This window comes from Halichoeres trimaculatus, unplaced genomic scaffold, assembly GCF_033239565.1.
Source record: "Halichoeres trimaculatus isolate MK-OKI-2021-1 unplaced genomic scaffold, fHalTri1.1 fHalTri1_scaffold_5, whole genome shotgun sequence".
Classification (NCBI taxonomy): Eukaryota; Metazoa; Chordata; class Actinopteri; order Labriformes; family Labridae; genus Halichoeres; species Halichoeres trimaculatus.
In genome coordinates, this window is record NW_027437183.1 from 2882516 (window position 1) to 3012638 (window position 130123).

Below are 130123 nucleotides of genomic sequence, written 5' to 3' on the forward strand. Positions count from 1 at the left end.
GTGTTTCTGGACGAGCAGACAGACAGAGATGCAGCACGCCGTCTGCCTGCAGCTGATCTGAGGTCACTGTTTGTAATAATTCTGCTCAGACGTATGAAATATTGTTTGTGCTCTCGGTCTGTGTCTGTGTGTTGAACACAAACATCACGTCACTGCAGAAAGAGAGACGGCGATGACAGATTTAAAGTTTACTGCTGCTGTCAGCAGCGTTCTGCATACATGTCCCAGCATGCACTGCCAGCTTTATTTTCAGAGCATGAAAAACAAAAGTGAACTCAGAGAGGAAACGCCTTCAGAAGAAGAGTAAAGCTTTAAAATAGAATAGAATAGAATAGAAAATACTTTGTTTATTTACTTTTAGATGCTGACAGCTTGTCCATCATTGTCCAGTCAGCCAGCCTCCACCTCCACAGGGTCCAGGACTGAGCTTCTTCAGCAGTCTGTTCAGTCTCTGTCTCCTGGATCCTGTCTGCTCACAGCAGGTGAAGCTCTTCACATGTGGCGTTGGTGTCTGGTGTTAGCTCTGTTAGCCATGTCTGTGAATAGCATGATGCTACTCTGCCTTCTGGTATTCCCTCTGTTGCTGGGTTAGCATGGCTAGCTCGTCCATCTTATTGGAGATAGATCTTATGTTCCCAATAACGATGGATGGAAGGACAGGTCCATGTCGTCTCTTCTTAGCTCACACCTGAGAACCAGCACGTCGTCCTCACCTCCTTCTCCTCACCTTGTGGGAAACATCCGGCCTAGCACCAGTTAGCATTGACATGCTACAGGCTGCTAACAGCTGATTTCACATGTAAACAATGCAGCTATGGTTACATGTAGGATCTCCAGACAAACACAGGAGAAAAAATAGTAAAAATATCACTGAAGACAAAACTGGTCAGAGAAACTCACACTGCGTCCCAAAACGTGAACTTAAGTCAAAGGGTGAAAATAAGCAGCATGAGGTCAGGACCTGACTAAACAGAGCCATATACAGACACACACACTCACACACACTCACTCACACTCACACACACTCATGGTGAGGAGCTGAGGTGTTGTGTTTGATTCTGTCACCGTGTCAGAATGAATCCTGAGGTGATTAAAGTCCAAACTATTTCAAGAAGAAGAAGAAGAAGAGACGTCACGTCATCGCTGCAGGATGACAGTTTGATGAGAGCAGTGGTGAGTTCCTCATGTGTGTGTGTGTGTTTCTACATATTTTAAAGGAGTAAAGTGATTCACAGCTGACAACCAGCACACACTCACAGCAGGTGTGTACAGGTGTGTGTTCACGTGACTGTTTGTGTGCGTTTGGTTCCCACGGTTCACACACACTCGTGGAGGAGCTCAGCTGATGCACCTGACATCCTTCATATTTCCTCTCTGTGATGATGTGATGGTGTAATTTCTCTTTAACGAGCAGGTTTGATCCTTTGTCCTCGTTCCCAGGAAGAGCTCTGAGGGCGTTTGTCTTAGTTGTGCAGGAATGTGAGCAGGTGTGTTCGTCTGCAGACTTAATATAAACTGATGGAAACTCTGCTTCATGTTGGAGCGGCTGCTGTGTATCTAAAGGTCAAAGGTCAAAAGGTTTTAATCTTAATGTGTCTTAATCCTCCTCTTCTTCCTCCATACAGAAAAATCAACCTGTGGTTCAGATTTTCTTTGGTTTATTCAAACTTTGTCTCAATTATTTGTTGTTGTTCTGTTACATCTTCCTTATGTTGTGTGTGTCTGGTTTAGCTTTGCTCTTTGTGTGTGTGTGTGTGTGTTTCCCTCTTGTTGATTAGTCTCACCTGTGTTTGTTTACCCTGCGTGCATCATTTCTCTGATTCCTCCACTCTTCGTTGGTCCGTTACGTCTTTCCCTGCGTACTTTCCTTCGTCTTGTTTCCACTCTTCCTCCTGGATCTTCTTCTGGGATTTCTTTATCGAACGACATCATGGTTCACGTTGAACCTCAAAACACCCCATACATCTGTGCCGTACTGAGTACACAGCAAAAAACTGAAACCCTATCAAGTGTTTTTGTCTTATTTTAGGTAGAAAATGTCTTTCCAGACTACATATGAGCCACTTTCACCTAATCAGTCCAGAAAAATGTCTTATATCAAGTTTTTTAAAGACAAAAGAAGGTCTGAACTGCTCATAACAATTATATTAATCTGCCACTGGAACAAGAAAAATTAGCTTGAAACTACAATTTTGTTTCTTTTCTCTTGTTCCAATTTTTTTTTAACTTGTTACAGCAATTCAGACCTCATTTTTTCTTTAAACAACCTGAAACAAGATGTTTTTCTGGACTGCTCAGGTGAAAGTGGCTCATAATAAGCCGAAAAAGACATTTTCTACAGAAAATAAAACAAAATCACTTGATAAGATTTCAGTTTTTGCAGTGTTCACTCACTCAGTTGATATCAAGCTTTGTAATAGAGGCATCCAGGTCTACCCTCCTTCTGGTCCTCTACTAACCTGACACACCAGACGAACAGTTTCATATATCCGCCACGGAAATATTTCACTAGTCCATCTGAGTAGCAGCTCTTCAGATTTGTTTTCAGAGGCGGGACTTAAAAAAAAATCCACAGCTGGTGATTGGACGACCGTTCTGAGTGACACACTCACCACGGACCAATCCACTTCAAGCCACGGTATGACGTAGCTTATGTGAGCCGATGCTTCTAAGAAACAATAGATGAACAACTACTGAATCATGAGAAACAGCTGTGAAAAAGACGTTAGACGACAGCTTCCGTTTTTATAAATTTAACTTAAGAATCAAAGAAACGCTGAGAAGTACGAAAGTCTGCTGACGTCACGTCTGCTCCCACAGCTCCCGCCTCTCTTCCCTGATTGGGCCGGTCAGAATTTAGCCGAGTGAAATCGTTGGTCAATGGAGCCTGGCAAGATGGACCTGCAGGAGTTCAGAAACTGAATCAGGCAGGTCCGTCTGCTCTGCAAGGTCAGTCCTCTACCCTCTGCTTGTGAAAGACGCCTGGTGCTCCCAGCCTAGCGTGGCTCCAAATCTCTAGCCAGACTCTTCTCCTCTGTTGTTCCCAAATGGGGAATGAATTACCTAACTCTATACGATCCACAGAGTCCCTTACTACTTTAAGAGATGTCTGAAGACTCATCTGTTCAGGGAACACTTAGACCCTTGATTTGAGCCTTCTCCTCTTTGTCCTCAGGGGGAGAATGAGTCAGAAGGTCTCAGACCCAGCTCTTAGTGAATTTTCAGCTCTAATTACTGAATGTTGTTGTATTATGTTGCAGCAATTAATTGTGGTTAGTTGGAAAGGGTTAAAAACACACCCTGACACCCAGCCTCTCAGGAAACCTTGTGTCAGAGCTGCATGAACGCCATTTGACCATTGTTCAACTTAAAACCTCAGAAAAACCTCATATAACCAAATAAAAACTGACTCTCTGCAATGATTTCAATGGACGTACTATATCCACTGTGATTGGCTCATTGGGTTTGAGGGCGGGACTTAGCAATAAGTCAACTAAGACTAAGAAAACCTGAAAAAAATTTTTATTCTTTTTTATGTCTTTTTTTTGTCCCTTGTATCAAACTTAAATCATCAGTTCATTTGTCTTTGCACAGTTTTTATCTGCATATTTTAGGCGTAAAGTCATCTCCAAACTGTCAAACTGAGTCTTCATCAGCGTTTCACTCGGCTGCTGCACATATCGTACAAAAAGAAAGGCAGCAGGTGGAGAATAAAAGGTCCGCCTGGAGGCAGAAACACAGAGAGAGAAATGTTAGATCAGGGTGAAAATATTTGTGTGACACCTGAGTGAAAACATGAGGCACAGCGATGATTTAACAGCCGACCTGGAAGCTCGTCTCCTCCTCCTCCTCCTCCTCCTTCATACAGAGACACAGTCATGAAGTGAACCTTTTATGGAAACATCACCACACAGAGAGTCCACTCCTGAGCTCTGAAAACCAAACACAGAGAAACACAAACGTCTGATCGTTCAACAATAAGAGGAAACTAAAGATGAGGGAGCTCAGTTTGTTTAAAGCGGCTGTGACTGTTTATGAAGTGAATGATTTAACCACAAACAATCTGTTTATGTCACCTCTCCTGCCTCACTCATTCACGTGGGTTGTTCTTTGAGCTGTGAATAAACAGTAAGAGCTGAAAGACTCTGAAAGAAACAAACATGATCTCTCTGAACCACGAGTTCAGCCTCTCAAACTTCACTTGCTTTTTGATGTAAAAAGGGAAGAAACCAAGGCTGGACCTGGTGAACATATTCACTGGTGTTTATCACAAAAAGAAGATCTCTGTCATTGAAATCCACAACTTTGACCTGTGGATGTGATGAAGGTGGTAGAAAGTCCTGGTCCTTGCTTACGTCCCCGCTCCAGCAGGTCAGAGCCCTCTGGATCAGATACACAAGCCTCCTACTTTTGCAGGAAGTTGTGCACAGAAACCACATAAAAACAGCTGGTGACTTTCAAAATAAAACAAAGTTTGTCCAAACCAGATGGTGTTTATCTTAACTACAACATAAGCAAGGTTTCACCTTCTGACTCATTCTCCCCCTGAGATTAGGCTCAGATTAAGGTCTAAGTGTTCCCTGAACAGATGAGTCTTCAGACGTCTCTTAAAGTAGACAGGGACTCTGTGGATTGTACAGAGTTAGGGAATATATTCCACCGTTTGGGAACAACAGAGGAGAAGAGTCTGGCTAGTGATTTGGAGCCGCGCTGGGCTGAGGGCACCAGGCGTCTTTCACAAGCAGAAGAGCTTTGAGTTTTATTGGAGCTGCTGCTGGAAGCCTGTGAAGCGAGACTAAGGCCCCGTTTACATGACGCCGAAAACGGTCGATTCCGCAAACATTTCGTTGCGTTTTGGCCTTCCGTTTAGACGAGACCACGTTGCGTTTTCAGTGAAAACGCAAACTTTTGAAAACGCTCCCCAGAGTGGAAAGATCTGAATCCGCTCCTCCATCCAGCTCCGTGTAAACACAGAGCGGAGCGTCTCAGGGTGAAACGCTGACGTCACCGCATGCGCACTCGCAGTTTCAGGTGAAGGCTCCGCGCTCAGCCACATTTCCAGTTGAGCCAGTAGGTGGCGGTACTGCGCGTTATGGTTGGATTGCCGACAGTCTCACACAACAAAACGGCAGAAAAAGAAAGAACAGAAGAAGTGACTTGTCCTCCTGGAGTCGTATGAACGCGGATCGTTTTCACGCCGTCCTCATGTAAACGCGGGTGGCTTTTGAAAACGCAAAGGAAGAATCGTTGCGGGAGTCTCCGTGTAAACGGGGCCTAAAAACGGGGTGACGTGCTGTTTTGGGCTGGTTAAAGACCAGATGTGCTGCTGCATTCTGGGTAATCTGCAGAGGTTTAAATGTACAAGCAAGAAGGCCTGCTAGGAGGGAGTTGCAGTAGTCGCTAAAAGCAATATTTTCTGAAAACTCCGGCCAAACTGATGATTTTAGAAAACTCTGGCTTCATAGTTTTGTGTAGACACTGGGAAACAAAGTTTTTTTTTTTTTTGCCCGCTGCGTGTGGGAGAAAGTATTTTAAAAAACGAACAATCGGGGGATATTTGTAGATTTGTTTTTGCTAGAAGTATTGTCTGCTTGTCTTTCAAAGTGCAAGTGTTGTTGAATTTTTTCGAAGACGGGGAAGTTCAGGTGCAGTCCTGCGTCACTCCTCTTTTCAGAGCACAGGAACTGGATCTCAGCAGGTAATCCCTGACCTGAATGCAGCTAGTCCAGAAACCTAATCTGCGCCTCCTGGAAACTCCTCCACAGAGCGCTAAGCCACAGCTCGCTGACGCTGTCAGAAACAAAGGACATTGTTCTTTAAATGTCGAACGTAAAGACGAGGCCTGAGGCTGGGAAACATTCCTGAGCTGCCGTTCAGGTTCATTACAGAGCAGACGACAACAAAGAGGAAACACCTGAGCTAAAAACAGACACAGGTGAGTCCTCTGAGGGTCAGAGTTAAAATCTGTCTATTTTTAGCTCAGGGACAAATTTAGCTCAGGTTAAGGAAGTTTTCCTGGAGGTGTAAAGTTCAGGATGTTCAGACTTACTCTCTGAGAGTCTGTGAGGAGGAAAGAGGAAGAAAAATAAACTTTTCAGTTAAGTCGGATATTTTTAACTCTGATTTTTCAGAAACAGATAAACATCTTTGTTGAAACTATTGAGTAATACTGAGTGTTTATTTCTATTCACCTCTGTGTGTGATGATACAAAGCAGCCAGAATTGTAAAGCTAGCAGTGCTGAGCAGAGATAAACAACGAGGTAACCTTCACAGCTTTACCCCAAACTTTTTTTCTGTCTACACAAAACAACAAAACAATGTTTACAATAGTATTTGCTTTGGATGTTGTTGTAAAAACGGAGGCGGAGCTATAGATGATGATTTTTATTTTTTTTTGACATTTGAGTTATTTTGTTAATCATACCACATCAGAAACATCATATTTGATTTTTAATCTTACACCAAGAGTTATATTGTTTATCTAAAAAAAATGGAAGGTATTGACTTTTTATTTTTACAGCTGATGGAAATAACACTTCTATACAATCCACGTATGGTTTAAAAAGTGAATTAGGGGTATATATGGGCTTTAATGAATTGGTAGAAGTAAAGACCTCTTTTATAACCAGAAGTAACAGGATTTACCGATGTTTCTTTTTCATCATTTCACTTCTATCTCACAGACTGTCTAACGTTAGTGTTGTTGTATTGTAGTTGTAATGCTGACTCATTTCAGTAGATGGCGGTAATTCACCAAAACCTGCCTCCTGCATAGACAAACTGTGTTAGCACGGTGCATTGTGGGAAACACTATGCCAGGTAGACCGGTACGTTGCATACTGAGAAATTTTTGGCATACTGCAGATTTTGCAAATTTTTGCATACTGACTACTACAGACTGAATTTCAGCCAAAATAGTCTGCAGGAAAACAGCTTATGTGTCCATGTTGCTCTGCAGTACCCCTCCAAAACTCATGAGGGCAGCATGTCTGTTTGATCGTCAGATTGCTTCTTTCCTTTGCTGCCACATTTTCTGCCTTTTCTATATTTATGTCATATTGAAGTTGATTTATATTCATGTTTATAATTTTGTATTTATAGAAATAAAAATAAAAGAGAGGAAACAAAGAGGAGATTCAATTTGCAGCTGATGAGCTGCAAATCTGAAAAATGTCGTAAATACAGGAAACAAGATCCCGCCCAGTGGACCAATCGAAGAGCTCATGGCCTTTCTTTTTTCCCAACTTGAGGTTATTTTTCAGAGGATGTGTAGCTCAGGATCCTTTCCTTTAAGGTATTAAAAAAAATTTCACTCAGCGCCCCCTACAGGCTGGGAGGACTTCCACTGTTTGGTTTGTGTTGGTAAGATTTTTCCTTTTTTTCTGCATTGGAGTGGGACACTTTAAAGCTTTTTATAGCCTGAAATGTAACAATGACTCAAAATATACTCTAGGAAAATGTGAAAAAACTTTTTACCCAAAGCGCAGGAACTTGTTTAATTTTCGCACAGTTATTATATTTCAAGTTTTATTACAATTTTTAATAAAATTTTGGGTCGTTGTTACATTTCAGGCTCCAACAAGGCTTTTTCTCTCTCCTGGGGATTTCTTTTTCTCAAATTCAGCGTCTGGTGTTTTTGTCTGAAGGTCAGAGGTCAAAGTTTTAAAAGTGCAAGTCATCCTTGGTTGTGAATCCTCTTTGTTTAACTCGTCTGTTTCTTCTTGCATCATTCAGAGATTGTAGGAATATTTCTGTCAGAGCCGCTGACCCCTCAGACTTCCTCAGACCCAGAGGCCTCTGGGATTTTCCTGCTCGCTCACAGGAAGGGAGAAAAACAAACAGGTGACACAGCAGCATGACTTACAGCCCCCGCCGTGTGTTTGAGGGTCCAGACCTCAGAGCCGCTGACGTCCGGCTGCATCAGCACTTACTCAGAGCCATGAGGAGGTTCAGTGTTTAGTGAGCTGGGTTTAGGACAGGGGGCACGTCGCTGGAAGCTCCAGCAGCTCTCTGTGGTCCCCTTCAGCTCAGATACAGCTGGGATTGGTCAGGGAGCCGTCCGCCCCCTGGACCGGCTCGTCCAATCAGATCCAGGCTCAAAATGACGACAGAGCAGGGAAACGTTCTGCTCTGAAAAACCAAAAAAGTCTCTGCTGAGTTTAACTCTTCACAGGACGGACGGACAGAGAGCTTTAAGAGCTGCAGATGCACTGAACACAGGGAGGGGTTCACTGAGTCTGCACTGACTTCTACCAGAGACCGAGAACTTTTAGAGGAACTATTTTAGTTTCCACTGCAGGAAGCAGGGTCCAAACAAAGTCCCTGAGAACTTCTCAGACTGTTACTCTGTAAGATCTTTGTCTTTAAGTTTGAACTCTTCTGAAAAACGGAGTGCTCACAGCCTTCAGAAAACTCTTTCTAAGTGGTTCCATCAACCTCATCATTGCTTTTCATTGTCAAAAACTGATCATAACACATATCTTGCTCCTATGAAAATGAGTAAATCTTAATACATTTACTTTAACATTTTTCTATTTTTCTACTTTTTATATTTCTTGAAATTTCTACCTTTATATTTTCAATGATCATTTTCTGGTTTTATTGTTATTGCATTATTGCACTTTTTTGTGATCTGCTGTGACAAAAAAAAATCCCCCAAGAGGACCGCTAAAGAATATTAAATTAAATTAAATTTATTTGATTTGATTTAATTTAATTTAATTTAATTTAATTTAATTTAATTTAATTTAATTTAATTTAATTTAATACAATTAATTCAATTTAATACAATTCAATTTAATTCAATTTAATTTAATTCAATTTAATTTAATACAATTCAGTTCAGTTCAGTTCAATTCAATTCAACTCAATACAATTCAATTCGAACAAGAGACAGAAGAAGACTGGAAAACTTGAGCAGCTGATGTGGGAAAGAGAAGTCCAATCAGAAAAGTTCCTTCATTAAAGTTCCTGAACTTTTAGAAAGTTCCTGTTAATTGGGATATAGAATAAAGTCCCGGAAACTTTTTTTGGAGCTTCTCCCACAAACATTTAGGATCCTGTGTGTTTTACATTTCCAATCACAATTATATAAAGCTGGAAGTGGCACCCAAAACTCCCTGACCTGGCCAACTTTTGTGGTCACCCCCCGGTGGACACTGAAGGAACTGCAGTGTTAGCATTCCTGTAACAGTGATGGTTGCCTCCTGGTAGAATTTTTTTTTTTTTTTTTTATTAATCTAACTTTTTATAATCTTTAAAAACAACTTAAAGTCACTTAATCTTAATAGTTTCTCTTTTTATGAATTAATTGTTGATAAAAGTTCTCCAAAGCGTTCACACATGCTCCGTACAGGCCCCTCTTTAGCGTGTGTTCCTAATTTTCTCACACTGCCCTGTTTAGACTGATTTAGAGCTTTTTACCTGCTGGTTTTTGACCCAGTTTGAAGGTCCCCTCCTAAGTTTGGAAAAAACCATCTCATCACGTGGTCGTCACTGTCTGACCCACCTGGCTTCAAATCACAGATTAATCTGCTGATCGAGGCGGATTAACGCCTCAGAAAAAGACTGGAGATGGGATCTTTTGTCAGATTTAGGATCTTGTTTCCAAAGAAGACAGGTTGTGGGTGTGTTATGAAAGTTTTTTGTTTAAAGGTTTTCGACTTTCTGCTGAATTTTATGAAATGAATAAAAACGGAGACAGATTTTCAGCTGAGGAGAAAGCTCTGATTGTTTGACGCTGCTCTGCTCAGAGAGATGAATAAAAATATCAGCGCAGGTTAAACCGAGCATGAACATGTGACCTGTTTGTGGGCGGAGCCTGTGTGTTCCCATGTGGAGGTGTTTCCCCCTCTTCGCCCTGCAGCCTCTGCTTGGTTCTGCACGTAGGCCCCGACTCATGGCGCCCATCCAGGGCCGAGCCGGCACAGCCAATCAGAGGCCGCTTTGATCAGAATTACCGCACAATGCTGACCCACATCACATGGACGCCATAACGACCTGACGGTGTGTGAAAGTGTGTGAAAGTGTGTGAAAGTGTGTGTGCTGACTGAGCCCCGGTGGGATCAGGAGAAGCTGGAGCAGAAAGAAAAACAGAAAAACAGCGAGCAGAGAGGAATGTGGCCAAACGTGACTCAGCCTCAGCATCACGCTGACTCTTCTTCTTCACGTCCTTTGGTCAGTTACAGTAAGGCTGGAAAAACATCAGAGCGTGAGCAGCGTGGAAGGTTTGAGCGAGGTGTGAGGCTCGCCCCCCGTCTCTGAGGGAAAGAAACGACGGGTTAGAGTCATTAAAATAACGTGGAGCAGCTTTTCCAGACACAAAGCTGATCTGTGAGAGTCAGCGTTTACCTCATTTACTGTAAGGAGGGAAAAACTGACCCCATCCAACGAGCCGAGACGTTTCTCCTTTAAGAGGAACCTCTCATTAAAACATGGGCTGCAGTTTTAAAGATGTCTGAACTTTTTTCCTTAATTCATCTAAAAGTTTTGTCATGCTCCTTTAGCTTGTTCAGATTGTGAAGTCTGCAGCAGAAATATCGTTCAACAAGAGGCTGGAAAATCCACCAGGCTTTTTTGCACAAAGATTCACTTATTTTAGGGTCTAAATGTGGAATGATGCCAACATTAAACAAGGATGGATCACTTCATCCTGCAGCTGAGATAAAGCTGCTGTAAATGCAAAGAAGGGATAAAGAAATAAAAGATGGTTTTATTCACTTTTTTAAGCCGACGTTCTTTGACAGAGTGCATGCAATCAGTGGATGTTTCCATTGTTTCAGATAGGAACAGGTGACTGCAAAGTGCAGAAGATGCTGGAAATATTAAGAGAGGAGGAAAAAGTCTTCAAGTTCTCCACCAGGAAGTTTTAAAGGCTGTTTGACGACAACAGTTTTAGGATGAAAAGCAAATGTTTTGTTGCATTTAAGCCTCTTGTGGAAGTGGAATTTATCTGAACCACTGCCAACACCGTTGCCGTGTAAACAGTAAGCCGGCGTTTTCATTGGAAACACTGACGTCACACTCCGCTTTACGCTAGCACATCCAACAGTCCCGTTGTTGATGATCGTGGTGAACTACCGTGTTGTGCTTGTGCTGCTCAATCTGCTCAATCTGTGACTGTCTTTAACAAAATGAGCATCTGTTGCTCCACTTCTGCTCTTAGCATTCACCAACACACCAGATGATCAGCCCAACTCTACTTCAGTGGAGATCTACCAAAAGTGGCTTCTGGACAAGACAGTTATAGCGCCACCTACAGGCCTGGCATGCTTACTACAGCGCGGGGACAAAGAGTCGCCTGGAAATCTGTCACCACAGTGATTAGCATTAGCATCCATAAAACGACAGAGCTAGAATCCAGAGTCCACTCTACAGCAGGGGTGGCATTATGGGTGGGCCCAAGAGGCCCAGGCCCAACTTACTTTTTCACTTTTTATTTTTATTTTCATTTTTCAAAGGAACTTGGTCCAATTTTTTCACCTAACCTTTGTTTTGTTATTGTTACATGCTTTGTCTGTGTAAAATGAGCTGATCTGACAGTGTTTTAGCTTGTTAGATAAAAAAAATAAACAGAGTTATGAAACATTCAGGGCTGCACAGTGGCGCCATGATTAGTCACTGCAGCTGCACTGACTTCTACCAAAGACTGAGAACTATTTTAGTTTCCACTGTAGGGAGAAAAAGTCCCTGAGAACTTCTTAGAGGAGCTACTTTTTCTGTAAGATCTTTGACTTTCAGTTTGAACTCTTAGGAAAGACAGAGTACTCACATCCTTCAAAAAACTCTTTCTAAGTGGTTCCACCATAAGTACCAAGAACTATTAGAGTCAGGAGATACTTTTGCTTTTCATGATTGAGAATCCATCTTGTACATATCTTGCTTCTATGTAAATATGTAAATAGAAATATCTTAATTTTCACATTTTTCTATTTTTCTACTTTTCTTTATTTCTTTAAATTTCTAATTTCGTATTTTTAATTATCATTTTTCTATTTTTATTTTTATTGCATTAATGCACTTTTTGTGAGCTGCTTTGACAAAAAAAATCCCCCAAGGGGAATCAATAAAATTTAAAGCTGTAAGCAGCGTTGAACGGGCCCTCGCAGTGAAATGTGGCTGTTAAAAGCCATGGGTGTAGGCATGAGGGTTAAGGCCAAAACATTTCATGCCCGTAGCTCACAGTAGCTGGAAGGGCTGCAGTTTTGAGCCCCTGGGTGGCGCTATAGAGCATCAATGTTAATGCAACCAGTGATAGAAATGCACCTAAGCTGTGACACTGAACCTCTGTGTTCATTTTGGCCCTGATCCAACAAAGTACAAGACAGCTATTAAGGTTTTCATGAAGCAGCCAAAATGGTTAACTTTGGTGGTCTTTTGTGGGCCACACCCATTGAGGTACCAAAAATCGGTTTGTAACTTTTCATTTTCTTTTTGTGTAGTATCAACGTGACAAGTCTGAAGTTGTGCAGACGAAAAACTTAGAAACTGTTTCATGTAATACATAGGCTAAAAATCGTCAAAATCCAATGAAATAATCATGATAATCCTAAGGATTCAAATAGGGCTCTCGTCCCAACCTGCGGTAGGCGGACTCGGGCCTAAATATTCTATTCTATTCTATTCTATTCTATTCTAGTCTATTCTATTCTATTCTATACTATCCCCAACAAGAGTTTAAGACATAGAAAGACTGGGAAACTTGAGCAGCTGCTGTGGGAAAGAGAAGTCTAATCAGAAAAGTTTAGCGCCTTAAGTTCCTCTGCTTAAGTTCCTGAACTTTCAAAAAGTTCCTGATATTTGGGATATAGATTAAAGCCCAGGAACTTTTTGGGAGCTTATTCCACAACCTCTCATAATGAGTTATACACGGTGGCGTCATGGTTAGCGCCACTGTGCAGCCCTGAATGTTTACAACTGTTTTTTTTTTTTTTTATCTAAGCTTGGCCGGTGGGGCCTGATTTCAAGTTATTTAAATACAAACTAAAGTATGAATCATTGTAGACAGACTTTCAGACCGGCTCTGAGAGAATAAATCTGTGTGGTTACTGAAGCTCAGGTGTGAAACTAACTTTTTAATAACTCAGAGAGTTTGTTTTTATTCTTTGGTTTCAGCAGAATGTGGAGAATGTGGGTCAGAGAGCCGGACCTCTGAAAATCACATCGTAAACGTCTCATCACATATTTCACCTGGTTAAACTGACGATGCCTCTGCCTGCCTTATATGGACACACACATACACTACACTGTGTGTGAGTGTGTGAGTGTGGGTGAGTGTGTGAAAGCTTGTGTGAGTGTGTGTGTACAGTCTTCAGGAATCTCTCACCGTGCTAAGAAAAGTGTGACAGTGACACTTTTCCATCCATTAATCGTTAACACACTCAGTCCAGCAGGGTGTGTGTGTGTGTGTGTGTGTGTGTGTGTGTGTGTGTGTGTGTCCTCGTTCCTCACATGCCTCTGATTCTTTCTGCTGCAGCTCACGGTGAAACAAAAGAAGCAGCAGTAAGCTCCAGGTATGTCAAACACGCAGGATGTGAACTCGTTAAGTTTCACTTCAGGGCTCCGAGGACGTCGACCAATCAGAGCGCACCGCTCCCTGGCCTCCAGCCTTCAGGCCTCCAGCGTTCAGGGCTGCAGCACAAAGACAGAAATCTGCACCTTAATCCACTCAATGAGCCGTTTGAAGAGTTCACACATGACTCACGGCTCTGCTTGGAGATGAAACCTCCACACGCTGCAGATCTGAAATATTCTCCTTAAGTTTTCTTCAAACATCAAAAAGAAACAGAAACAAACTTAAACAACTGCAGGTCACCTGGAAAGTTGTGTACAGGTAATTTAAAACTGCTCCAGAAGGTGAAGGACGCCAAAACTGAAACATCTGTAAAAGCTTCCTTTAAACGTACTTAAAGGAGCAGTCCGTAGAAGTTTGCATCATTTGGCAAAACAATCAAGGGTGGAAATGAGATAAACATTTCTTATCTGTTTTTGAAGTATCTTTACATAAGTGAATAATTATCCCTATAAAACTTTGCTTTTCTTTTAATTTAGTTAACAAAAAAAGATTTTTATATTGATGTTACTGCGGGCCCTCTTTATAGAGGCAGACAAAACAAACAGCCATGTTTGTTTACGGCAGGTTTTAAGGGACAGAAAGGGCAAAACATGTTTTTTAATACGAGCCTGGCTACAGGTCCTAAAAGTTACCTGGAAGTAAGAAGGAGAAAAAAACAGGAAGACACTTTATTTTTTTAAATAATTTTATTTATAGTTTTTTTTGTTTAACAATACAAGAAAAACAAGAGGCAGAAAAAAAGAGAAACCAACAACAAAAAAACAGACAAACAAAACAATCAAACAAAAAGGAACAAACAAGTATGCACACTACCATTAACAGTACAACAATAATAGAAAGGTCAAAATCCATGCCAGTCCATAACTGGTAACATCACTTATACACATTATCAAAGCCTCACAGTACAACAAACAAACAAACAAAAAAAATATACATACATAGTTAACAGACTGTTCTTTCCCCTTTTTTATATATTCAATCAAGGGCCCCCAGATTTTTAGGAACTTTGGGTGTGAATTGGACAGAGTGTAACGAATCTCTTCCAAGTATGTGCAAGAAACCATATCATTCAGCCTGGCTTTAAAAGAGGGAGGGGTGGACTTTCATTCTTTCAGAATTGTCCTTTTTGCTATAACCAGGCCAAATTTTAAGGCTTTTTGCAGGGCAGAAGGAAGGGTTAAAAAATTATCAGAATATCCCAAAATAACAAGGAGACAGTTGGTAGATAAAGGTTTTTTATATATGATTCTGTAAAGATGAAAAATGTCGGACATGACATCAGTTGATGAGCTAATGTCCCAGACAGACACTTTATAATAAATACACACTATTAAGCATAAGTAAAGCATGAATAAATATGGAATTAATAATTTTTAAAACTTTTGTCTGACATAAAAAAAATAATTAATATTTTATAAATATTACTAAATAAAAATATATAAATAAATAAATATTAATGTTTTACTCTTCAAGAAAAATATTAGTAAAAGATTTTTAATTCCTGAATTTGTCATTTACAAAGCATTTTTTTTTTACATTATTACTTATTGGTATCAAGTTTATAAACATGGCGATACGTGTTACACCCTACATTAAAGACCTCATCTATAACTTGTGTAATGTTTGTATTTTCATACTTTATAAATGATAAAAACAGCAGTTTTTGATAAATTATCACTTCATTTACAAAACAGTTATTAAGTATTGGGTATACAGGAATGGTTAGGAAAATGTTTTAACTGCTTTTTTGTTACTGCTACTCCCTCAAAAAGTTAAAGATAGAAAGTTCAAAATAAGAAATTATAAGATTTGAGAAATTACAAAATATACAAATATGAGAGATTATGAAATTAGAGACATAAGAAATTACAAGTATAAGAAAGTGGAAAAAAATGGAAGTGTAAGAGCACATGAAATTGAATATCACTATAAAATATGAGAATGAAATGAGAGAGGGGGAGGTTGTTGATTTTACAGTAGAAGAAGAAGACATAGGTTGTTGTAGAAGAAGAAGCAGAAGAAGAAGTATTGTGAGTATTTTTCTGTTGTTCTGCAGGATTGAATCGGTATGGGAGTATTTTCTGATGGAGAATCCCGAACATGCGTCACATGAGTGTAACCATCAGATTTTGGTTCAAAAAGATCAGGAAGAAAAGAAGAGCACCCACATGAATTTCTCTGGATCTGTGGAGGGATTTTCCCCAGAGATCCGTTTACGACACAAAGGCCAAAAGGAATGAATCAAACAAAAGAAGCTGAGGAAGGTGTCAGCGATTCAGAGCTAGCGCTGATGAAACTTTCTGAAGAGTTCCTGAAAGAAGAAACGAAGCTTATGATTCATTTCATTCAGAGTTTTCCTCTTCTGAGGAAAGACTCAGCCTGAAGAGCCGGGTCACGTAGCAGCTCTGAGTCTAAACCGCCATCCTGAGATGGACCAACCAAAGAGAGGCCGGTCTGTGACGCAGCAGCTGGTCCTTCTGCAGAAAACACCGTCCGGCTTTCTGGGCTCAGATCAGGAAAAACTGTTAAATACTCAGAGTCTCAGAGTTCCTGTTTCTGTCTTTAAAGCTGCTGAAATAACAGGTTTAGTCATTTTCACTCTGTGTTGCCTCAGATTTCTAACTGTAAAACCACAGAGGATCAGGTTTTGACCCCTTGTTGGCCTCAGAAAGGCCAGAATCAGACCTGAGATTGTATCTTCGTTAAACTCTCGCTGGTGTTGCCTCACGTTCAGCAGCTGTTCTGAATTTCACTGGAATCTTCTACTTTCTCCATCGGGACACGGATGACCGAGAAAATGCAGATGATCCTCCAGAGACTTGAGTCTGGATTCATGTCGTAACATGTTTTGGCTCAAAGTGTGAGGACGTTTAACCAACAGGAAGTGGCAGAAGCTGCAGAGCTTCCAGCGAACTTTCGAAATAGTAATTATTGAAGTAAATGAGTCCTCTAACAGCTGTTCAACAGAATCCAGATTTCACATCGTTTCCGTCTCTGAATCTAAAGCTGAGTGGTTTTACAGTGAAGGTGGAACAAACAGTGTGCACGTGTCTCGTTTACAGGCGTCCTGACTCAACAAACTGACGCTTTTACAAACAGCTGCAGCGAACTTCAGGGTTACATGGAGAAAAAACACAAGTTAGGTTCCTTTAATGACATTACTCTGAAAAAAAACCTGTGTTTTAAAAGTGTTTGTATCATATTTCAAGTCATTATTGTCTTTTTAGACTCAATATGAGCCACATTTGTCTGACAAGACCAGGAAAATGTACGGCTGAGATTTGTGCCTGAAGAAACTGAATCTAAATTATTCTGTTGGATTTAAAGAGGATGATGTGAAACTGAATGTATTCACTTTGAAACTGTTTTAATCCACCTCAAAAATTCAAATCTCTACAATCTTCACATTAAACAGAAAAACAAAATTAAGTTTCAGTTAAACAATCCACTTCTGTGAGTATGGAGGGCCAAAACTGCCAAATTTTAAAACAAATAAAAGTAACAATAAAAATAAATAAAAGTAACAATAAAAAGATAAATAAATAGATATTATATTATATTATATTCATATTTATCTAAAAATAAATAAACAAAAGTAACAATAAAAAAGAAATAAATGTAGCAGTACATAAATAAATACTCATAAATATTTATATTTATCCAAAAAATAAATAAATAAATAAAAGTAACAAAATATAAATATTTATATTGATCTAAAACAATTAAATAAATAAAGGTAACAATAAAAGTTAAAATAAGTACAAACATAAATGTGGAAAAGGAGTTAAATATAAAAAAAAGGGAAATAAAATCACTCTGCTCTCATATTTATTTTTAATGTGGGTATATAAGATAAGAGCACTTTTGTTTACTCATTTATTGATATTAAATTCAATATCAACATTTATTTTTGTACTTATTTTAACTTTTTTTTTTACTTTGGTTTATTTATTCATTTATTTATTCTTCATTTATTTTTTTTCTCTACTGTTTATTTATTAATTTACCCATTAATAAACCATTTACCATTTTTTATTTTCTTTTTTACATTTTCCTTTTATTCATTTTTAATTTTGTCAGATTGGTCCTCCATATGTGAAAACTGAAGTTTCAAGCAAACCTGATCATTTCGGAAAATTAAGTTTTCAAATTAAGATATAAAAAAAAAACAAAGATGAAGCATAAATTGTTTATACGATTACAAAAACAAAAACAAAAAACTGCCAATGGAGTAAGAAAAAACTGTTTGTTGAGTTTCCTGAAATAAGAATTTTATTTTATTTTTTTTCAACTCTACACTGGAAGATTTATCTTCCTCTTTTAAAAACAACTCAGGTTCATTTTTGTTTTTTAATATCTTGTATAAGTCACTTTTTCTGGACTTCAGCTGAATTCGGCTCAGATAAAACCTGATTAGACATTTTTAACAAAAATAAGACAAACACTTGGTAAAATTATAGTTTTTCTCAGAGTCATGTTTTGCTCTCCTGGTTCATCTTTTCATTCATGAACTTTGACCTCTTTGACTCTGAATTCCTGCAAACTGTGTGGAAACCTTGTGGCGTTTGTTGCAGCATTTTAACCCATCACCAGTCAAATTAGCATCGCCGTGTCTCCATCCACGTGTTTCCTCCAGTCAGAGCTTCACTTTAAAAACACATTTAGAAACACGGGTTACACCTTAGCATCTATAAAAAGCTGCACGGTCACATGTTGGAGCCATCACATCCTTTGATGGTCACTGAGCTCAGGGTGACAAAACCACTGAACTCCAGGTTAATGCAAGCAGAGCTATTCTTAGACCAGCTGTTTACAGTAATCATGGAGTTAATACAGATGTTTTCAGCTCAGAGGCTCCAGGTTTCACCAAAAACTCAAATCCACCAAAGCTTTTCTCCAATTACTGATCAACAAATCCACTTCATATGAGCCTGGCGAGGACTGTGATACAAGGCAGCCAAATGATATCTTCAAATCACCACAACAGGATATGAGAAACATTTCTACCAGGTGTATTAATTTTTCAAAGTTTGACCACAGCTCATCTGGAATGACTGGGGAGCTGGATTTTTTGACCTATACTGCAGCCAGCCACCAGGGGGAGCAGTTTTTGTGGTGACCTCACTTCAAGTCTAGCAAGACGACGTCTGTGTTTTTTACAGTCTATGGATGTATCAGAAGACGCTTCTGGACAAGACAGTTATAGCGACACCTACAGGCCTGGCATGCTTACTACAGTGTTTCTGTGCAAATGCTGATTTTTTTTTCTCCGCATTTTTGTGTTTTGTAAAGAGGCCCAAAACTGCCAGAATTAAAAATAAATAGAAAGAGAATAGAAAATCGAAAATTAAAAATAAACATGAGTAAATAAATAAACAAATAACAATGAAAATAAAAACAAACAAAAATAATATACATAAGTAAATAAAATACAAATAAATTAATAACTAAATCAATCCATCAAAGTAAAAAATGAAAGTTAAAATTTATACAAAAATAGATTTGGAAATAGAATTATATATCAATAAAGAAGTAAAGAAAAGCACTCAGCTATTATATAGCCACATAAAAAAAAATATTAGAGCAGAGCACTTTTATTTACTTTTATTTTTTATATTTAATTCTATTTCCACATATATTTTTGTATTTGTTTTAACTTTTATTTTTATGTAGATTTTTATATATATAAATTTATTTATTTTATTTTATTTTTTTATTTATTTATTTATTTATTTATTTATTTATTTATTTATTTATTTATTTAATTATTTATTTATATTTTTTTATTTTTACTTTTATTCATTTTTAATTTTGGCAGTTTTGGTCCTCCATAGTTTTGTGGTGAAACCAAGACTATCATGGCTCAGACAGTCAAAGGCTTCAGCCCCCTGGTGGAGAACAGAGGAACAGAGCACAGCACAAGATGACTAAAGGATGGATTATAGAGTTTTATTTGCTTAACAAGAGATGTTTCACTATAGATGATCCATTTACATTTCTTTTCAGTGAAAATACAGTTTTTAACCCAAAGAGCTTCACTGTAGTGTTTTCTTTTCATGTGTGTGTGTGTGAGTGTGTGTGTGTGACACACTGTAGGAAGTAAATTTCCACATGAAAAACCCACATTGCGCTCTTCCTGATTTAGTTTGAATTCACAGATTTTACATCATCTTTCCACCACAAACACCGGAGAAGTTCACCCTCGTGTTCAGACCAGGTCCACGTTGGAGTTTGGTCTCTGTGTGGACTGATCCGTACTTTTATCCTGCAGCTCCCGTCTAAATAAACTCAGATATAATCACAGTCTGCTGTCTGACTGCTGCAGAGGTTTAATGACAGGAGTTAAATCTGAATGAGCTCAAATTAACGCTGTGGAAGATTTAAGGGAAGTTTCCAGAAGGAACCATGTGACCACGCTGAGGTCTGCGTGGTGTTTACAGTCAACTGAAACCTTTAGCTCCTCTGCTGGACTTTTACACAGCGTGTGGACATCATGTGAAGGTGAAGTTATGACAAATGTTACAGAAAAACAAAACTTAAAGATCAGGAAACACAGACGGAAAAATACTCAGGAGTTCAAAACTTTTCTTTCCTGTTTTCACTCTGGAAAAACTAAAAAATAAGAAAATTAATCAGAAAATAAAATGATCTTATTAAGCTTGAAATGACCCAATTTCACCTGAATAACCCAGATTTAATATATTATTAAAGATATTATCAGCCAACAATTATGGAAGACCAAAACTGCCAAAATTCAAAATAAATAAAAGTGAAAATAAAAAAACAAAAATCAAAAATATACATGAGTCAATAAATAAATAAATAAAAATGAAAAGAAAAACAAAAAATTAAAAAATATATACATAAGTAAAAACAAATAAATAAAGAAATCAAAGTAAAAAATAATAGTTAAAATAAATAGAAAAATAAATATGGAAATGAAATTTAATATCAATAAATGAGTTTAAGCGCTCTTCTCTTATATACCCACAATAAATAAATAAATATGAGAGCAGAGCGCTTTTATTTACTTATTAGTTGATATTCAATTCTATTTCCACATTTATTTTTTATTTATTTTAACTTTAATTGTTACTTTTATTTATCTATATTTAGATAAATATAAATATTTACATTTTGTTACTTTTACATATTTATTTTTAGATTAATATAAATATTTTAAAATTATTTTTTTAATTTATGTATTTAGTTATATTTTTTATTTATTTTTAAATTTGGCAGTTTTGATCCTCCATAAACAATAAGATCAGAGCTGCATCTTTAGGGTTTAATGTGATGAGAAAAATGTACCTGATCAATTTTTAAGGGGAGAAAAAAAGTTTTACTTCAGGAAATTTAATAAGCATTTTTTTCCTAAACCCAAAAGCATTATTTCCCACATTTTCCATGAACTTAAACTCCTCTTTTCTGGAAATTAAACCCACTTTCTTCTCTTTGGCCTCATTGACTTTCTCCTGATTCTCACCAACTTCACTTCATGTGTCAAACTTTTCATAACACCTATAATTATCATTCATGTAATATCAGATTTAGTTATTTCACAGCTCGGCTCTGCCTCCACATATTTGAGGCTAATTACTTCACCGAGCCCGGCTGATGACTCAGCTCACCGCAGACCGGATTCCTCCAGCTCCCGTTCCGCGGGACTCGACCGGAGAAATATGCAAATTTCTCGGTTTTTCCCACTTGAGCAACAAGGTGCGTTGGCTCAGCTTCAGGGAGTGGCCTGCGGTGCCTGGGCGTTACTCAAAGACACAACCTAAGCAGGAAGGTATAAAAAGTCAGCCCTGCGCCGTGTCAGGCATATCTGACTTTCTGACAGAGACCGAGAAAGAGACTCAGGAGAAAACAGACACTACACCTCAAAAAGAAAATGTACTCACGGACCAACAGTGTGACCATGACGTTAAAGAGGGAGAGCTTCGCCCTCTCCAGGACGGCGACCCGGAGCACGGAGCCGGAGGTCTTCACCTTCGAGCGGATCACTCCTCAGGCCACCGCCGTGCGCTCCTACGTGCCCATCCGGCCCAAGAAGCGCTGCACCCGGGTGATGTACCCAGCGAAAGTCCGCATGCACCTCCCACCCCCGGAGAAGAACCAGGCCAAGCGCTGGCTCATCATCCTGTGCCTGGTGGTGCTGTGGCAGATCTACACCGAGGAGCCCTGCGCCGACGTGCCGCTGAGCAGCGCAGACAGCTCCGTCAGCGTCTACCACAGCTTCCCCTTCCAGTGCGCGGAGGAGCAGAGGCGGATCCCAGACCTCAGCGAGGGCTCCCAGCTCCTGTCAGACTCACAGACCGGCTGCCAGGACGAGTCCATCACCTGCCCCAAGCCCGCGGAGGAGACCGAGAGCGGCCTGTCGTACGAGCAGAGCGCCGGGAAGAGCTACATGGTGGCCCTGCTGGTCTACCACAGGCTGGGCGGCGACAACTGAGCGGACTGCTTGGACTCTAACCCGCCCGAGTCTGGGCGTCCTAAAGCGAACCAGCAGGAGCTGGACCGGAGCAGCTGCTGGAGAACAGCGGTGTGACCGGGCAGGGAGCTCCATGCGCCGGCTCCTCTCCACCAGCGGTCCTCCCTGAGCGCGGAGGACGCGTGGAGTGGAGGAGACACGAGAGACAGAGAGAAACTGTGAACTTTACAAAAACTGAAACTTGAACTCTGAAAACTTGAACTAATCTGTGCTGACAGACTCAAAGTGCACTAAGAGGTCTGCAGATCCTGGAGGATCCACATGAAACCTGCAGACCGACCAGCTCAAACTGACACTGTCTGACCTTTAAATGTCTTATTTAGTTATTTATTCTTATTTGCTATTTATTGATTAATAATTTTAATAAAAAAATGTTGAAATGAACTTCCTGTTTCCTGACTTTTACTGATGGTTTTAAGTGTTTTTACATCAGGACTCATGCACCACATACATGCATCAAGAATTAAATCAAACAGACTCTTATTTTGAAAAACTCTGCAACACATGTGACCTAATTTAAAATCTTGAAGGTGTTTTTAGCTGCTTTGATGTTAAACTCTGCAAAAACAAAGAAAGCATCTCAAGCTCAACGGTGCTGCAGAAAATCTTTCCCCTGCACACCTGAAACTTTCAGTAACATGAAAACAAAGTTTTTTCAGACAAAGCCTGCGTCGGTGTAAACTCAGACTCTTACATAACAGAGCAGAAACATTTTCCCTCTTTGGTTTGGGAGAAGCTGAGCTCACAGCTCTGACCTCAGACTAAACCAGGATCTTCAAAGAGTCCGACTCAGTCCAGAGGGATTTCAGCAAAACTTTCCTGGTCAGACTCACTTTCATTCCATCACTTTTCATTTTTAATAAGGTGAGCAGTAAACTGAGTCAGGGAGCAGCTCCGGCTTACATCACGTCTGAGCTGCTGCCGTGTTTTTCTAGTGATTAAACTCCAACAAATCACATACATGTGTTGCTGCCTTACCTCACAGGGAGAGCTGTTGCTCACCATGAGGCTTCACCGTGGCCTCGGGCCTTTTAGGAAAACCTGATGTTGATGTTGATGGAGGTTTCTATGGAAACCGCATCCAGTATCAGTCACGTCCTCCTCAGCAGGTAACAGGTATGAGGTGGAAACAGTGACATAATTTAATGTAATGATTACCTTCAGATCTGCCTTTGGTCACACAAACACATCAACGTTTTTTTTGTTTTTAAGATTTGTTTCTCTTTCTTCATATGTAGGTCACAGAGAGCGCTCAGGGACTCCTGCACAAAAAAATCTAAAATCTAATCAAGTGTTTACGTCTTAATAATAAGTAAAATGATCTTATTAGACTTCATCTGAGCCACATTCACCTGAAGGTTCAGAAAATGTATAACTTTGGATTGTAAAAGACAAAAATGACGCCTTAATTTCTCAAAAAAAAAAAAAAAATACCATTAGAGTGATAGAAATGGTGTTTGTCAGGTTCCTTACAATGTTTTCAAACAAGATTTAATTTATTTATTTATTTATTTATTTTACATTTTTCTACCCTTTTCAAATAATTCAGGCATCATTTTGTCTTTCCATATCTCGAAAGAGCTGCTACAAATCAGAAATTAGTGGCACTCTGTTTCTATCCTTCTAGCTCTGGCGTCATGTTTGTGTGAAAGTAAAAAATAATCAAGATTTTTTTTTAAATGTCTTGAAATAAGACATTTTTCTGGGCGAATGTGATTGTGGCTTATATTAAGTCTAAAGCGACATTTTTTCCCCAAAAAAATAAGACATAAATACCAAATTGGATTTCAGTTTTTGCAGTGTATTGGAGGTGTTTAATGAAAGGGCATTTTCTGGAGTTCCACAAGGCCCTGTGTTCGGTCCTCTTTTTTTTTTTTTTCTTCTTCTTCTTTTTTTCTTTTTTTTTCTTTTTTTCTTGTTGTTTTGTTTTGTTTTTTCTCTTACATATAACTACTTCAAACTGAAAACTAGTGGCCCTGTATTTCTATCTTTTTAGCTCTGCGTTGTTTTTGTCAAAGTAAAGTAGTGTTTTGAAAAAGAACATTACTCATGATTGGTCGGGATAATGTGGCTCAGCTTAAGTCTTGTGAGCAAATTTTTGCTTGAAAGGAAACGCCTTTTCTGGAGTTCCACAAGGCGTCATGTTCGGTCCTCTCTGTTGTTTTTTTTTCTCTCTTACGTACAACAGTTGGGATGCAAAAACCAGTGGCACTGTCTTTTTTATGCTTTAGATCCGTTTTCATGTTTTTGTGAAAGTGAAAAAGAGATAGAGATTGATAGAGAAAGAGATCTGGGCCAGTATGCACATTCAGTCATTAACAAACGGACCATTAGTCCTAACATTCTGTTCGCGTTAACCACATGCACAACTGCAAATAGTCGTCAAGTTAACTAATGACACCATGAAAGAGACACAGGTGCAGATTGTGTCATAATTAAGAGAAATCTCCTGGAAAACCCCATCAAACAAACTAGAACTGTGCATGTCTACCACTCAGAAACAGGGATAAACCAGGTGAACGGCAACAGTGTGTCTGAGAGAAGATCAAGAAAAATGTTTTTCAACCGCAGAAATTGAGATTTAATTACCAGAATATGCAAACAGCTGTTATCAGTGAGTCAATCAGGTAAACAAAGAGAAAGAGAAAGTTTGGCGACCTTGAACAAAGTAGATGTGTGTGGTGTTTCTGAGAAGACAGTAGAAAACCTCAATAATAAAATTTGTAATATGAAAGCTGCTTTGCAATGCCTCAATACCTCGATGAATAACTCTTAAAGCAGTTTATAAACTCCAACATTTCACCACATGTACCTCGAAGAACCCAGACGTATAAAAGCAAAGAGTGAATCAAACTTATAAAACTGACGGTAGCAAGCCTCGCGGGTTCGAGACTTTGATTGTCTCCCTTATCTCATCTGTTCACTAAAAAAAGTATTGCATCTCCTAAATCTAAATTTGCTGTATGTATGTAATGTAATTTATGTATGTATGCTGTTAGTACAAACGGTCTGTTTTCATGCATATAGGCCCTAAGCAATTGAGATGTCATTTTTGTCTTTAATATCTTGAAATAAGACATTTTCTCTGTACTTGTCCAGTGAATGTGGCTCACATTGAGTCTGTTGGACCATTTTTACTATAAATAAGACAAACACCTCTTAGATCTCAGATTTTTTTACAGTGTGAAGCTCTTGGATGTGAAACAAATGATGTCTCTGCTGAATCTCCTCTCAGGTAGATAACCAGGACACCTCTTCAAGGACTAAAGCTCCAGAACATGGAGATCCAGGTAGAAATGTTGGTCAGGTTTGTTTGTGAATGAATAAGTAGAGCAATGTTAGATTGCAAAGTCCAGAATCTCTGGACCTAAGCCTGTTCCTGGTCTGATGAATCCAGATCTGACATTCTTGGACTCAAATCCCGGACGCTGTGTCCTTGGCCCTAAAGTTAGGAGGGGGCACCCAGATCACAGCTCATAGCCAGCATCCCTGATGGTCTGGGGATCAGAAGAGTCCATCAATGCTGATTCAAACCTTGATGAAAACATTCACCAATTTTCCTCCACAAACTTAAAAAACAGCTTGAGTGAATGTTTAATCCCAAGGTAACATGAAAACGTGATACTTCTGTTTGCTAACTGAGAGAGCTAACACTGTGTGTTTCTTTATCACGACACAGAGATTACAGCGATCCTGAAGAATGTGAAACTGTCCAACCCAAACCCACAACCTGGAGCACTTTACCCAGAGATCCAAAGTCAACTCCAGCTCTGTTTCCATGCCACAGGTCGTCCTGAAGGCGTGTCTCCGTTTGTTTACAGTGAAACCAGAACGTGATCTGACAGGCCGAGCTGAAAGATCAACACTTCATCACGTGACTCTCTCTGCTTTTCAGCCACGGTTCATGTCCTCAGCCTTCTGGAAGGTTCTAGGTGGGACACAACGTTATTTTAATCCAGAAGAAGAAGAGAACAACAGATCAGGCTTCATGGTTCTGATCATTTAAATAAAGATGGTTAACTTATCTCATGGGGGAGAATTGAAAGGCGTTTTCTTCATGTATGTTCACAAGATTCACCCAATGTTCATCAAGTTTTTCGGCTGTAATGAAATTACATTATGAATTAATGGCAGAAAGTTTTAAAGAAGCACCCAGGAGAGAGACGTTCACTGACGGTCAAAGATGAGTAAATTAAACGTGTATAAGTAGCATTTGACGCTGTGTGACTTGACATTTTTCAGCCAGCCTCAAGTGGACATTCAAGGAACTGCAGTTTAAGATAATACAGGGTAAGATAAAATAAAATAAGAAAACAGGATAATATAGTAAGAGTAACTCAGAGGAAAAAGCCATTGCTCTGTGAATAGCATGATGCTACTCTGCCTTCAGGTATTCTCTCTGTTGCTGGGTTAGCACAGCCAGCTCGTCCAGCTTATTGGAGACAGATCTTACGTTCCCAATAACGATGGATGGAAGGACAGGTCCATGTCGTCACTTCTTAGCTCACACCACAGTACCAGCACGTGATCCACGCCTTCTTCTCAGCTTACGGGAAACATTGGGCCTAGCACCAGTTAGCACCGACACGCTACAGGCTGCTAACAGTTGATTTCACATGTAAACAATGCAGCCATGGTTACATGTAGTATCTCAAGACAAACACAGGAGAAAAAAATATTAAAAATATCACTGAAGACAAAACCAGTTTGGTGTCCATGACCAACAAATGAGCCAAACAAAGTAATGATCCACTCCAAATACAAAGATGAAGAAAAAGAGACGAAAAAATTACTAGCAATGAGCATGGCATCAGTTTAGACAAACCTTCCTAAAGCTGTCAACATTTCCTGACACGATATTGATATATTAAGGTTTCAGTTTCTGCAGTGCAGAGTACGCTAGCCGCAAAGAAGTGGAGCGCAAAACTGAAGAAATGAATCATTAGAGTTACAGTGTGATAATTTTAAACCATGACAGTCAGGTTTTCAGGCGGATGGACCAAAATAAACTTTATCACAGAGACGGTGGAGCTGTCTGCATAGTTTAACAGGTCAGCATTTCATCAGACTCTCCAAGTTCAGGAGTTCATCCTCTTCTGTCCGCCTTCCTGGCAGTTACTCTCAGGAAATATCTCCAGCCAGACATTTCCCTGAATTCCTCAGACAGGTGGGAGAGGAGAGGTCAGCAGTTAGTTCACTGAGGAGGTCAGCGTCTGCAGAGGAGGAGGTAACATGGAGTCAGATGAACCAAAGCACCGCTCTGTTATTAAAGCTTTGTTCGGGTGTTACGTAACACTCACTGAAAAACAGTTTCCAGATCAGATCAGTCTGAACATGCTGGAGAAAATCAGCTTAAACAGGGTTTTTCAGCCTCAGCAAGAAGCTCAGAGCTCAGCGCTCAGCTGGAGGATGTTTTTAACTCGTAGTGGAAAAACTCTGAGCAGCATTATCAGGCTGAGGATTGTGGGTCAGCTCGGTCAGGGTCTGACAGACTCTTTAAGACATGGGAGCTGGTATCTAGACCAGAGACCGCACTGATAAGACTGAACCATAACACCGGCTGTGACCGTGCAGAAACAAAACCTCTGTTTGACTCTGATTTCTCTAAACCTGTCGTATCAAACTGCCACGTTCAAACTGATGGTGTCTGCGTGACGCTTACAAAGAAAATACAAAAAGTTTTAAAGATTGTTTGACCTGAAAATGTCCAGACATCACTTTAGAAATCCACCAAAACCTGTTTGTTTTTAAAACCAGGAGAGTGTGTTTGTCCTGAGTGGAGGGTGTTGTTGATCTCAGCTGGGATCTGGGCCCTATTCTAAGAAGAGAGTTCAGCCTAGCGAGATAGCCTTGGAGCTACCTCGCTGAACTGAGAGCGGCAGCCAGCGGTCTCGCTACACGGTTTGACGACCCTGGTTATCAACCTCACAAAGGTGATCATCCGAAAAAGAGAGTGGGTCGATGCGGTCCCTGAAAACGCGCCCCGGAGTGCTCCTCGGACAATGTGAGCTCCGATGTCCACGGGATCCTCTAAGAACAGACGAGCCATTTTTTCGTGAGGGCTCATTGGTCAGTGGGCAGGGTTTTTATAGTCCGCAAGTTCAATCTGGAACCGTTCAGCGTACGTTGCCATGGAGACTCGCCTCGCTGAGGTGTGATCCCGTGTCATAGAACAGGGAATCTGGAACCTATCCTCAAAGCTACCTCGCTAGGCAGTAATCCTGCTTCGTAGAACAGGGCCCAGAGGGGTATTGCACGAAAGTAGGATAAATACATCCAGGATAAATGAGCAGGCGCGGCTTGAATAAGCCTAGTCGGCGCTTTCTCGGATTAACTGGTTGCACAATTGGCGAGCCAGGATGAAACAACACGGCTTAGTCAAGCCAGGTGTGGATCATTTGGATAAGTGCGCGTTCACAGCCTTCTTAAGAAGACCACGAGATCGATCACAGAATCACAGATTGAAAATGGAACAAGGACATGCATCTTTCTTCAAGCAGGATGAACAGGCAATGCTTCTTCACCTAAATAAAGAAGTAAAACATATAATCCACAAGAAAGGCAACACGAGTGTGGTTAAAAAAAAAAAGCCTGGCAGTTAATAACTGACCGGCTTAATACGTAAGTAGCGCGAACATGTACAATTAAGAAACTGTACTCCACACACTGTCATAATTACAGTTTAAGGGTGTGGAGCTGATCAGCTCCGCATCCGCACAGTCATCGATGACTTTTCAAGTCCGCTAATCAATACTTGTGTTTTTCTTTAATGTGGCCCATAGAAGTGCATGTTACTCAGGTTATTTGAAGTATAATTAAGTTCAAAGAAAATTTAAACTCTGTGCCCGTGTTATCTATTAAATCAATTGTTCTTATGTTGTGTTCTGTTTCATCCCTCATCTGTCATGAAGAACAAACCTGTCTGGCCAGAAAAGAACCTGGCAGCAGGTGAAAAACAAACATAAAAATATTCTGCAGTCTGGTAAGTTACTTATGTGTAGCCCAAAGAGCAATTATCAAATGAAGTGATACATTTGTTGTCTGCTGAGAAAGAATTTCTGTACAATTTTTGCCGTGAAAAAAAGACACATCAAACCAGCACAGGGGGTGGTCCACCAAGCCAGGACCTGACCCCAGCAGAGGAGCTGGCACTCAACTTAAATAAAGGGAGGCCAGTGATGGAGGGGATCCAGGGGGGGCTGTGACAGATACTGATATACATGTTAATTAAACCTCTGACAGCAGTTTGACAAGCTGTCTTTATTAGTATTGCAATATAACAGTAGGGCTGACAATGAGACAGAATGAATGAATAGAAAGAGTGTTTAAGTTAAAAAGTGGAGTCAGAATGATGTGGGACCCTTTCACTCCTAAAGGTGGAGTCTTAAAACAGGACGATTTTCCTATTTTAAGGAGACAGTAAAGACAAAATTATATTCTGTCTGTATTGTAGTCCATTTCAGTGGTGTGATATATTCATTTTTCCTTTGTTTACCCTTTTTCTCATTCTGTAGGTTTAGGGTTGTTTTTTGTTTTTTCATCAGTTTGGTTTAGTACTGATTTCAGTGAGGCCTGTTTTTTCCATGTTCTTTATAATAATTTTAAACCTTTTATTGTAGGACTTGTATTAATAAAGAAAGGATTCTCAACAGTCTGTGTTAAAAGGTATTTTTGTCTTCATACAATCTGTGCAAATAAACAATACTGAAGTCAAACAGCAAATGCAATGACTACAGTAGTAAGATTTGGATGCAGGATGATTAAATGATGTAATGTGTAGAAAAAGCATGGAGATGCTGTAAACCACGTTCATTTCTTACATTACAGAGAGCAGAGCCAGAGCAGGATTAATCTGATCCTGGTAGTTAGCCTGGTCTGGAGCAGGCTAGCTGCAGAGAATAAATCGCCATGGTAACTAGTCCCGGATAAATTTGGCCAGCTTTTGTTCAACCGACTTGGGGCTAACTTCATCCAGGATAACCAATGTTTGCCAGCTTAATCCCTTATCCTGGTTTTGTGCAATACCCCCCAGATGTTGTTATTGTTGTTGTTGTTGTTGTTGTTGTTACTTTTGTCCTTGATGTCACTGCTTTCATTGTTGTTGTTGTGGTCAATGCTGTTATGGTTGTTTTTTTTTTGCTGTTGATGATGACGTTTTTGTAATTTCTGTGGCTGTTGTAGTTGTCTTTGATTTTGTGTCTTTTTGTTACTGTCATTGTCATTGCTGTTGATGTTTTTGATGTTGCTGATTTTTTGTCATCTTTGTGGTTTTTGTTGATGTTTTTGTCATTGTCGTCACTGTTGTTGTTGATGTTATGTTTTTTTCCATTGTTGATGATTTTTTACCAAGCTTATTTGTTTTGTGGTTGTTTTTGTTGTTCATGTTTTTGTCATCACTGTTGTTATTGTTGTTGGTATTGTTGGTCTTTGTTGTTGTTTTTGTCATTGTTGATGATGTTTGTTGTTGTCGATGTTTTTGTCATTGCTGTTGTTGTAATTGTTTTTTTAATTGCTGTTATTGTTGTTTTTGTTGTCGTTCTTGTCATTGCTGTTATTATTGTTGCTCTTTGTTTTTATTGTTATTGTTTATGTTGTTGTTGTCTCTGTTGATGTTTCTGTCATTGTTGATGTTTTTCCACTACTGTTGTTTGTTTTGTCGTTTGTTTGTTTTCATCACTGTTTTTATTGTTGTTGATATTGTTGGTCTTTGTTTTTGTTGTTTCTGTCTTGATGATGTTTGTTGTTGTTGATGTTATTGATGTTGTTGTCGTTTTTTGTTTTTCATTGTTGATGTTTTTATAATTGCTGTAGTAATTGTTGTGATTGTTGTTATTGTTGTTGGTCTTTGTTTTTGTTGTTATTGTTTTTGTCATTGTTGTCTGTTGATGTTTTTGTCATTGATGACGTTTTTTCACTACTGTTGCTGGTCTTTGTTGTTGTTTTTTTGTTGTTGACTATGTTTCTGTCATTGCTGTTGTTTGTTAATTGTTGTTTTTGTCATTTTTGATGTTTTTGTCATTGTGGTTACTGTTTTTTCTGTTGTTGTTGTTGTTGTCGTTGGATTTTATTGTTGTTGTATTCAGAGAGTGTGGGCTGTCTGACTAACAGGCGTTTCTATCTCTGAGCTCAAACCACTTGATAACACTCCACTGAACAACACCAAAACATTTACTCTTTCTCTCACACACTTACGCATATAAACACACACACTCACACACACACGCTGCCTCCTTCAAAGAGCTCACACGTGTGTTTGTGTTTTTATCACAAACAAACACAGAAACAGCTGCAAAGACCCACAAACATCAATGTTTGTGTTAAAACTGTAAAACAAGGAGAGACTCCACCAATCAGCTCCCAGACGGAAGTCGTGGTCATCGTCTGCCCACACACACACAAACACACACCCAAACATTCTCACACACACATGTGGGTAGTAAAAGCCTCAGTGGAAAGCCTCCACTCAGCTCCATCGCGTGATAAACTCGTTAAACAAAACAAGCAGTCGCTCCAAACAGACTTAACCCCGCTGTCCATTCACTCATCCATCTTTTGACGTATCTATACATCTATCTTTTGATCCATCCATCCATCCATCCATCTCTAGCTTTCATTTATCTATTTCCTCCCATCCGTCCATCCTGTTATTTTTTTTTTCTCCCTTTTTTGAAACTTTTACCTGGAGATTTTTTCAACTTGTGTCACTGTGGATCATTAATGATGTTAATTCAGGTGTTCACAATATTTCTGAAACTTCAGGAACATTTTTTAGAATATCATTTTACCGGAAAAGTTTACTTTTGGACATCATCGGTCCTGGAGCTCTTGAGATTAAGCTCAGGAGTCACAGATGCTCTTAATATGAGATAATGTAATAATTCAAACAGAAGAAGAACGGAGGAGGGGAGTTTTCCTGGAGAGCGTGTCAACGGGAAAATGATCAGGGATAAAAAAGAATACAAAAGAAAGAGAGCAGGGTTTCCTCTCCTCCTCCTCCCTTTCTCTTCCACATACCGACACAGTGAGTCATCTCTGGCAGGGAGCCCTGAAAACCCGCTCAGACCAGAGAGGAGTGGAGGGGGACGGACTGAAATCTGAGCGGCAGAAAGCTGGAGAAGAGGAGGGCAGAGTCCAGAAAAAAGAGGAAGAACTGATGGAAAAGTTTTAGACCGAATCAGACCCCAGCAGAAAGAGACTGAGTTTGGATTTATGAAGAAAGTTTAGCCACAGCTGACGTCAGACGCCAAACCATCATCAAATGATCAGATTAGCATTTAACGGTCTTCATCATCCTGCTTTGTTTCCAAATAATGTCACAACACGACCTCTGACAGAGACGCTCTGAGGGGGAAGCTGTCAGGAGGAAGTTTCAGCTTCTGGGAAAGTTATGAATGATGAAAATAACTATGAATGATATTCAACAACCTCCGCTTCCTGAAACTGACAAAAAGCTTCCAGGAAAACTTGAACAGAAGCCAAAGTGAGCAAAACCTCTGTGTGGAGCTGGACTCAAGCTGCAGGAAAAACATGAACAGCAACAAAAACTGCTGTGAAATCAGCCTGTGAGCCATTTTTACTCAACGATGAGGGATTACTTGAAGAAAAATTGTTTATCATCAGTAATTTTCCAGGATTTTTGCAAAAAAGTGTTATCATTGCAGAAATGTCAAATTTCAGAAAAATGATTTTATTATGTTTTTAATCTCTATAAAAAGGAATATCTATCTGTTCATCTTGATCCTTACTTCAAACATTAAGATAACTCAAATTATAAAGCCAGTGTTGATGTGAAAAAAAAAAAACAAAAAAAAACTGCAGTTCCTCAAGTGTCCACTGGAGGCTGTGTCTAAAGTGAGCCAGTTCCCATAGAGCTCCATGTTAAAGTGTTGAACTGTACAGCAGAAATAAACAAGCTCACAGCCTGGTAAAAAAAAAAAAACAATGTTTGACTCTTTGGTTCAATATCCTGTTGATGAGATTCATTACAAAGTTAATTTCTTATTTAACTCATCAGTTCAAACTGCATGAAGGGTTAAAGTTTTGAATAATTAAGGGGAATAGTCCCTTTGAGGAACATGTGACTGAACAAAAACAGATTTCTCTAAGTTTACATCCTGGTAAAGCATATTGTTTTGGTTTGTATTGCTCAGAATTTATGATTATTATTTTTTATTTATTTATTTATTTTATTTTATTTTATTTCATTTTATTTTGTTTCATCTTATTTTATTTTATTTTATTTTGTTTTATTTTATTTTGTTTTATTTTATTTTATTTTATTTTATTTTATTCTATTTTATTTTATTTTGTTTTGTTTTATTTTATTTTATTTTATTTTGTTTTGTTTAATTTAATTTAATATAATTTTATTTTGTTTAATTTAATTTTATTTTATTTTACTTTACTTTATTTTATTTTATTTTATTTTATTTTACTGTATTTTATTTTATTTTATTTTGTTTAATTTTATTTTGTTTAATTTAATTTAATTTAATTTAATTTAATTTTATTTTATTTTATTTTATTTTATTTTACTTTATTTTACTTTATTTTATTTTATTTTACCCATGTTAACAGCTGATGTTTTGTTTTGTTTAACCATGGCTAATTTACTCATTGAGCCTAACCCTCTATGACCCACCACCCCAAGTCCATCCGCGCACTACATGAATATAAACCTTAGATCTAGAAACCCTTATAAAATGTTAAGACTTTTGTCCAGACTAAAGAAACAAATAAATTGCTTAAAAAGTGCAAAAATAAAATAAAAAATAAAAAGTAAAAAATTTGAAATTTAACATATATATCTTCTTTAAATACAGGAATGCCATGGCTGTATCCTTCAAACATGTTAAAAGCATAAAAATGAAAATGATGTATGATGTATTTTCAGCGTAGGAAGTGATGTGAACAGTCTGGATGGTGATGTTTTTGTTGTTTAGGCTTTATACTGGATTTCTGCAGACACATTACCTCGGAGGAAACAGCGCTCTGAAATATTTCATATATAAATCATCTTATCTTGTGATATGAAAATTGCAGTGCCAGTGCTAATCTAGGCTCTTAGTAAAGGGGGTATTCTTCTTTCCAACACTATAAACACAGGTATAAAGTAACAAAACTTGATGTTGAGACTGAGCATGTGCAGATTATCAAACCTCTACATTTCCATATGTTGTAGTAATCCCTGAATCTGTCTGTGAACTGATCTAAAAACAGCACCAGATCTTTATGAGACTTACTGAATCAGTTGGTTATTCTCAAAAGTATGGGCCTCAAACACCAAGGGCTGGCCAATCAGAGTGAAGGGGGTTTGTGGAGTGGGGAGCCTTAAAGAGACAGCAGCTAAAACAAAGTGTTTCAGACAGACCCCCTCTTTAACATCTCATAGTTTGAGATGTTTCAGTTTAACAGTTTAAAGAGAGGGACCACACCTTAACCACTCCTCACCTGGCACAGTCATTGATCCAAACCTTCCCTTTCTTTTTTTCTTTAATCCTCACATTAAGCTCTCCTCCCTTTCTCATATTTCTTCTTCTTTTCACATCCACACATAAAGCCCTGAGGTCATTTTCATTATTGAAGAATCAGTTTGAAGTGTTGACCGTTTTTTAATTCCACTTCCTGTCTTCTTATCTCGTTACCAATCTTCAAACACCTCCTGCTCCACAACCACATATCTGACATAGCTTTCAGCTTCTGGAGACGGTGAGTAAACAGCCGCTTTAAAAGACTTTAACATCACTCAAACATGCATTTATCTTTGCTGTGTAACGTAAGAGTCCGTTCACTTTGTTTCACACTGACGCAACAACATTCATAAATAGACCGGAGCGCTCTTCAGCAGAGGAAGTTTACAGTGGTTTCTATACACCTCCATGGTAAACAAACCCACCCCTGTTACATAAGCAGCTGTGACTGGATTTTTTCTGTTTACCTCCAAAATCTGCACCAACGTCCGACCAATCAAAGGTCTGAGTGGCCTCTGTCATGTTTTAGTGTAAACAGTGAGAGCGTGTAACAGCGGGCTGATAATCCTGATCCAGTTATAATCTGTGTTCAAACAGGAGGAGTGTGAAAGTCACTCAGGAGTTATTTAAAAACCGCTGCTTCTGCCTCGCAGCTACAGAAATCCAGGATTAGAAAAGAATGTCAGGAATCCGCGTGGAGAGGAACTCCCAGAGACCTGGACCAGGTGGGGCTGCGTTCAGGTGCACAGTCATCCCTCAGACACCCATAAATAATCTGTGACTGTTACTAATCTGAGCTGGTTCCCACACTTCCCACTCTGCTCACACACTCAGCCAACCAATCAGAGCGCAGAACACCTCTGTGGTCCGTTCACACCGAGACGCCACCATCATACCTCTGACATGAGCGCCAGCGTGCCGCACATACCGGACGCAGCAGAGACGGTGAACACGGAGTGACGGTGACAGCAGAGGGGACAAAGGAAGGTGAGGCGTGATGTCACTCTCTGAGCACACCTGAACGCCTCACCTGCTGCTTCAGGCACTGACACTTTCACTTTAATCCCTCCTCACCACCAGGTAGAGAGGAGGCTCAGGTGTGAGTCCAGAGTTTTGATTCCAGAAATTTCTTTGCAGTGTTGACTAACACGAAGGTGCAATTATTTAAAAACTCTGGCGTCTAATCGTCAGTTCATTGCATGACTTTGCAGATTCTCTCAGACGTGACTCCCTGATGGAGGCTGAATTATTTTAAGTCGTTTTTCCACACCCTTTAAATAACTAACATTACCTTCTTTGTTTCTCTACCTGCTGTTACTTCATGGGAAGAACTTTGTGACCTACAAATATGATCATTAGAGTCATTTAACGTTCTTTAATTCTAAAGCCTCGCCCTAATGACTTCTGCTGAGTCATGCCGGACAGATTTTTGACATCTGAGACACGTCCTGTGGTTGGTGAAGACACTACAAATGAAAAGATGTCAGCACTCTTAATAAAGGTGAAAATTTTAAACAATAGGGAGGATAAACAGCAACTTTAAATACTAAATTCTGGAGTCTTCTTTAACTTAATAGTGAATTAAAAGTTAGATTTAGATTTAGACATAGATTTTCTTTATTTTCTTTGCACGTCTTGGTAATTCCAAAAAGAGCTGAGACAGGTTTGCAAATCTTGTGTTTGTCTGGAGATCCTACATGTAACCATGGCTGCATTGTTTACATGTGAACTCAGCTGTTAGAAGCCTGTAGCATGTCAGTGCTAACTGGTGCAAGGCCGGATGTTTCCCCACAAGGTGAGGAGAAGGAGGTGAGGACAACGTGCTGGTTCTCAGGTGTGAGCTAAGAAGTGACGACATGGACCTGTCCTTCCATCCATCGTTATTGGGAACGTAAGATCTATCTCCAATAAGATGGACGAGCTAGCCATGCTAACCCAGCAACAGAGGGAATACCAGAGGGCAGAGTAGCATCATGCTATTCACAGACATGGCTAACAGAGCTAACACCAGACACCAACGCCACATTGGAAGAGCTTCACCTACTGTGAGCAGACAGGATCCAGGAGACAGAGACTGAACAGACTGCTGAAGAAGCTCAGTCCTGGACCCTGTGGAGGTGGAGGCTGGCTGACTGGACCATGATGGACAAGCTGTCAACATCTATTTTCTTATGGAGCTTTTTACACTTTCTATACACTCTCTTACTTTTGTTTTCTTGACTGCTGCTGTGACTCCTCCTGAATTTCCCCTCTGGGATAAATGTATTATTTTGTATTTTATTCTATTCTATTCTAATCTTTTCTATTTACCACAATGTGTCATCAGCTCTTCTTCTAACACTACTCTAAACTAGCAAAACGCTGATTATCGTTGCTGATATTCTGCATTTTGAAGCAGATCGGCATCTGCTTTTTTTAATCTGATGGCCGATAAAAAAATCTAAATTAAAACTGTTTTATTTTGGCTCTGACACACCCACACTTTGAATTACAAATAAGTAACATTTCTCCACATTCTTCTCTAAAACATCATTTTTCCTTTTTTTTTTTTTTTTTTCTTTTTAATATTTATCTTTTTTTTTCCCAAATATTTAGTTTTTATTCTATATATTTGCTGTATACAAACATCGCTTATCAGCCTCCTTGACAACTAATAACTGGTATTGGCCCGAAAAAAAAAATATCAGTCTATTTCGGCTCTACACCAGGCGTCATTAACGGCATTTCTCCAATAGGGGCTGACCTTCGAGCCACAAGAAACTGAATTCGAATTAAATCACTGTGTTTGAAAATCATGATCTGAAAATGGACTTGACGTTTCGAAATTGTTTTTTAACCTCATTGAAATTTTGTCCATGAATTCCAAAAAGAAAGTCAGTTTTGGATTCACGTGACCACAGGACTTTTATTGCTACAGTTTGATTCAGACTTAATGAGCTGTTTAATCTGATGAACATTTTTCTCAAACCGTTGAACTTTTTGCTCACACAGTCTCTCACAGAGCGGTGAGCCTCTGAGAGACTCCCTGGAGAATCCTTGTTAGACCCAATCATGTGACTAACCTGTTGATCATTCACCAAATTAGTTGAGAAGCGCTCCCTCAGATGCTTTTTTTAAATTTTGTTTTTGTTCTTTTTAAAGAACAAAAGCTTGGACTGGTGGTTTCGGGACATACTATCTTCACTAGGGCTGTAGCTTTTCACTAATTTTAAGATACGATACACGTTATTCAGAGCATGATACAATATATCACAATACTCAGCCAACGATTCGATTGGATTGGAAGATTTTAAAGGGACAGTGTGATTTTGGTGACATCTTGTGACTGTTATTAACTGAACTGAACTAATTCCCACTCTGCTAAAATATGATTTTTTTTTTTTTTTTTTATCAGAGGAGAAAGTATTGCAATATACTGCTGTATCAATCTTTTGTCACGCCACTAAAGTTCACCATGTCTGATTCATGCAGGTATTTGCCTCCATAGTTGCCGTTGCCTAACTTTGGAAGAGACATTGATCTCACTTTTGGTGGTGAAAGGTGTTGATTTAGTTTTAAATATTTATTCTGACTTACTTTTCAGACACAAGGACCTCAGAAACAGCAGACTAAACTTTCTCCCTGACACTGACAGAGACCAAACTCCCTGAAGCGTCTAAACAGAGTCTCAGATATTTGGTTTATCGGTGCCAGGGAAGGGAAGTGGAGGCATTGTTGTGAAACCTGTGTTACCCAATCGTTTCATCTCTTTCTGCAGCGTGCAGACACACCCCGAACTCACTGCAGAGGAATTCCACCTTAATCAGATCAGATCTGATCAGCGGGGACCTTCCCTTTGTGATGAAACACTTCTGAAATAAAGATGAGTGTTTGACTTCCTCTTCTCACATTTCAACATCCGTTTACTCAGCCTGGACACACACGCCACTTTTTATTTCCTCAATTCACACTCTATGCCCACAAAGAAACACTATCAGGGTTGTTTATAGTGATTTATTTATAAGTTTTTTGGTATATTTTAGTGTAAATTTTTACATTTTTGTTGATTTTTGGGGGGCGTTCTGTTTTTTAATGATCTGTCTCATATTTTATTTTGAAACTCAGGAAACAGTAGTTTAAGTTTGATTCCCTTTAGGCCGGTATTACTTAATAAAACTGAAGCAATCCTGAGCTTTATGATGAACTCACAGTGACAGATGTTTGATAATGTTCTTTATCTCTGTGTTTCATCATCAATGTTCTTGTTAATTGAAATACCAGATATCTAATCATCTGTGGTTTTGTTATTTCATCCTCTAAAACCGACTTTCTGTAAATCTATAAATCCCAGCTTCCTCCTCAAGTTGAGGCAGGACACGGGCCCTCAGAGGAACGTCAGGAATGTGAGCTGAGAGTCTGACAGCAGATGAGACACGCCGAGCTAAGTGAACGCTCCCCTTTAACAGTCAGACGGAGGCTTTGAAGCCCGAGCTCTGGAGGTGATTTTACTCTTTGGCCTGCAGCGAGTCAGAGAGGCAGCGGGTTGGAAAACTACAGAAAGCAAGCTCAGCAGATCACAGCGGGCATGTTGGGTCCTTAAACAAAGAGGATTCTTTAAAATCAATAAAAGATAAATTCACCTGGCCTGTTTTTACTCGTTGGTTGGACCAATCTCAAAGCTCAAAGCCTGATCTGAACAGGTGAGTGGACTCTGAGGAAACCTTTGATGTGTCACTTCCTCTCTGAAGGTTAATCAGCTCTGACCTGACGGACAGAGAAGGTCAGTCTCTTCAGCCACGTTTCCACCAAGCAGTCTGGTTTTGATCAGAACAGTCTGATCAGTGTTGCCACAGTTACTTTAGCTGTGCCACAGTTAACTGCCCAAAGTAGATCGGATTTCACTCGTGAAGGATGACAAGACAGATTCTTCCTAGATTTGCCATTTTTATTCTGTTTCAAGGTAAAAAAAGAAAAAATAAATAAAGATCTTTAAAGAAAGCCAACCAAATAAAACAATGTTAAGAAACTATAGAAATCATCAAAAATAAGCATGAAGACCAAATGTGTATGTTCGTGCAAATAACTTACAATGAATCTACTGATGTCAGTGAAGTTATGTTACTACTTTTCCACTTTTTCACTTAATGTTTTTTTCTTTCCTTTTATTTGCTTTTTATACTCTTGTTTTTTTTCATATTTAATTTGTATTTTGTCCTTCTTTTGTTTTATTTTCCTACTCTTTCTTTTTCTTTTATTTTCTCTTTTTGATTTTTAATTTTAATTTAATTTTTTTGAATTTAATTCAGTTTTATTTTATTTTATTTTATTTTTATTTATTTATTTTATTTTATTTTATTTAATTCTTATTAATTTATTCATTTTTTATTTTTTATTTTTATTTTAATTTTTTTTTTGGGGGGGGGGCGGGGGGGGGGGGGGGGGGGGGGGGGGGGGGCTTAAAATGAAAACTGTACAAGTCATCTCATCACTGATATTGTATCATGGTAGACATTTCTGTTGTCTTTTGTTGAGTTTAATTGGTAATTAAAAAAGCAACCCCCCCCCTCCCCCAAATAAATAAATAAATAAATAAATAAATGAATAAAATAAAATAAAATAAAATAAAAAATCATCATTCCTATCAAACTAATATATTTAAATAAATTAATTTAATTATAGTTTAAACGTATGTTTTGTGTACAAACAACCGAAACTATTTCTTTTAATTTCTAGAAATCCTGAGTTGAACACTGAATTAGTTTTGCTTTGCCTTCACTAATGGAATAATTTAAAAACAATCAAATATTTATTAATTTGTTAGTATTTTGTCACGTATCTTTAACAGGTAAAGTAGACAAAGAATGAGAACAAAGGGAGCAGGTACACATGCAGAGCGCAGGCTTCATTGTTGGGATTTTGGTTCATTGTTAGGATCACATGAGTTTCTCCTCGTTGTTTGGATATAAAGTTTAATTTTGGAAGTACTTGCTTAATTTGCACAGATACAAATGCCAAAATGTTTGGTTTTATTTGCCGTTGACGAGACCCAGAGACATAAACCGTGCAAGAAGGGAAGATTTTGCTTCAAACTCCACTCCAGTCTGTTGACGACAACCAGAGCAGATCAGACAAAAGTTTGGACAAAAATTCTCTAGCTCTAAATGCTTTAAAAGTAACGGGTTATGACAAAGTAACGCCTCATGCAGTGTGTACTGAAAGATCATCTTTTTAAATGGGTGTGTATGTGGTTTCTACTGCTTCTGCAGCCAAGTGGACACTTGAGGAACTGCAGTTTTTAGCACTTTTCCCGAGGCTTCACATGTTGAGATGTGGGCTTATTCTTGGAGCATCACAGCTTTGACTGTGACAGATGACAGCTATTTTTTTAAGTCCCACCCTTTGATAAGAGAGGATTTTATAAACAAGCTTGGCCCACCCCAAACCTATCCAACCCTGTTCATCATGAAAGACTCTCTGAGGTAGAAACCCCTCAGGTGATCTCCTCTGTTGGCACGAGCTAATGAAAGCTCTACAGAACATTCAGTTCAGTTAAACCGGATTCCTCTATGTGGCCCAGCCGGATAGACCCAGATCGCTGATATAACGTCAGGAAAGTGTTGAAACGTGAAACCACGACATGAGGGAACACAAGTTAAGACACATCTGAAGCTCAGCTCTAAAACCTGTTGGATGAAATTCTTAGAGACAAAAGTGGGGCAAGTTTTATCAACAGATGTCAGGTGGTTGTCTTTGTGTGATCAAACTCAGAGTTTCACTTACACCGCTCAAAACAAGTGCCACACAGAAGCCTGAGGTCAGAGGTCAACTTTTTACCAGATACAACACCACATCGTAAGGTTTTAAGAGAATAGAAGAAAATAGAAAAAATACTTTATCCCTGAGGGAAAATTCAGGAGAAGTCACAGCAGCAATCAAGAAAACAAAAGTAAGAAAGTGTATAGAAAGTGCAAAAAGCTCCATAAGAAAATAGATGCTGACAGCTTGTCCATCATTGTCCAGTCAGCCAGCCTCCACCTCCACAGGGTCCAGGACTGAGCTTCTTCAGCAGTCTGTTCAGTCTCTGTCTCCTGGATCCTGTCTGCTCACAGCAGGTGAAGCTCTTCCAATGTGGAGTTGGTGTCTGCTGTTAGCTCTGTTAGCCATGTTTGTGAATAGCATGATGCTACTCCACCCTCTGGTATTCTCTCTGTTGCTGGGTTAGCACGGCTAGCTCGTCCATCTTATTGGAGATAGATCTTACGTTCCCAATAACGATGGATGGAAGGACAGGTCCATGTCGTCACTTCTTAGCTCACACCTGAGAACCAGCACGTCGTCCTCACCTCATTTTCCTCACCTTGTGGGAAACATCCTGCTTTGCACAGTTAGCATTGACATGCTACAGGCTGCTAACAGCTTATTTCACATGTAAACAATGCAGCCATGGTTACATGTAGGATCTCCAGACAAACACAGGAGCAAAAATAGTAAAAATATCACTGAAGACAAAACCAGTTTGGCGTCACAACCAACAAATAGTCATTTATACATAACTTGTAAAATTGAGTGCTGGTGCTCTGATGGGTTTTAAAGTTGTAACGTGTCTCCGAGATTTGTCCTGAAATGTAAAAGCGAGGGAACATTTCCATCCTCGAACTTTGCTTTGAGCTTTCTCACGGTTAGTTTCATGTTCCTGTCACTTTGTTCGTCAGCCGATTCAGTTAAACTTTATTTATAAACATGTGACAGCAGCCAGCTGGAATGTTTCCAGATGAATCCTTATCTGACCTCCTCCTCCACCTCCTCGTCCTCCTTCTCCTCCCTGCTGTGTGTCTGCATGAATCACAGCGTTTCAACGAGATAATAGCGTTCTGTGAATGAATGAAAGGGGAACACCACAGCTCAAAGAGTGACGACAACAGGAATGATACAGGAATAAACACTCCTGACCTTTATCTTTACCGCAGAGAGGACTCATGGTCTATCTTTACACACACACACAAACACTGGATGATGATGATGTTTGGGATATTTTGAAGCGTGGGTAGATGAAACGCTGTGATAGTACAGGAAGCTGGAAAGCTCTGGTTATTTCTGAAGAAGGGAAACCTCAGAGGCCTCACCTGGAGCGTTCCTGTCACGTTTCAAACACATCCTCTTATTTACACTCCAGTCCGACGGTTTCAGGTTTACTCACTGTCGACTTCAGCTGCCAAAAAACACATCAAGCCAAGCTCCTCACATCAGACAGTTTCACTTCAACCTGATGAGGTTTAAAACCTCATTTCCTGTTATTAAATATCAAATGTATTTCCTGTCCTCTGCTTGGAATAAAACATTATTGACCCTCAGTCAGGCCTTTGTTTCAGGGGTCAGAGTCCTCTGTAAGACCTGCAGTATGAAACTAGTTTCCTCAAGTCTGACCTGATTAGTTGTCTGGAGCAGATACCCCCGAACCCCCTCCCCACCCACTCCTTTCCCCGCTACTGGAGAGAAATCTCTCCAGCAGCGGGGAGGAGAATGCCAAAGTTGAAGAGCCATCACTGCTCTGTTTTTGGCTGTAAACAGCCACATAGTTCCATGCTCAAGCTTCCCATCTCAGAAGAAGACAGACTAAGTGTCTAGAGTTCATTTATCAGGAAATGTTCCAGCTACACTCAGTAAAACAGTGCATGTGTGTGCTAGTCACTTCACGGCCGACTGCTTTTCCAACTTTGGACAGTCCAACAGAGGGCTAGCCAATAGACTGGTCCTGAATCCAGGCGCATTACCAACCATCCTCCAACAAACCTGGAACCCTGGAAATGTGAGTATTTTAAATGCTGTGTGCTGTGGAGCAGATGGAAGAGCTGTTCCTCAGTGTCCCCCCTGTCTCTGTGTTAGCTTCAGGATGCTAACTTTAGCTGCAGTTAGCCTGTTGTTTTAGCCTATAATGTTACGGTAAACCAGCTTCTCTGTTTTCTAAACATTGTGCACTTGGAGCTCGTGGCACCGCTCTCAGTGACGTTGAAGAGCGGGGCGGTATCAGCGGTGGCTCATTTACATATGAAGGCCACGCCCACTAAATCAGAGCGTTCTGAACAGGGGGGCTATGAGAGCCTGGAAACAATGCTGCTGTGCTTGATTTATTGGCTTTTTGGACCAAAACATGTTACTACCATTTCATGAAGACATCAATGATCCAGATTAAACTGCAGGAAAGGAGCAGGAGATGGGAGCTTTAAAAAACGAATTTTAAGCTGTCAATCATGCAAGGACAGTAAGATGAAAAACTGAGGAGACACTGACGAGCTAAAAAAATTGATAAAGTCATGACGTATAAGATGAAAGCCATAATAAAAGCTTTAATGTAAAGAAATTAAGATGTAATTCAATGGCAATGATGGTTTAATTTATCTTCTAACATTATTCAACTTTATTTTAACCTTAATTTTGTAATTTTATGACCCAAGTGTTTTTCTCTGAAAAAGACTAAATTTTCCACGAGTACTATCACCCACCGCCGTAAAGATGCAACTCTTGCCAAGTCATGGATTTGATCTTTTTTTATCCCTCCTTTCTTTGGATGCTAAGACACGAGGCAGTGCACTTATGAGTAGTTTGAAAGGTGAAACCAGTCAAACTTTGTAAACTCAGTTTGTAGTTTGGTGTCCTAAAGGTGAGCAGACTGTGGCCAGGACTGAGCTTCTTCAGCAGTCTGTTCAGTCTCTGTCTCCTGGATCCTGTCTGCTCACAGCAGGTGAAGCTCTTCACATGTGGCCTTGGTGTCTGATGTTAGCTCTGTTAGCTATGTCTCTGAATAGCATGATGCTACTCTGCCTTCTGGTATTCCCTCTGTTGCTGGGTTAGCACAGCTAGCTTGTCCACCTTAATGGAGATAGATGTTTTGTTCCCAATAATGATGGATGGAAGGACAGGTCCATGTCGTCACTTCTTAGCTCATACCTGAGAACCAGCACGTCGTCCTCACCTCCTTCTCCTCACCTTGTGGGAAACATCCGGCTTTGCACAGTTAGCATCGACATGCTACAGGCTGCTAACAGCTGATTTCACATGTAAACAATGCAGCCATGGTTACATGTAGGATCTCCAGACAAACACAGGAGAAAAGTAGTAAAAATATCACTAAAGACAAAACCAGTTTAGTGTCCATGACCAACAAATGAGCCACACAAAGTAATGATCCACTCCAAATACAAAGATGATGCATGGCCAGTTTACAGGCCAAACAGAAAAATGGAGGAGTGTTTGTTCCTGTCCTAAGATGAAGTATGTCTTTGTGTGATGAAGGGAACATGAAGTGGGTCAGATTTCAGCCAGCTGGACCGTTTCCATCTGTTGGATAATCTGACGGTCCCTCGTGACAGTCTTTATTTCTCTCTTTTCCATCAAGGCTCTGTTTTCACAGCAGAAAGTGAAACATGTTTATGTTGGTCTGATGTTTCTCCTGTGTTATCCTTTGATGACTGAGCTCTACAGGCTCCATCAAGAGGCTGGATGTGAGGACGAGGGGGAGGAGAGTAGTGAGGAAGATGTTTACCGTCTCTGCCACATTAGGTCAGGTTTGAGTGTTTAGACGGAGAGATAAGATGGCTTTCTGTGGACCACTTGCACGACTTCCTGTCTGTGAAACTGCTTCTTTGATTTATAGTTTGGCGTGAAGAGCTCAGAGAGAGAAACATGCAGCCCTGACCCTGAATGTTAGGGCTGATCTAAACTTCATGTATGAACATAGAAACAGGCCGTCACCATGGAAACGCTCCATCATATACATGCAGTTCTGGGAACCAGTGTCACCGACACTTGCTGTCATTTTTCTAAAGTCACCGATAAGGTTCCTCAGACTCCGGTCTCTGGTTTTAACCTTGAATTCTGACTCAGAAAAGACGGTCAGAAGGTCAGACTGCTCCCGTCCTCTGAGCGTCTGAACTCTGAACAAACTTCCTCCACTGACTAATTTAGGCTTTTACAGTGACACCAGCTGTGACATCACTTCCTCTTCAGAGCTCTGTCTAATAACGGTCAAAGGGGAAAAAGTGTTGAAGCTGGTTTACTCAGTGTGAGCTGGAATATCTCTAAAGTTTTTGCCCCAAATTTTGTGGTTCTCATGGGGCGGGGGTTTCAGGGTCACTCAGGATTTCTGAAACATGTTCTCTGATGAAAATATTTTATTGATGCAGTTTTTCTGCAATAATGGACACAATCAGAAACATTGGTTTAATGTCTTTCAATAAACAAAGTTTTATTGGCTTGATTAATCAATTCACTAACATAATCTTTTTTCTTCCTATCCCTCTTTTGCTAACAATGTATTGATTTTTTTGTATTGATTTATTGAGTTTATCATATTCTAACCAGCCAAGGGGGAAGTTAATTGTGTTTGCCAACCAGAGCAGCGTTTTGGCACACAGTTTGGCTCCTGAGCAGTCACTTCAGGGGGTGAATTTCAACTACTAGACCACGAGGGGGGTGGCTTCACAGCACATTTTTACAAAGTATTAATACCAAGCTGATCATTATTACGACAACAAGTGAGTCCATGGAAAAAATGTCTAACCTGAAAGTGGTCCATGGTCTCAATGCATAAAAGATGTCTTTGAAAACATTGTATTTTCTTTCATCTTTATACAGTTTAACGTGTTAAGGCAAAATATTTGTACAGGTTAAGGCGTACAGACTTGACATGTTAACACAAACGCCCAACTAGACGTTGTGGTTCACTCAGCGTTCACACCTGCTTGTGTTTCTGCAGACTGTGCAGGGAATAAATTTCCTGGGCCCGTATGCATGACAAGCTATTAGCGGGGAAAATGGACCAATTTTATTAACAGCGTAAAAAAAAAATGATTAGCGATATGCATGAGCCAGCTTAACAGGCTGAAAGAGCATGGAGGTATACGCCAACATTACAGGCGCTAACAGCCGGATTACAGCACCTGTTCAGCCGTTTAAAGACGGACATTGGGCGATCCATTACCAATTGAGGCAAAATATGTTAAGACAGTGGACAGTCCTTTGGAAAGGTGGCGATGTGTAGCCATACAGAAAATTTAGATGGGATAAGGGAGACAATCAAAGTGTCAAACCAGCAAGGCTTGCTGCCGTCAGTTTAACAAGTTTGAATTACTCTTTGCTTTCATACACCTGGGTCCTTAAACTGCTTGAAGAGTTATTCAATGAGGTACTGGGGCACTGCAAGGCAGTTTTAATAGTACTGATCTTATTTTTTGAGGTTTTCTACTGTTTGCTCAGAAACACCAAACACATTCACTCTGTTCAAGGTCGCCAAACTTTCTCTTTCTCTTTGTCTATCTGATTGACTCACTGATAACAGCTGTTTGTGTGTTCTTGTAATAAAATTTCCTTTTTTCTGGCTAAAAAATGTTTTTCTTGATCTTATCTCAGTCACACTGTTTGTGCTTGCTAGGTTTATCACTGCTTATGAGTAGTAGACATGCTCAGTTCGACTTTGTTTGATCAAATGGACGATTATTTGCAGTCGTGCATGAGGCTAACGCTGCAGCTAAACGGGCCTTTTCATAACAGAGCATTAGGTTGAACATGCATGCTTTAACTCAAGCAGCACTGGATGTCAACATTTGCAAAGTTTGCAGAGTATAATTAATGAACCTGCAGCTCTAAACTCTGAGAAAACACAAGTTTTACCAGCAGACATCAGGCTTTTACTTCGGGGCAAGTATTGGCTTCAACAACAAAACAAACCGCTCAAACTGCCTCTTTCCTGTCCACGTTTATGTTCCAGGGGCTTTACGCTCTTGTTGTGACATATTTATGTTTTTGTAACCATGTGGGTCAGTGTGTGTCAGTGTGTGTCAGTGTGTGTCATGTGTTGGGGCCCCACTCGCTGCTCTCTTTGTTTTAGGGTAAACATGGAGCTCTTGCGTCACACTCACATTGAGGGGGACCCTGCTGTCAACACCCGGTGAGTAAAGGAGGAGGAAGAGGAGGAACAGCAGGGAGGAAGTGAGCAGGATGATGAAATGTTGGTGGAAGCAGAGCAAGGGAAGAAAAAGGAGGAATAGCTCCCCCTGCTGGATGAAACATGAACAGTAGAGGAAGAAGGAAGTGCAGCAGGAAATAAAACAGCTGGATCTTCACATGTTAGGGGAAAGAAAAAGACACAAACACAGCTGATGGGTGGACAGGAGCTCAAAACATGTCATGTTTGTGTTTAACGGGAAAACCATGAGTCTGAAACAACAGCTCTAAAACTTCAGAGCTCAGGAAAACACCCAAACAATCAACAAAAACACTCTGCACACTCTAAACCAGCCTGGAAGTGAAGCTTAATCTGAGAAACAACAGCACCTTACCTGAGAGCTGGGGTCTGTGTGCAGCCTGCAGCAGCTGAGATTCAAACCAGGTATGTCCGCTGTCATCCAATCAAAAAATAGCTGCTCTGTTTGAATGAACCAATCAGAGGCTGCACCTCCATCACCACCTGATCACTGTAACACACACCCACACAGATCAAAGTTATCAACACGTAAAGTTTAATCCAGAGAAGAACTGAAACCCATCATCCGAGACTCATTTCTGACATTTTGTTGTTTTTAATTTGAGGATCTCATTTCTTAATCCCACTGTGATCACTGTAATCCTGTCAGATTACCCCTAACACCAGGGCCCTGAGGTGTTTAAGCAGCTCTATAACGTGTTTCTGTGAGTATCTGCTGCCCCCTGCTGTCTGAAGAAAAAAATACACACAGAACAAAAAACTGACAAACTGAAATATGTGAAATATGTAAATGACTTATCACAACATTAGATCCTTCTGTCATCATCAGAACTATATCTATCATCTGCATTATCTTTATCTTGCACAATAATTATTATCATCACCATCATCACTTACACTCACCGGCCACTTTATTAGGCACAGCTGTCCAACCGCTTGTTAAAGCAAATTTCTAATCAGCCAATCACATGGCAGCATGTAGACATGGTGAAGACGATCTGCTGCAGGTCAAAGCGAGCATCAGAATGGAGAAGAAAGGAGATTTAAGGGACTTTGAACGTGGCATGGTTGTTGGTCTGAGTATTTCAGAAACTGCTGATCTACTGGGATTTTAACCCACAACCATCTCTAGGGTTTACAGAGAATGGTCCCAAAAAGAGAAAATATCCAGTGAGCAGCAGTTCTGTGGGACAAAATGCCTTGTTGATGCCAGAGGTCAGAGGAGAATGGACAGACTGGTTGGAGCTGATAGAAAGGCAACAGTAACTCAAATAACCACTGGTTACAACCGAGGTCTGCAGAAGAGCATCTCTGAACACACAACACGTCCAACCTTGAGGCAGATGGGCTACAGCAGCAGAAGACCACACCGGGTGACCCTCCTGTCAGCTAAGAACAGGAAACTGAGGCTACAATTCACACAGCAACACCAAAACTGGACAATAGAAGATTGGAGAAACGTTGCCTGGTCTGATGAGTCTGGATTTCTGCTCCACATTCAGATGGTAGGGTCAGAATTTGGCCTCAACAACATGAAAGCATGGATCCATCCTGCCTTGTATCAACGGTTCAGGCTGCTGCTGCTGGTGTAATGGTGTGGGGGAGATTATCTTGGTTCACTTTGGGCCCCTTAGTACCAACTGAGCATGGTCTAAAGTCCACAGGAAAAAAAGAAAAAAAAAAGAAAAAAGGGGGGGAAAAGAAAAAAACAGAAAAAAGAAAGAAAAAAGGGGAAAAAGAAAAAAAGAAAAAAAATGAAAAAAGGGGAAAAAAAAGAAAAAGAGAAAACAGAAAAAAGAGAGAAAAAAAGGAAAAAAGAAAAAATGAAAAAGAAAAAAGAAGAATAAAGAGAAAAATAGAAAAAAATGAAAAAGAAAAAAGAAAATAAGAGAACAAAAGGGGAAAAAAGACAAAAGGAAGAAAAAGGAAAAAGAAAAAACACAAAAAAAGAGAAAAAAAGAAAAAAAAGAATGAAGAGAAATAAAGAAAAAAAGGGGGAAAAGAAAAAAGAAAGAAAGAGAAAAAAGAAAGAAAGAAAGTGAAAAAAGAAAAAAATGAAAAAAGGGGAAAAAAACAGAAAATTAGAAAAGAGAAAAAAAGGAGAAAAAAAGGGAAAAAAGGAAAAAAGAAAGAAAAAGGAAAAAGAAAAAAGGAGAAAAAAAAGCAAAAGAAAAAAAAGTCCACAGCCTACCTGAGTATTGTTGCTGACCATGTCCATCCCTTTATGAGCACAGTGTACCCATCTTCTGATGGCTACTTCCAGCAGGATAAAGCTCCATGTCATAAAGCTGGAATCATCTCAGACTGCTTTCTTCAACATGACAATGAGTTCCCTGTACTCAAATGTCCTCCACAGTCCCCAGATCTCAATCCAATAGAGCACCTTTGGGATGTGGTGGAACGGGAGATTCTCATCATGGATGTTCAGACGACAAATCTGCAGCAACTGTGTGATGCTATCATGTCAATATGGAGCAAACTCTCTGAGGAATGTTTCCAGGACCTTGTTGAATCTATGCCACCAAGGATTAAGGCAGATCTGGAGGCAAAAGGGGGTCCAACCCGGTACTGGCAAGGTTCACGTAATAAAGTGGCCAGTGAGTAAAAATGTATTTCTCATAATTTTTTTTCATATTTTTTTTTTATCATTACTGCATTTCTATAATCATCATCATCACCCTCATCATCTTTTTCATCTGCATTATCAGCATAACCCTAACATTATCATATGTTTATCTTTGTCATTTCCTGAATTTCCCTTTGGGGATTAATTGAGTAAATTCTATTCTACTCTATTCTAGTTGGCATCACCATTTTACACTCTAGAGATAAATTCAGATTCAGCTTTCAGTTTTCTCTTGGTTTTCTTGACTTATGTGAACAAAACTTTTCTTTTTTTTACCATGAATAAAAAAATATATATTTCAAACAACAAAACAAAACCATCACATTGTACACTTTGACTTCTGCTTATTTATTTTACACGTTTTCAGAGGTAGTACTCAACTTCCACCATCAGAAAACACATTTAATCATTATCACTTGAAGTAACTGAATAAAAACTTCTGAAAGTTTAACAGTGATCAGGAACTTTACAGATCTGGGAACAGTTATTGACAGACTGACTGGAATCAAATATTTTGGTCTTTGTTGAAATGAACTTTTCCTGCAGTAAGAGAAAGTCCTGTTTTCTCCTCCTTCTTTAGATGAAGTCTCACTAACTGGTGGAAACCTAACGGAGAGTCCACTGAGTCCTCGGTAGTCCCCTTCGGAGGGATCTACTGTGGACTTCCTTGAACTTCTCAGATGTCAGACACTCAGGGGGCTCATGTTCCTCCTTTTCCTCCTCCTCCTCCTCCTCCTCCTGCTCTCCTCGGAAACGGGATGTGATGTAAAAACAGAAACTTTTTTCTGCTCCTCTCTCCGGATCGTGCAGAGCTTCTTCTCAGAAACACCGCTGGAGGAAAAGTCGCGCAGGGAAACTTTTTCAGGACGTTTTTGGAGTCGGACAGCGAACCGTGTGGGAGGAAAAAACACCGTCACTCTTCTCCACCATGATCCTGTGAGCTCCTCCGTCTGTCCCCGACCGACAAGCTCCGAGCAGCCGGGACCTGAGCGCGGAGGAGCCGCTGACGCTTCAGCTGCTGTTTGTTGTGGATCCAGAGGAGCGCACGGACAGGTAAACAGCTGACAGCTCCAACTCCCTCTCTGCGTGTGTCTCTTTGTCTCTTTGTCTTTCTGTTTCTTCCTCTAACGGAGGGAAACTCAGCAGAGCCCAGCAGAGATTTCTCGCTGCTGGAAAGTCTGAGCTCAGGTCAGAGCCTGAGCAGAGTGAGGCCTTCATGCTGCTCACCGCACATCTCAGAGCTTTGTTATCTGCTCCAGGCTGCTGCACAGCAACACACAACAGCTCACATGAGTTTTAATGAGTCCAACAGCCCCAGGTGGGTCAAAACCAGACAGAAAAACCCTGAAAATGAGGAATATGTTCAGAGAATCCATGCATGAGGAGGAGTTTAAAGAAGAGTGTGTACTTTTTTAAAGATGAGTCCAGATTACTTCAAAGTAACGGTACCAGAGCTTCAAATCTACAAGGTGTGTCCAGGTTAAATGCAAATAAACACAGAGTGAAACATTATTTTGTATAAGTGAGCATGATGCATCTGTAAATATAACAAACTCCTCATGGACACTTCAAAATGACAGAATAATAAGATTTAGTCATATTTTTGTGATGTTTTAAGACAACTTGAAGCCGTTATCGACTCAGTCTGTGAAATAAACTCACTTTAATGGTCTTATGTTGTACATTTCTCCACCTTTAGCTCCCAAACATCACTTGTTCTGCAGATTTAGAGAAATATTTGTGAAGTATATTTATCAAATTTTATATATAAATCAGACATGCACTGATCCATTGGTGCCAATTGCCTTAATTTTGGGGGTCAGCAATCGGCCCATCCTTGCATATAAAACTGATCTTAATTACCTCTGGGAAGGTCTGACAGCCAGCCATTGTTACTTTTTGCTCTGAGACCTAAAACTCAGGACACTTTATTGGTTGTTAAAGTTAAAACTTAAAGATTTTATTGTTTCACAGTTATTGATCAATGATTTTCAATAACAGAAGATTGTAACATTGAAGGTAAATGCTGTTAGTTATAAAAAATAAAAATCTAAAATCGGTATCGGCAGGTCAGGCTTTTTAAAGATCAGTGATCAGCCAGAAAATTGTGATCGGTGCACGCCTAATATAAATGTTGAATGTTATTTATAAATGTTATAAATGAATATCCTGACTCTAAATATTTAGCTACGTTTCTAAATGCTTAGGTAATATGCAAATTCACCCTCCCGCCCACCGAGTAGCACCAAAATAAAAGTTTGAGGAAGTGATCTTGATAAAGTTAAGCTCTACTTCTTCGATGTCGACCACAGGATCTTCAACAGCGCCATCACAGCGCTTGGTTCATTTATTTTCTAACAGCTGATTTAGCCGACTGTGTTTGACTTTCTCAAAATTAACTTAGCTGGATCGCTTCCTCCAACTTTTATTTTGGTACTTCCTGTGGGTGGGAGTGTCGGGATGGGTACCTTTCACATTTGAAACGATTGAAACAATTTTCAATTTAACATATTTATCCTTCAGTATATAACCTTGCAATGTTGTGTTCATGTCCAGGGTGGAAAATCACCTTCTCTTCCACTCCCTCACAGTCATAAGGATGCGTTTATGTACCTAAACAGTGTGCATGTTATTCCCGATGTGTGGACGAGGCCCCGAGAGACCAAACAACAAAAAAATGGCCCCCAGAGCAGCAGCAGAAGCATAAAGCCAGATCCTTCAGCTTCAAAGTCTGACGTTTGGGTTGTTTTATTGCTCCAAAAAGTGAGGTATAATACCGAATATTGATATGGAATTGAATCAACATTGAATCTAATCGAATCGAATCGAATTGAACCGATTCAAATCGAATCGAAATTGAATCGAATCATGAGGTTCTCAGCAATACCTAGCCCTATTAAGAATCATAAATCTTTGATAAAAATTTAGTCTTTGCTAAATATTTTGAATCAGGACATTCAGTGATAACATTTATAAATAACATTTAACATTTAGATAAAACATTTAACATTTATGTATAATGTTTGACAAATATATGTCACAAATATTTCTCTAAATCTGCAGAAAAAGTGATGTTTTAGAGCTAAATGTGGAGAAATGTAACATTGTGAGTTAGTTTGGGTTTAGTCACATGTTTTAACGCTGTAACAGATTGAAGTGAAGCTGCAGGGATTGAATCACCTACAGGAGTTTTTATATGATGTTAAATTCTTTGAAGAAGATGTAAAAATGTGAAATATTACAACTTTTATGTTTCTGTTTCATTCACAGACTGAGCACAGAGCTCTTTGAGTCATGAAGTTAATCTTTAGTCTGTTTCATCACTTGCTGAAACCTCCTCACAGGAGCTGTAATGTTGATGTGTTAAATTATTGATTTCTGCTTCACTGATAAAAAAAAAACAGTCTTGTTGAGATTTCTTGAGTCTGGACACGTTGCAGTTTTTATCTCGTTTTGCTCCTGCTCTCGGTGTGTCAGCATGATGAACCCCACACAGATGATTTAAGATGAATTCACTTTGTCCAGGAGGAGGAAACACGTCTGACACCGAGCTCTGAGTATTCAGAGAATCACTACGGTTTGTCTAAGGCGCACAGTTCTGGTTTGTGAATGTTGAGTGTAAGAGTGTGTGTGAGAGTGTGTGAGCATGAGTGTGTGTTCCTGACCTCCCGACCTCCTGTGAGGTGTCTCAGGGATCATGTTGGAGTTATTTTGGTGCTGAGAGCTCAGTTTACAGACAGACCTGTGAGCGGATCTCACCTCGTGTCTCAGACTCTCAGGATCACTCCTGTAAACCTTACTCTGTACGTGCTGTTTATTAAGTTCACTGTTTTAACCCCCAGCTCCTATTGTTTATTAATTAAGTCAGGATTTAGTCAGAGTTAAAACACTTTGACTTTTCTCGTCGTCTCACCTTCCTTCAAAAAGTTCTTCCTGGTGAAAGAAACTAGAGATGCACGATGTTATCAGCGTATTATCGTCCGATATTGGCTTAAAAATAAACATTTGATATCAGCGAACACTCCAAATTCTGCCGATTTAATAAACCCGATAAAGCCATGAGCTAAAGCTGCAGATATTCTAAAGTTTTTGTAGTTTTGTTTGTACAGCTCAGATTGGGCAGACCCATTTTTGGCTCCTGTTTTATGCAGGGAATCACAGTATATTGGGATCAATATCGGTATCGGACGATTTTTACTCATTAGCTCCCAGCCATTGTCAGAGCATCTTGAACGATCTTTTAAGACCCAGAAAAAACTTTATTTCTCTATGTAAACACCAAAACTACCTAAGAAGAGTGGACGCTCTTTTTTATGTCTCTTCCTGTTTTTGATCCAAAAATCAGAGAAAATGTACTTTTTTGATCACGTTTATTCTGGGCGCTCCATCTTTAGATCCTCTCCATGGTCGTCTTTTCTCTCGATTGCTGCTCTTTCTCTCTGAACTACCTCGACACATCATCTCAGATTATTTTTGTTTGGTTTTCTTTAACGATATAATACCAGATATCGGTATCGGCCAAAATTTTCATATCGGTGCCGACTGTCAGTTGTGAAATTGGCCAAATTTGCTCTGGTTGTGGGTAATGTTGTGATTTTTCAGGAAGATAATCGTCCAGCTTTCAAGTATATTTCATCTTCTGGAAGTTTTTTGTTTGAAAGCAATCGTCATGAATAAATATACAGTTTGAGGAAGACATTTTCTCGTTTTTCACAAGAATTGAATGCTACAGAATAAATGTGATAAGAGTATACCCCATGATATAATACGCTACTTCCAATACAGAACAGAGTTGATGATCTCTACAATTATGTGAACAGAAAAAATATTGGTATCAACTTAATGAGTTGTAAAATATTGGCGTAGTGATGGTGGACACTGGAGCCTAACTGTCAGACAGAAAAAGGACAGAAGAGCAGAAGAAAGAGAAACAGGAGAGAGATAGAGCACGAGCTAAAGGCTAAAAGGGCTAAACTGTTTGTGCTGATGTTGACTCCAGCCCACAGTCAGCAGTTATTCTGCAGTGGTCTGTTCAAACTTGAGAGTCCATCAATACAATGAAGTGAATCCTTGTGGCCTTTGCGGCATGTAATTGTAAAAAATTGGGGGCGTTGTATTCAATTTCAACATTTCTTCCAAACAAAGTCTCTGTAATCATTATCTTTGTAGTTTTTATGTCTTTTGTCATAAAGAACCGGTTGCTAGGACACGAACACAATCAATGTTGAATATTTTGGTATGTGACATGTCAACAACGAGTGTTCTGATTGGCCGGATGTGTACTAGTCTCAAGCAAAACTTTGGAAAAATAGACCTCGGTCCGAGAACAAAAGCTACAATTTCGCTCAGCTAAAGACCATTGCTGGTGTGAAAGCTTGCATTGAAAAACAGAAGGTTCGAAAAAAACAAATAACATGCAAAATATCTGGTGAAAAATATGCATCTGGGCCCTGTTCTACGAAGCAGGATTACTGCCTAGCGAGGTAGCTTTGAGGATAAGTTCCAGTCTCCTGTTCTACGACACGGGATCACTCCTCAGCGAGGCGAGTCTCCATGGCAACGTACACTGAACGGCTAACCTGCTCCGGGGCAGGTTAGGTTCCAGATTGAACTCGCGGACCATTAAAACCCCGCCCACTGACCAATGAGCCCTCATGAAAAAACGGGTTGTCCGTTCTTAGAGGATCCCGTGGACATCAGAGCCCGACCCACTCTCTTTTTCAGATGACCACCTTTATGAAAGGTACCGGTTTTCCAGGGAGGGGTTGGTAGTACATGACACTTTCTACAGGTAGTTAAAGGGAATGAAGAACTCTCATTGCCATAATAAGATCTTCAATGCCAACACTTCTGTTCCATGACAATATTTTATTGCCCGTTTTAAAATTGTGACAGGAATTCATGTAGGGCTCATGTGGGCTACATATCACACAAAAAATGTAAACACGATAGGAATGAACACAATAATAAATTCAGCTATGAAATAAATTAGGTATGGTGCATGTTACAGTAAAAGTGCATGGTGAACAGTGCTATTTCAGGATGAGAATGGCACAAAAGATTTTTTTTGCACTACACTTACACATTTAGACTGTCAGCATTTTTCTGCCAGCACTCCTTCCGTGCTTTAGCAGCGGCGACAGTGCTGCTTTTAACGTTAATTACATGTTTCACCTCGTCATACTTCCTCATGATCACCTCCTGCTCCTCCTGAGTGAAGTATGCGGTCCTTCTCTCTCCGGCCTGCTCTGACGCTCCAGACTGCTTCATGTTCGCGATTGGTCAGATGCAGCAGGCTCCGTCTTATATCTGTGCACGCGCTCATTGCCTAGCTGGATCTACTTATGAGGTTGATAACCAGCGTCGTCAAACCGTGTAGCGAGACCGCCGGCTACCGCGCTCAGTTCAGCGAGGTAGCTCCAAGGCTATCTCGCTAGACTGAACTTGCTTCGTAGAACAGGGCCCTGGTGTGCAAAGGGCTTTGGTTGTTGTTCCCACTGACATCCTGATGGGATGCTTCCTTTTTTTTTTAGGGGACTGTTGAGCATCAAGACAACTAATGTCAGAGTTTGAGCTGTTGGAAAACAGTTTCTTATTTCATCCTTCGTCCTTCCAGAAAGTGCTTTGATGAGATTGTGCCAGTTCACGTGAATTTAACCCCTTAGTGTGCGTTTCTCCAGCTTTGACGCACAAACTGATGAACTGACGTGTTGTTATGGGACGAAATCCTAAATCAGCCCAGCGATAGATTCATCTGATCCGACTCCGGGAGGAGACACAAAGTGGTGACGTCATTTATTACAGCATGAAGTTACATAAACTGGAAGATAACAACAGATCTGAGGCATGTGTGTACCGTAACGTAACCTGACGGTGAAGTGTGTTGGTACTCTGACTTCAGCGTCTCTGTGAGCGCGGCCTGCAGCTCCTGAAAGACTCAGAGAGATTTCACAACAACAGCAGCTCAGAGTTTGGCTCCGAGTGTGAGAAGTGGAAGTGGAAAGCAAGAGATAAAAAATATGACATGTGCAGGACGTTAGAGGCTCTGGATGTTTCTGATTCATGTTTTCAGACAGTTTTAAACCCATCAGTGGAAGAGAAGTTGCTCTTTTTGTATCTGCGACTTAAAAAACTCAAACATCTGAAGGATGACGTCAAACTGTCTCCAGGAATCTCTGCTCCAGCGAGCGCTCCGGCTTCCCAATAAAAGATAATTCTTCCCATCCTGATCCAGCTCTCCTGTCCCAGTTTGAGCCCCATTAGATCCAGATCTCTCAGAAACACGGCCTCCATCAGAGGTCCAGACAAACCGCCTCCATTAAGGCAGCGCATAACCCATGATGCCTTTCTGCAGAGGCACCTCCTGACCCCGAGCGTCGGACACAAACACAGGAAACAGAAGGAGAGTCCTCAGGAGGGGCGTGAGCTGGATGGAGCTGTGGTTGGAGAGGAAGCTGCAGATTACAGTAAAGCATTAAGAAACCACGCAGAGGCTCCGTCAGACTGAAGAGACCTGATTTATCTCCTGAAATAAGGAGTTTGACTTTAAAAACAGCAGGGACACTTCCTGATCTGTCAGGATGATTCACTCAGATATTTAATTAATCTGAAGATCTGTGCTCTCAGAGAGGCTGCTGGATGAATGAACTAAAGCATGTTTCCTGCATGTTACCCATTATTGTTCATGATTTCAGTCATGCTCTGATGTGAGAAAACATTTCATCCAGCTTCCTCAGGGAGATTTAAGGTATGTCCAAAGACAGTCCAAAGTTCCTGCAAAACCTCCAAAGAGTTATACAAAGAAAACTGCAAAACCTCCCGATCAGATGTTAATGTGTGGCTCAAATATCACATCAAGAAGAGTATGAAGCAGTGGTGTACACAGAGAGGACCGCCATCCCACCTAACGACCAAAGTGTTTAAAATGAGTGCTAAAGTGTCCTCACTGAAGCCAAAACACGCACTTTAGTGCCCACTTGAAAGACAAAAAACATACTTAGGTTGCTTCTTTGGAGCCAAAATACACTTAAGTGTTCTCTTAGGGGGCAAAACCACATTAAACTGCCCTCTTAGAAGCCAAAATGCACGCTCCAGTTGCTTCTCTGGAGCCACAATGCACTAAAGTGCCCTCTTGGGGGGGAAAAGGCACATGAAGCTGCCTTTTTGGCTGGTTAAAATATGATAAAATGCACCCTTGGGAGACCAAACGCGCTATAAGTTGTCCTCTTTGGATCCAAAACACATGCTAAAATGCCCCGTTAAGCTAAAACATGTGTTCAAGTGCCCTCTTTGAGCTAAAACCCATGCTTAAGTGCCCTCCTTGTGCTGAAATACTTGCTAAAGTGCGCTCTTTGAGCCAAAACACGTAATAAAGTGCACTCTATGGCACTGAAACAGACATTTAAGTGCCAACTTGGGAGCCAAAATGCATGCTCCAATTGCTTTTCTGGAGAAACAACTGACTTTGGTGCCCTATTTGGAGCTAAAAGATGCGCAAAAGTGCCCTCTTTCTGCTAAAACACGTGCTAAAGTGCCTTCTTTGTGCTGAAACATGTTCTAAAGTGCCCCATTTGAAACTAAATCATGCGCTAAAGTGCCCTCTTTGGAGTTAAAACAAGTGCTAAAGTGCCCTCTTTGGAGCTAAAACAAGCGCTAAAGTGCCCTCTTTGGAGTTAAAACATGTGGTCAAGTGCCCTCTTTGTCTTTAAACACGTGCTTAAGTGCTCTCTTTGTGCTGAAACGTGCTAAAGTGCCCTATTTGGAGCCAAAACACATGCAAAAGTGCCCTCTTTGGAGATAAAGTGCTAGAGTTCCCTCTTTGTGCTGAAACATGTGCAAAAGTGTCCTCTCTGGAGCTGAAATATGTGCTAAAGTGCCCTCATAGATGGAAAAACCACACTTAATCGCCCCCTTGTCTGGGTAAAGCATGAGAGACTGCACTTTTTGGTGACAGAAAGCGTTTGCTGCATGTGCTGTTTTTTCTTTTACCCCCTACTGTCAAAAAGTCAGATCCGCACATTTCCGTGCTGAAGTTTGACATTTTTTTTAGGTCCGAGGCCCTGGAAGTTTTCCATTTGAAAAGGATGCAGGCAAGGCAGCTACTATGACGTCATTAACGCCGGTTAATGTTGAATATCAGCTCCAAAAAATCATCTGAGAGGAAAAATCAGTCGGGCTCTAGATTTGAGTAGCGCTGTCAGATTTTAGTTTGTCCTGATGTGATTGAGGTCAGAAATTATCATGTCCTATTTTCTAAAATTATGTGCTTTTTGACTCTTTTGGCACACTGTAGTTATGCATCTGCAGTGTCTTCTTGCTTCCTGCTACTAAGAAAGAAATTAACAACATGGCTGTGCCTTTAACGGCTTCCTCAGGCTGAAGTTAGCAGGTTTCACAAAGCCAGGAGAGTCATCCTCAGGTTGTGATACCGCTTCATTTTCACAGGCAGAACCCAGACTGTAGGTTTTTAAGGTGGAAGAAGTCGTCAGTGTGATCTTAAGAAGTCGTCGCTGTGATCTTTCTGACGCTCAAAGCTGTAAACTGTTGGTGCTGAGTCCTGAAGCGACGGCGTTCGCTCCGTGATAAACGACAACAGAGAAAGCAGAGACGCTCTCTGCTCACTCCTCCCACCGCTGACAGAGTTATGATTCCCTGCATACCTGTGTGTGAGAGTGTGTGTGTGAAAGTGTGTGTGTATTAAGATCTTCATGTCTTCAGGGCTCATATTTTGGATCAGGCGGCTCAGACTCCAGCGACATCTTCGAAACCAGAGTAGAAACTCTGAAAGTGAAGTTCACAAAGCGAAATATTTCAGGTTTTCTTGATTCTTCAACGTTGAACTTTTCTAGAAAGCGTGTGCTTTGTGAAAAAGGTATAAACCCCGCTCCGTATCCAGGTCAGATTCTTCAGCAGCACTCTATAAATCCAGAATCTGGGCTAAACGGATCCACATTCAGACCTTCAGGTGCGTTTGATGGCGTTCACCTTGGCAGAGCCGTGTGTCAGTTCAAAGCTCTACATGTTAAATCAAGCGCTCCTCACATTCCTCAGATTCCTGCAGCTCTTTTTGAAGCCTCTGCAGCTCCGCTCAGGTCCAGGTTCACACTATCACCTGCTCCCAGGGCCAGATCCAGGTTTTTGGTCAAATCCTGTTATGTTTAAATGCAGCACTGTAAAAATTCTCAGTGAAATTGTCAAAAAGACTTTACTGTTTTTATACAGCAATGTAATTTTTAATTAACCGTGAGTGAGGAGGAAACACAGTGGATATAACTGAGAAAGAAAATACTTTATTTATCCCTGAGGAGAAATTCAGGAGGAGTCACAGCAGCAATCAAGAAAACAAAAGTAAGAAAGTGTTCTTCCAATGTGGCGTTGGTGTCTGGTGTTAGCTCTGTTAGCCATGTCTGTGAATAGCAAGATGCTACTCTGCCCTCTGGTAGTCTCTCTGTTGCTGGGTTAGCACAGCTAGCTCGTCCATCTTATTGGAGATAGATCTTACGTTCCCAAAAACGATGGATGGAAGGACAGGTCGATGTCCTCACCTCCTTCTCCTCACCTTGTGGGGAAACATCCGGCCTAGCACCAGTTAGCATTCACATGCTACAGGCTGCTAAAAGCTGATTCCACATGTAAACAATGCAGCCATGGTTACATGTAGGATCTCCAGACAAACACAGGAGAAAAACAAGGAAAAATATGATCCACTCCAAATACAAAGATGATGAAAAAGAGATGATAAAATTACAAGAAACGGACAAAGAAGAGAGCTGCTGTAACAGGCAGCCACAACCAAATATTACTAGCCATTTCTGTTGCCAAAATTTTACCATTATATTACAGTGACATTTTTTGAAAATGTACTGTGTTGCTTTTTATCTTCGATGTCTTAAACTGAAGCTTCGTGTAGTCCTGAAAATTTGTGAACATTTCCAGGAGACCTGTCTTTAAAGTTATCTAAAGATGCTCTTCTTTCTGACAGCGTGAAATCCTCACTAATGGTTTAGGAGAGGAGGGGATGAGTCTTTGGAAGCAGAAAAGCTTCAGGGGAGAAAGTTTTGTCTCCAGCTCTCTCTGAAAAAGTTTGTGATTTTTCAGGAGTTTGGTGCGTTTGTGAACACAGCTCTTGGTATCACAGATAAATGTTCGATGGTTCGTTTAGGGCTGAACTGCGCTCAGTATGAGGTTATCTGAGTCCCTGATAGTTTACAGAGACGTTAAAAACAAACAGATGAACCCGTGTTCAGGTTCTGGGCTCTGGTTCTTCCTCATGTCGGTTTGAAAACTCCGAATAAGCAGAAACTGAAGGTGGACTTTTTCTTTCTGTCATAGTTTCCTGTTAATAAGCAGCTGGAAGTCTTCAAGGTCTGAGAGTGTGTCATCGCAGGCATCTGGAACTGAGCTCGAGTGTGTGTGTGTGTGTGTGTGTGTGTTGCATAATCAGACAGCAGAGCAGAGAGAAGCAGAGGGTTTGGAGCAGCACAACAGGCCCGTGTGTGTTGAAACAGTTAGCGTGTTTGCGTGTCGCTGCAGAGGAGGAGATAATACCATCCAGGGGTTCTGAGCGAGATGACCCATTTTCCCTGGTTTCCTCTGGATCTGGGTTAGATCCAGACCATTGTGCTCTCTGCTGGACTGGATCAGTTCAGCTGAGGATCCCAGAACAAAATGTACTCTGAATCTTTAAGTTAGCTCGACCTAAATAAGTGAAGTTGTTTGACGACTGTCTCTCCTTTCTGCCTCTGTGAGTCTTCACTGACCACAGTCAGGTGTGCAGAAACAGATTATCCCTCCTCATGAACCCAGCAGGTCTACATGGACTCTGAAACCAGTGACTAAGACCATAATCCTGTTTGGGGCTGGTTTGATCTAATCTGTTGACGGTAACCAACCAAAAACACATTAAAGAGAAACCTTTTGACTTTGTGTTGTTGAAGGGTGAAAACCATGGTCAGCAGGTAAATCAATCTAATTTCACTTCTTAAAAAGTTCCTGTGAATGTGATCTTATCAGTCTACTACACTGTAAAAAATGAAAGTTAAATTGATTTTAAACCAACTGGACCAAAAATACAGGGAAAACATGTCTGCAGCGAACTGACTCACTCAGTACAACAAAAAACATATTATCAAGTTTAGAAATGAAATATTTTTATATATTGAAGTGATATTTCCTAAAAAATAACTTGTTCATCAGTACACTAATTATTTAATTCTTGTCATGCTTTTGTGCTTACACCATTTCATAGTTTAATGGTACTGATACTTTAATGGGTAAAAAATTGTATATCATATATTATACCCAACTCTAGTATAAATACTAGGGTTGGGTACCTTTCACATTTGAAACAATACGGTACCAATGCCTGAAACCTGGCATTCGGTGTCAATACTTAAAGTACTGGTAAGGTACCAAGTTTTGATACATTATGTCTGGTACAGTAGAAATAAATAAATGAAAAAAATTGAAGTAAATATATATCTGAAAAAATTATGTATATATATATATATATATATATATATATATATATATATATATATATATATATATATATATATATATATATATATGTATATATATGAAAAAATATAAAATCTCAAAGTCTTTCAATCAAACATTTATATCTTAAAAGATGAACTTGCAATGATGCGTTCATGTCCAACATGGAAAATTGCCTACTCTTCCACTCCCTCACAGTCAACGTCAATGCCAAATTTATTTATGTAGCCCAACTACAACTTTACAAGCAGGTAAAAGTTCAAAAAGTTTTAGAGTATATAATGTTTAAATGTTTAAAAGTTTAACACAGCAATAAAAGAGAACATCAACAATGAAAACACTCAACATTAAAAAAAATAGATAATAAAAAAAAAGAAAAAGTAAAAAAATCACAAGGATGTATTTAGATCAAGCAATGACCTCTGCTCTAAGAATATAAGACAATGCTGAAGTGCTAAAACCTGCTGTTTCTCCAGTGTCCATTTGAGGCTGGCAGCATCAGCTCTAGGGGTGGGCGATACCAGGAAACTTGGTTTCGATCCGGTACCAAGTAAATACAGGGCTAGTATCACAGATACTGATACTTTTTACATGAAATGTAATGATCATTATATGATTTTGTGATTTTGCCTTGAATTGGTTGATTATGGTTATGATTATGGGAAACCACAGCACAAAGATTTGAGGCAAAAAAAATGCCTTTTTTTTTTTAACAAACCACAACAATAGAACAACATTTTAACTGTATAAAAGTTCTAAAATAATTATTCTACCACCACAATTGTTTGGGGAAAAAAATCACAAGTGCAAAATAACAAAAAGTTCCCTCCCCATTTGAGCAGAGAAACGGCAGACGGAGGAAAGTAAAGTAAATTGCTGGACGACACACCGTTTGATTACCTTCACCAAGGAGGTTATGTTTCTGGGAGAGTCTGTTTTTCTGTCTGTGATCAACATAACTCAAAAATTAACCAACGGATCTTGATGAAATTTTCGAGAAATGTTCAAAATGAGATAAGGAAGAAGTGATTAAATTTTGGAGGTGATCTGGATCACGGTCTGGATCCAGGACTTTTTTAAAGGATTCTTTATCATTGTGAGATAGGGCTGGTTTCACCATATGTGTATATAACTCCACCATAAATGGTCTGATTGCTTTGCAAAACAACACAAGACAAGGTCACCATAATTTCTGACAGATGTAAAAGTACGATCCAGATCCTGGTTATATTCTGGATACTAAGATCTGGAATATGAAATATGTACTGGGTCATCATAATTTTCAACACTGTTGCTGTCAGCTAACACCAAATGGTAGCAGACAGTCTGCTGAAAGGAAGTATAACATTAAAGTCGGACTAAAGGGTCGGTGACAATCAAGCAAACTTCACATTGACAGGTGAACACTTGCTGCTTTTTACTTTATGTTGTTCCAGTTCAAGCTGATTTTTTTAGACTCTTTCCTAACTTTAAAACTTTAAACCTGAATTAAACGGAAAGACTTTTAAACAAATTAAGTTAATTTTTTTATGTATCCACCAAAGTTTTTATTTCCTCCTTCTTTAACTTTGTTGTCTGCTCTGTTTGTTCCCCGTGAACTCTGTCGTCTTCACCCTCCACCAGAGAAAAGAGAGAAAGGAGAGAAAGGAGAGAAAAGGAGAGAGAGAGAGAGGCATGTGGATTCCTGTGTGTTTGCCTGGGCGAGAGACATAGACACACACAGGGGGAGTCAGAGAGAGAGAGGGAGCTCTGGGTTGCGTTGAATGTCAGGAATGTTGAGGCTTTTGGCTCCGGTTTGCTCTGACGGAGGGAGGAGGAGATAAAGGAGGGAGGAGGGAGGAAAGGAGGAGGTGAGGAGATAAAGAGGAGGACGACAGAAGTTTGTGCGTCTCATAAACAAACTTTCACTCTCAGTTTTTATTTTCCTGTTTCTTCAGGAGGTGTCAGATACAACAAAAGCCGTCTGTGTTCATCTTAAAGTGAATTTTCTTTACACCATGCAGCCCTCAGTGGTTGAAGCACAGGATGCATTCAGGGGCAGCGTGTTTTTTAGGATTGTTTTGCAAAAAAAATGACAACACATCTGAATCATCTTTTTCTGTTGCAACATGGAAATGTGACTCAGTGTGCAAGTGAAGGAAGGGTTCACAAATTCCATGTTTGTTTTTCACACCTTTATTTTTACTATATACTCTAATAATCCACCAATAACAGATTATTTTTAATAGGTTATGTTATGTAAAGTCATAAAAAACCTGAAAGAATGAGGCTGTTTCCCATTTCAAACATGATTAAAGCTGAGTGAAACATTGCTAGTTTCAACTCCTCAGTACGGAAAGTCCCTATTGGCTGTCCCAGAAGCCACTAAATGACGCTGCTGTCTAATTTGCATAATAATCCATTAGCATGTAATTGACATTGACTCTGTAGGAGAGAGAAAGGGAGGTCAAAGGACCAAAAATGTAAATATGATGATTAGGCTGTGTTCAAATCACAGTCTGTACAGCGTTTTACATGAGCATAGTCTCTATGATGTCATCCATTTGTTTAAGATACAGAGTTTTAAGCCCATGCTAAAAAATGCTGAACTCAACCTAGCTTTTTTCGAGAGAGAGGAGTCTTTTTACAGACATGTATAGGCTGAAAGTCTGTCAGCAGTCTTGTATAAAGTACTTGAAAGCAGCACTTGAGTAAAAGTACAAGTGTGTTACCATAAAACTACTTTGGTAAAAGTTAAAGTCACTTTTTAGAATATTACTTGAGTAAACGTCTTGAAGTCTTGTACTTAAGTTTCAAAAGTAATTTCCTGATATAAAATCTACTTAAGTATTAAAAGTATAATTAAAAACATTTTTTTGGAAAGTAAGCAGTTAGAATTTTGATTTAGAAATTTATTGTGGCTTCCTTACAGTCAAAGGACAAAATCCAGAGGCTTGAACTTCTTCAACGAAAGCTAGCACACTACTGTTTCAGTGGCTCTGCATTCATCTGGTAGGAAGAATCTTTCTCCAACGTAAAAGAGACCATTTCATGTAGATACGGCCACGGTTGTGCCATGTTTTCTGCGGCAGCACCACAGAGTTCACAGAGTTCGAGAGTTCCCCACTGTGGTCGACATGTTCAACAGATGCTACCAAAGAATCATTAGCTATCACAAATTTCTTCTAATTTTATTTTGTAGTAATGAGTAATGAAAATGACTAGAGGTAATGTATCAGGGTAAAAGTACACATTTTATAAAGGAAATGTAGTGAAGTAAAAGTTGTCGGACATAAAAATAACAAGTGTACAGATATGTACACATTTTACTAAAGTAACAAATTATTTGTACTTTGATACACTACAACACTGTCTATCAGTCAAATGTTTAAACAAAAAGATTTTCAGACCCATAAAGTAAAAAAAAATAAAATTAAAATAAAATAAAAACTGCTCCCCCTAGTGGCTGGATGCAGCAAAGGTCAAAAACTCAGTCTCCCCAGTCATTACAGATGGGCTGTGGTCAAACTTAAAAAAATAAAAAACCTGGTAGAAATGTTTCTGACATTTATAGATTCTGTGGTGATATGAAAATATCATTGGGCTGTGTTTTGGGCCTGAAAAGTTTCTTTTTATCAGTTATTGGAGGTTAAAAACAGGGTTTTACGTCACGTTAAACGCTGATTGACAGCTGACGTTCTTGTGTAGTTTTTGGGAGATAAGTGTGATGATTCAGGAAGGAGGGTCAAGAAGAGATTAGACTGCAAAAAAACAAATAAAAAATCTGTTAAGATCAGCTTTTTGAATGGGTGTGTATGTGGTTTCTGGTGTTTCTACTGACAGCCTCTAGTGGACACTCAAGGAACTGCAGTTTATATCTTTTCTGCATCAGCTCCTTATTTTCAGAGCAGAGACTAAAAAAAGACCGTCTGTGTGTGAACTTTGTCTTCTATCTTGTCTTGTATGTGTTGTCTAAGATGCATGTCCCACTGCTTGTATTCTTGTGATGTTCAGTTTTCGATAAAGGTTGAAGAGACAAAAAACAAGCTAAACCAGGTCTCAGGTTTTGATCTGTGGGTCTAAAGCGTGTCCTGAGCTGCTGCGTGGATAATAAAGACTGTGTGTCATTTAGTAGAGAGGAGTTGTTGTTGTCATATTTAAAGACTTTGCAGTCTTTCCAAACAGTTTTTAAAAAAAATGTCTGCTCAGTCCCTGCAGCAGGAAACGGTTTGTAATGAGGTCAGATCAGTTTGTGGTCCAGAGGGATCCAGTTGATGAAGATCTTCAGTCTGTTTTCAGACTCCAGAGGATAAAAAAGTCTTCAGCTCCTCTGCGTCTCCTGATGGTTTTTACTGTTTCTGTTTCCCCCCCGCTCTGGTCATGTGATTTTTCTGTAGAGATGAGCAACAGCGCAGGAATCTGAGCCGCAGCCAGCGCATTACATAAAGGCCGCTCTGCCTGCCGCCGGCTGCCAGAGAATGAGCAGCAAACCACTCGATTCTCAGCTGAAGTGAATGAACTCACTTCCTGAAGACAGAGCGGGGATTGACGTCAGACACAGGCTGAAAACAGACAGAAAACAGGCTGGAAACAGACAGAACACTGACAGACAACAGGCTGAAACAGACTGAAAAAAGGCAGAAAACAGACAGAAAACAGACAGAGAACAGACAGAAAACAGGCAGAGACAGACCAGAACAGACAGACACAGGCTGAAAACAGACAGAAAACAAGCAGAAAACTGACAGATAAAAGGCTCAAAACAGACAAAAAACAGGCTGGAAACAGACAGAAAAAGGCAGAAAACAGGCTGGAAACAGACAGAAAACAGGCTGAAAACAGACAGAAAACAGACAGAGAACAGACAGAAAACAGGCTGGAAACAGACAGAAAACAGACAAAAAACAGGCTGGAAACAGACAGAAAACAGACAAAAAACAGGCTGGAAACAGACAGAAAACAGGATGAAAACAGAATGAAAACAGACAGAAAACAGGCTGAAAACAGACAGAAAACAGGATGAAAACAGACAGAAAACAGGCTGGAAACAGACAGAAAAAGGCAGAAAACAGGCTGGAAACAGACAGAAAACAGGCTGAAAACAGACAGAAAACAGACAGAGAACAGACAGAAAACAGGCTGGAAACAGACAGAAAACAGACAAAAAACAGGCTGGAAACAGACAGAAAACAGACAAAAAACAGGCTGGAAACAGACAGAAAACAGGATGAAAACAGAATGAAAACAGACAGAAAACAGGCTGAAAACAGACAGAAAACAGGATGAAAACAGACAGAAAACAGGCTGGAAACAGACAGAAAAAGGCAGAAAAAGGCTGAAAACAGACAAAAAACAGGCAGAAACAGACAGAGACAGACCAAAACAGACAGAAAACAGACAGAGACAGACAGAGACAGACCAAAACAGACAGAAAACAGGCCGGAAACAGGCTGAAAACTGACAGAAAACAAACAGGAACAGACTGAAAACAGACAGAAAAACAGACTGAAAAACAGACTGAAAAACAGACTGAAAACAGGCTGAAAACTGACAGAAAACAGACAGAAAAACAGACTGAAAAACAGACTGAAAACAGGCTGGAAACAGACAGAAAACAGACAGAAAACTGACTGAAAACAGACAGAAAACAGGCAGAGAACTGACTGAAACAGAAAGAAAACAGACAGAAAACAGGCAGAGAACTGACTGAAACAGAAAGAAAACAGACAGAAAACAGGCAGAGAAGAACCACAGAGAACAGGAAGAAAGACTGAAAACAGACAGAACAAACTGAAACAAACTGAAACAGAAAACGGACAGTAAACAGAAAGGAACACAGACAGACAGAAACTGACAGAAAACACGCAGAAAACAGACAATGAACACAGGAATAGACAGAAAAAAAGTCAAGAAACATACAGAAAACAACAAAGAACAGACAGAAAACAGACAGAAAAGAAGTAAACAGACAGAAACTGACAGAAAATAGCAAAAGACTGAAAATAGACAGAGAACACAGAAACAGACAAAACAGACAAAAAAAGGACTGAAACAGACAACGCAGAAAACAGACAGAAAACAAACAGTCAGAAACAGGTAGAAAATACAAAGAAAACAGGCTAAAACAGACATAAACAGCCTGATACAGACAGAAAACAGAAAGGAACAGACAGAAACTGACTGATACAGACAGCAATTGACTAAAACAGACAGGAATAGAAAAAAGACAGAAAATAGACAGTACACAGAAAGATACAGACTGAAACAGACTGAAACAGACAAGAAACAGAAAACAGGCAGAGAGGAACAGACAGTAAATACAAAAACAGACTGAGACGGATAGAAAACAGACGGATGTTTGGAGAACTGACCGTCTTATTAATGAACTGGACCAGTTTGTTCTTGATTTTTCAGTATCAGCTGTAAAGATCTCTTCAGATCATCCAGTACCTGATAAAAAGTCTGAACCAAACTGAAACTGACAAGTTTCATCTTCAGACGAGCTGTTTTAGCTTTGTGTCAGAAGATTCTGCTCTACAACTGTGGAAACTGCAACTCCCATGATGCCTCTGTGCGACTGCTTCATTACAATCCCACTTTCTCACTTTTGCTTTACTTTATTCTTCTCTAAATGAAAACTTTGTTTCCTGTTTGATGTGAGGTCAAACTTTCTCAGAGAGCCTCAGTCTGTGAACACATCAGGCCTTTAGTTTGGAGCAGGCTTCAAAAACAGACGGGTCTTAAAACTCTTTCAATACAACACAAACATTTTCAAAGCTAGAATACCTTTATAGAGATTTAAAATAAATCTTACATCAGTTTTGCTCTGCAAAATAGTAAGTCTGTGACAAGTTAATGCACCCAGAGAGAGCTCAGTTCAGCCGACGCCTCACTCTGCTCCTGGATGTTCAGGTGTGACCTTGAGTTCACCTTTAAGTGAATTTTTTTACCTCAGAGATCAACAAACCCTCGACTGTGACCGTCTCTGTTTTCTTCTTCCGTTCATTGTTCTCCTCTCAGACTTTCCTCGCTGTCTTCCCTCAGCGATGAAGTCTTCAACCCTCCGACCTTTCCCTCCTCCTCCTCCTCCTCCTCTCTTTGTGTTTCCTCCTCTTTTTTTTCCTCCTCATCCTCAGGCTGCTCCCTCCCTCTCTCCCTCTGTCCAGCTGTTTCCTCCCCTCAGTCGATGTTTGTCGTTTGCAAACTGAAGGATTCATCTAACATACCTCTCTGATCTGTGTGTGTGTGTGTGTGTGTGTGTGTGTGTGTGTGTGTGTGTGTGTGTGTGTGTGTGTGTGTGTGTGTGTGTGTGTGTGTGTGTGTGTGTGTGTCAGTGTTGCGTAACCTCTCTGAGCAGGCTGCTGTTTGTTTCCAGTATTTATAAACTCTTGTGCTTCAGCGCTGACGTTGTGAAATCACACACACACACACACACACACACACACACACACACACACACACACACACACACACACACACACACACACACACACACACACACACACACAGCTCAGTGAAGCTGTCTGAATCATTGAACAGCTCCATAAAACTCAAACATTGCATCATCACTCAGGACGACCACAGGTCGGCTTTTTCCGTTAAATCTTTGAGCTTTGATTTTTATGAATGTGACAGAGTTTTTACCGTCTGACTGTTTGATTATTTAACTTTCCTGAGTGTTTTTTCATCATTTTCTGTTCTGTTTCTCCATCTCTAAAGGGTCGTCTGTGTTTTCTTGCTTTAAAAGTCTCATTTTCAGAGTTTTTTTTATCATCTTCGAGGCTTTTTTCTAACAGGAAGTTGCTTACTTTGACTAAAACTCACAGCAACATAATGACAACGTAAACAAATTGTTAATTTTTTATTTACCTTTGAATTATAGAATGATTCAGCTTTCTGACACCTGCCTTCTTGCTCTCTTTCAGAGATGTAGCGTGTCTGTTGGTGAGATCGTTGGACCATCATGCACCTCTTCCTGCTGCTGATTCTTCAAGCCACAGCAGCCTTTGCACAGATCGACCCTGGTATAACAAATAAACAATAACACACACACAAACGCACACACACACACACACACACACGCACTCGATATCTGTACTGCAGCATCCGTGCAGAAACAGGTTGGCAAAAACTGACTGTTAAAAATTAAAAAGTGGGACGCATAAATGTCCTCGTTTCATGGTGAACATTTGGACCCCACAAGGAAGAAAAACAAGAACACACAAACACACACACACACACACATAACACACATCATCACACGAGTACTTGTGATGACCCACAAAACCTCAGAAGGTCAAATAATCAAAATGAAGTCTAAACTCATTAACAGAAGTGGACAACGAGGACTTTTTACAGCGTCCTCACTATGAGTGAAATTTGACGATGGTCCCCACAAGGCTAGAAAAACCAGAGCACATGCACACACGTGTCACAAGTGGTACAAAAAAGTGTGTGAGTGGGTTAATGTGGCTGATGATTGAGTGTGTTTGTGTGCTTTTTTCAGCACACTGTCGCTATGCCTTGGGCATGGAGGATGGTCGCATCAAAGATGATGACATCACAGCCTCCAGCCAATGGTACGAGACCACGGGACCTCAGTACGCCAGGTCAGTGGGACAGATTCTTTTATTTCCTACATTTATTTTTTAGGTTTTTACACACTTTTAACTACAATAACTAAGCTCTGTGAAATAAAATCAGTGTGTATGACATTGTTTGGTTTTTAATATTTCTTATAGAGGTGCTTGAAAATGTCAAACGTGTTAAACGGAGCAGGAAACTGTACAGATTTGAAGCAGTGCAGTTCATTGTTTGTAATGTTAGTCAGAATTCTGCCTCAGCTCTTAGCTCTGTTTTTACACGATGAACAGGAAATGAGCTGTGCAGACACTCTCTGTAAATGTGATGTGTAGATATGAACTCTGTGTGTGTGTGTGTGTGTGTGTGTGTGTCTGCAGGCTGAACAGGGAGGAGGGGGATGGTGCCTGGTGTCCTGAGGGACAGCTGGAGCCTTCGGACAGTCAGTACCTGCAGGTTTGTGTCTGATTCAGAGACTATTACATCAATTTTTCAGTTTGTCCTAAAGTCTTTTGGTTGCGCAAGCTAAATCTCTTCAGGTCATATGAGGATAGTTTAGACTGCGTCAAACAAAGACCTCGTCTCTGTCATCACCTGTTTGTTTCTGAAGCAGTTTTGAAAGCTTTGGACGTCATGTTGGAAATGAAAAACTCGGCTGTGAGTGTTCCACAAAAACTGCTCCCCCTAGTGGCTGGCTGCAGTGTAAGTCAAAAACTCTGTCTCCCCAGTCATTCCAGATGAGCTGTGGTCAAACTTTAAAAAAACGTTCCTGTGTAGTGTTTTTCAGGAATAGTAAAAATTGTTGGGAGGGACAGACAAGAAGAGATCAAACTTTATAAAAGAAAAAAAACTTCAATCCAGTTCCTCTCCTCTCCTGTTGGGGGTATTTTAGCCTCATTTCTACCAAGCAGTCTGGTTCAGACCAGTGAGATCGGTTACGTCTGGTCCTTTTAGCCAACCACGCCACCCCCTCATGGTAGGTGGCGTGTAAGCCGGACGCCGATAGCCGTGTCAGTTACGTAATAGCGTGACGCCATAGCAGCACGACACAGTGTACTCCGCTAATAAATCCAAAGAATAAGAAAAACATGACACAGTAAACAAAGAGCAACGATGGAAGACATGCAGCATTTCGTTCTCTCTGTGATCGGTTCAGTCTGGCACCCCTACGGAAGGGTCCCAAAAAGTGTGACGGCTCGTCACGGTTATTTGGGGATCTGTCCCAGGGTTAGTCAGTGGAAACACCGTAAAATGTGCGCCGAGGCTTTTGGCTTCAGAACTGTACAATGGTAGAAGGCGGAGCCACGTTGTCCTTTCTATAAACAGTCTATGGTCTGACCACGCCGGCCAGTTCAAAATTAGATTCAGGGACTGGAACCGGCAGGAAGTTGGGCTCGCGTGAAAGCCCTGTATGTGGTTTCTTGCATTTTCTGACATCAGCCTCTAGTGGATGCCAGAGGAACTGCAGTTGTCTGATCTTTTGGACACTTTCATCAGGCCATGTTATGGCCAGTGGTGATTGCTCTAAGACTGCAAGTGAAGCTCAGCTTTCCCTAAAATGTCCCTAAAAAGTGTTGATATGTTCTGCTGTGTGAACATTTCATTGATAAAATCTGAGCTAGAATTCCTTCATCTTTAGTTCAGAATCAGCTCCTATCACAGGTAACTGGCTCCACCTCCTTCTCATTCATCCCCGCAGCGTCTCAGCGCTTTAACACAGTCGAACTCTGAACGTCTTCTGACTTCAGCAGGGAAGCGTAGAGTGGGTTGTTCCACTGTGGAAACTGGACGGTCATTGGATAAACGCTGGGCTTTGTCCCGCCCATCGGACGCTCAGCGTCTCTGGGGGTCTATGAGGTAGTGGGCTGGCCTGGACGCTGGGCTTCTGCATGATGATTGGATGATCTGTCTGAGGCCAAATCCCTTTTTGATTGACAGTGAAATGAGCCAGTCTGAGATCTTGAAGTATAACCCTCCACCAGAGCATCTTCTCAGTTGTTCTGGACTGATCCGGAGGCTTTATCGATCCACAGCAAGTTTACTTCTCTTAAAAACAACGAGCGTTGAGAGAACACTGGTGAAATCCCTGAAAAAAAACACCTTGTTGGTACGACAGGGTCACAGATCATTTTCTTTAAAAGGGACGGAGGGTAGAATTTACGTTAGAATAAATAAACAAATTTACGATGTAACGCAGCAAAAAATGAGCTTCTCCTCCTTGACTGACCAGCAGCCGCCACTGGTTATGACAAAATAATGACAAAGTAATGACCGTAAAATGTAAAGAAGAAGCTCCTGTTAATTGTCCCAGGATGTTTTGACCTCCTCAAGACTTTTGTTTAAGATGTATTTGATGTATGCTTGTGTGACATGGTCTGATGTGTCCTAAGGTGGACCTGGGCAGGCTGACCTTCCTGACCGTGGTTGGGACTCAGGGACGATACGCCAGGAGCTCTGGGAACGAGTTCGCCCGAGCTTACCGCCTCAACTACAGCAGGGACGGCGTGCTGTGGAAGTCCTGGAAGAACCGCCTGGGAAACCCGGTGAGTGAGCGCCGTGTTTCTCATTTCTTACAAAGAGAAATGAAACAGGAAGCTGAGAGAAGAGGAGACAATCTGGAGCGGAAACGTGTGATGGAGTGATAGGACGGAGCGATGGAGGGAAGAATGGGAGCTGCTTCTGGTCATTCAGAGTCAAATCAGAGGAAATGACATTTACACTCCAGCTTCCTGTTTGGACTTCGAGGTCCCCGGCTGCTTCAGTAACACCATGACGACGGAGTAAACACAACACTGGGGAAAGCCTGTGCACACTTATACCAAAGTTTACGGTAATATTCCTAAACTCTGGGTTGTTGATGTTTTTGTTGTTTTCTGTGTTGATATCTGTCTCCAGGTGATGGAAGGAAACAAAAACGCCTACGCCTCCGTCATCAACGACCTCCACCCCCCCATCATCACACGATACGTCCGTCTGATTCCCGTCACCATCCTGTCCACCACCGTGTGCATGCGAGTGGAGCTGTACGGCTGTCAGTGGGAGGGTACGACACAAACACACACTCAGCTCGGACACGTGTGACATCAGATGCTGTTGATGAAGTGGATTAAGACTTTAAAGTCCTCTTCCCAGAAGTGTTTACGCCTCCTTAGAGACCAGTAAACTCCTCAGAAAGCTCCTCCATCAAAGACGCCAACATCAAACCAAAACCGTCTACAAATCACAGCAACACGTTTGACGCCAGGAGTTTGTTTACCTGCAAGAAAAACATAATCGTACTCACTCTCTAACACGTCTCCTCTCTTTCCTCTGCAGACGGTCTGATCTCGTACACCGTTCCTGAAGGTCAGCTCATGATGCCGCCCCTTTACCCCATCGCCAGCCTCAACGACTCCACGTACGACGGAGCTCACGAGAAGAGGCGAGTTCACACATACCTTCAACATCGTTAATCTGTTTGTTTCCCGTCTCTGTGACTGACAGCTGTCTCGTCCAATAGGAAACTCTTTGGCGGGATGGGCCAGCTGACGGACGGCGTCATCGGTCTGGACGACTTCCTCCTAACGCGTCAGTACCACGTGTGGCCGGGTTACGACTACCTGGGCTGGAGGAACGACTCGCTGTGGACGCCGGGGTTCGTGGAGATGGAGTTCGAGTTCGACCGGCCGAGAAACTTCACGTCCATGAAGGTTTCAGATTCTGCTTTCATCACCTCTTCGCAGATATCGTCTGCTCGTTTGGAGACGTTTAGAAACAGGAAGTCAGCAGTTTACCAGGCACCATGAACATTTAACTTCTCAACTTTTATCAGATTTTACCCATGCTGCAACTGAGTTTCAATGCAAAACAAACCTGAGACTTTAGACCATTTTACAGTCAATCATCAAAAATATGTGCACGTATTTTGGCAACTTTGGAAACTGACAAGTTATTGTTCTTTAAACACTAAATTTAACCTGTTAGCAGAATAAAAATGTCTGGTTGTTCTGTGATCAGCTGTTAGAAACGATACAACACCAAGGGGTCAACTTCTATCTAGTTTTGACCGTTACAGAGCTACAGGTGTTTTGGAGCAAAGAGTGACTGTTCTAACTGTGGTTGCCAGCTGCTAAGTCACCAGTTAACAAGGTTAAACTCTACACTGAAACCTCTAACTTCAGGTAACCAGGTTTAACTGCAAATAAGTAACTTTGACTGACATTCTAAATCCAGTTTTGCTTTGAGAATTTACTAAAAATGTTGGTTTTGGGCCAAATTTAAGACCAAATGTTGACTCACTATGAAGGGTAATTATAAGTGAACCTATGGAGGGATTATCAGTCTATGTTATCATAAAGCTGCGCATGCATCTTGACCACAAAAGCAGCGTTTAGCTTCGTTTATTCAGACGAGTTGGCGTTTTTTAAACACTAAATTCAACGTGTTATCAGCATAGAAATGTACGATTGTTCTGTGGCCAGTTTTTGGAAGCAATACTACGTACAACAGAGGCAACTTCTGACAAGTTTTGACCACTAAAGCACAACCAGCGTTACTGGTACTGGTGACTTTCAGCCGACGGTAGCAGTGATTAACGGCCGGGACTTGCCAGCTCACAGGGCCACACTTTTCACTGAAACTCCAGTAACGTTAGCATTAAATGAAGTTTTGTACATTAGCATGCTCCTTCCAAACATTTTAAGATGTTTGTTGGATAAATCTGCAACAAATATGCAGGAATGTGTAGATTCTATTCATAAAAACTAGATTTTAGTTAACACACATTAACACTGTCTTCAGTGCATTAAGCATTCAGCAATGTGCTGTTTCTGTGCAGCTGTGTAGCTCACTGTAGCACCATCTGTTTTTACCATATGGAGCGTGCAGTCCTGCTAGTTTCTGGTAGGATAGTTGAGATTAGCCTGTAGTGGCTTGAAATCCACAGCTCTAGACCAGGGGTCTTCAACCTACGGCTCTGGAGCCTCATGCAGCTCTTTGACTCCCTTGCAGTGGCTCCATGTAGCTTTCAAAAATATTAATGAAAAAGAAAGTTTTTATGTTTTCTTACAGAGGGTATTGCTGATTAAGGACTTAATATTTTGTTTGCTAACTTTTTGTTGAACTCAATATTCTTCACATCTGCCACTAAATATATATATATATTTTTATTTATTATTTTTTAATCGCAAATTATTTTACTAATTTTTTTTTTTTACTTTTTTTTACAAATTTGGAAAAAAACAATGGTTTTTTTTGAGGGTATTGCTGATTAAGGACTTAATATTTTGTATGTTAATTTTTGTTTAACTTAATATTCTTCACATCTGCCAATAAATATTTATTTTTATTTATTTATTTAATATTTTTTTATTGCAAATTATTTTACTAAATTTTTTTTTTACTTTTTTTTTAAAAATTGGAAAAAAAAACAATGTTTCTTTGGAATTTGTCCATTTTTGAAGATTTCAATTTTTTGTATGTCTGCAATTTTTTACAAATTATTTAACTTCTTTTTTAAAAAAAAAAACTGCAAATTTTACAAATTTTGAAAATTGAGAAAACTTTTGACAGCATACTTTTTAGTATCATTTTGCAAAATTATTTGATTTTGTTGCATTTTTTTTATTCAAAATTTTTAAAATTTTGCAATGTTTCCCCTTTTTTATTTTGCAAACGTATGAAATTGATATTACAAATTTTACGTTTTTTAATATTTCAAATTTTATTAATACAAAACTAAGACATCCCATGCGCAATTTAATAAACAGTAAAACTTCTTGTTCAGATTAATATTCACTAGATTTTTAGTTTGAATGGAATTTTTTTACAGGTTGTTGCAGACCCCCAGCTCTAGACCAATCCTCTTAGCATCTTGCTTCTTGCCTCACTGAGCCTCCTCTCCTGCGTCCTCTCCAGGTTCACAGTAACAACAAGTTCTCCCGCGGAGTGAAGATCTTCTCCTCCGTGTCCTGTTGGTTCAAGCCCCCGCACCTCGCCAGCTGGGAGGAGGAGCCGGTGGCGTTTAAGACGGTGCTGGACGACAAAAACCCGAGCGCCCGCTACGTCACGGTACCCCTGAACCGCCGCACGGCCAAATACCTCCGCTGCCGCTTCTACTTCGCTGATGTCTGGATGATGTTCAGTGAGATCTCCTTTCAGTCAGGTAACACACACACACACACACACACACACACACACACACACACACACACACACACACACACACACACACAGAGTCATTTATGTGAGGTTTGTTTATGAAACTCTGAGCAACCCTTGTATCAACATGACAAACTAAAGTTACTTTTCCTCATCTGTCCCTCAGAGGACACCATAATCCCGACCCAGATGACCCCGTCGTTGACCTCCTCTCCGCCCAATACGGACATCACCGTGCCAACCACATCAAAGACAGGTGTGACCTTTGACCTCATCTTTGAAGCTGCTCTGTTTGTCAGAAAATGTTTAACCCTGATTCTCCTTATTCCTCCTCCTCAGCAGCGAATCCGTCCGCCAGTGACCCGCCCGACGATGGGAAAACACCCATTCTGATTGGCTGCTTGGTGACCATCATCCTCCTACTGGTCATCATCATCTTCCTCATCCTGTGGTGTCAGTACGTCTGTAAGGTGCTGGAGAAGGTGAGTGGATCTTCACGTTTAAAGAATGTTTTGGTTAAACTGAATATATGGTCCGGAATTTAAAGATCATTCCTTTTAGGCTCCACGTCGGATCCTGGATGAGGAGGTGACGGTCCGTCTGTCATCCTGCAGTGACACCATCATCCTCCAGACCCCCCCTGTGCCCCCCCGATCTGGTCACGCACCAACAGGTAGACAACCCTCTTTGTAGCTCCACTTGTGGGGCAGCTTGCTCTTTCTGGTTCTTGTTGTATTTGAAGTCTGTCGTTACTTTTAATGTCTCTTTTGTTGTTCATTGACACCAAACTGGTTGTGTTTCCAGCAGTGTTTTTACCATTTTTGTTCCTGTTTGTGTCCGGAGAGCCTACCTGTAATTATGGTTGCATTGTTTACACACAAGATCAGATGTTAGCAGCCTGTAGCATGTCAATGCTAACTGGTGCTAGATCTTATGTTCCCCATGAACTGAGGAGAAGGAGGCGAGGATGTTGGTGCTGGGGTGTGAGTGTGGGTGTTACAGGGAATGTAAGATCCATCTCCAATAAGATGGACAAGCTCGCCATGCTAACCCAGCAACAGAGAGAATACAAGAGAGCAGAGTAGCATCATGCTATCCACAGACGTGGCTAACAGAGCTAACATTGCAAGGATTTGATATGACAGGACAAAGGACAGCAAAACTGACCAGAGAAGTGAAGGTTACAAGCCCCATTTCCACCAAGTGGTTCAGTTCACCCTGGCATGGCACGCATTTTATCCCAAATATCTGAGCAAAGCTTTCCCACATTTTGGGACCCTTCCGTTGGGATGCCAGCGTAAACCAATCTGACCCCAGAAGTTGGAGCTACAACACTGCAGACTGTTGATTGGTGGAAATAATGGTCACTTCCTGTGTAACAGCGGCTGTATTTCTCCTGGCGGCTCACAGTCTTCTCTGAAACAAAGCTTGATTACGCTTCGAAACAAAGAGCCACATGCCAATCACAAAGAGGACTAATTGCTGGATGTCTTCCATTGTTGCTCTTTGTTTACTGTGTCGCTTTTTTCTTCTTTGTTGGATTTATTGGCAGGGTACTCTGTGTCGCGCTGATATGGCGCCTCACCACTATTTAACAGATGCAGCAATTGGTACCTAGCTTACAAGCTGCCTACTAGGGCTGGGACAATATGCTATTTTATTATGGTTGTTGTGATTATTCAATATTAACTGTTTGGGGGATTTTTAGTTAAATGATGATGATAATGTCTACAGACTTTATCAAGAGCCATGTTTCCCCCTAAAATGCACACCACGTGAGTCAGAGAGAAACATTTCGCCCTCTGCTGGAGAAAAGTGGTAACTCTTTTTCCAATCCAGTTTATAAACAAAGACTGAAATGAAGAATTTGAAAATAATTTTTTGACAAAGAATCCCGATTCTGAAATTCCAAATCAATCTTTTTCCTACCCCCACTGTTTACCACGAGGGGGCACAGTTGGCTGTGGAAACGCAAACAGAACCAGGCTTAGCCGAGCCAACCTGTACCAAACCGTACTGATCTAAACCGGACTGCTTGGTGGAAATGGGGCTTTATATCATTCTATTCATTCATTCTTATTGGAATTTCTGAACCACATCAGTGTTTCTCAAATTGTGGTCCCCAGACCACTAGTGGTCCACCAGTGCCCCCTAGAGGTCAATGTCTTTTTATTTAAATTTTACTTAATTTAACAAACACATGTTGTCTAATCCACGAGAAAAACGTTTTTAATTCTTTAAAAAAAGGTCTGAGTGGTGACATTGGATATATGTAAATAGCGAGGCAGAATTATGCATTTAGACATGGAGGATGGTGAGTAATTTAATTTAATCAAAGTACTTAAGTATTTAAAAACTGGCAATCTTAAGTATTATGGAATAATATATCAGAAATGTAGTTATACTCAAATTTTTTGGGTCCATTTTCTCCCTCATTCTAAAAAAACACCAAACCATGAGGGACTAAATGCACTTTTTACTCTGTAGTCACCACAATTGTGAAAAATACTAGTTCTGAATAAAGGAAATTGAAGAAATAAGAAGTGTGTTTTTAATTGAAAAAATAATTATTTGCCAGTTGCGGCCTTAGTTTTTGAGTTTAAAGTATATCAGTTTTTTCTCTACGGGGGTGTTTTGGGGCTATTTAGCCTGATGGTCGACCAGATTTTTCTGGGAGGATAAGTGGTGGAAACACTGAACTAATAAACCTAATAAACCTTCCTTTTTGCTGCCGTGACTTTGATATTTGTGGGATGAATAAAGGAGTATCTTATCTTAGTATCTGTTCTTACATGATGTTGGTACAAAGTCAACTGACCTGATTTCAACCTAGCGCCCCCTGCTGTTCTTTAAAAAATGGCCCAAGAATGTCTTATAAAGTTCTGTGACTCTGTGTTGATCCATTGACTCTCTTTGTCCCCTCAGCTAACACTGACCCTCACTATGAGAGAGTCTTCCTGTTGGACCCTCAGTACCAGAACCCGGCCGTGCTGAGGAACAAGCTGCCGGAGCTGTCGCAGAGCGCAGAGGCCTCAGGTAAACCGATACACAGACTGTTCGTACTGACAGGAAGGAGAGCACAAAGAGTCTGAGGATCAGGATTTCAGACTCTCACAAAGACCTTCGTTCGTTTATAAAACTCTGCTGCTCTTAAATCTGACTCAGCCGTGTCTTAAAAGTCTGCAGATCCTCCTTCATAACATGTTCCAACAGGAGCGATCCGAGGCCTCTATCTGCTGCAGTCTGCCCCCTGCTGGCAGCTCCGTCTCTGTTTCTAACAGCTCTGAATGCTCCTCTTCATCAGACCTGAAGTCTTCCTCTCTCCTCTGAGGTGCATGCTCATTCACTCTGCAGTGTTTCTCTCTTTTACCTCCCAGCCCTCTCTGTCTCTGTCCCCGTCCACCTCCTCCTCCTCCTCTTCCTCCTGCAGCTCTCCTCCTCGGTAATCCTCTCTATGACCTCCTCCTGCTGACTTCCTGTCACATGACGCCTGGCTGGCTGCGTGGTAAGAGCTGAAAGGTGTGACTCCTGACGTTAAGACGTCTTTTGGTTTCAGTCGATGAGACTCAGAAGATGAAGCACGTGTTTTGTTTCTCTCTTTTTTTTAAGTCTTGAAGTTTTTTAAGTGACTTTTTTTTTATTTATCACATTTTAAAATGAGATTCAGATCATTCCAAGTCCAAAATACACAAAATAAACTGGTTTGATTCAAATAGGATATCCATCATCATTGCTTTAATGTTTTTATGACTAAGTTATTCATCATGATATGCATGGCCCCAAATTTGGGGGCGGAGTCTTCAAACAAGCACCAAATTTAGGCCCCACCCCCAAATATCCACAAACTTTCTCCAGCATCAGAAAGTTTTTGTTTTTATTGAAAAATATTTTTAAAAAAGTGCCTGACCATCCGCTGCTCTCTCTGACAGCTTGTGGAGGCGGCTACGCCGAGCCTGACATCACCCAGTGCACGCCACACCAGTGTTTCCACAGCAACGCCCCGCACTACGCCGAGACAGACATCGTGAGGCTGCAGGGTGTCACAGGAAGCAACATGTACGCCGTCCCCGCGCTCACCGTGGACTCACTCACCAGGAAGGACATCTCTGCCGCCGAGTTCCCGCGACAGCAGCTGATCTTCAGGGAGAAGCTGGGGGAGGGGCAGTTTGGAGAGGTGAGCTGGGGGAACTGGCTTAAGATGGCGTTTGACTTCATGGGGGATCTTTGTGTTCACCTGTACCTGTTTGCAGACAATTGGATTTGAGTCGCAAATTCAAACTCAACTCGACTTGAGGGTAAAAAACTTGAGATTTTCGACTTGACTTGAGACATGCCAAGTCAGATGACTCGTATCATGTTTACCACGCTATAGAGGGATTATCAGTCTGCTTCATCAAAAAGATGCGCGTGAATCTCGCCCGCAGAAGCAGAGTTTAGCTCCATTCATTCAGACGAGTTAGCGTTTTTCTAACACTAAATTCAACCTGTTAGAAGCATCAAAATGTGCGGTTGTTCTGTGGACAGCTGTCAAAAACAATACTACACAATAGAGGCAACTTCTGTCAAGTTTCGACCATTACAGAGCAACCGGTGTTTCAACGTTAATAGCGACCATGCTAACTGGCGACTTTCAGCCGACGGCAGTTGTAATTAACAGCCGAGAGTCACCAGTTAACAGGGTCACACTTTACACTGAAACACCAGCGACGTCTGTGTGTGTAATTAAATGTGTATTCTTTATCCAACCTCAGTTAACCAGGTTTGACTGCAAACAAGCAATAATAACTGCTGATACTCAAAACACAGATTTGACTTTGCTTATTTAATGAAAAAGTTGGTTTGGGGCTGAGGCTCTGACCAAACATGGACTCAATATGGACAGTTAATAATGAGCGAACCTATGAATTATGATTAACAGAAAAGAATTTTATGACCAAAGTTAAATTAGGGGATATTATGAAACAATGTTTACGTCCTGCTCTGTCACAGTCTGATAAGTGGCCACGGGTAATGCAGTCATGAGCATCGAGTGACGGTTGTGTTTCCTCACTGGGTACATGCTAGATTTCTCTGCTAAAAACGTCTGTCCACCTAATATCTGTCCACTCACTGCTCTTTCACAAACCTGGGAGCATTTTACTGACCGTCAAAGTGGTGACATTAAGTTAAAAAATGTGGTTTTTGGTGGTTAACTCCTCCACGTCGGTTGACAAGCCATTATACCCCGCAGTGCTTCTGCACCCAAGTTGCGCGAGTATCCGCCATTGTTGATAAACAGATAATCCCTTTATAGGTTCCCACCATAACTGATTGATTGGAGACAGGTGTGTAGCAAGATTACAAGCACGCGAGCAGCCAATGGGCACACACAACACAGAGTGGTTGTTGGCTAATAATGGCGACTGCCCCCGAGCCTGTAGCCAGATCTGCTGCTCCAAAAGCCGAGCAGTTTGCGTTTAAAAACTTCCACTCCAATGGAAAAAGAAGGAATACGCAGCAAGATATACGACGCTAAAATAAACTCAAAAGAGGGAACAACGACCAACTTTATCCGCCATTTAAAGACTGCTCACGAAGCCAAGCTAACACTATTAGAAGTGTGTGAGCGTGTGTGTGTGTTGGTGATATGATGTCGACAAAGAGTTTCACTCCCCACTGTGGCTAACGTTGATATGAGCTACTGTGGCCTCTGACTGCATCAATAATCTCCATTCATGGCAGCAAGCCCCCGTCTTCATCACTTTATCACTCTTCATCACAAACATCCAGTCGTGACTCGTCAGCAGAGGAAATAACTCCCATCATAAACCTTTATTCCTTCTCATATAGCCTCCCATCAGTTTTTCCTCTAGTTATAGCTTCATTTAGTCCACTCTGTTATTCTTTAGGAAGGTGGAGAAAGGAGCCTATGCCAGCAAAACAAATGCACGTGGCCAGAAACTATAGGCAGCTTAATTAGTGCCTGATGATAAATTACATATTAAAGTATAATTATACCTCTCCATTATAATATTAGAATATATGGTTTAATCCATGCAGAGCTGCAGACTAATCTGATGGTATTTTTTGACATTTTAGGAAGATAAGGTTTCTCTCTTCAAGATACAAACCTGAGGTACAACCTGTGACTCGACTCCACAACCTTTGTGACTTTACTCGACTTGACTAAACTACAACAGAAGGACTTGAGACTTGGACCAAATGACTTGTTATTCACTTGGGACTCGTACATTTGTCTGCTTGTTTGTCTCCTAAAGGTCCACCTGTGTGAGGCTGAAGGACTCCCTGAATTCCTGGGAGAGGGGTCTCCTCTTCCTGACAGAGACGGTCATTCTGTCCTGGTGGCTGTTAAACAGCTGAGAGCTGACGCCACCAGCCAGGCCAGGTAGGAACATGAGACTCAGTAAATCAACCAGATCTCTGGACGAAAACACGGTGACATATGAGGCGAATAAAGCTGAAGGTAAAAGTCACGTTCTGTGTCTTCCTGTGTCTCACTCAGAAACGACTTCCTGAAGGAAATAAAGATCATGTCCCGTCTGAACGACCCCAACATCATCCGTCTGCTGTGCGTGTGCGTCTCGTCCGACCCGCTGTGCATGGTGACCGAGTACATGGAGAACGGAGACCTCAACATGTTCCTGTCCCAGCGGGAGATCGAGAGCACGCTCACACACGCCAACAACATCCCCTCAGTCAGGTAACATGCTAACATGCTAACACGCTAACATGCTAACCTCTAATCCGATCTGTTTTTAACGTCCTGCTTCCTCGTCCCGCAGCCTCTCCGACCTCCTCCACATGTCGGTGCAGATCTCATCGGGGATGAAGTATCTGGCGTCCCTGAACTTCGTGCACCGGGATCTGGCCACCAGGAACTGTCTGCTGGACCGCCGGCTGACCATCAAGATAGCAGACTTTGGGATGAGCAGGAATCTGTACAGCAGCGACTACTACCGCATCCAGGGCCGGGCGGTGCTGCCTATACGGTGGATGGCGTGGGAGAGCATCCTGCTGGTGAGACACGACCAAATAAAGAAAAGAGACTTTGATTCACGCGTTTCCCCTGAAAAACTGGAGAAAAGCAGAAATAAAGACTTCACTTCTCCCCCACCCCACAGGGTAAATTCACCACTGCCAGTGACGTGTGGGCGTTCGGGGTCACCCTGTGGGAGATCTTCACACTGTGTAAGGAGCAGCCCTACAGCCTGCTGTCTGACGAACAGGTCATAGAGAACACTGGCGAGTTCTTCAGGAACCAGGGCAGACAGGTAACACCAACTAAACACCTGAACAAGGGATATTCTTACCGTAAAACTTCTGAAAAAAGCTCCTCCAAATTCAAAGCAGAGTCTCTCAGTTAGAGCCTGTGTGCATTTATCACTCAGTGACACTGAAACACAACACAACACACATTTTAGCAGGCTAAGAGTGACACCAAGATCCAAAAGCTTCTTTTGGAATGTCATTGATGTCTCAGTGCCACCTGCCAATCACTCAATGGCACCTGTAACAGTTGCACAGCAATTGGCAGGTGTCACTGAACATAGGGAGGTGTCAGTGGGTGCGTCTCAATGCGTTAACTTCGTGCTTCCTCCGTCCTATCTCCTCCACTACACCGGAAGTACTTTCCCAGTCGCCATTTTGAAGACTGTCCCAAAGCGATAATTGCGCTCAGAGGAGAGAGGAGAGAGGAGACTGATCGGAGGAGCTATGATCGAGGAAACACGAGAGCCGGCTTTGCGGAAGTCTTTTTACTGACCGACACGCCCCCATATGGTATATCACTCTCTGATTGGACGCTGCAGCAGCTCAGACTTAACATGAAACTTTACTAAAACACAACGGCGTTTAATGAGAGAAAAGACGAGCTGAGGACAGGCACAGAGGATCGTTCAGAAACTGATCATAAATCTGGTAATTAAGTGTTTGCTGTGAGTTTAGAGCACAAAACACTAAACACAACCATCATCAAATCAATATAATCAGAGGATTTATACAGAAAACTGACTGATCAATAATATCTTCCTGAGACACAATAAGGTGGGTTATAGTAATATATTAATATAACTCACCTTATCTGATCGTGAACTCTGAAGCTTCAGAGTTCACGATCAGATGGGCTCAAGATAAAGGATAAATAATTCATAAATTATTTCACAATTACGCATTTTACCGGAAAAGTGATCCATGAGCTTCTAAACAGCTCACAGAATAAACAGAGAGCAGGTTTTCTTTATGGTAACGAGTTTGTTAAACAGGTTAAAGGAAAAGACAAAGCTCTGTTACTGTTTCTGTTTGATCAGAGTTATTACAGTGCACATGTGCAGACACACAAACAGCTGTTAGAGCTGACTGACAGATGATCCAGAGGTGATCAGCTGATGCCGTCATCACTGAAACACGTCGCTTCATGTGACACTCCAGAGGAGAGGACGTCCCATTGCTCTAAAGACGAATCTCCTCAATCCTCTCTCCTCTCTTCATTTCCTTGCGTCTCTCCATCATCTCTGGTGGGAGGGACTAAGACGCAAGAGAACGACGCAAGTGGAGGAAGGAAGGATGAAACTTTGGAGCTTTGAGACGCACCCTGTGACAGACTATCAGGTGTCATTGAGTGATTTGGTAGATGTCACTGAGAGACTTGCAGATGTCACTGATGAACAGCAGGTTTCACTACGGGATTGACAGATGGCACGAAACCAGTGGTTCTTAACCTTAACCTGGTCTCAGGGGTTCGGCAAAGCCTCACCCAACAAGACACACCCAACTCATTGTGTCAATTTGTGATGAAATGCCCCGCTTGGCCATGTTTTGCCAACTATGTCTAGCAAAAAAAAGAAAAAAAAGAAAGTGGTGGGATGAATATGTACAACATGAAATCACATGTATCAGCGTCTTATCTGCACGATTTGCAATGCCAAGTTGAGCAACTCTAGTCTTGCACCAGCAAAACTAAAGAAAGTGGCACTTGCTAAGGTAAAGCCACACATATCTGAACTGGTTTCTCAAAGGCAACAGCAGAAGTCACACTAATTTGCAGGTATTTAATTCAGTGTGAGTTCATGCACTGTGTTGGTTATGTTCTTTGAACAAAGTGATGTTCATGCACAGCACAGTTCAGGTTATGCACCAGTTTAAAAAAAAAAAAAGCATATATCTATGTCTTGAATTTAAATAAATTTATATTATATTTTTTACTAATGAAGTGTTCGGTAAATGCGCATATGACTCCGCATATCCATACGTTTCCTACAAGTTCATCAGTATAGAAGCTGAAAAAATGCAGCAGTGTGTGACGAGGAGGCCTTAAGTGCCGGTGAGGGAAACTTTTTATTTGAGGAAAAACTGAAAATCTCTCTAATGTGTGTCCTAGATAAAGACAGGGTGAGTTAAAAAAAAATGCCCAGGATGCTATTTGATGTATCTTGAATCCACACTGATCAGAGAAACTGTCAGGGGAACTTCAGGTGTTGTGGAAACTTCCATTATTTAAACATTAACACCATTTTGTCTTTCACAGAAGCTAAACACAAAGATGAGCTGTGCTTTCAGTATGTTCACTTTTTACCCATGACGGAAGAGACAGTCTCAGAAAACCTTTGCTCATAGGTTGTGCTGCAGTACCAGTTTCATCCACATGAGGGCACTGTTCAGTCAGATATTGTGGAAAGTAGGGATTTTCTAAAAAAAAAAAAAAAAAAAAAAAAACAGTGTAAGAAAAATAAGGATAAGGGGCAAAGAGGGACAAAATACAGAATACAAAAAGCACAGTCCCCCCTTTGTAAGCCCCATTTTCTTCTTCTTCTTCTTCTTCTTCTTCTTCCTCTTTGTTTTTAACTGCTTCTGTTCCTGAATTCTGGCATCACTTTTTTGATATTGCAGGCTGAAAAGTTCAGGAGCTTCTGTGCAGAAAGTTTCTGTTTTTACCTTTGGATTAGGATGATAGGATCCCCCATCCACGCTAAATTTGCCCCTGGCAAACTCAAACTCTATGAGGGTTTAACAGCTGCTTTGCTTTGACTATCTCATCTACTGGCTCTGACCAAGCGGCAAGCCCAGGTCTTTGAATATGAGACAATGCTGAAGTGCTAAAATCTGCTGTTTCTTGAGTGTCCACTTGAGGCTGTCTCTGGAAGTAGCGGAAGTCACAAACACACCAAGCCAAAAAAAGCAATTTTCAAAGCAGATATTAACCTATTTACAGCCTGGTTCAAAAAACGTCTCCTGTCTGAGTCGCTACTGTTACTATCTGCTCCCACTGTATGGGGAGTTAATTTTTTCTAACTCAGCTGTCCAGAGGATATTAAGATCATAAGCTCCCCCAATAAGGGGCACAGCTGAGGGTCACGTGACGGCCGGCGCCCTATGGCTGTAGGCGAAGCCCTTGCCACTACCAATATGGCCGCTATACCCGATATGCTTCATCTTCCGTTTCAGAAACAGACGGGTGACATCGGCAAGACTACGGCCATGTTTTATACAGTCTATGGCTCCGACCAACACTTTCTTGAAAACACGTCCAAACATGTTTGTACTTCTAAAGACTAAAAAAGGACAGTACCTGTCTTTAACTCTCCTGTTTGTCCCCACAGATCTTCCTCTACGCTCCTCCTCTCTGCCCACCTTCGCTCTTCGAGCTGATGATGCGCTGTTGGAGCCGCAACATCCCCGACCGACCCTCCTTCGAGGGACTCTACCAAGCCCTGAGGCCCCACGTCAACCAATGAGCTAAGAGCGTGAGGACGTACCCACCGCTCAGGCTCTGACCTGAGGCCGGGTTGTGTGTCTCTGGACTCCTGTTAGGAAAAGGACTGACTCAGGAGGACCAGGGACGGGTGTTAAAGGGACAGGTGGTTGGTTTGATTGTGGTAACAGCGGCGCTCTGTTCAGAGCGAGACGCAGCGACGGACAGGGGATCGGAGGAGCCATTAGCGACATGAGATTTAAAACCTTTTAACGGTGAATGGACAAAGATTTTAAGCTTTTATTCGTTTTCTCTCGTCTTCTGAAGCCCTCTGACCAACACATCTCGGTGGACTTTCTAAAGTTCTCTTTCTCCTTCGGCTCCTCCAGGAGCCAGAAACTGGACAGACTCCCCGGTCTCTGCCGTGCCTCCTCTCCCTGTGGTTTGATTATTATTGTAAAGCACTGTCTGTGTCTCTCAGTTATTCATGTTCATATATTAACCCACACTGGAGCTAGGGCTAGGGTCAAACTTTAGAGTAGTTTTATTTTTAGATTTTTAATTCTGTTTTATTTCCTGTGTTACCGTTTTTCAGATGGATGGTTTGTCATGTGGTGATGAATGTTAAGGTTCACGCTGAGGTGTCGGAAGGCCTGGAGGAAACCTGTGTGTGGGAAAACGTCTCAGAGGCGTTTGGAAACCAGTTAGAAAAAATGTTTTGTGCCTTTTTTTGCCAAAGAGAAATAAAGTATGTAAGTAATAAAACAACTACAGAGAAACTGAAGCTGTCAGTCCTTCCTCGTAATCGGATGAAGAGGTGTTTCAAAAATATTAGCACGTTATTCTAAGACCTCTACTACGGTGGCCCTGAAGGTCCACTGCACGTTTCCTGTAAAGTTATAACATTTTTTATTTTGTTTGGGCCTGTGGTGGACAGAAGTTAACCTCCAGCTAATCCGCCTCCTCTCCACATGGTGCTCAAAGATGCTCTGAGGAGGATCTGTTTTAATTGGACCGCTTCGCCACCTTCTGGCCTGGAGTCGCCGCACACTGTCGTAAATGACTTTTAGTGAGGCGTGTGTTTGTTTTGGAAAAGAGGATTGGATTGAAGCAAATTTTCTTTGTTCAAGTCAGCTTTTTACTGGATACAACGCGCCAAGGTACGGTATTTATTAGTACAGTCATGTAACACTACACAAGCAGACGTTGAAGTAGCTGGCTTTATGTAGTGCTATCAGCAGCCCGGTGCTCTAAGACAAGTCTGTAATGTGTAACGTTAGTAAATCCTGGTTATGTCCTGCCAGTCATCTACCAATCAGAGCTAATGTAACCTCACTCTTCATTAACTGCTGACTGTGGGTTGGCGGCAACATTAGCACAAACAGGTTAGCCCTTTTAGCCTTTAGCTCGTGCTCTATCTCTCTCCTGTTTTCTGTCTGACAGTTAGGCTCCAGTGTCCACTGTGTGCTCTCTTATCCATCAGCTCCACGCGGCTGGAGTCACAGACCGAGGAGTTCCCTGGATCCCCACCCCAATGGATCATGTTGGGCTGTAAAACCTAAAACCTGTTGACTCCTGGTCTGGCCCCGCTCAATATGCTGGTTAGTGGTAGTCAAGATAACACCATCTGGTTTGGGCACACTTTCTTTTTATTTTGAAAGTCACTGGGTGTTCTTAGGGGTTTTTTTCCAACTTCCTGTCCTGCTAAATCTGCTTTTTGTAAATTGATGTGTCACTGCTTTGGCATCTGGCAAAAACAGTATGATCATGATGATCATCTCTTTTTCATCATCTTTGTATTTACAGTGGATCATTACTTTGTTTGTTTCAGTGTTGGTCATGGTCACCAAACTGGTTTTGTCTTCAGTGATATTTTTACTACTTGTGCTCCTGTGTTTGTCTGGAGATCCTACACGTAACCATGGCTGCATTGTTTACATGTGAAATCAGCTGTTAGCAGCCTGTAGCATGTCAATGCTAACTGGTGCAAGGCCGGATGTTACCCCGCAAGGTGAGGAGAAGGAGGTGAGGATGACGTGCTGGTTCTCAGGTGTGAGCTAAGAAGTGACGACATGGACCTGTCCTTACATCCATCGTTATTGGGAACGTAAGATCTATCTCCAATAAGATGGATGAGCTAGCTGTGCTAACCCAGCAACAGAGGGGATACCAGAAGACAGAGTAGCATCATGCTATTCACAGATGTGGATAACACAGCTAACACCAGACACTAACGCCACGTTGGAAGAGCTTCACCTGCATCTGCTATTTTGTCTTTGCAGAAAGAAACGCACAGGAAGGTAGGTTTACCTGTACTGACTTTAGCAAGTTAAAATTAAATCCAGCTTTATACTTTTTCATAACGAGGATGTAAAAACTGGTCCAGGTAAGATGGGACTTGAATCCTGTGTTAGACGTCATATCCATCTTTATTTCTCCGAACACTCATCCATCCTCAAACAGTCTCACAGGATTTTCTACGATTACATCACAGGAAATACAAGATCAGGTCAGTAAAAAAAAAAACAGTCCTATTTTACATCCTCTTTGATAATCATAAGTGGGTGTGGCTCCCGTGGTCAGCAAAAGGTGGAGTAGATCAGACTCAGAATCAACAGGTGGAGGTGTGAGGTCAGAGAGGAGGCGGAGTCTTCAGGGTTCTCCGAGCAACCACCTTTCTTCGTACATATGGTCTTCTCACAGAGCGGACCTGAAAATGACATCAACAAATAGGTGTATATTCACCGATGTGACATCATCAGACACTCATCACCTGAGCTGTGATGTCATCCAGGTGTGTGTTTACCTGTGAAGCTGTCTGGACAAAGGCACTGCTGGAAGTCGACACAGGTTCCTCCGTTCTGACAAATTAAACTGTCGTTGTCGCAGACGTTTTCTGAGGGATTGGTTAGAGACAGCGGAGTGAGCCATCACATTAAACTGTACAGAATTTTGTCCCTCAGAGCTGCCGTAGCCCCGCCCCCCTCCCCTGCTCACCCACACAGCTGGCTCCGTCTCCTCTCCAGTTGAATCCTGGCAGACAGGAGTCACAGCGGCGTCCCGTGGCTCCTTTTTTACACAGACAGAGCCCTGAGTCGACGCAGTGAGGGGAGCTGCTGCCGTCTGGATCACAGTTACACTCTGAGGACACACAGGTCACCTTCATCACCATTATCATCATCCTCATCATCATTCTTTCTTTAGTGTATGAGACGGTGATACTGACCGACACAGACTTGCTCGTCGTCGATGGTCACCGAGCTGTTCCTGTAGTAACCGAGGCGGCAGAACTGACAGTTCTGACCCCGTGTGTTGTGTTTGCAGCTCACGCAGGTGACCACGTTGATGAAGTCGATGTAGCTGCAGCGGTTGGAGTGACCGTTACACTCACAGTCTGACGGAGAACAGTTGGACGCTTTGAGACTTACAGATCGTATCATACTGTTATTTGAGTCCTAACATTATGAGCAAACCTATTAATAACTTTCCTAGGCTGTTAGACTTTTATTTTGAAAGTATGAGAAATTTGGATGGCATGGTATCCTCCCAAAAGTGAGGAGATTTTCCAACTTCCTCAAAAACAACCTTCGAAACAAGAAATACTGTTTGAAAAACAAATTTTCAAGATGGCGTCTGTCATTGCTGTTATTTTTTATGCAGCTAATCCAGACTTTTAACTAAGTCGTCATCCTTCTTTGTTTTAAACATTATTTGATCCAATAATTAACATCTGAAGCGCCATGATTGACTTTACTTCAGTAGACTTCAGTGGCGTACAGGAAAGGAACAAAAAATCCAACAAAGATGTTTCTTTCGCCCCGTTTTCACCAAGTGGTCCGGTTGGGATCAGTACAGTTTGGTAGAGGTTGGATCGGTTAAGCCGGATCCTGTTTGTGTTTCCACAAACAACTATACCTTTTGTGGTGCGTAAGCCAGTTGCTGATGCCGACAGCTATGGGGCATCGGCAGCATAGCAGCGGCACAGTGTACCCCGCTAATAAATCCAACAAAGAAGAAAAACACGACACAGTAAACAAAGAACAACGATGAAGACATCCAGCAATTTGTCTTCTTTGTGATTGGCATGTGACTCTTTGTTACAAAGAACAATCAAGCTTTGTTTCAGAGAAGACTGTGTCACACAGGAAGTGACCATTCTTTCAACCAATCAACAGACTGTAGTGTTGTAGCTCCATCGTCTGGGGTTGGATCAGTTCAGTCTGGCACCCCAACAGGGGGGAACCAAAAAGTGGGACGGTACGGGTCAGTTTGGGAACCTGTCCCGGTTTTAGTCAATGGAAATGCCACAAAATTTGTGCCGTACAGAGGTGAACCGAATTGAACCACTTGGTGGAAACGGGGCTGTGGAGTTACAGCTGCAGATCCACCACATCCTGCTAAAAAGAGCCAACGTGAGTTACACATTTAACAAATTCACAAACAGTGTGATGGAAACCAAACCATCCGGTGAGACAAACAAAGACATGGTGAAATGGAGGCAGGGGTGGAAACAGGGTCAACGGATTTATTGGGTCTAAGTTTGAAATATGTAAATTGATAATAACTTTCTTTTTTAAAAAAGGAAATGAAACATCTATGATGTGCTGATAATAAGCATGTGACTATACCATCTCACTAACGCTAGGTTTTCTATGAACACCCCAAAAAAGTTAACAATGATGAGTCAGTCAGAGTTTTAAGTAAAGTAAATGAGGTAGCATGAGCTCCATTCTTCTAACTTTACCTAAATGTGACTGGTAGTGTTGTTTTTTTAAGCTACACATACATTTAGCAAGATTAACGCTACAACAATTTTAAGCTAACACCCTGTTAGTGTTTATCTGCTGCTTTAGCCTGGATGTGTTTCTGTGACTCTGGCATAAAAAATCAACATCACACAGTCCTAATGTAGGGGCTCATATCTTCAACTCAGGACATCTTCCCTTTTGTTTTGGTACATACAGTGGCCCAACGCTGCAGTTGTGCTTCTTTAGCCACCAGGTGGCAGCATGAGTCAAGTAACCCTATAACGCCAAACGTATCATATTTGCGACATGAATTTCAAATAACTCAATCTTATCAATATGATAAATAGTTTCCTTAAAAAACTCTTCACATTTTGGGAAAAAAATAAATATATTTTACCCCCATGAGGATAATCATTCCACTACAGGTAACTGAAGTTGTAAAAATGGCTGCTCCCATGAAATCATCCATGCACTTTTATTCAGGAAACTCATCGATAACTTTCAAGAATTCTTCTTAAGATTCAAATCTGAATTTTAACTCGTTCTTTTAAATCAGTATTTTTTGTATTTAAAGATTGCATATTAAAAATATCACCAAAAAAGCTCAAACTGCCCAATCTATCAAATATGATACAAAAAGAATATATCTTCAACAAAATGAAAAATCATCTCAGGTCCAAAAAAATTGGAATTTTCTTAAGTTTTTTTTTTAAGGGTCAGGCACCACGGAGTTAAAAATGACAAATATATTTAAAAAAATAGAAAAATAAATAAATAAACATATTAAATAATGATATTTTAGAGAGGAGAACATTTATCCTATTGATTTCCAGAGCATTTCTAGAGCATTGGGCCCTCACAGGGTCTACCGGAAAAAAAAAAAAAAATTGTGACCCCTGGACAAATGTAGCTGATGACCCCTGATCTACACCCACAGCTGTGAAATGTTTGTACAAAAACCAAACAGAGGCATAAGGAGATCTAGATATCTGAAAAACACCACTGGTTTCTCTGGGAGTGAGGAGAAGGAATCAATTCTACAGGAGCAGGGTCAGCACAGGTAAAGGAGTCCAGGACTCTGACGTGGTCTTACCCTCAAAGGTGACGTAGGCAATTTTGGACAGCTGACTAAACTTTGGTCCTCCTGGAATCAGAAACTTCTGGGCGGCTTTGGACACAGTACAAGACATGAAACCGTTGGACAGCACTGCTAACTAACCTCTTAAGATGTTTCTACTCTACTGTTTGTACCATTAGTACTACAACTAGCCAGCAGGTGGCAGCACTGTATCAACATCCACCAGTGTACCTTTCTTCTTCTCATACTCTTTTCCCTCTTTCTCCTCCTTCTTCCCTTTCTTTTCTTTCTTCCCTTTTTCTTCCTCCTTTTTTTCTTCTTTGACCTCAGTGGCTGTTGGGTACAGCAGAAAAATATTTCAAGGTCTAAAAATAGGAGACTGAGTTTTTTTTTTAAATAAATTTGAAATGTATTACATTATGAGACTGTTTTTACTTTAAAAAAGGAATGACCTTAAGTCATTTAGATTCTTGAATAAGCTTGTAGATCTTTAAAAATAAAATCAAAAGGAAAAAACAGATAAAAATTATGTTGTACACTTCACCACAGCTCCTCATTGTGTACCTTTGACCTCTTTCTGCTCCTCCCTCCTCTCTCCTTTAGAGTCTCCCTTCTGCTCTGACTCAGCGGGTCCTCCTGCAGCTGTCTCCCCTTCAGATGGCTTTTTTTCCATCACAGCAACTGAAGGGTCTCTTCCTGGCTCACCCCCTGCTTTGGGGGCATCTGGTTTTGAGTCTGCATCAGGACTTGCACTATCAAGTGCTCCTGTTGTCTCTTGTCCAGAGTCTTTCTTTCGGTCACCCTCTGAGCCTCCTGCTGCTGAATCCTCCCCAGAGGATTTCACTTCAGTTGGACCTACTGAGGAATCTACCCCTGCATTTTCTGGTGCAGGAGAATCTGGTCCACTTGCTGTATCTTGCCCTACCAAGGAAGAATCTCCCCCAGATTCCACTGAGCTTGGTCCAGGAACATCAACAGATCCACGGGTATCCTCAGAGGTGGTCCCTGGATCACTGACAGGCACTGTGCCAGAATCTGGTTTGGATTCAACTGAAGTCCGATCACCAGGAAAAGGGAAAGTGAAGTCCACGGGGGCTAGGTCACCAGTGGGATCAGCCACACTAGTTGAGCTTTTGTCTGGTGCACTATCGCCTTCCCTTACTTCTGAAGAAGGAAGCAAGGAGTCCACAGGAGGAGGTGCTTCAGGAGAGACTTCATCAGGAGGAGGTACATCTACCAGAATGTCTGGAGTCCTAGAGGATAGCACTTCTGGAGGAACATCTGGGGGAGGTACATCCGGAGACGGTAAATCAGGAGCAGGTAAATCTGGAGGAACATCAGGAGGACGTACATCTGGGGGAACATCAGGAGGTGGTACATCTGGGGGAGGTGCATCTGGGGGAACATCAGGAGGTGGTACATCTGGGGGAACACCAGGAGGAGGTACATCTGGGGGTGGTGCATCTGGAGGAGGTGTGTCAGGAGCTGGTGCTTGGGGGGAAACATCAGGAAGAGGTGCATCTGGAGGTACATCGACTGGAGGTGATTCAGGGGGAGGAACATCTGGGGAAAGTATGTCAGGAGGTGGGACATCAGGAGCAGATACATCTGGAAGAGGTACATCAGGTGGAATTACAATGGAAGGGGGTAAATCTGGAGGGGACAGGTCAAGTGGGGGTCCATCAGGAGGTGCCTGATCTGGAGGTGGTACAGGTGCATCAGTAAGGGGTGCTTCAGGAGGAGGTAAATCTGGGGGAGATGGTAGATCAGGAGGGATATCAGGAGCTGGTGAATCCACAGGCGCATCAGGAAGAGGTACATCTGGAGTGGGTGTGCCCAGAGATGGTACATCTGGAGGTGTATCAGGAGCTGGTACTTGGGGAGACACATCAGGAAAAGGTACATCAGGAGCTGTTAGATCAGGAGATACATCTGGGGAAGGTACATCTGGCGGAGGTACATCCGGAGAAGGTACATCAGGAATTGTTCCATCAGGAGAAGGAACGTTTAACGGAAAATCTGGAGGAACATCTGAAGAAGAGGTTCTGTCAGCTCCTGCAGTCGGTGAAGGATCTGCAGCCTGATTGGTTGTGGCTGACCCAGTGGGTGGAGTATCTCCAGATGGAGTCCAGTCACTGGCTGGGGTTACAGATGCTGTAGTTGGTGCCCCAGTTGATGATGTAGTACCTTCCACAGATTGGGTAGTACTGGTGATCAGGTTGGGAGTTCCAGAGAGGGTGGAGTCTGTGCTGTCTGGTGAGGAGTTGGAATCATATGGCGCAGTCACTGGGTCAGAAATAGACACCTTTGAGTCAGTACTACGGCCTTGGGTAGTGGGGCTGTTGGTGCTGGTGTAACTGAAAGGGCTGGAAGTGCTAATAGCAATATTTTGGGTGGTTGCGTCGGTCATTGTGGGAGCTGTTGTGTACAGCAAGTCTCCTGTCTCTTGAGATAAAGTTGCTACTGTAGTTGTCATTGTACTACTTAAGTCTGAAAACACATCAGAACTTATGGTACTGACAAAACTACTGACAGTTGTAAAGGGTGCAGAATCAATGTCTATCATGTTAGAGGTGGACTCTACACCAACTTTAGGAAAGTCACCAGTGTTACTGGTGCTTACAAAGTAAGTTACTGAGCTAGTAGTGGGGTTGATAGTAGGGACGCTGTCTGTGTAAGAAACAGTAGTGAAGCTAGGATTTGTTTGTGTGGTCATCGTGTTTATGGAAGAGACAGGGCCAACAGTACTGGAGGAAGTCAGGCTGTTTGTCGGAGCAGGAAAGTCTGATACAGTCATAGTGGGAGTTGCAGTACCATCGGTAGGGGTGATGTCATAAGTTGCAGTAGAAGTAGTAGTAGAAGTTGTATCAGAAGTGAAATCAGTTATGGTAGCAGAGGTAGTAGTGCTACTGCTGGTGGAAGTGGTACCATCATCAGACACAGTAGAAGTAGAAGTCATAACAGAGGTAGTGTAAGTAGGGGAAGTAAAATCAATTATGGTGGTAGAAGTAGTTGCACTGCTGCTGATAGGGGTAGTGAAATCAGCCGTGGTTGAAGTAATTGCCATAAGAGAGGTAGTGTCAGTAGGGGAAGTAAGATCAGTTATAGTAGCAGTAGTATAAGTACTGTCAGTGGGGGCGTTAGTGTCAGGCAGAGAAGTGGTTGATGCTGTAGATAAAGTGACTGTACTTGCAGTAGAGCTGTCAGAAAGGGGGGTGTCATCAGCTGAGGTAGCAGTAGTAGCACTAGCAGTGGAGGTAGGGGTAGTATTAGATATGAGAGTGGTGGGGATGGAAGAACTGTCAATAAGGGTGGTGCCAGTTATAGTAGGATCAGTAAGTAAGGCCGTAGAAGTAGTTGCATCTGTAGTGGTCATCATAGTGGTGCTAACTATGGTAGTCGTAGTAATGTCTGCAGTAGAAGCAGTCGTAGCAGTAGTAGTGTTAGTCACTCCATCTGATGAGGCAGAGGGTCTATCAGATGCTGTTGAGTTAGAGTCATCGGCCGCTGTCAGAGAAGAAGAGTTACGTCCCTTTAGTGAATCTCAGCTCTCTGTTCTCTACTGATTGACCAAACTCTCTGCAGAACAGTCATCTCCAGGGGCGCTAACAGAAACCTCCAGACCCAGACCCATACGCTGGCAGTAGATTCAAAATGAATTAGAGATGGAGACTCCAGGACACTTAGATTGTTAAAGGATTGTCTGAAATTGATTGTTAAAGGGAAATCAACGGTATCAAAGTGTCTAACACTGACCTACCTCTCTCTGGGATTGGTATCAGTGACAATGAAAAGGCCAATCAAAGGGAATGCTGTTGGAGAGGATGCCCCCGACCAAGGCCTATGGTCCTCGTCCTTGCCAGTGGTTTGACTTCCCCCTATCTTCTACCAACATTGCCTTTCTCTACTTTGCTGTCCCATCAAAATAAGACTTTAACGGACAAAATAAAAAGAATCAAAAATGTCTGCCTGTCCTGAAGATGTCCTGAAAGTAATGGAAAGGGATAATTGAGAAGTACTTTAGTAATCCCCAAAATAACAAACTGTTTATCCTGTGCCTCCCAAACAGGGGTTCCTGTGGCTTGCCCAGAAACCCTTAACAAGGATGGGTTATTGCCTGTGGGAGGTAGCACTTGCAGTTGGGGATGGGTACCTTTCACATTTGGAATGATACGGTACTGATGTCCAGTACCTGGCAATTGGTATTGATACTCAACGGTACCAATTTTTGGTAACCAACCAAGTCCAGACATCCCTCCATTCTCCCAAATCTTTAAAACATGTTGATCCCCCTTCCAAAAATTGGTCCGTCTGAGAAGTGTGTGGTAACCGTACCTCATCTGTGTCAAATCTCATAAAAATGTGGGGGTACACCAGAGAACCCCATTTATTTAGAATCTACTGTTGCCGTCCCTTCACCTGTGAAACCAGGTAACCCAATCAGCCAATCAGGAGGCACTGATTGCCTCTGATGTGGAAACCCCTGATGCTGTTCTGCAGAGACCTTTGCTGGATTCTAGTGTCTCTGTAACGATCACCAACTCCACATACTACTCAAACATACTCAGGGTTATCACAGGTGCACGTTTGCAGGGAGACAGTCAGCTATGAGGTTATTCTATGTTTTGCTAAATTTATAGTTTGTCACTGTTGCATCCTGAAGGATCTAAACAAAATAATGCATGCCCAGAGAACTTTGATGCCCAAAGTGCGTGCACTGCAAAACTGAAACCCGAGCAAGTGTTTTTGTCTTTAATAGACTTAATATGAGCCACATTGACAAGTCAAGAAAATGTCTTATTTATGATATGAAAAAACTAAACAGACACCTGAATTTCTTGCAGTGAAGTAAGAAAAGTAAACTTTCTTAGCTTCTTATCTTAAGACATAATTCTTACTTCAAGAAACCAAACATCCCATCATGCTTCCATCACAAACATCATACAGTCTCTCTGTATGCTGACGATTTGATGATTTACATGACTTACCCCAAAATTTAAATTCTATGTTGTGAGTATCCAAGTATTTTTCAGGTGTTTTTAATAACTATTTTTTCAAAGATTAACCAGAACATGCAGCAGTGTAAGATGCCTCCGTCTAGGTTAAATTACATTACGTTTGAGTAATTGTAGACCCTTGCTTAGATTTCAGTTTTGCGTTCAATGTGTGTCTGTGAATGTGCCTGTGTGTGTGTTTGTGTGTGACTGACAGGTTAAAGAACACTAATGCAGATTAAACACACACACCATCTGTCAGCGTTAACAACAGATTAACATTCTTACTCTGCTCCCAGAATGCACTCTGATATTTTTTTTATCCAGTCATGTGATCAAACATGTGACCAACTGGAGTTAATTGGATTTTGTTGTAATTTCAGCATCAGTATTCGTGTTTGTTAAAATTATCTGGTGTATATTTCAGCTCACTTATACTCCTGTTAATACTTTATTACTTCCTGTTTCATTTATTTCATCTCGGTTGATTGATTGTATCCCATGATGCATCACTGACGGTTATGCTATGCACTTGTTGTGTTTGAATGTGGAGGCAGGGGTGGGGTGGGAATGAAAGGAACAGGTTGAGCAGACAGACAGGTGAACAGGAGAGCTGACAGACAGGTGACCAGGTGAGCACACTAACAGCTGAACATTTAAAGAATACTTACTGGCAGCTGATTCTGCGGCTTCGCCTGAAAAAAGACACATGATGATGATGATGATGTTACTACTCTGGATGAGGAAGGAGAAGCCAGAGTGTGTGTAGTTCACGGTGATGTTGGCAGCATATTCAGGTCAGTACAGGTGTTACAGGTGTTAGAGTTACATGTGGATGTAAGCCGGTTGTTAAGGTACTTAAAGGTGCTGGGGCTGTTTTTAGAAACACATGTGCTGGCAGTGTGTCCAGGTATAGGAAGGTGTTGGCAGTGTGTCCAGCTTGGCACGGCTGACAGGAGTGTGTTCAGGTGTGTTAAGGCTCATGTATGAGTCGACAGTTTGTTCCTAAGGTGTTGGCAGTGAGACAGGTAAAGACGGACAACAGCAACTTTGATCTTTCCAAGAGGAAACAGCTGGTTTGGAGAAATGAAGCCAATGTGAATGTGCTAAAAGCTGCAGTTCATCAAGTGTCCACTGGAGGCTGGCTGCAGATAGACCATAGACCACATACACACCAAGCCAAAAAAACAGACTAATGCAGCTTTAAAAAGCAAATTTACAGCCTGTTTCAGGAAAACACTTGTGTCTGGGTCGCTAATTTTCTTATCAGTGCACACTTTATCAGGACTGAATTTTCTGACTCAGCCTTTGTAACAGTTGGTCATAGGATATTAAAATCATGATTTTATACAATCAGAGGCACAGCTCATATGACTGACAAGTCTGGCACCCCATAGCCGTGAACGAAAAAGAAACTTTTCAGAAATAGGGGACTTGAACACAACTCAGCCCAATAATATTTTCATATCACCACAGCATATAAATTTGAGAAACATTTCCGCCAGGTTTTTTTTATTTTCAAAAGTTTGACCCAATGTCCGCTAAAGCTGGCTCTGGAAGTACAGGAAGTCACATATACACCAAGCCAAAAAAAGCCATTTTCACAGCAGAAATTAACCTTTTCACAGCCTGGTTCAAAAAACATCTCCTATGTCATTTATTAATTTTACTATGTTTTTTCACTGTACCGACAGTGAATCTTTTTCTTACTTGGCAGTTTGGAGGATATTAAGTTCAATAGCTTTCCCAATCAGAGGCACAGCTCAGGTTAGTCAAAGCCCCCGCCACTTCCAATATGGCTGCTATTGCCAATTTGCTTCAAAAATCAGTTTCTGAAACAGACGGGTGACTTCGAGGAGACTACGTCCATACTGTCTATGGTTTGACCACAGCTCATCTGGAACTCATCTGGAATGGCTGGGGAGACAGAGTTTTTGACCTATACCACAACCAACCACCAGGGGGAGCAGTTTTTGTGAAGACCTCATACCAAGCTGAGTGAGATGACGTCCGTTTTTTTACAGTCTATAGTGTAGGTACATACAGATGTTGCCTGGGTTTGTTTAGGTTTTTACAAATGGTGGTGGTGCGTTCAGATATCTTTGTTAAGGGATGTGTAGATACATGTGTCTGTGGTGTGTTCAGGTACGTACAGATGTTGGCAGTGCCTGTGGGCAGAGGCAGGTATGAGGCTGGTTTCCAGCTCCGTGGGTTGAACCCATCGCTGCAGCGCTGACAGTCCTGTCCACTCGTGTTGTGGTCGCATTCACACATCAGCGTCGCGTCACGTAGCACACACTGAGACGCATGCAGGTTACACTTACACCTGCAATTCAAACACAACCTGTTTTACTTCCCAGCTTTTTGGTGTTTCAGCTTTATCACTCTAGATTTCAGACATTTGATTAACTTAATAACTTTTATCCAGGTCACCTGATCTCAACACCGTAACAGAGGAAACAAGAGGAGAGCCTCCTCCAGGCCGCTGTATTTGATAAGCTAGGAGAAAGACTCCACTGAGACAGAGTGGGTGTTACCTGGCAGGTACGTCGATGTTGGAAATGGCGTAGAAGTACTTCAGAAGGTTATCTCTCTGGACATACGTCCCTCCGAGTGCCGGGCGGAGGAGCCTCAGTCTGAGGTTGGTGAAGGTGAAGAAGTCTCTCAGACCCTTCATGGTCTCCATCCGGATGAACAAGGAATCCATGTTTATCAGCTTGGGACCTGCAAAGACCCCGAACCGAGCGCGGACCTCGAACACCACCATCTTCTCCTCCTGTTGGGGAAAAACTCACAGTCACTACTTTTTAAAGTAGGTTAGTATCAGTAGGGTTGTCTGTTTCATGGAGGTGTGACCCACCTTTGCTCCGACCCAGCGAGAGTACTGCTCCGTACAGATAACTCTGGTTAAGTTACTCGGCGCTAACTCAGAGACTCGTTTGGGAGACATACCAAACGCCTCCAGACAGTCATCAGCATAGTATTGATACGGCTGCCACGTGACGCCTGAAAAACACCAGATCAACAGTTTGATTAGACCGTCAGACTTCAGATCACACCATGGAGTATGAACCAGCTGTGACCTCACCTTTATCCAGAGATTTCTCCAGCACCATGCTGGTTGGTCGGCCATACTCGAAGGTGATGGTGATGTCATCAACAACCTCCAGGCTCTTGTTCCAGGACAGCGTGATATTAGCCAATAGGGGCTCAGGAAAGCGGGACCATGTGACCGTCTGCCAGTAGGTGATGAGCCCTCCTCTCTCCCTGTCCCCCATCAGCTGAGGAGGGTGAGACAGGTCGGGGCTGGAGGCGTCACACTCGTCACTGCACAGGTAAGGGTTCTCCTGCAGAACGATAACAAGCAGAACCACATCATTGGTCTCTCACTGGTGTTTTAGAAAATCATTTGATATGCTTAAGGCTTCCCACTCTACTAAACACTTTCTCTCTGATTGGCCAGTCCTCTGGAGACCTGTCAGGAGGCGGGGCATTGGGCACACCTTGGTGTTTGAGGCCCATCCCTCCAATGTGTCCTGAACAAGACAGCCTGATGTGATTACCTCATCACATTTTATTTTCGATCAGTTTCATACCTGCCAAAATTTGACCCTGACAAAGTGGGACCACACTTCAACATTTTGTCTGTTTTTTGGTTTGTCTTGTGTTTTTTTAATTGAGTTTGGCGGCTAACTCTTCTTTCTCCAACCTGTTTCAGACATGTTGAGAGATGCTGAGTAGAAAGCTGCTTCAGCAAGCGCCAGGTAGTGATTTGTGCATGCTTGTTTCTGCCATGTTGGGCTGGCAGGTTTGTTTCTTTTCTTCAATTCAATTCAATTAGGGGCACTTTTGGCTTTTGGAATTTTGAAAAAAAAGTTCTTAAATCTGAGTTTTTTTCTATTTCAAAAGGTTTATGACTTGGTCTAGTACGAAGACCTTGGTATAGCTTTGATTGTACTTAATGATATTTTTGATATTTTGTTTTTTTCAAATTTGTTGCCGCAAAATGTCATTACCATTGCAAAAAACACTGATTTTGGTACATAATGATATGAAAAGCAAAGTTTCCATAATCATTCCAGTAAGTACAAAACATGGTCTTAAAGAATCACGTACTAAGTATTTGTGAGTAATACATTATAACAACATGTTCTTTCTAACTTTTCAATATGTTGCCTTGTCTTAACAACTAGATATTGTGTACTAGCCAGAATATTTGAATTAAAATGTAAGTTTTTTCAGAAAAATCTTAGTCCTTTTAGCATTACCACAATTATTGAGGTAAAACCCAAGTTAACAAAAAACATTTTCCATCAAAAAATATATTGTGACAGTAATGACACCATGTTTGTGTAATGACATAAAAATTAACACTGGTGCTTTTTTATATAAAGAAAAACCACAAACAAGAAAAAATAAATACTGTTTTGTTTTTTAAATAGCATTTTTTGAACTTCTTTATAAATATATATGTGTGTGTGTGTGTGTGTGTGTGTGTGTGTGTGTGTGTGTGTGTGTGTGTGTGTGTGTGTGTGTGTGTGTGTGTATGTGTGTTGTTATGAGTAGTGGTGTGCCAATTAATCTAAAATATTGATGTATTGGTGCCAACGTTGGGATCAGTGTTGATCAAAACTTTGGTGATGAGATTGATACTTAAGTTTCAGTTTCTCTTCTCTACATCTCAATTGCTCATGTGCTTTTAGCTATCTATCTATTCATATAGATAGATAGATAGATAGATAGATAGATAGATAGATAGATAGATAGATAGATAGATAGATAGATAGACCTAATGGCTGAACAATTTTGGAAAATAATCTGTAATTTGTAAGTCAATGTGTGTGACGTGGCTCTTTGTAGTACCACAGTAATTTTGTGGCTCTTTGTCTCTGATTGGTTGGCCACCCCTGATGTAGAGGTTTGAGAATCTGCAAACTTAGTCTGAATATCCAGCATTGTTACATCATATCTATGTTTAATTTATGGGAAAACAGAACAGCCCCTTAAAGACATTGGTAAAATAAATGTCTGAGCTTGTTAGGACCCACTTTTTCTTGCTTTTTCTATAGGTAACTTTGTTATTTCCCATGTCAATCATTTTTTAAATTTTTCTGTGATTTTTAAAAATCAAAAAACATCCAACACCTTCACAAACCACAACTTCCACCATGTTTCCCCCAAATGATTGCTTCACTTATCTGTGTGTGAGTGTAAGACAGGGAGAGAGATTAGCGCTGATGTTAATCTGATCAGTATGTGTGTTAAAGACTTTAGCAGCAGCTGCCAACTGTCACACCAAAGATTCAGAGGACTTAAACCAGCACTAACTAACCCTGAGTGACTCTTAGTAAGGAGATAAACCGGCGTCTTTCTGCTGAAGTCTGCAGGTTGGTTAAAGAGGCCTTAAATCGTCACAGGAGAGCATCAAACTGAAGCTCAGTGTGTCTGTTCCTCTGCTTGTTTACATCATTTTGAACTATCTTCATGAACATTTTAACTCCTGAAAGTTAAACCCAGGCTGTAACTGACACATTACGATGTTTAGAATAATTTCTATCTGTGGGGATCCTAATGGATCAATAATTCACGTTTCATTTTTGCCTCATTATCAATAATTCAGACGTGACTTCCCAAAGGCACAATTAGACAGACAGCAGGACTCTTTGTGTGTTAAACCTGTGGGTTAAGACCCCCCAGGAGGTCACAAGAGAACGCTGAGAGGTCAGGAGGTGATTGGCAGGTAATTACCATAATGTCTTTAGTATATGTCCACAGTATTTTTCTTTTGTGTGTATGTTATGTTGGTGTTATTAAAGTTTGGATGAAAACAACCAACAGTTTTGTGATCTATTTATAACAGGGCCAGCTTCTAGGTTTGATTTGATTGTTGTGAATTTTATGATAAGTAACAGTTTCTCTGTCCCTGAAGAGCACACATTACGGTACTCTTTAACCAGAAGGTCCAGGAACTACATGGTTCCTGTGGCCCGTTGTTTGTCTGTATCCCCACCGTGGAGCCAAAGACCCGGATAGATCATGTAAATCAGGCAAATGTCTTAGGGGCTGTTCACACGGCTACAGTTTACATTAAAACCCAAAAGTATTGTTGTGTTATGGCCTCTCGTTCAGGTGGAAACCATGGACTGTAAAAAAATTGGACGTCCACTTGCTCGGCTCGAAGTGAGGTCTCCACAAAAACTGCTCCCCCTGTTGGCTGGCTGCAGTAAAGGTTAAAAAATCCATCTCCCCAGTCATTCCAGATGGGCTGTGGTCAAACTTTAAAAAATTAATACACCTGGTAGAAATGTTTCTCACGTCTGATTGTTGTGGTGATTTGAAGATATCATTTGGCTGCCTTGTATTCAAGTCCTCTTTATTCTGAAAAGTTTTGTTATCATTAGTTATACGAGGTTAAAAACGAGGATTTACGTTGTGTTTAACGATGATTGACAGCTGCCGTTCCCTCGTATTTTTGGGGGGGATTGTAAAACATGTCAGGAGGTAGAGTCAAGAAGTGATTAGACTCTCGAAAGAAAAAAAATATATATCATTTTTGTCACCCAACTCCACTCAGATTCTCCCAGAATCCCTCACATTCTCTACTGCACAGACTCTGGCTGCACAACTAGTACAATGGTGACACTTCTGACGGGGGAATTTTGGCTTCAAAACCGTACAATGATAAATGGCGAAGCCACACTGTCCACTCTATGCAGTCTATGGTGGAAACAGCGTTTTAGCCACTGGAAACTTTTAAAAACAGCTTCCAGAGTGAAATATTTCTGAAACGCCCCAGCCACCATTGCCATGTAAACCTCTTTTTCATCAGAAACGCTGACACCACACTCTGCTACTACAGGTCTGTCATGGATACTACAGCATTTCCGTACACAGATTTTTTTCACTGCACTTTTGGCGTTTTCAGGTGAAACATTGTTATGCAAATGGGGCCTTTACCTCTTCAGACCCAGGGTCCACATATATGGACATTACATTTCTGCCTCTCAGACCCATGATACTTCATTTTTTTAATCTTTGACCAATTAGCCACATTTAGGGACATTGCCTACATCATCTTTTGGTGAAATCACAACATTACACCCATTGTAGTGAAAAAAAAACCAATGAATTAAAGGCAGGGTTGGAAGTCCGAAAAACTAGCATGAATTTGAACGTAGCATCTCGTCAGGACTCCGCCTAGCTCCTCCTCCTCCCCTTGAAGCTCCTCCAAAGCAACGCCCCCGCTGACACACACGAGTGCGGCTGATATGCGACTGATTGTGAATGACTGACATTTTATGTTTTGCACCACGTCAAGTCATGTCTCATTTAGAGGAAAGGAAACACCAAACCGTTAAAACGTTAAGCTAAAAAACAAATAAACAAACATGAGTTTTGTTAGCACTCGCAACTGTCATGCTAGCATTATCCACTCTTACCTGTGACACGATGTCAGGAGTAAAGCTATAATACAAATAGTACATGTACATTTTCTCGCATTGAGTCAGGGGCAGTGCACGCCGGTGAAATGTACGCGCAGGAGGAGGGCAAAACAGCAGGACAGGATTTGATTGGTTTAACAGATTGGATCCTAATTGATGTGATTGGCTGATGTTTTCCTGGGTTTTCTGCTGCTGTAGATAGCAGAACACATCACGTATTTCTTGCCATCGGGACATGTAGATAATTTTAAACAGTACAAAAAAAAAGTATATCTAAATCAAACTACCAATTATAGCTTTAAGCTCAATAACATTTATAAAAAACAACTAATAGAGATCTTATGACACAAATGATCGAACTTCTTGGTAAGTTATTATACTTATTTGGTTTTACTTACCCCAAATAGCAAGGTGAATTAAAATTGCACACCAGACAAAAGCTCAGGTCTTAAGAGGTTAAAGAAATAAAAAATAAAGTATTTGCACTACACTACTACACCAGTAGAGGGTAGTAAGACAACAACGAAGGCTTTCCTACAGACAAGCTGTGTAGCACTGCAGTTAGCCTGTTAGCATGGAGCTGGTTTTGATGGAGCTTTAGTTTAATGCTGATGGATTTATCGACACACTGAAAGGTGACACAAAATACTACCTCCAGGGCGGGTTATGGGATTTGCTTGGTGATCCCTGGTACACCAGTATCCTTGATTCTAGATTGATTGAATAATTATATAAACTATTGCAAGTTGTTAAGCCAGGCATTCACTAGATGGCACTGGGGTTTGATTGCATGTGAAAAAAAAAACAGAAGAATGGGAAGGACTGTCTCTTTAAGTTGAGGCCTTTGATCTTTGCAGGATTCGTTCATATAATTAAAAGAGAAGAAATGTCAGCTGAGAAAACTACAGCTGACATTTACAACCTGAGACTGAGATCAGAGTTCGTTTTAATATCTGTTATTATTAGAAAAAAAAAGCTAAAACTGTTTCTCGATGTGTGTGTTCAGTGTGTGTTCCTACCAGTGTACAGAATCTCTCTGGCGGGTTCCCGCAGGTGATGCCAGGGGGGTCGACTTTGATCTGCATCACCTCCTTCATGTTGGCAGGGGGGGGCTGACAGGCGTAAAACTCCCATCCTGGTCCTGCCTCTGATACGCGAAGAGATCGGCACACATCAAACTGACCACCAGACTGACATCGGGCCAACGCCGGCAGCAGAAGCAGGATCCAGGTAAGGCAGAGAAGGGGGTGGGACATGGTGGGCTGACAGTCAGACGGACTGGAAGTTTCCCGGGAGGTCACATTTCAAAGTCACCTCCCACATTTGTAATCCAAACGGTCAGTTCTTCTTCTTCTTCCACCAGGTGTTTATCATGGTTACCAGGTGATGTCTAACACCTGAAGTCTCCAGTCAGACCTGAGGATGCTTCACATGCCTCCAGTCTGAAACACAGCAACACAAGAACAACTGGGTCACACCTGATCCAAGAAAACCTGAGGACAGGCTCTTCTTAAAAGTTTTCAGGTAGAGCTAGAGGCAAAACTTTGACCTGAAAACATTCATCCTTTTCTGAACAAATGCGTGGTTGGACCTGAGGACAGCTGGTGCTCGGGTCAATGAAGAGTGATACCTGAGGACAGTTCACTCGAAAGACAGCAGGAGCTTGTTGAGCTGCTTCAGGAAGAACTGAGGGGACCCCGATTCACCTTTCCAGGAAGAGCCGAGGGCAGTGAGCCCGATTAAGCTTTTTACAGACCGACCTGGCAGTGGTGGTCCACCTCATTCTGGTTCAGATACACGCAAAAAAAGGTCAGACCTTGCCAGTCTTGGTCCAGTTAGACCTCAGGAGGGTGAACTTTGAACCAAACAGACCAAAAGACAGATTGATCTGATACTATTTGATAAATGGCAATTAGATGATGGACCTGGTAACAGTTTGTCCTTATTGTGCATAGTCCAGGTAGATCTGAGAACGGAAAGACCTCATTGGGATCTGTGAAGCTGTACCTTAGGATGGAAAAACTTTTCAAACCAAGTCTAGAGAAATCTGGGATAGTCTGACATCTTTGGACTCGCTTTTCAGATAGTTTGACCTCCCTGGACTTGGATTGTATATGACCTCATTATGGTTTCACCAGAAGACAGATTGACCGTTTGACCTATGGCAATTAGATGATGGGCCTGGTAACGGTTTGTCCTTATTGTGCATAGTCTAGGTAGATCTGAGAACGGAAAGACCTCATTGGGATCTGTGAAGCTGTAGCTGAGGATGGAAATGTTTTTATTTTAGACCAAGTCTAGATGAATCTAGGATTGTCTTTGGACTCGCTTTTCAGATAGTTTGACCTCACTGGACTTGGATCATATGACCTCATTATGGTTTCACCAAAAGACAGTTTTACCTTGTTGGACATAATCCCAACAGACCCGAGTCAGTCAGACCAGAGTAGTAAGTTAAACCTAAAAACCAGTAGACCTGAGGACAGTAAGAGTTGATGACAGTTGGACCTCATTAGACCTTGTTTAGATAGACCTGGGGCAAATCAACATTAGGATTATCAAAAATAAAGACAGATGGACCTGAGGACAGAATATACCAAATCCAGGTTGAGCTGAAACAGTAGGACCTCATTGGATCTGGTTTTGATAGATCTGAGGTCAACTTTACCCAAGCCCTGAGAAATCTAAAAGACATCAACTTGAAGACAGTTAAGATCAAATATTGACACTTGAGGACAGTTGACTCTCATTTGACCAGGTTGGGACAGTCCTGGGAACAATTTGACCCAAAAATCTCAAACAGAAGGACTCCAGGACAGATGTTCCCTTGTACTGTTTGACGTGAGGACAACTTGACCTCATTAAAGTCCGTTTGAATAGACTGAAGAGTCCAGCACCCAGGGACTGCTAGATTTAAACACGAAAGACTTGAGGACAGTCTTACCCAAAACCAGTTTGACTTGAGGAGAAATTGACCTCATTGAAACTAGTCTGAATAGAATTCAGGAAAGTTTTACCTAAAACAGTTTGACCTCATTCAAGCCAGCTTTGAGAGACCAAGGGACATTTTGACCTAACCCAAAAACAGATCAAGAACGTATCAGTTCAGACTTTTTGACCTAGGGACAGTTGAGGTCAAATGGGTAAAATGAGGTCAAGCTCTGTCTTAAGGGTCATCCAAAGGTTAGTTCGCCCTCAGGTCTCTTTAGAATCAGGTTAAATGAGGTCCAACTCTCTTTGGGGTGGATAGCCCTTAGTTTGAGTCGCCATCAGGTCCGTCTTGAGGAGGTCGAATGAGGTCAAAATGTTTCTGTAAATCTGATGCAGCTTAAATCCACAGTTCCAGAGTTGAAGCCGGGTCAGACAGCTACCTCTGATCCATAAATACAAACTTTCATATGTGTTGTTGTGTGTGAACCGCTGCATTTAGCCCCCAGAGAAATAACGCCGGATATGAAAACGACTCGTGTAACAGTTCCACTTCCTCCGTCCTATAGGTGGGTCTGTCTCTCTGCAGGTCGCTCTACGTGTCCCCGTGTCCCCGTGCCCTGTCTGTGTGTTTGTGTATGAACATCAACACAGATGATTAAACTGAGACCCAGAGACCCGGCCTGCTTCTCTGCTTTATTAAAACAAAGTTTGTGTTGCAGAAACAGGAACTCAGTGTCCGCTTTATGAGGAAAGACGGCTCGGTGTGATGGAGCTGTTACATTTTTACTGGCCCTGTACGACACTCAGAGAAACTTCAGCTCCTCATACACAGAGAAACCTGTCTGTCTGTCTGTTCACCTGTCTGTCTTTGCTCACCTTTACATCAGTAGTTTTCTGTTTGCATGTCTGGAAATCCCCATGATTTTATCTCTGGACACCTCTTTGTCTATTCTTTTAAATGATCATCTGTCTTGATATCTGCAAATCATATTTTTTTAGCACTCCTGATTTCCCATTCTGTATATATTCTTTTTCCCACAGTCGTCTTTTTTCTTGTCTCTTTTTTTCTAGATCTGACTTTTTTGTCCCTTACACCTGTCATTTTCTGGATGTGTCTCTTTTTTTTAACATCTGTCCTTTTTTCTGTCTCATCTTTTTCTTTTTTCACACACCTTTTCCTTCTTAAGTCAACCTTTTCCTGGATTTTTCCTGCCGTATTCATCACACAATCTGTCTACCTCTAGAATAACAGGGTTTTTTTTAGTGTTATTTTTCTGAATTTTTTCTTTTCCACACCAGCACTACACTATAAATTGTAGTTTTCTATACCTGTCCGTTTTCTTTTTTCTCTTTTCTGACATTTTTTAATTTAATTATTTTTGTCTGTCTCTTAAAGTGTCATTTTGCACACTTGTCTGTTATTTCTCTGCCATATTCATGACTTGTCTTGTTTAGCACAAGTCTAAAAATATTTCCCCCACCTGCTGCTTTATTGCACATCTTTTCCACACATATACGTCTCTAAAATTTTCTTCTGCAAAAACTGTTTTTCTCTTGATTTGTCCTGTTTTACACCTGTGCATCTCTAAACCTGGTTTGTGTCCAAACTTAACTATTTCTCTTACTATGAAATTGTAATTATCACATGTTTTCTATTTTTATCTCCCCCTAAAGCTGTAATTTTTTCACCTTTTTTTTCTTTTTTTTTGCACCTGTAAGTCTCAGAGGTGACTTTATTCTCACCTCTTCTTCACCATTTGTCCCCTTTCACACACATGTCTTTCCAAACCTGTCTGTCTTTTCATTCATGTCCCCACACCTGTGCACTCTGGACATCATCTGTCTCCACCCGTCTGTCTCCTGAAGATGAATATAATAAACTCTCCCTCTGTCTGCACATGGACTCAGAGGAAACTGATCTCGGTGAAAACCGAACCTTTAAATAGAACTTTAGATCACAGAGGAGCGTTAACCTCCTCCACCTGGAGCTCAACCTTTAAATCACAGTTCAGACCCGGACCACCTGCACCTTTCCTGTCTGTCTGCCTCACCTGTCTCCCTCTGGCTCCATCTCCGTGTCCCTGAGTCACTCACCTGTCCATCCACATGTCTGTCTGTTTGTATCTGGATAATCTGATCAAACACCCAAACGCTGAAAATCTTCATGGTGCCTTCATCATGATCAACTTTTCTTCTTCTTCTCTTTCCTCCTCATACTCCTCCTCCTGGGCGTCTTCTTCTTCTTCTTTTGTCCTCCTCTGTTTCTCTTTCCCGTTCTCTTCTTTATCTGTTATAATCTCCTGCTGCTCTTTCACTCTTCCTCCCCCTCTTCGCTGTCTCCACCTGAAGATAAACCTCTCTGAGCTCCTCCGACTATCTCTCTCCTTCTCTTTCCTGTAAACTCCACCTCCCACCTCCACCCCTCCTCCTCCTTTCAATTCTACCCTTTCATTTAGCAGAAGCTTTTGCCCAAAGTGACGAACAACTCAGTTAATTCATTTTACTTCAGCCTGCTCTGATGGAAATAAAATTGAACGATGATTGGAAAGCAAAATAAAATAAATTAAACAGAGAAAATGTCGATGTGCATCTGGAGTGGTATTGTTTTTTAAAGGTAAAACATTTTGCAGACAGGAGTAAGTTAATTCAAACATAGGCAGTTATCAGATCCAGCTCTCAGCTTGTTCCTGGTTCAATTATTCGTCCAGTTCCAAAATTTACTTTCACATTCCCCGTGCATTTTCATTTACGTACACGTCTTCTCTCTTTCAGATTCACTGAAATGGATTGGATGGATTGTTGAAACACTTTCACTTTTTTAAGGTGGCGGCTTTGACTCCTAACCTTTGGGGTCCTTAAGAGAAGCTTGGAGAGAAGGATATCAAACCAGTAATCCTGTTGGACCCCAACACAACCCTCAGATAGACCCTTCATCGGGGCCAGGTGTCTCTCATGGGCATCTGGCTCCATGCTGCTGTCACTACCCTTGAAACTCAGACTCAATTGCTGTATTCCATTTGTGTTCCGGAATTCCCGAGTTCCAAGCGGGAACGCCCCCAAAGGTCAGAATTTCCGAATTGTAAGTAAGAGCCATTGACTGATAAAAAAAAACTGTCGTCATCTTGCTCAGCTTGAAGTGAGGTTGCCACAAAAACTGCTCCCCCAGGTGGCTGGCTGCAGTATAGGTTTAAAAAAAAAAAATCAGTCTCCCCAGTCATTCCAGATGGGCTGTGGTCAAACTTTAAAAAATTAATACAATAAATAATTAGTTGTGGTGATTTGAAGATATTATTTGGCTGCCTTGTATTCAAGTCCTCTTTTTTCTAAAGAGTTTCGTTTAAATTAGTTATACAAGGTTAAAAACAAGGTTTTACATAACTTTTAACGATGACTGACATCTGCTGTTCTTGTGTATTTATTCAGGGATTGTAAAATATGTCGGGAGGTAGAGTCAAGAAGTACAGTTTCTACTGCTCAGACTCTGGCTGCCAGTGGTGGCGCCTGTGACGGGGAATTTTGGCTTCAAAATCATACAATGGTAAATTGTGTAACCATGCTGTCCACTCTGTATACAGTCTATGGTCGGAGAACCCACACCATCTCCAAGTTCCCAGTAGGAAATTCTGAGTTTGGGGGTAAACAGTAATTAAGCTCCTGTTATATTCTGTTTATTTTAGAATTGTTGTCAAGTGTTTGTCGCAATAAATCAGCGACAATAAATCTGACTTGGTAACTAGAACGCTGAACTCGAAGATGATGTCACACCCACTCCTGACTTCCCAAGAGCGCAGCATTACTCCTCCTCAGAGAGTGTGTCATTCAGGTTCAGGAGTCCCTCATGGTGCTCCTTCCACTGTCCTACAGTACACCTGGCCTGGGTCACCTGGTCTTTGCCTTACTGTCCTGAGACGCCCAACTGTTTGCCAGGACTTCTCATTGGCCAACCAAAAGTCCAAAGCCTTACCAGCCACCAGTACCTTTGAACTGCTCCCAGACCTCTGGACAAGGGAGCCTGAAAGGCCTCGTTCAGCCCGACAACCTCCTTCACTGCTGATGATCACTGGTGGGTTTGGGGGCATGCCAGGTACTGTAAAGACTATTCTGACTTTATTTTAGTCTGCTTGGATGCCAAAAGTATCTTTGAAGTTATATTGCAGCTATGTTTTAATCGAGTAAAGAAAAAAATAATAATAAAAAAGTGCTTAATGTACAAATGATAGAATGTTAAATTGCTTTCTTGTGTATACTTTAGTAGCCTAAATGATTGGTAAATAAAATGGACACTTGGAAATGTCACATACATAAAAATCCCTTGTTTTTTAATGTTAAGTTTAAAAAAAATTGAATTTGGGATACTTTGCTACTTGGTTTGTTTTTTTTTTTCTTTTTGTACGGACTAAAAAAACTTGTCGTTTCAGTGCCCTTGTAGCACGTTGCTGCCCTGAGGCAACGGACATATTTTTGCTGGGTGGGATTTTTTCATTGTAAAATTACAGGGACAAAAAAAAATCTATATGGGGTTAAAACTAAAAACCTCAGTCATACAGAATCTCATCAAACGTATAGAATTCACCCCGTCAAAAGCATATAAATATAAACTTGATATTGGTGTGCGTGTGTGTGTGTGTGTGTGTGTGTGTGTGTGTGTGTGTGTGTGTGTGTGTGTGTCACACAAAAGGGGAAAAAACCAAAACGAAAGGTAAACAAAGGGCTGTAAGGATCTGAGTCATTGACGTCATCACAGCGCGCCGCTGCCCCAGGGAGAGAAGAGAAGATGGCGGACGGGGTGAACGTCGGAGTGAACCTGGACGCTTTCTCTCACGCTATCAGCGGGATCCAGGCCCTGCGCTCCAGCGTCAGCCGGGTGTTCGAGTTCCTGAAGGATGGCATGAAGAACAGGGAGACCCTGGAGGGTCGGGAGAAGCAGTTCATAGCCGAGTTCCACGACAACCTGCAGGCAGTCAACAGAGACCTGAAGTGAGTCCTCCAACCCGGACTACAGCTCCCCTCTCTGGGTTAAAATCAGTGAACTTCAGCTGGTAGCTCCGGCTGACTATTTTCAGATTTAATACAAGTTTAAACCGTTTAAAAAGTACAATCTGAGTATTACAGTCCTGCGAAACGTCGAGCAATGAAGACCCTAAAACGTAAACACAGCAGGTTATACTAATCCAAAATACAGTTAGTTAGTTTAAACCACATTTAACTCAATATTCTGCAATAATATGTGCTGTAAATAGTGTTTTCTTTATGGTAACTGACTTTTACGGTGGAATGTTGAACGTTAAACTTTAAAATGTGCAAATAAAGTAAGTGAGCCCTTTGTATGTGCTGAGATTTGTGCCTCTTAATACTGACTTTAAGTAAGTTAAATTAGAAAAGCACGATCTAGAAAAGGAATTTATTTGCTTTGAAACTGTATTTAACCTCCTTGAAAATTCAGCTCACCTCAACTTGAAAGATACAAAATTCAAATAAAAACTGTTACACTGGTGGTTGTGCTGAAACTTCAGAGGGGTGTTTATAATTCAAGTCTGAAGCAAACCTGGTTATTCAGTTCCTCCCTGGTCCTCTGACTTCATGGGAGCTGTTTCACCCTTTGAACATCTGCTCAGGTGAGGGGTACAGCCACAGGGTCTTTATGTTTGGTTTGTTTGCAGTCCTGAAGGGGATTTCTATGAGTCTGTGCTCATTACTCTTCCTTAGTTGCGTATATGATGTAATTAGCATGTCCTGCTGGACAATTGAATAATCAAATTTTGTAGTTTTGAATCTAAGGACTATGCAGATTTCATTTTTGCAAATTGAAGTATCATGTCTGATGTGAATCTTGAGGTAGATTGAGGTCAGGACTCTGACTGGGGCCACTCCAGAAGGTGTATTTACTTCTGCTGAAGCTGTTCTGTTGTTGGTTTACTTCTGTTGTTGATTTTGGTCATTTCCTGCTACATCTCCCATCTTCAGCTGAGCTTCAGTTGGTGGACACATGGCCTGAAGTTCTCCTGCAAAATGTCTTTTTAAACTTCTGAATTCATTTTCGTACAATAGTGTCAATCTGATGCCCCCTCCACCATACTTCATGGTAGTGATAGACTGAATATCGGCCGGGGTGATTATTGGGGACGGTATTTGGCATTTTGAAGCATATCGGTATCAGCCTTTTTTTAAATCTGACGGTCGAGAAGAAACAAATTTCCCCAGCACTGTCCCACCCACAGCACCATCTGATTGGTTACAAGTAGGGCTGCAGCTATCAAATATCTTAGTATTCCAGTATTCTACTGAAAATCCCATCAAGTAATCGGATAAAATACATTTTTGTTTAGTTAAAGAGCAGTTATTTTTCAAATTTTCAGAAATTGAATTTTCTGATACAGCATGTCAATAAGAGATCTAACTTTGGTAGCTCCAAAGTTTGTAAACACACTTTGACACATTTTTTGTGCCTTGTTCATCTCATCAAATGTCGCAGACCCAAATGGCACCTGTTTCGTAGAATGACCCATTAGTCTCCAAACTCCAGAAAAGAAGCTAAATTTGTTGCTAGTTGCTATTTTGTATAAGAGGTAGCTTGAGGGGTCTGAAAACTCTCTTACTATGGCCTCAGCTCTATTTGAAATACCACTCTTTGATCTTTTTTAAAATTAAACGATTCCTCGAGGCGGCGAAAATGACTCGAGTATTTTTTTGTAATCGAGTACCTCGAATCATTCGAGGAATCATTTCAGCTCTAGTTACAAGCAGAGCCATGGCTTGGGAAACAGCCAATCAGCAGTGCTGTTATTACAGTTATTGCAGTTACATTGAAATTTTGGAAAACTTTATTTACTGTAGAAAACTTTAGCTATTTATTTTTTTAAGTTTTCATTTCACTTTATAAAACATGCTGCTGAGCCTGGGAGCTGTTTAATAAATTCATACTTAAAGGAATTTGACTGAAGTTAAGTGTGGGGGTTTGTATTGTTCAAAATTTGGACACTAATATTTTCACTTTGACTGCAAATTAATATCTGCTCCAAATATAGGTTATCGGCCTCCTTGACTACAGATAATCAGTATCGGCCCTAAAAAAGTCCATATCGGTCTATCTCTACTTTACAGTCAGGATGAGGTTTTGATGTTGATGTACTGTGCCTTTTTTCATCTCACATAGTGTTGTGTGTTTCTTCCAAACATCTTAACTTTGGTTTCATGTGTGCAGTAGGGGTGTAACGGTACATGTATCCGTGCTGAACCGCTCTATAAGGCCGTTCAGTTCGGTACAGTGCTGTATTTGAATGATGCAGTAAGTTTACGTTAGTCGCTGCACATGGTTTTTTAATATTCACGTGAGTACTCATCTACGATTGGCTGAGCAGGGAAGGCGTTTTAATATTCATGGGGAAAGTGGTCTGTGATTGGTGCTTTGCAATCATGTGCATATCATGTGGACGTGACGTCTCACTGTGAGCCAATCAGAAGATGAATATCAAAGAGCTTCCGTAGCCACAGAATCCGTGTATGGTTCGTTCATTCGTTATTCTGTTTCAAAACAAAAACAAAAAAACTGGCTTGTTTTTTTGTTTTTCTGTTTTAAAACCAAAACTGAAAAACAGAGAAACAGATAAACCACCTTTTTCTGTCCTGGTTTTAAAAATGGAAAAATTAAAAATAATAAAAGATTGTTCATATTTAATATCAAAATATTACACAAATAATTTTGACACAATCTTTTAGTATTTTTCTTTTTTCCATTTTTAAAACCAGGACCAAAAAGAGTGGTTTTTCTGTTATTCTGTTTTTCGGTTTTGGTTTAAAAACAGAAAAACAGAAAAACAAGTCAGTTTTTTCGTTTTTTTTTGTTTTTGTTTTTGTTTTGTTTTTTTGTTTTGAAACAGAATAACAAAAGAATGAACCATACACAGATTCCACTGGAGCTTGTGTCTGAATTGTGCATCATGGCTGCTGCTAACGACCAACCGGAGCTTGAAGAACCTCCCCCCTCGCTGTATAATGGCAAGTTTTTGGTTTAATAAACATGCTGAACAAGCAAATGGTTTTGCGTTGTTCCATACTGTACCGAAAATGTACCGAACCGTGACCATAAAACCAAGGTACTAACTGTGATTTTTGTGTACCGTTACACCCTAAGTGTCCACAAAATGTGTCCAGGTGCAAACTTGAGATGTGCAGCAATGCAATTGCCTTCTCTGTTGTGTCCCCCCATTAACTCAGTTCTTTGTTTATGTGACTTTTTATTAAAGCTGACAGTGTTTGTCGGCAGTTGTGACTTAGATGAAAATCAGATCACATTTATCATCAGTTTATGCAGAAATCCAACTCACTCCAAAGCACACAGCAGTGTTTCAGGTAGAATCTGTAAACAAAGATCTCTGCAGACTGTTACACCTGTTAATGCTCAATACTAGAGCCAATCTGTGTGTTTATGGCCAGTAACCTGTCTCCCTCTCTCTGCCTGTCTGTCTCTCAGTGAGTTGGAGCGTCTCAGCGGTCTGGTGGGTCGCCCTTCAGAGTCTCTTCCTCTCCACAACAGCGGCCTCCTCAGTCTGGATCCAGTCCAGGACAAAACTCCTTTATACTCACAGCTGCTGCAGGCCTACAAGTGGTCCAACAAGGTAAACACAAGCTTACCTTCTATCAAGCTAACAGGCTAACGTGCTAACAAGCTAACAGGCTAACAGGCTTAGGTCTGTGTGAGCTCTCTGTCAAAGTGTCCTGATACAGTTGTGTAGTTTTCTCTCAACCAACAGTGACTGTGTCTGAAGTGTTGCTTTTTTGTTTTTGTTTCAGTTTTAATGGATTACTTCTTAACTTTCTTCTGTTATTCAAAGTATAAACATATTTCTTGCTTGTTGTAGCCTGTTAAGTTGATATTTTCAATCAGGAATAACTTGAAAACCCTCTCCCCAGTAGGTTATTCTTCAGATATGTGTAGATTTGAGTTGTTCCCCATCTGAAAAGACGACTCATGAGTCTTTAGATTTTCATCAGGATGTGGGTTTGTTTCCAGTTTTAAATCAACCTCTGGGTTTCAAAGAAAGGCAGCGGTCTGCCTCACATCCACACAAACTGAACAGGTCTGTAGAAGCTCCTCTGCGCTGAAACCAGACTCATTGTCCCTCTTTGATCTGAAGTGGTCTCACCCTGATGAACCAGCTGGGACCCTCTCTCATCACTGAACCATTAACAGATGACTCTGAAGTGTTTGAGCCTCTCTCATGTTGGTTTTCATGACAACCAGGACACAGACGTGAGGCTGAGGATGTGTGTGTTTCTGTGTGTAGTTGCAGTACCACGCAGGTTTGGCGTCCAGTTTGTTAAATCAACAGTCACTAAAGAGGTCGGCCAATCAGATGGGAGCTTCGGCCAAGAGACGACCCAAAGTCCAGCCCAGTACTCTGGTTCTTCCTCCTCAGTGAGCTCAGCTTTCATAAAAACTTACTGTACAATGAGTTGCTTCTGTAGAAAACAAGGTGTGAAAAACCTTCTGTCTGTGTCCAGGTACGTGGATGATGTCATCTCTCGGATTGGTCGAATGTTTCCTGATATGACCATCGAGCTGTTCAGACCCAACGGGACGTCCGCTGTACTGCTGGTAAAAAAAAAAACACACTCGATAACGCTGCTGCCAGATTACAGGTGTGATCTAACTAGATTAAAGGTGTGGTTCAACCAGATTACAGATGTGGTTCAACCAGGTTGAAGTGTTACAGACCAAATTCAGTTTGTTTGGACCTCATTCCTGGTGTGTTCAAACCAGATTACACAGGTGTCTGGTCTAAAAACATGTGTATTCATGTGTGCAAACCAGATGTTATGTGTGTTAAAACCAGATTATACCTGTGTTTAAATCAGATTACAAGTAATTTTTGGACACTATTGAAGTTGTGTTCATGCTTAATAACAGGTGTAAACTGTTAACATTGGATAATAAATGTATTCAATCCAGGTTACAGGTTTGTTCATATCAGATTACAGGTTTGTTTAATCCAGATTACAGGTGTTCATATTCTAGATTACATGTGTGTTACAGGTGTTTCTTTGTCAAATTTTAAAGTAAATTTAAACCAGATTATAGCCATGTTTGAACCAGATTTTAGCCATGTTTAATCCAGATTACAAATGTGGTACAACCAGGTTGTAGTGTTACAGACAATTAGTTTGTTTAGACTTCATTCCAGGTGTGTTTATACTTCAGGTGTAATCAAACCAGATTACAGAGGTGTCTGGTCTAAAAAACATGTGTATTCATGCATGCAAACCAGATATTATATGTGTTTAGACCAGATTATACGTGTGTTTAACTCAGATTACAGGTGTGTCTGGACAACTGAAGCTGTGTTCATGCTTAATAACAGGTGTAATCTTTCAAAATTAGAAAATAGGTGTATTCACTCCAGATTACAGGTTTGTTCATACCAGATTACAGGTTTGTTCATATCAGATTACAGGTTTGTTTAATCCAGATTACAGGTTTGTTCATACCAGATAACAGGTTAGTTCATACCAGATTACAGGTTTGTTCATATCAGATTACAGGTTTGTTTAATTCAGATTACAGGTGTGTTCAAATCAGATTACAGTTGTTCTCAATCCATATTATGGGTGCGTTCCAAACAGATTACAGGTTTTTTCAATCTAGATTACAGATTTGTTCAATCCAGATTACAGGTGTGTTCATATTCCAGATGTATTAAGACCTTATTGCAGGTGTGTTTGGACCAGGTAACAGGTTTTCCTCAGCAACTTCAAAGTGTCACAGACAACAGGTTTGTCCATACCAGATTTAGGATGTGCTCAAACCAGATTACAGTGTTATTCAATCCGCATTATGGGCATTCCTGATCCAGATGTTTTAAGACCTCGTTGCAGGTGTGTTTGGACCAGGTAACAGGTTTTTCTGAGCAGTTGCAAAGTATTCTGACCAGATTAAGGAGATTACAAGTGAGTTTGGACCAGACTGGGCTTTGAGACAGGTAACAGGTGTATCAGTCAGCTAACAAGTTTTGTTCAGACTCATTATGAAAATTGAAAGACTCGGTAAAACCAGACAGGTGTGGTCAAGGTGATTAACAGGTGAGTTCAGACCAGGTTACAAGTTTTTTAAATGGGTAAGATCAGTTAGGAAATAGTATGTAGACAAGTTACAGGTGAGTTCTCAGGTAAAAACTGCCAAGATAAGGTGTTCTGGTGAAATCTGGTCAGACGGGTAAGAAAGGTGTATCATACAGGTAACAGGTGTGCTCAAACCATTAAAGAGGTTTTGTAAGACAAGTTAACGAGTCTCCAAAGTGTGTGCAGACCAGGTACCTGATTGGTTCCAGGTATTTAACAGATGTGTTAGATCAGTAAACAGGTAAGCTCACACAAGGTAACAAATGTTTAGACCAGGTCCCAGGTGAGCTCAGACCAGGTGTTAAACGTGAGTCTGTCTCTCTCAGGTGACCCTCGGTAAGGTGTTGAAGGCGATCGTGGTGATGCGCTCCCTTTTCATCGACAGGACGGTGGTTCGAGGATACAACGAGAACGTTTACAACGAGGACGGAAAGGTGAGAGTTCAGACTTACCTGACAGGTGATGTGTGATACCTGTCTGTTTGTCCTCATAATGATCTGTCTGTCTGTCCTTCTCAGCTGGACATCTGGACAAAGTCTCAGTACCAGGTGTTCCAAAAGGTAGGCCTCACCTGTCCTCACCTGGCATACCTGGTGTGAGTGTGCAGTGATCTCATTGGTTGTGATGTCTGCAGGTGACGGACCACGCTACCACCGCGCTGCTGCACTACCAGCTCCCTCAGATGCCCGACGTGGTGGTCCGATCCTTCATGGTGAGGCGATGAAAGACCTGTCTGTCTCTCTGTAGAGCTGTATTAACCCCTCACCTGTCTGTCTCTGCACACCTGTCTGTAGAGCTGAATTAACCCCTCACCTGTCTGTCTCTCTGTAGACCTGGCTGCGGAGCTACATCAAACTCTTCCAGTCGTCCTGTCAGCGTTGTGGTCATTTTCTGCAGGACGGACTTCCTCCAACGTGGAGGGACTTTAGGACCCTGGAGGCGTTTCACGACACCTGTCGCATGTAAAACACAACCACACACTTTGTTTACCTGTTTATGTTCTTAATGTGTTTGTTTTTGTAAAGAAGTTAAAATAAATTTTGATTCAGTTTTCTTACATCTCTTTGATTTTTTCCATGCAAATAGAAGTCAAATGTAGGGAAACATCTGAATCTGTGTAGCTACTCTGTCTTTAAAGGGAACCCTGGCTACCAGAACGTCATTTTTCTAAATGATCAGTTTTTTTACCAACTACATAAGAACGATAATAAAATCTCTCAGAATATCTTAGTTTGTATAAAAATTGAAAAAATATTTTCACTCGTAGGTCGCCATTGTTGTTTACGCTGCAATGACGTCTGGGTAGTGACGTCATATGGTCGCACCGGTCTCGATCTCATATAGAATTTAACCTCACGACGCAAAGTCATGTCGTCTGTTCAACCATTTCAGTTTGAACCCGAGAGAGACGCAAGTGAGAATGATAATACTGAAAACAGACAATCGAACGAACTTAAAAATGAAGACGAACGAGGACGTGAAGAGGCGAGAGTCGGCCAAAGTTGCTGGTGTGCTTGCGGCTGCTGCGTAGCTATGACAACGGAGAGGGAGAGCGTCTGCTGTAAGGAGGTTCACTTTCTGTCATCAGTCATTCAAGGTAACAATATCTAACTTTCCTTTGATTAAATTAATGCTATCAAAAATAATTTCAGTCACTAGAATCCTCCGCTGTTGAGGATGACCGACGACTTGATGTTGTCCTTTTTTTTTCTTGTCGTTTGGGAAGCTGTGCAGACTAACATCAGTCTCCTTGTTTCCTTTAGTCTGAAAAGTGCACCCAAAAGCAGCGCAATGTGGCATTATAATCGTTTTTTTTGCTCCTGAAACCTAGTGACTTAAAGCGACTAGTAATGAGTAAACGGCGAAATCCAGACGCTCGGCACCAAGCAACCAATCTACGTCATCAACCAAGAGTAAAACAATGGCTGCGCCTGTAGGATAGAAACAGTGTTTTAAACTGTATGTTTTTAAAGAAAAAACAATTATTTATGTCTTATAACAACACATTCTTGTTTGAGACAAGCATTTAAGCATTTTTATGCCTATTAGTCCTTACTGTCGGGGTTCGTTTCAAGGCTCCGAACCTTCCCTCTGATTGGCTGGCCTATGGAGGCCTGTTGTTTGCAAAGCTATGGGCAGACCTTGGTGTTTGAGGCCCACTTTTCCAATGTGTCATGAACCAGTTAAGAAATAATGTCTTTCAGAGATTTAATATTCATAAAATGGATTTCTCCAACAGATGAATATGTAGAGGTTTGAAAATCTGCACATGCTCAGTTTGAACATCAAGCATTTTTACTTAATATCCATATTTAAAATAAAACACTTCAAAACATGAATCAAGTACAGAAAACAGATTTTGATGTTATTTAAAGGCTGATTTTCAGGAGTAAGCTCTTTCCTGGTCAGTTAACGGAGGAGTTCATAATGAAGTCGGTAACCTGCAGCTCAGAGAGCCTCCAACAATAACCATTAACCTTCATCAATTATTGATCTGCAGCGGCCCTCTGAGGATCACACACACCTTCCTCTGCAGTCAGGAATAAAACACCCCTCAGAGAGGCCGTCACACAAATTAAATCAAACTTACAACGACTGAGGTCACTGACCTTTAACAGCCAACACCTGCTGGACATCAGTGACGCTCTGTGTTATCATTAAACTTCATAAATATTGTTAAGCTCTTGTATCATTTTTAAAATACCTCTTAGATGTACAGAGTCTGATCTGTCAGCTGGCTGATATTTAATAAAAAGGACAATAAAGGACTCACTGACATTTAATTTTCCTCTCGTTGGAGCGAAAGTTCATTAAACCTTTAAACCCTCAGAAACACGATGCAACTTAAAAGACATTTACCGCCTTATATTTAATGTCAGCGTCTCATCAATGCAGGAGAAGTCCTGAACCCTGACCTGGACCTGATCCTGATCCTGACATGAGGAGATAGCTTGAATTAAATCAGAAAAATCCTCGCGTCTCAACTTGATATTATTCATAGATAGTCCATCGGAAGTTAGAAATGGGATTTCTAGTCCCAAATTCCTCAGACTCTTAGATCCTCAAATAACCACATCTGTGAGCGCCTTGAATTTTAGACCCCATGGTTGGACTCACAGATTCTCAAAACTTTAGACACTTGGATCCTTAAACCTCTAGATTGAGAAGCTAAGATGTGAGACCTTTGTCCAAAACGATCAGATACTTCAACGCCTTTACTCAGACCTCAAATAACCCTCAGATATCTGGATCCTGAAACCCTGCAAGACACTTCAGACACTGCAACCCATAATCTTCAGCTGCTGTGTTGATGAGGGTCACAGGGGCTTTCCTTGGGACAGGTCAGGAAGTAGACAACACCATGACATAGACCAGAACCAATAACGCGGATATCACAGTGAGGTAGACCAAACCCAACAATCCACCAAGCATGGGAATGTACAACACTGCTGGATCTGCCACAAGGCCATGAATTAGACATATCCTAACACACTGGGACGACACCATGAGAGAGACACCGCCCAACATATGACTTCAACACCAGGAAATACACCCAGCCGAAATTAGGTATAAAGTACAGACCCAGGACATCTTGAGACCTATCCCATCATGCAAGGAAGACGCCATGAAAAAAACCCAGACCAATTCACAGTAACAATACCAGGAAATACACCCAGCCCAGCTTACAATTACAACAAAAAGTAATGCACCAGTGCAATGCAAGACCATGACATGACACCAGGAAAGATCCAGCCAGGGTACCACACAAGAAAATACACCTGGTTTCAGTGGAGTGTATTTCCTGGTGTTGTAACTGTAAACAGGAGTGGATCCTTTTCCAAGCAATGCTACCGTTGGGCTAGATGTATTTCCTGGTCTTGTACTTTATCGACAGGTTGTGGGTATTTCGTTGTGTTGCAGAGGTACAGCTTCAGTAAATAGACCCAGCCAAACAGTGACATACATAATGTTAGGAGTCTCAGACTCATGTCGAGTTATATCACCCTTAAATAGATGAAGCCCAGATTAGCTGTAACACTATCATGTAGACCCGGTCCAATAAAACAGAACAAGCCCAGTGATCAAATACAACACACTAAAAAAAAACTTAAGTATGTCAAATCATTTACATTAAAATGTTTCAACATAAAAAGATATCTGCCACAAAATATATCCGACCAGAAATAGAAGTATAATGTGATATGTAAGCTATGGAAGCCCATTTGGGCCAATTAAACAAAATATAAAAAGAAAGACAGTTGAAATTATGAGATAAAAAAGTCATAATTATGAGATTAAAGCTCAAAACTTTAAGATAAAAAGTCAAAATTATTCACAATCTACTTCTCTGTCATATTAAATGAGCAGCTGGAATAAACTTTGGAGCAAAACTGCTGCTTAGTCAGGTTTTTTCCTGTCTACTATCTCATGATTTTGATTATTTAATCTCACAATTTCCTCTTTTTATCTCATACTTTTGACTTTTCAGGTTATAATTTTGACTTTTTTTATTTATTTTTTCTAACTCTAACTCTTCTTAACTCTTTAACTACCTCTCCTTTTAACTTGAACTTTCCTTTTTTTATATAAATGCAAAGGAATATTAGGTCCATGTCAATTTTAAACTTAAAAAAAAAAAAAAAAAAACCTTATTTCTCCCTCAGGGGCAATCAAAGGCATGTGGAGCAGTAAACAACGTAAACAACTGTAAAAAACTGTGGACAAAGATGAGACCAAAAAAAAAAAAAAAAGCACAGAATTAAGTATTAAACACTGAGTTCAAATTAAGTCTGTTGTTCAAAAAATAAATCAATAAATATAATTTCATCCAAGAAAAAATAAATAGATAAAAATATATAGTTATAAAATTTGTTATTTTGTTTTATTGATGTTGTTGATATTAAATAACAGAACAGAAACCACACAATTCTGAAAAAATATCTTTAGCTAGTAAGTGTTTGACTAGATGCTATTAAAGAAACGTCTTTTTAGATGAAATATGAGCCAACTTCAGCTGAAAAGTCCAGAAAAAAAGGTCTTATCTGAAGATGTGTAAAGACAAAAAAAAGACACCTGAATTGTTTATAAAAAAAAAAAAAAAAAAGGAAGAATAATTTGTAGGAAGAATAATTTGGGTGTCATTGTTGTCTTCTTATATCTTGAATCAGAAGCAAACAGCTCTTGTCGTCATTCACATGCAGTTGTGCTAGCTAACCGTTTTGATTTTACAGTTTATTATTTATGTTTTGAAAAATTTGTTTGATCCAAAACTCTGTGTGACTTCAAAATGTGGAAAAAATGCAAAGAATATTAAGTCTATTTCAATTTTAATTTCAAAGTCAGAAAAACTTTATTTTTCCCTTAGGAGCAATTAAAAGCATGTAGAGCAGTAAACAATGTAAACAATTGTGGACAAAGATGAGACAAAAAAAAAAAAAACAGCACAGAGTTATGAAGTCCTCACTGATTATTTAATCTCATAATTTCCTCTTTTTATCTCATACTTGTGACTTTTCATGTTATAATTTTGTCTTTTTAATTATTTTTCCAACTGAGAGAAAGGGGCTTCCATAAAAACAGATAAGTGAAATGTAGAATGTACAGTTTTATTTTATTGTACTGTATTTTTGTATTTGTTTATATTATATGCTACAACAAACAAGGTCCAATCAATTGAGTTTATTTTTGAATTGACACATTCCGGATGATGTCACAGTCCGGGTGATGTCACAGTGTGTGATGTCACAGTGGGTAGAGGAGAAGGGGCCATGGAATGCTGAATCTTTATAAATACCCAGCAGTTCCAAAACACAATCACACAACAAGCAGACTTCGAAGTGAGAGGACGCGTTCTTCAAGACGTTCAGCAAACTCAAGACGTTCAGCAAACTCAAGACGAACAATGTCAGACAGAGCAGAATCAGGAGCCCTGAGCCGGCCTGAGATTAAAAAGAGAGAGGAGATGAAGGGGGATTTTACACCTGACACCAGCCAGAACAAAGTGTCTCAGGTAGAGGGGCAGGTGACCATGGAGGAGACTGAGAGGATGTACTATGAGAAACAGATCAGGGAGCTCAGAGAAGAGGTCCAACACCTGAACCCTGTCTTCATCCCCACTCCGAATATGGTCCCTTACTACATGAAAACCAAGGACCAGCTCTTGGGGGTTGTTTCCGCACTGCTCAAAAAACTTTCAGTGCTCTCAACTTGTGCAAGGTCCAGCCAAACCCAAAAAGCTGAGACTGAACCCCCAAAGAATGACGACACCACCCGTCTGCAGATGGAGGCACTGATGCAAGAGCTGAGGGTGAAAGAGGAGGACAATCAGGTCATGAAGAAAGACATGGCAGACCTGCAAGCTCTTGTTGGCTCTCTGAAGGACCAGCTAGACAATGAAAAACTGAGGAATGATACGCTCCAAAAAGAACAGGAGCGGCTCAGGATCGTGCGTCAGGATTTTCTCAACAAAAACCTTGAGCCCGTTCAGGAGCTGGAGAAAGAGAAACTGTCCCTGGAGCAGCAGGTGAAGACCCTGCAGGACGAGGCCGCCAGGAGAGCATCAGAGGATGAAGAAAAGTCGCACCAGATAAAAGCGCTACAAGATTTGGCTTCATCTGTCCAGGATCAGCTGCTGGCTGAAAAACAGAAGTCCAACACCTTCCACCAAGACCAGGAGGAAGTCAGTCTCAGGCTCAGAGACGCAGCTTCTGAAGTCCAGAGTCTGTCTCAGAAGCTGGAAGCAGAAAAAGCTTCAGCAGAGGAAAAAGTGAAGAAACTGCAGGAAGAGATTAGATCGTTGAACGCACAGCATAACAACCAAGTAGCTGAGCTCCAGCAACTTGTTGACTCCCAGAATGCACTGCTTCAAGATGAGACAGGGAGGAATGATGACCTGGGAAAAAAGCTGCAGGAAGCCAGGCGGGAATATGTGGACAGAAAGCACAAAGAGCTTTTGGTGTACGCGAGGCTCAACAAAATCAACGAAGCCACTCAGAAGGAGCTGAAGAAGGAGAAAGCAGAGGCCCAGAGAAAGGAGGTGGAGCACAGAGCCACGGTGCAGGGTTTAGAAAACAAGCTGCAGGACAAGCACAGCAGCTGTCAGCAGCTGGCCTCACAATTACAAGTGCAAGAGGAGGTCAGCAAGGCTCTGCAGGACCAGGTGTGTGTGCTCCAAGGAGCTTTGGAGGAACTGAGGCGAGAAGAAGAGGCAGAGCCCTCACTTCAAGTCACTGACACCCAGGAAGTCACCCAGGAAGACTCTCAGGAAGACATCCAGGAAGTCACCCAGGAAGACTCCCTGGAAGATGTCCAGTCCACATCTGGGATGGTCCAGGAGTCAACTGAGATAGAGGAAGTAAGACCAGAGATTATCGAAGAAGCTCCTGAGGTAGTCGAGGACTCACCTGTGACAGTGGAAGATCCACCACAGACTGTCCAGGAAACACCACAGACTGTCCAGGAAACACCACAGACTGTCCAGGAAGCACCACAGACTGTCCAGGAAACACCACAGACTGTCCAGGAAGCACCTGAGATCGTGGAGGACTCACCTGAGCCTGAGGAAGTAACACCAGCTGTAACCAGGGAAACAGCTGAAGCAGAGACGGTCTCACTCTGGAGGAGGATCAAAAAGGCCTGCACTCCTTGCTGCCTCCGACAGTACAAACATCAGAGGATGCAGAGTGAGGAGTGAGGACCAAACCCCTCCCCCCACAGCACAGAGGAGCGTGTGAGGTCGTGTTCCTCTGTGTCCCATAACACACACATTGTGGGTTTTCCCCGGGTGCCCCGGTTTTGTCCCACAGTCAGAAAAGAACTGACAAAAAAAAAAAAAAAAAAACAACAACAACAATTTAGAATAAACATCCGTTTGGTCTAATGTGGAATAAATATGATGTTTTTGAATGAAATACTAAGTTTGTTTTGGTTTAACTGTTTGACTTTGATAAGAAAAAGAAGGAGAATTGAGAAATTAAATTTAAAATAATAAAGATTAAGAAATAATCTCTGTGTCCAAAGTAAGTGTTTGACTAGATTCTAGCAAAGAAAAATCTTTTCAGGCAAAATTCTCCTGAAAAGTCCAGAAAAAAGGTCCAATTTTATGATGTGAAAAGACAAAAAAAAAGATGCCTGAATTGTTTATAAAGAGAAAAAAATGCCAATGGAGGAAAAATAATTTGGGTGTCATTGTTGTCTTTTTATATCTTGAATCAGAAGTAAACAGCTCATGTGGGCATAAAGTTTCTGAACTTTTTCTTTGAGGAAAAACTTAAGGAGGGATGAGGCCATGAGGCGAGCACTGATGTTTTTAATGTTTATTATATTTTGTCAAGACTTGCTTTAATAAAATATTTTTCTTTAACTCTTTAACTACCTCTCCTTTTAACTTGAACTTTCCTTTTTTTTATAAATGCAAAGGAGTATTAAATCTATTTCAGTTTTAAATTCAAAATAAAAAAAAAAGTGTTTCTCCCTTAGGGGCAATTAAAGGCTTGTAGAGCAGTAAACAACGTAAACAACTGTAGACAAAGATGAGACAAAAAAAAACATTGATTTTAAATTAAGTCTGTTGTTCAAAAAAATAAATAAATAAATAAAATTTCATCCAAGAAAAAATAAATTTAAATAAATAGTTATAAAAATATGTTTTTTTGTTTTATTGATGTTGTTGATGTTAAATAACAGAATAGAAACCACAAAATTCAGAAAAAATATCTTTAGCTAGTAAGTGTTTGACTAGATTCTAGCAAAGAAACGTCTTTTCAGACAAAATATGAGCCGACTTTACCTACAAGTCCAGAAAAAAGGTCTTATCTCATGATGTGAAAAGACAAAAAAAAGACGCCTGAATGTTTATAAAAAAAAATACCAATGGAGGAAGAATAATTTGGGTGTCATTGTTGTCTTCTTATATCTTGAGTCAGAAGTAAACAGCTCTTGTTGTCATTCTTCTACAGTTGTGCTAGCTAACCGTTTTGATTTTACAGTTTATTATTTATGGTTTGAAAATTTGTTCGATCAAAAACTCTGTGTGACTTCAAAATGTGCAAAAAGGCAAAAAAACATTTGGTCTATTTCAATTTTTATTTCAAAGTAAAAAAATAAAAATAAAAAGAGATTATTTATCCCTTAGGGCAATTAAAGGCATGTAGAGCAGTAAACAACGAAAACAACTGTGGACAAAGATGAGACAAAAAAAAAAAAAAAACAGCACAGAATTAAGTATTAAACATTGAGTTTAAATTAAGTCTTTGGTTCAAAAAATTAATAAATAAATAGATAAATTTTTAAAAATTTAATCCAAGAAAAAATAAATAAATATAAATAGATGGTAATAAAAATATGTTTTTTTTTTGTTTTATTGTTGTTGATGTTAAATAACAGAACAAAAACCACAAAATTCAGAAAAAATATCGTAAACTGTGACCTTTTTAGATTTTACTCAACAGTAGTATTCCAACATAATTTCACGGAGATACAGAGATTCAAAAAATGCTCTAACAAATAATTACCTATTTTTTGTTTTGGGGGAGTTTTATTTTGAAGGAACTCACATCCTGTCAGACAGATTTGTTCATTTTTTTCTTTGTGTTTTCTGTTTTCACATAATCAGTAATCTGCTGTATTGATCTTTAATCCCTGGGTTGAAGGTTACTGTCTGAAAACATGCTGCTGTTGTTTTACTCTCCACATTAATCCATTCAACTTGTTTTTCTCATGAACATCCTCATGTGATGACGTCATCACGGACAGTGATGTAGATAATGAGTGCAGCCTGCTGGTGGAGTGACGCCATCACAGCTCCAGTGAT

General features: G+C 40.9%; 4 protein-coding genes across 5 annotated transcripts; 3 read left to right on the forward strand and 1 right to left on the reverse strand.

The window, feature by feature from the left end:
• Positions 1–21251: 21251 nt before the first annotated feature.
• Positions 21252–22452, forward strand: ier3 (immediate early response 3). Its single transcript, XM_074670843.1, has one exon. The coding sequence runs from the start codon at positions 21469–21471 to the stop codon at positions 22027–22029; it is 561 nt and encodes a 186-aa protein (XP_074526944.1). The 5' UTR covers positions 21252–21468; the 3' UTR covers positions 22030–22452.
• A 28005-nt stretch (positions 22453–50457) lies between these two features.
• ddr2l (discoidin domain receptor family, member 2, like) lies at positions 50458–88754 on the forward strand. Of its 2 annotated transcripts, none has more exons than XM_074670965.1 (19): positions 50458–51175; positions 70525–70623; positions 71106–71208; positions 71560–71635; positions 73570–73722; positions 74075–74222; positions 74495–74600; positions 74679–74868; positions 77075–77321; positions 77484–77573; positions 77657–77799; positions 77879–77990; positions 80243–80353; positions 81247–81491; positions 83575–83702; positions 83820–84017; positions 84100–84334; positions 84439–84588; positions 87913–88754. In XM_074670965.1, the coding sequence occupies exons 2-19, from the start codon at positions 70563–70565 to the stop codon at positions 88045–88047; spliced, it is 2631 nt and encodes an 876-aa protein (XP_074527066.1). In that variant the 5' UTR covers positions 50458–51175; positions 70525–70562; the 3' UTR covers positions 88048–88754. The 2 variants fall into 2 exon arrangements, with proteins under 2 accessions (XP_074527066.1, XP_074527067.1); XM_074670966.1 differs by having other exon boundaries at positions 77660–77799.
• A 1771-nt stretch (positions 88755–90525) lies between these two features.
• On the reverse strand, positions 90526–111566 carry LOC141790592 (netrin-G2-like). Its single transcript, XM_074670583.1, has 11 exons — positions 111292–111566; positions 107286–107708; positions 101913–102171; positions 101685–101830; positions 101362–101600; positions 100978–101150; positions 99496–99519; positions 91231–91398; positions 91002–91145; positions 90811–90900; positions 90526–90714 (listed from the first exon to the last, which is right to left on the reverse strand). The coding sequence occupies exons 2-11, from the start codon at positions 107520–107522 to the stop codon at positions 90584–90586; spliced, it is 1611 nt and encodes a 536-aa protein (XP_074526684.1). The 5' UTR covers positions 107523–107708; positions 111292–111566; the 3' UTR covers positions 90526–90583.
• Positions 111567–113916: 2350 nt separating this feature from the next.
• On the forward strand, positions 113917–121347 carry med27 (mediator complex subunit 27). The gene is made up of 8 exons (XM_074669356.1): positions 113917–114174; positions 117668–117812; positions 118482–118612; positions 118699–118792; positions 120639–120746; positions 120831–120872; positions 120947–121024; positions 121144–121347. The coding sequence occupies exons 1-8, from the start codon at positions 113972–113974 to the stop codon at positions 121276–121278; spliced, it is 936 nt and encodes a 311-aa protein (XP_074525457.1). The 5' UTR covers positions 113917–113971; the 3' UTR covers positions 121279–121347.
• The last annotated feature ends 8776 nt before the right edge of the window (positions 121348–130123 follow it).

What these genes read in the sequence shown, in the direction of transcription:
- ier3 (XM_074670843.1), top strand. Translation starts at nt 21,469, where the DNA reads ATGTACTCACGGACCAACAGTGTGACCATGACGTTAAAGAGGGAGAGC.
- ddr2l (XM_074670965.1), top strand. Translation starts at nt 70,563, where the DNA reads ATGCACCTCTTCCTGCTGCTGATTCTTCAAGCCACAGCAGCCTTTGCA. An exon ending in GCCAACCACATCAAAGACAG is followed by an intron (nt 77,574 to 77,656) that starts GTGTGACCTTTG and finishes CCTCCTCCTCAG; the next exon opens with CAGCGAATCCGTCCGCCAGT. An exon ending in TCTGTAAGGTGCTGGAGAAG is followed by an intron (nt 77,800 to 77,878) that starts GTGAGTGGATCT and finishes CATTCCTTTTAG; the next exon opens with GCTCCACGTCGGATCCTGGA.
- LOC141790592 (XM_074670583.1), bottom strand. Translation starts at nt 107,522, where the DNA reads ATGTCCCACCCCCTTCTCTGCCTTACCTGGATCCTGCTTCTGCTGCCG. An exon ending in GGAGAAATCTCTGGATAAAG is followed by an intron (nt 101,831 to 101,912) that starts GTGAGGTCACAG and finishes GGTGTTTTTCAG; the next exon opens with GCGTCACGTGGCAGCCGTAT. An exon ending in AACATCGACGTACCTGCCAG is followed by an intron (nt 101,151 to 101,361) that starts GTAACACCCACT and finishes TTTGAATTGCAG; the next exon opens with GTGTAAGTGTAACCTGCATG.
- med27 (XM_074669356.1), top strand. Translation starts at nt 113,972, where the DNA reads ATGGCGGACGGGGTGAACGTCGGAGTGAACCTGGACGCTTTCTCTCAC. An exon ending in GCAGTCAACAGAGACCTGAA is followed by an intron (nt 114,175 to 117,667) that starts GTGAGTCCTCCA and finishes TCTGTCTCTCAG; the next exon opens with TGAGTTGGAGCGTCTCAGCG. An exon ending in ACTCTGGTTCTTCCTCCTCA is followed by an intron (nt 118,613 to 118,698) that starts GTGAGCTCAGCT and finishes GTCTGTGTCCAG; the next exon opens with GTACGTGGATGATGTCATCT.